This window comes from Amborella trichopoda, chromosome 6, assembly GCF_054954075.1.
Source record: "Amborella trichopoda isolate Santa Cruz 75 chromosome 6, AtrichopodaSantaCruz75HAP2 v2.0, whole genome shotgun sequence".
Classification (NCBI taxonomy): domain Eukaryota; kingdom Viridiplantae; phylum Streptophyta; class Magnoliopsida; order Amborellales; family Amborellaceae; genus Amborella; species Amborella trichopoda.
Window position 1 is genome coordinate 26,940,147 of NC_142341.1, and position 113,506 is coordinate 27,053,652.

At 39.7% G+C, this 113,506-nt stretch overlaps 1 protein-coding gene across 2 annotated transcripts; it reads right to left on the reverse strand.

The window, feature by feature from the left end:
• Positions 1-37,326: 37,326 nt before the first annotated feature.
• Positions 37,327-101,418, reverse strand: SPPL3 (SIGNAL PEPTIDE PEPTIDASE-LIKE 3). 2 transcript variants are annotated; one of them, XM_006850238.4, is made up of 14 exons: positions 101,226-101,418; positions 97,744-97,902; positions 94,869-94,980; positions 94,652-94,771; positions 89,150-89,307; positions 82,087-82,269; positions 69,054-69,088; positions 68,806-68,962; positions 62,454-62,507; positions 62,280-62,372; positions 58,682-58,821; positions 49,958-50,028; positions 37,989-38,072; positions 37,327-37,866 (listed from the first exon to the last, which is right to left on the reverse strand). In XM_006850238.4, the coding sequence occupies exons 1-14, from the start codon at positions 101,358-101,360 to the stop codon at positions 37,772-37,774; spliced, it is 1,596 nt and encodes a 531-aa protein (XP_006850301.2). In that variant the 5' UTR covers positions 101,361-101,418; the 3' UTR covers positions 37,327-37,771. The 2 variants fall into 2 exon arrangements, with proteins under 2 accessions (XP_006850301.2, XP_088726532.1); XM_088870406.1 differs by lacking the exon at positions 62,280-62,372.
• Between the last annotated feature and the right edge of the window lie 12,088 nt (positions 101,419-113,506).

Sequence of the window (113,506 nt, forward strand, 5' to 3'; positions counted from 1 at the left end):
ACGTGATGTCGAATTCCATCAATAATAATTCCCACTTTGCTAAACGTTCTGACAAGCATGGCCGGGTCATAAGGAACTTGACCGGGTAAGCTTTTAAGATTAACTAGACCTCATGACCGAGCAAATAATGGCGGAGCTTCTGTACCACGAAGGTCAGGCTAGACACATCTCTTTTATGGGAGGGTAATTCTTTTCGGCTCCCTGCATCCTACGGCTGAGATAATATAGTGCTGTCTCTTTCCCCCCATCGTTGTCCTACTCTAGGAGAACTCCGAGACTCATCAAGAGCAGTCATGTATAGGATGAGAGGCCTTCCTAACACTGGTGTAGAGAGTACTGGTGGATTCAACAAGTAATGCTTGATATCGTCGTGTGCAACTTGGAACGCCTCATCCCATATGAAGGGAGTGTCCTTCTTTAGGAGATGTTAAAAGGGCCTGCATCTTCCTAAGAGGTTTGAGATGAATCTCCGAATGTAGGCGAGCTATCCTTGAAGAGATCACAATTCATGGAGGTTTGTTGGCTATGGCATGTCCTGAATGTCCTTGATTTTGACTTGCTCGATCTCCAGCCCATGGTACTTCACGATGAACCCTAAGAATTTTCCTGAGCATACATCAAAGGTGCATTTCAAGGGGTTCATTTTGAATTGGTGATACCGCAGTCGTTCAAATGCCTTTCTAAGGTTTTGTACATGAGTGTCCTTTGTTTCAGACTTCACCACTAGGTCATCCACATAACACTCGACCTCCTTATGGATCATATCCTTGAAGATGGTTGTCATGGCTCACTGGTATGTGGCACCGGTATTCTTTAACCCCAAAAGGCATCACAGTGTAGCAAAAGACACCTTTCGAGGTTAAGAAAGCAGTGGCCTCCTCATCTTCTAGTGCCATCTTGATTTGATTATACTTAGAATATCCATCCATAAAGGAGAATGTCTGTCAATGATCTGTGGATTCAACAAGCATCTCAGTGAATGGTAGGGGGAGGTTGTCCTTGGGGCAAGCGGTGTTCAAGTCACGTAAATCAATACAGACCCTGATTTGGCCATTCTTCTTTTTGACGTGGACAATATTTGCTAGCCATCTTGGGTATTTGACTTCACATATGAACCTAGCTTGCCTAAGATTTTTCACCTTAGCATCGATCTGCATCTCGACGTCGGGTCTAAACCTCCTTGATGTTTGCTTCATGGGTTTGATGATGGGATCAATACCAAGGCAGTGGACAGCAATCTGAGGGTTTAGACCGAACATCTACTAATAATGTCAGGTGAAGATATCCTGATTTTCTCGAAGGAGGGAAATATATGTTTCTTTCTCCTCTAAGGACATTTTTGTTGAAATGAAAGTTGGCCTTAGGTCGGCTTCATTTCCTAATTTAATCTCTATAAGCTCGTCAACAGTGGCCTGACCGCCTTCTTCCAACTCTTATGGAGCTTCCCGAAGTTCCTCGTCAGGGGGCTCACAAGGATTTTCACTGACCTCGAGTGTAGAAACCCATGATCTTAACATCTCAGCTTCTAAGAGGGGCATTATGTGGGAGAGGATTCTCGGGCCCTGGCTAGTCGAGACAATGGAAAGGTCAGCCTCGAACGGGGAGTCCATGACCTTGTGTTTGAGATCACTTGGTGCTTGCCCCAAACTGGATGATGCTTCATGAACTTGGATCATGTGGCAGTCCGCGTGGGCACAAGAGCTAGAAGATGACTCAATTTTTGCTTTGGCTACCAGGACTTCAGTGACTGTCGAGAATCCAGCCGCCTGGGCGAACATCTTTTTAAGGCTCTTTCGCTGTAACTTGCTGAGACTAGTGTCTCCGAGCTCTCTGTTTAGAGAGTCAAAGTTTGGGCACTACCAAGTTGTACCTATGGAGAAAATAGAAGGGGGGGGGGGGAGAAGAGTTAAAATATTCCAGACAGCTTTTTACTTCGTCGCCGAAATTTGATGCGCGCAGGGGATATTTTAGGTCTAGCCCTGGCTCTGACCGTTGAGGGGAGCTTTTAGTATCATCACCCATTTTGGATGGCTGTAGGGAATAGTTTAGGTCTTGCCCGGCTTTAACAGTTGTGGGGTGCTTTTAGCGTCCTCACTCATATTGGAGGGATCCCGAGCTGTTGGTGACTCAGGGATGTCCTCCTGATTGGACGAAAGAATAAGGCGATCAACACCTGGGATGAAGTCCTGCAAGGTCAGTTGTGGGGGGAGAGGCCTGAGAAATTCTTCCTCGACTGGTAGCTGAGGGATATGATTCTTTCGATGGGCTGACCAAGGTGCTCATCATCTCCTTCTGGATCCATGAAGACGTGTTTGGATCGTCCTATCAGACCAATGAGTAGCCCTAGCTTGGTGGACTGCCTCACGCTTCAAGGACTTGAGCCTACTTCTCCCATGGTAGACTTCCCAGAGTTGAGAGGTCAAGGACTCTGAAGGGTCCAGGGTATGCTCATAAGGGACCTGCAGCGGGGTCTCCTCTTGGATGGGAGAAATGGCTTGGAAGTGCTTGAGGAGAACGGCGCAGATGACGGCCTTCTTGTACGTTCCGAGTGACTATAGCTTCACACCCAGAACATTCTTTTAGCTCGTGGCCCCATACTTGGTGATATGGGCACTAGAGGTTTTCTGTACCCTGAGCAAGGTGTTTAGGCTGCCTGGTGGGCTTGAGAGTGATGAGACCTTGTTGGATGATTACCTCGAAGAGGGCCCGCAGAGGGTTTAGCTCAGTGTTTTCATGGCTAGTGGGAGAGGGACTTGATGGTGACGTTTTGGGTTACCTTGAAATTCCTAGCATTGCTGCATCTTCTCTGTTAAGAGCTCTTGGAAGCCGGTGCATTCACTGATGTCATGGCCTCGTATCTGCTGGTACACGCACCAGAGACTCTCAGTTCCTGGAGGCAGGAACTTGGGCTACCTTATCGGCTTCAATGTGATGTCTCCCTCCTCGAGCATTATGGAGAATAGTGCATGGAGGATAGTCGGTGCCCCCTCATCCTCATTGATCGTCACTATGTGGGAGGCCTCAGTTGCCCTGAACGCTTTCTTTAACTCTTCGAGCTTTATCTGACCCTTGTTAATAAGGGCTTCGATGTGTCGTTGAGCTTCTAGCAGTCATGAGTGGGGTGGCCTACTTTCCTGTGATAGGCACAGTACTTCTCATTCGTCTCCTGCCCAGCTGGCTCTGGGGTGTTGACCTTCAGTAGCTGGATCATGTTTTTATCTAGCAACAATAAAAGTAGTGTAAAAGTCCACTCTTTGTCGAAGGGGTAAACTTTATTTTGGTGCTAGATCCAGAAGTCATTTCGCTTAGAATTTTTAAGAGGCGGGACTTTATTATAAGACTGCTGCTTGCCCCCGACCTGAGGCGTCTGTGCCTAGGAAAGTTCCAGGGTTTGTGGAGTCGTGCTCTTAGTGTCGTTCACTATGACGGCCGCATTGTTTACTGCTTTTTAGTTGCCCCAACTGTTGGAGTGAGTGAGCCAGAGGGTTGCTGTCGAGAGCTTCCATGGTGCTTGAACAATCCCTCAATAGAAACCGCCTTAGAGATGAGCTTTGACATGGAGGGTGGATTGGATGCCTCGACATGCAGAGTGATCTCGGGAAGCATATTCCATATGCAGGTCTGGATCGCTTCCTTCTCAGTCATGAGAGTAGCATGAAAGGTTGCCAACTCTCTCCATCGGGTGATGAACTTGTCAACCGGCTCACCAGAGTCTTGCATTAGAGTTTGGAGTCTTGTCAGCTCTCTCCATTGGTAAACTAATTGCTCCATTTCTTGCCATGTGTGGACCGAGTTTGGAAGCAGCCGAGCATACCACTGGAAGACTGGCCCTTCGAATTAACTAATGGAGGATGAGTCATCCATCAGTTATAGTCTCCCGACACGTTGCTTGGAAGTGGGCGGTATGCTGATGAGGGGATGTAATACCTTTGAATAGGGGAAGTTTCCCTTTTTGGTAGTTTGGGGGAAATGGCACCTAGTCAACATACGAAGGATATGGCTTCTAGTAGAGCAATGCCTCTTGCAAGCTTGGGACCTTGTTCTTGAGACTAAGGGCCACCATGTCATCTATCTCAGTTTGGGAGACCCCGTGGGAGGAGGAAATGTCTTGAGAGCGATGAGGGAGTTTTCCTGTGAACTGTGCCTTCACCAGAAGGGAAGCCAATCTCATGATGAGAAGAAGGGGACCTGGAGGCTTCTAAGCGTTCCATCTTTTCGAGGATGGATTGCGTCATTACCTAGAACCGGTTTATTCGCTCTTCTTGGGCATCATCCGGATCATTGATCACCATGACACTGACCATTTCTTTTGGAAAGTCAGAGCAAGGTGGCACAGTGGACTGTCGAGGTTGGCGAGTCATGCGTGGTAAGTCAATCTACAGAGGCTCAGCTTTCCCTGACTAGATTCGAGCCTTATATGCCGATCTTGTGAGGACCGGTTCTTGACGGTCTTGGGATCTTGACTTCTAGGTATTGATGACCAAGCAATACTCTTAGACCTGCTCAGATTCTAGAGTTTGGAGAGGGAAGAAGGGATTATGAGGCAAGAGGTCACCAAGGGTGGTGACCGCAACTGCCTTGGAGGCTTCTTTGGTCAGGATTTGGATGCCCTTCTTCTGCTTAATCCGGAAGCGGTTGTGGACTTCGTTCCATAAACGAGCCTGTGACCTGGACTGCCCCGCTTTCTTCGAGCATGTGAGGGCCATGTCTACGAGCTGTGTCTAAAGAGAAAAGGAAATCTGGGTTTCTACCTTGGAGGTTGGAGGCTTTTATCTGCCATCAGGTCGTTGCCCCGAATTCCATTGTGAGGCTCGGGTGCACGGCTGACCTAAGGCTGGCTCAAGATGATACTCTTAGGGAAGACCTTTGAGTACCAGGGCTCGAGGTGCTTGCTTGGTGTCAGGAGAGCGACAGAGGAAGTAGCCGGTTCATGACTCCACCTGAGTTTGGACCGGGGAGGAACCTGCAGAGTCGGTGCGTGTGCACCTTTAGGGTCAGCCATCTAGGTGACTTGGGAGTCAGCCCGAGCTTGGTCAATGGGTACGACCTGAGGAGGCCGAGACCTGCGAGCTTGTGTCTGTGAGGGACCGGGAAGGATCCCATCTCTCACAAGGTGAAGCTGTGTGTGCTAGGAGGGAGGATAAGGTAGTCGATCCTCCTGTGCTAGAGGTGGTATAGAACTAGCGCTGCCCCGAGCTGTGGGATGCATGTATATAGCACGTGCAGGGTTCGGCCCGAAAAGGCTTAGTTCTGGAAATGAGCTCGAGGTAGCATGGGAGTCGCCCCGAGGTGTGGCTCGAGTGGTTAGACCACGAGTCGGTAGGTATGTGCAAGAGGTAGAGGCCGTAGGCTCTCCGCCTTGGTGTATCGAGCCTCTAAGTGTAGGGGTTCGAAGTAGTGAATGAGTGTGGGCGGCTACCTTGCGGCGAACCTCAAGAGCGATGACAACCTGCTTGCCCTTCGAAAACGTGGTGGAGGTAGCCTTCCAGTGTGCCTCAGCAATATGACCAGCAAGAGTCTTGCCGGTAGCAGGGTGCTTGTTGTGTGCGATAGATGTGCTACTAATGCAAGGGGTCTTAGTGGAGGGTCCACCAGGGCGAGGAAGCGGGGAGTCAGGGATCTTTAAGTCCCCTCTCGCACCAACCCAGGAATGAACCTAGGAGCCGTATTGTGAGTTTCCACTCAGCAAAAGAGTAGGGAAGGAAGCTTGAGCAGTTCGCTTCCTTAGGACAGTCACGAGTGTGGGGATAAGAAAGTCCCCGACTCCGATAAATGGGTTGAACAACACAGATGCCATAAAAAGTAACGTAGAGGGTCAAAGAGGATACTGGTCAATCAAAAGTAAACCGACTAAGGGGTAGTAAGTCCCTAGTGGAGTCGTCAAGCTAGTTTGGTGCCTCGATTTTTCCCTCCGGATCTAGATGACTTGGCAGCATGTATCTCGGGTTTCTAGTGAACCCGAGATTTGAGATCGTTCTCTCTGAACCTTGCTCAAGAGCAAGGGCAGATATACCAACCGATGAGAGAGGAATTTAAGCTGGGTTCGGGACTTACTCTAGCTGGCTCGCATGGGTGCCCTCTTAAATCACGAAGAAAGCCCCCCAACTGCATTAGCTGGTTTGGAATCGCCTCCCTTGACCTGCAATCTCCTTTTTTTTCTGCACAATACTACTATGGTTAATTTGCAATACAATTGGGCTGAAGGGCCCACCCTTGTCTTAGGGTGCACATTCGTGTGGCTAAGAATGTGAGAAGTTAGGGGGATGAAGTGGAAGGTTCGAACGGAGGTCGAAAAGAGAAGAGAACCTGATGAAGGGATGAGACTGGCATGATAGCCGGACAGTGAACGACTCAAAGTGGTAGCAAGACCGGCATGGTACTCAGGACCAGCACGATAGCAATACTACTTGAAACCAAAGTCGATACGACATTGCTAGACTAAGTCAACCCTCAATCAAGTAAGAAGAGAAAAGAGTGAAGAGAAGAAAGAGAGCGAAGAGAAAGAGAGCGAGACGACGGAGGGGGAAGAACTCAGACGGCAATGGCCATCTCCAATGTCATCATGAGAAGACACCGCGTCCATTGCTGGCGGTGGCTTCTGGTGGGGCTCATGGCGATAGCTCCCCACGAGACACACGGTGCTAGATGTAGAATACGAGAGAAGCCTGCGGACAACAATAAGCATCGCGTAACATGAGAAGACAACAAGTCCCTTGCGGACGATGATAGCTTCTGGAGAGGCACACGACAATAACCTTTTACAAGTCGTACAGCGATTACTTCTCGTGTAGTGCACGGCGACAGGTGTAAAGAGGCGCAGAAGGAGCCTGAGCGCCATGAAGGGTATTGTCGTGGCCCTTCGAGGGCACAATGGACATCACCACCTGTAGTAGTCATGCGACAGGATGCAGCCCTCTCGGACAGCAATAAGCTTCGCTACCTGCATTCCTTACTGAGACATCGAGGATATGTCTATGGATGGTGATGTGCAACGTCGTCTGCCAGCCTCGCTGAGAGATGAGAATAAAATAGAGGCAGAAGGAAGCTCACACATGGTGCTGTTGTCGCCATGTGCGACCTGTGATACCACGGGAGAGGCATGCACGACACTACCACTGCCGTGCATGGCCTCTGAGGGAAGATCAAAAGAAGAAGAAGAAAGCAAAGAAGAGAGAGTAGAAAAGAAAAGAAGAGAGAGAAGATTTACCTTGAGCTTAGGGGTACCGATCCAAAAGTTTCTCTCACATTACTCTCTCTCTCCAAACATGACACAACAATGAGAAGAAAGAGAAACTTTATCAAGTAAAAACTCTCTTTATGTGTTCTATGTGTGTGTGTCTTGCCTCCTATGTACAATGATGGTACCTGGTATATAGAGAATTTGCCCCAAACATGGGTAGATGATCAAAAGTAACCCTAATTACTGGAAAGTAATATTAAATTGAATTAAAAAAAATTAGAAAATAGGGTTCAAAATGACAGATTTGCCCCTTTCAAAATATTTGTGGAATTTCAAAATAGTCCATGTGTTGCTCTAGAACGTGAATGATTTTTCATGGATGATTTGGGGTCATTTTGATGCTTAGTTGATCGAAAGATGATTGGCTTCTTGTAGAGCTCGGCATGGTAATCTTTTTCATACCAACCTCAAGCCATGGATCGTGCTTTTAACGTACGATCATGCGACTTTAAATTTGAATGGATCTTGAAACTTCGGATCGATAGTGTGCTCGTTCCTTGATGTTTTACAGTGATTTCTTAGCTAGATCACACTAACAATGCCGTTATGATGGGGAGGCAACAAATACATCTCAATTCCGTGCCCGAACGAAGATTTTGCAATCTTGGAATTTTGGCCGGAATCTGGAATTTCGGTGATGGAATTTGCACTTGCTTCATCAGCTTCGTATTCAAAATCCGACCGTTCATCATGTACGGGATTCGGGTCGGAGATAGGCCGAAACCTTACGCACGTGATGGAATTGGTCTTGTACCGATCGGGCTCGCGAGCAGCGTGATTTGGATGCACGAGTGAGGCACAATGCTGTTGAATTTCCTGTACTTTCTTCACGAATTAGCAACTTCTCTCTAGCTTTTCTTCGTGCTCGGGCGTCGTCATGGGACGTGCTACATGTCAAAACATTCGTCTTGACAAGACGAACACGCTCATCCAATTTGAGTGCCATCTAACTTGCGACGGGCAAAATATGAGTGTCGAAAATCATTGTTCGTGACTGTCCCTTTAATGATGTGGAGTTGCAGGGTGGCCGCACGGGAATAGCATGCGGCTCATCCAGTTTTTCTCTTTCGCCTATAACATTTTCTTAGTGACAGTTTAAGCTAAAATTTGGCCACTGAGGGTTTTCAACCATGCCAGATCCAATGGCGGTGGTCCCACAATAAATTGAAACATCAAAAATGTAGCTCTAGTTGTAGGGTCCATTTCAGGGTGCTAGAGGCCGATTTTGTTAGAACTGTTTCTTAGTCTGCACTGCCTTAGACATATCAGAATGTGACGAAACTTGGTAAGAAACTTTTGACAGTCCTCTTGAAGATCTCGACTAGTTTTAAGTTTATTTTGAGACCGTCAGAATTTCCACTGTTTGTTAGGCTTTTATTGAGAGGGGGCCCCATGATGATGAAAACTATCTTCCAACAAGGTATACCAACCGATGAGAGAGGAATTTTAATGTGAGGCGGGACACACCTCACCTGGGTCCATGACTCACTTGGGCTGACTTGGGTGGGCGCTCTCTTAGATCATGACAGAAAGCCCCCCAGTCCTACAACTGGTTCAAAGTCACCTCCCTTGGCCTGTACTCTCCTATTTCTGTGATCACATACACACCGTTAATTTACAAGACAAGTGGCCTAAGGGACCCCACTTTGTCTTTGAGCGAATGCTCATAGGCATGCACATTGAAAAGAAGAAGAAAATAATAAGAGGATATATGAAAGGAGAAGAAAGAGTTATAATAAAGGAATTGGGAAGATAGGAATTTGACCAATTGGCTAGACTAACACAGTAGCTAGACCAGCAAATGATTGACCTAGCATGGTAGCAAGACGGGCAGGATAACTTAGACTGGTACAACAGCAATACTACTAGACAACAGAATGATCACCGACCAGCCTAACATGATGGCTAGCCTATCGTGTCAGCAACACGGGCACAATAACTAAGACCGACACAACGACAATAGTGCTAGATGACGAGACTATCATGGAAGTGCTTGACTTAGCCTCCCTTGGTCAAACGAGAGAGGAAGAAGAACGAAGAGAGTGAAGAAAGAAAGGGGAAAGAGAAAATCAGAAAGGAATAGACGAGAGAAGAAAGGAGTGGAAAAAGAGGAGGAAGAAGAAAGAGAGGGGAGAAAATAGAGAAGGAAGAGAGAATAAAGAATAAGGAGAGAGAAGAGAGAAAGGAAAAGAGAAATATGGATGACGATGAGCTTCCGCCATCCGTGATAGCAGAGGGAGAAAGGGAATACAAGGACAGCAATTAGCTTTCGCCGTCTATGATAGAAGGGGGACAAAAGGAAAAGAACATGGACTGCGTGTAGACACCCCATTTTAAATCTAGCAATTATGTGGTTTCTGAACCCTACGACCACACTTAACCTAGTAAACCCATATCCATAGTTCACATAACCAACCTTGTCATCCATAACCAGTTTGCCTGCTAGGAACCCTGCAGAAACCCTGTTTTGATATGGATTTCTATAAATGCCTCTTTTACCAAAAAAATCATTGAAAATAGTAAAAAAATCTATTTTGACCCTAATATATTTTGGTAGCTTCACAAGAAACTGAAGAACACACCTGAAAAAAAACTTCTCGATTTGGAGCTTTTTTTGTTTGTGCAACACGGAGCGTGGCGCCCAAGAAATACGAGCCGTGCCGCCCAGCCATTGGTGGTACGTCTCATGCTGCCTAGTCCAGATCAATTTTTTTCCATTTTACTTGAGCGGCATGCCCCTTACTGCCCAAATTCGCCTCCCCAAAATGGTATCTTTGACTTAGGGGATTTGTTTGTTGCGTGAGTTGATTCTCCCTAACAAATTTGCCCACCTTTTGAGGATCTTTTTAGCGGCCATTTAGAGTGGGACAGAGAGAGAAACAGCTGGATACTTTAGAAAATAAAAATGCTAGCGATAAAAACCCTAAGGGACGGAGGGAAAAAGTGATATAAGAGATCGAGATGAAAAACCTGAGTGAACGACAGGAGAGAAAACCCTGAAAATTGCGTCAAGGAGCCTGGGCCTGAGAAAAACCCCAGATATATCCTTAGGACAGAAATCAAACCAAAGAGATTTTCCAATAGACATCTATCTGACTCAGAGAGACAAGAGAGGACTGGTTCTGATGCGGGCGAGCCCTAGAAGGCTCTGGAGCCCCAGGCCATCCGACATGATTCGGTACCATGTCTTCCTTTTATTATTCTAATTTTATTTTGATCTAGTTTTTTAATTTTATTTAAAATCACATTTTGGAGTCTCTGGATCATGCTGGCCCTGCCACAGATCTGAGAATAAATCTGCTTGTTTCCGAGCAGATCTGACCTCAGATTTGAATTTGATTTGTCTCACTATCTTTACCATGTGATTCCTTTCATTTTTTTTTAGTTTAAGGTTTTAAAATTGAGAGATATTCACCAGAATATCTCTCTGATTTTTCATGATAAACAGTTTTGTGCCCACCGTGGGGCAAATTGGGCGTGATCTAAGCATGAAAATTTCGAAAATCTCAAAATATTTTGATACCTTGCAAGAATGTTCTAGGGACCATTTTGTGACTTTTTCCAAAGGTTTAGGTCAAAAAAACATATTTAAAAATACAAAAAAAATAGTTTTTGTTAGATATGTAGTCACCTCCTATCGCTTTATTTTAATTTATTTTCATCAAAAAATATTTTATTTGTTGTTTCTCCAAGTTTACAATCAAGTCATTTTATCAACATATACAAGAAAAAAAATTAAAAACAAATATTGTTTTGGGCGACACTATGAGTGCCTCCCAAACGACACAAATCGTGCCGCCCAAGTCCAGGGCGACACGCTCTCTGGTTCCTCCTTTCGCCCAATTTAGAATTTTTTGAAATTTCACAGGCTGGGTCTTGGGTCTCTTTTGTGGATGTTCACATAATTTTAGAGTAAAATAAAATTTTTAAAAATACCAAAAAAATATTTTTCTTGATATAGGTCTATTCTATCTATTGTTCTTCTGTTTCACTTTGCTTTAATTTTATTTCATAAAAAATTCTGATTTTTCTGCTTCTGCAAGTTTCAGTAGCCTTATTTCATCAAGATCAACAAGATGAAAAGAACAAAAAAAAAAACAAAATATAAATTTTTTTTTGGGCAACACGCCCTGTGCCGCCCAACCTACAAGTGCGACGCAACTCGTGCCGCCCAACCTACAAGTGCAACACAACCCGTGCCGCCCGGGTGACACAGTCTGTGCTGCCCTATCACAGAGGTCCCAAAACACTTCTAGGACCCCATAGGCCTATTCCAAATCATTTTTTGTGCTTTTTTAAAATAAAATTTTTTAAAATATAAAAAAAATATTTTGCTTCAGATAAGACTGTCCTGCGCCTGACTTTTTATTTTTTATTTTAGTTTGTTAATGTTGACTGATCTCTTGTTTTCCTTGTTTTCATCACTCTTAGCTTAATTGTGTTTCATCAAACTTAAAAAAAATAAAAAATAAAATAAAAAATAAAAAATAAAAAACCGATTGCACCCTCCCTAAACCGTGTCCCGTTCGAGACATCCTCGACTCGGGTCACGCCCGACTTACCACGAATTGTGCCTGGTTTCACTACTTTAACCATACACTCTTAGGGGTTCCTCACCCCTCCATTTATATTGTGCCTCGAGCTAGTTTCACCTCGAAGCGCGTATCCCTAGACACGATCAGCACCAAGCGCTCACTTGTTTTCTTTCTTATTGTGTGCCTGTGTGCTTGACTTTATTTTCATTTCATGCATCTTTACACACTCCAGTACACACTGACCGGGAATCTTGGAAAACCATAAAACAAATTTTTTGAAAACCCCCAAAATCTACGTTAACGGCGTGAGGGGAACCTAGCATTGAGAGCCTAAGCGGCTGGGATTCGTGTAACTTTAACTATGAGCGTCCCTCTGTAATCCTTTGCCTCAAAGGAACTCCGCGTATAGTAAGACCTGGTGAACATCCTATAACAGGAGGCCAGGACCTATGTGGGGACCTATATCCGCCTAGCCGCACTTCAATAGTTAGGAACCCACTCTCAAACAAATCCTACCCATAATCAAACTAGGCCAAATGTTTTCGTGTGCTTGCTTGCTTAATCGTGATCGTTTAATCTTAGATTCCAGTCCAAACCTGCTTTTGGTCCGAGCTAAAGCTTCTGGGTCTAAGTTCAGGCTTATACCCGGCCTAGCCCAAGTTCAAACCAGGTTTCGCCTTGGTCCGAACCTAGGCCCCCTCTTAGTCCCAACAGAAGGCTCGTTCCTAGCTCATCTTTGATCCAATCCAAGTCCACGTCTGGTCTGATTATTAAAACTCTCTGGATCTAAGTCCAAGCTTGTACCCAACTTAGCCTAGATCCGAACCAGGTTCACACCCAAGTCCGAACGTAGGCCCCCTCTTGGTCCAAGCCGAATGCTCGTTCTTGGCTCATCTTTGATCCACTCCAGGGCCACACCTGGTCTAATCGTTAAAACTCTCTGGGTTCTAGTCCAGGCTTGTACCCAGCCTAGCCCAGTCCGAACCAGGTTCACACCCAAGTCCAAACCTAGGCCCCCTCTTGGTCCGAGCCGAAGGCTCGTTCCTAGTTCAATCTTGATCTAGTTCGGGTCCACATCCGATTTGAGTTTCAAACCCTCTAGTTCTAAGCCCAGGCTTGCACCCAGCTCACTCCAGGTCTGAACCAGGCTGAAACCCTGGTTCGAACCTAGACCCACCCTTGGTCCGAGCCAAGACTGGTGCACCATCTAGTCTAAAACTTATTCTAGGTTCTAGCATAAGTCTAAGCATAGAGTTGTCTCTAGAGCTAGACTAGGCTTACCTAGTTCAGGGTCCGATCCAGAACCCATTGAGTCTAGCAAGTCTAGGTTCCAGTCTAATCTTAGCTTAGGTTACCCCTAGAGTTAGGATAGATCTGCCTTAAATAGTCGAGTTTAGATCTTACATAAGTCTAGATTCTAGAACCCCGCCAAAAGCAATCACCATGTAAGTCACTCAAGGCGACTGAGATGATCACTCCACAGCCGACTCTAAGCCTAACTTGCCTAAACCTAGGGACCAATATGCTGCAATCCCTTGGAATTATCAACAGACCTCAGGCTGCCAATCCATTATCTAATGCCCAGGTCTTCAGTTAGATACAAGGTCCCAAGCATCCACTCCTACTCTTAAAATTGGTGTGATCCGAAATGATGGTTCAGCTAGAAAGACTCTGAATAATCAAGGGGTTCGACCTGGAGTCGTCCTGCAAGGCGTCCTATGCAACCAAAGTAGGTATCGAATGGGGGAAGAAAATCATGCAGCATCTAATGCCAATTCCCACAACTCGAACCGAGATAACTTTGGGGTGCAGCAGTCTCAAGACTAAGACCCACCTAGGTTTAGGGGATCCAACCTTACCTCGAGTCGCCGTAGTACAGCTCATAATGTCCTGAACACTGTACGAGGTAGAGGTGTCGACCCAAATCGACCCCTAGGCGAGACAAGGTCCAAGTTGCTCTGAAAAGTCTAGTTGATCTAGGATACACTGTTCAGCCCCCAGCTTACAGGTTAGTGCCAAACCAACTTAGTGGTATAGGTCAACCCTTAGCATAACCGAGTCCACCGATTCCTCAATCGGTCCCTCTAGTTCATCTGGTCCAACAAACCATGCAATTTTCTCTACCGGTGGCAACACCCATGGGTCAGTACCCCCCTCAAGCGCAAGTGTATCAAACCACCCCGGTGACTACTGCTCATCAATCTCAGGCCCAAGCAAGCCAACATCTACCTCAAGTCTCGACTCATCAGTCTATGCTCGAGAACCCACCGACCTGTGGGCCTACTCTCATGCCAAATACACAATAAGAAGGCACCTTAAAAGCGATACAAGATATGCTTGTAAGGATGGGTATGCATGAATCCTGCCCCCAAAGACCTATGTTTATGAGACCCTTGAAGGCATGGAAGACCTAGAAGACCTTTCCCCTGGGTTTGTCATCCCAGAGTTTAAAAACAAATTCAATGGGAAGAGTGACCCAGATATTCACGTCAATGCATACCTCATCTCCATCCGAACCTTGCGAGACAGACCTAACCAGTTGAAGGCCTTGCTATCACAAACTTTGACCGGTGAGGCTTTAAACTGGCATCGGAGAATAATGACCGCTCAACCAGTTCGTCTCTCATTACCGTGGGTCGACACCAAGATCTCTTTCCCTGGGCGAGCTCAGTTCAACCAAACAAAACCCAGGAGAATCCTTCAAGGATTTTATCAGTCGATTCCACGAGGCAGCGATGCGAGTCATCGAATGTCCACTCACTGACCCAGCTAAAATCTGCATGGCTGTAAAAAATGCAGCTCTTGAATACAAGACCTTCTTTAGCTAAGGACTTATCCCCCACTCTTTCGACTCCATGATCGAGCGGGTGGCGTGACATGAAAGGGCGAGAGGGACACCCCTCAGTACTAGGCCCGATAACAAACCCATCACGACTCCCCAAAATAAAAATAAGAGCAGCGACAAGGGGAAAGCTTCAGGTCAAGTTAACGAAATTTTCATTAATGGACCAGCTCAGGGTTCAACCACCCAGCACAATAATAGGAATCAAAATCGAAGGGGTCAACCTAGGGATAACACTCAAAATAACAATCGAAGGAGAGAGGACAACTTCACTCCTCTCAAAGACCTGTTAAAAAAAGTGCTGGAGTTACTCTTGAAGAAAAACATGGTTCAACTCCCGCCGCCATCTAAACCACCATTTGAGGTTAAGGATAACAACTGATGGTGCAAGTGGCATAGAAACCATGCCCATGATACCCAAAACTATTTCTACTTGAAGCAGGTGATTCAAGGGTTGATTAATAGGGGCAACATCACTGTCGGACCTAGAAATCACCCTGTTGAAGAACCTAATCAAAAGATGGGTATCTTCACAAACCCTTTCCCCAAAAATACGGCCACAATGACAGAAGAAACAGGAGCTCCGAGTAACTCAAAGGAGGATGTTATCATTCACATGATTGAAAACGGAGACGAAGAAGATGATCCAAACCAATTCATATTTGCTTGTGATCATCATCTCCAAGAACTTGAAGAAGATCTTTCGAGTCTTCTTAGAGGAAACTCCTCGTATAAAAACCTTAATGATCCTCCTAAGTGGGACCAGTATGACGAAGACGATTCCCTCAAGATTGACTTGGTCAAAGCTGATGAAAAGGGATCATTTTCTAAACAAGGGGCCAACACCCCAAGGTCTCTCATTACTCTCGCTAAGGCTGACCCTATCGAGCTCCAAGCTGGCAAAGTTGATTCCTTAACCCGAAGAGGTCAAGTGTTCAAACCCATCCAATTGATGGCAGACACTCTTGATGAAAGAATGGTAACCACTTCAACCGCCAGCAGGGGTTGCGGATAATGAACCTAATAAAAGAACTCAAGGAGCAACTACCTATGATCTACCAACTCATCTCAGGAAGATCTAGGCTAAAATCTTCATCTTGGAGCTGCTTACGAATTCGTCGGCACATAGAGTGCAAATTGAAAAGGTTCTTGCTAAGACCCACATCCCAAGCAACACACAACCGGGATGAGTTGTGCGGGATGATCAACAAACTAATGGCACCAACGCCAATCATATTCACGGACAATGACATCTCGGCTAATGTCAATCATTTTCACGTCCAGCCTCTTCATATCACTATTTTCATGAAAGGATATGAGATAAGGAGAGTGTTGGTTTATAATGGGGCATCCCTGAATATATGCCCTATGAAAACGGTGAAGCAGATAGGCAAAAGCCCATATGATTTCGAACCGTGTCAATTAACCATCGTTGCATATGATGGGACCAGCACTCTTTTATGTCTTGAACATAAAACCTTCTTTCAACATGCTACTAAGAAGACCCTGGCTCCAAGAAAACCTTGTGATCGCCTCCACACTACATTAATGCTTAAAATTTTCAATCAAAAATGGCATTGCAAAGGTTTGTGCCCCTTCATTTCTTAATCCTAGCATACATAATAGGAAGCTAAACGTAAGGGTCGAGCTTGGAGAAATCCCACTCGCTTCCTTTGAGCAAGCTGATTGTGCCACCTTACACCTAGAGGTCGGCGACCCTGGTCCTCAAAGTTTACAAACTTCTACATCGATGGAGGACATTATCCAATGTCAACATCGATACGGTTTTGAGTCCCTCGAGGCTTGGCACATTCTCCTCTCCCAAGACTTCCAACCAGACCAAGGCTTGGGGAGTCAAGGGCAAGGCGTAATGGATGCGCTAAGGGCATATTGCCTCTCACACTCACGATTGGCCCCACTATTCAGCAAGTAAATTTTTATGTCTTGGACATAAAACCTTCTTCCAACATGCTACTAAGAAGACCATGGCTCCACAAAAACCTCCTGGTCGCCTCCACACTACATCAATGCCTAAACTTTCCAACCAAAAATGGCATTGCAAAGGTTTGTGCCGACCCCCTTTCTTTTCTTAATCCTAACATACATAACGGGAAGCTAGTCGTAGGGGTTGAGCTTGAAGAAACCCCACTTGCTTCCTTTGAGCGAGCTGAATGTGCCACCTTATGCCTAGAGGTCGTCAACCCTGTTCCTCAAATTTTGCAAACTTCTGCATCGATGGAGGACATTATCCAATGTCAACATCGATACGGTTTCGAGTCCCTCGAGGCTTCACACATGCTCCTCTCCCCAGGCTTGGGGAGTCATGGGCAAGGCGTAATGATTGCGACTTCTGAATTACCCTAAGCCAAAACTAAAAATGGGGATCGAAGAGGACTAGAGTGTTCTCTCACTTTATTTCAAAGCCGAATGAAGCCTTCAAGCTATCAAAGCTTTGTATCTGGAGGCATTCAATGCCTTGATCCGCTCGATGCTCGTCCTTCAAAACAGTCAAAGGTGATCCTTGATTCCCCAATAGGGAATAACTCTTCTTCCACATCTCAGCACACACAAGAACTAGGAATTGAAGACCTTTTCGCTGACCTAGATTTGAAGGTATGCACAATCGGCTCTGACACAATCAAGCATGCTCATCCGCCTACTCAAACTCTAGAAGGGAATTGGTCGATGACTCCTCTATCTCGAGAATCGCTGGAAGCATACAAGCGACACCTTCAAGTCCCGATGCCAAAAAGGGATAGGAGCAGGGTGGCCATCTAACCACCATGTACGTCCGGGCGTCAACATTTCTCTTGCGATTCCCATAAGGGACACATCTTGCGACATTTCAAAAACTGTGAAAAACTCAAAACATGATAAAGCTGATAATAATGAAAAAGAACTTTCAAAAATGGTGCTCACTCGAGATAATCCAATAACATTGCATAATACCCAAGACGGCGAATTGAACGATCAAGATGAAGATCAAGAGAGTCAAGAGTCTGAAGAAACCTCTCAACCTAAGGAACTTACTTCCCATGTTGTGAAATTCAAGAAGAGGTTCGATGGTGACCCAATGACTATCATAGAAGAGACGATTGACGTAAACCTGAAAACTAAGAAGGACCCAAGGTTAACCAAAATTGGAACCTCCTTATCTTCTGAGGAGCGAGAAAATGTGATTTCCTTTCTGAAGGATATTGTGATGTCTTCGCTTGGTCATACGATGATATGTCAGGGCTAGATCCCACATTGGTGTAACATCACCTAATATTCAACGAAGGGGCAAAGCCTATAAGGCAGAAACTTCTACATTAAAAGACCCACCTCGAGCTCAAAATCAAGGAAGAATCGACAAACTATTCAAGGTGAAGTTCATTAACCCCGTCGATTACTCAGAATGGTTGGCTAACATAGTGGTCGTACCCAAGAAAGACAGGAGGATCCGAGTGTGTGTCGATTATAGAGACCTCAATAAGGCATGTCCCAAAGACAATTTTCCATTACCAAACATAGATGTCTTAGTCAACAACACTGTGGTCATGAGATGTTGTCATTCATGGATGGCTTATCGGGTTACAACCAAATCCTCATGGCAGAAGAAGACCAAACCAAGATGTCATTCATAACGCAATGGGGAACCTACTATTACAAATTCATGCCCTTTGATCTCAAAAATGCAAGAGCAACTTATCAACGGGCAATGACTAGCATCGTCCACAATCTAAAGCATACCATTATCGAAGACTATGTCAACGACATTTTGGTCAAGTCAAAGACTAGGTCTGATCATCTCACCAACCTGAGACCCATTTTTGAGAGACTCCAGAAACATCAACTCAAAGTAAATCCACAAAATGTGTCTTTGGAGTTGAATCCGGAAAATTACTAGGCTTTATAGTAAGACAAAGAGGCATTGAGGTGGACCCGTCCAAAATACGAGCCATCATTGAAATGCCTCCTCCCTGGAACATCAAAGAAATATGTGGGCTTCAAGGTCGCATACATGCCATAAGGTGTTTCATTTCACAACTGGCAGACAAGTGTGCACCATTGAATACACTCGTTAAGAAGGACACCCCATTCATATGAGACAATGAATGCCAAGAAGCGTTTGATCAAATCAAGGAGTACCTCATGAAACCTCCCATCCTTAGTCCTCCTAGTCCAGATAAACGTATGTTCCTATACATGTCAGTGAAAGACAAGACCATGAGGGCAATGTTAGGACAATATAACGACCATCGAAAAGAACAAACGATATACTATATCAACAAAACCATGGTCGACTATGAGACAAGATACATGGATGTGGAGAAGCATTACTTAACACTTGTGTAGGCCATGCATAAATTAAGATATTATGTCTTATCTCATTCAGTCAAGCTCATATAAAAAATTGACCCACTCAAGTACCTATTGGAGAGGCTAGTCCTCAACGGACGTTTGGCAAAGTGGAGAATGCTATTGAGCAAGTTCGAAATCGAATATGTCACTCAAAAATTAGTCAAAGGACAAGTCATTGCTGACCACTTAGTTTAACACACACTGTCAGATAACCTTCCCGTTAACACGGATCTCCCTAATGAGAACCTCTTCACAATTGAGGACTCAACTTGAGAGCTATACTTAGATGGAAAAAAGAATGAATACGGGTCGATTATAGGAGTTATAATATGCTTATTTGAATGTATTTTTCATCACCTTCGTCCCTGGTAGGAAGCAGGTCAATAAAGCCTATAAAACAGTGGAAATTCTAGACAGTCTTAGAATAGCCCCAAAGCTGGTCAAGATCTTTACAAGTATTTCAAAAGGCCACCTGCTAAGTTTCATTGTGATCAGACATGTCTAAGGCAGTGAACACAAAAAAACAATTTCAGCAAAATCGATCTCTAAAACCCTGAAACGGATCCTACAACTGGAACTACATTTTTGGTGTCTCAAATCACCATAAAAGTACTTCCATTAGATCCGGAATGGTCGAAAACCCTTATGGGCCAAGTTTTGGCTTAATCGAATAGTCTAGAACAAAGATATGAGCCAAACATTGAAACATGAGAGGCTACACACTATTCCCGTGTGGCCTCACTGTACCAAAATACCATTAAAGGTGGCTACTTTTACGGTCACGAGTAGTTACTTTTAGGGCCTGTAACGCACTCGTTCCAAGTCGGATCACTCCCAAATTTGGTGAACATATTCGTCTCATCCAGACGAACAATTCGATATATGGCACACCTTGAGACGATGTCTGAGCAAGGAGAAAATTCAGAGAGAAGTTTCCGATCCGTGAAGAAGTTGCAGAAAATTCAGCAGCGACACACCTCGCTCGATGGACCAAATCACGATGCTTGCGCAACTAATCGACGTGAAACCAACTCCATTGTGTGCCTAAGGTCCATGGCTATCATTGGTCTGAACCTCGTGCATGATGAACAGTTAGGTTTCATGTACAAAGCCAACAAAGTGACTGAAATTCTGGCCGTTGGATTCCAGATTCTGGTCAAAACACAAAAGTTGTGAAATCTTTGTTCGAGCTCCAAATCACGTTCCGTTTGTTGCCAAACGATCGTGATGTCATGCTTAGTGCACTACGATGAAGAAATCACATAAAAACTTTAAGGAACGACCACACTATCGATCTGAAGTTTTCAAGATTCAAATAAATTTCAAGTCTAGTAATCATGGCTCAAAAACATGATTCATGGCTCAAAATTGGTATCAATATGATCGACATGCCAAGCCCTACAAGAAAAGAATAATCTTTCGATTAAAAGGTCATCAAAACATCCCCGGTCAACCATAGAAGATCACGCAAGATTTTGGGCAGCCGCAGGGGCTGTTTTGGAATTCAACACATTGTAAGGAAGGGCCAAAACAGTCCTTTTGCATTCAATTTTTGAATTTCTTTTAATTTAAATTAAATCTTAATTTTCAGCAATTAGGTCTAATTTTGATCAATCAACCCATGTTTGGGAACAATTCTATATAAACAGGCACTACCTCATTGTAAGAAAAACAAGAACTCTCAGCCTTCAGTTGATTTCTTAGAAGATTAAATAAAAATTTTGATTCCTTACTTGAGCTTCTGAGTACGTCTTGGAGAGAGAGAGAGAGAGAGAGAGAGAGGAGAGAGAAGAAAAGGGTAGGTACCCTTTGGGTAGGCAACCTTCTCTCTCTTCTCTCTTCTCTCTTCTCTCTTCTCTCTTCTCTCTTCTCTCTTCTCTCTTCTCTCTTCTCTCTTCTCTCTCTCCTCTCTCCTCTCTCTCTTCTCTCTCTTTCTCGCTCTTCTCTCTCTCTTCTTTCTCTTTTTCTCTTCTCTCTCTCTCATTCTCTCTTCTCTCCCCCTCTATCTTCTCTCTTTCTCTCTCTTCTCTCTCTCTTTCTCTTTTTCTCTCTCTTTCTCTCTCTTCTCTTTATCTCTCTCATCTTTCTCTTTCTCTCTCTTTTCTCTCTCTCATCTCTCTCGCTCTCTCTCTCTTTATCTTTATCTCTTTCTCTCTCCTCTTCCCATATTTATCTCTTTCTCTCTCATCTTCTCTTCTTCTCTCGATCTCCATTTGTCCCCTTCTAATGCAACTGGGAGACCTAGCGTCGATCGGTCTTCTCTATCTTCTTCTGTCAACTTGGGAGACCTAACACCGGTTGGTCTTCACTATCTTCTTCTATCAACTAGTGAGACCTAGCGTCAGTCGGTCTTCACTATCTTCTTCTATCAGTTGGCGAGACCTAACGCCAGTTAGTCTTCTCTCTCTTCTTTTATCAGTCAACGAGGCCTAGCGTTGGTTGATCTTCTCTCTCTTCTTCTATCAGTCGGTGACGCCTAACATCGGTTGGCCTTCTCTCTTTTCTTCTATCAGTCCGTGAGAACTAGCACTGGTTGGTCTTCTCTTTTTTCTTCTATCAGTCGACGAGACTTGCCGCTGGTTGGTCTTCTCTCTCTTCTTCTGTCAGTCGGCGAGACCTAGTGCCGATTGGTTTTCCCTCTCTTATTCTGTCATTTGGCGAGACTTACCACCAGTTGGTTCTCTTCCTCTCTTCTCATCAGACACAGTCGACGAAGCCTAGCACCGACTGCCTCCTATCTCTCCCATCTCATGAAACAGTCGACAACGACTAGTGCCGATTGCATCTCCTCTTCCTTCTTCTCCCTCCTCTCTTCCTTCTTCTCTCTCCTTTCATCTATTCCCTTCTTCTCTTTAACCTTCCTCTGCTACTCTCTCATTCGACCAAGAGGGATTGAGGTGAGCATCTCATGGCAGTCCTGTCGTTTAGCCATAATATTGTTGTGCCAGGTTCGCATGGCTCACTTTACTGCCAGACAGACTGACCAGCATGCTTAGCTAGTCGATATTGGTAATAATGTCTAGTAGCGATCTCGTGAGCAGGTCTGAGTTACCAAGCTCGCTTCACTACCATGTTACGCCAATTATCCATGCACCTAATCACTGCTCTGATCTTCTCGCTTGGTCGAATTATTTTCTCCCCCCATCTTTCTTTCTTCTTTTTGAATACGCATGCTTGCATATGTTCATCAAAAAGGAAAAGGGTGAGGACAGACCCACCTGTCCCATAACTTTTGTCATATATGTGTGTGATTGCAGGAAAGCAGAAAAAAAGAAGAATACGAGCCAAGGGAGGCGATTCTGAACCAGTTTCATTATTGAGGGGCTTTCTTCATGATCTAGGAGGGTGCCCATGTGAATCAATCCAAGTCCTGAACCCACTTTTAAATTCCTCTCTCACCGGTTGGTAACACCAGCCTCCATTTTCGAACAAGATTCTGGAGAGAGTGATCTCACAAACATCCTGGGTCTCTCCCGAAACCCGAGACGCATGCCGTCCGATCCTTCAAGGATCTGGAGGTGAGATCGAGGCACCTAACCAGCTTGGCGACTCCACTGGGGACTCACTACCCCTTAGTCAGATCGTTCTTGTTTGGCTAGTTTCTTCTTTATCTTATTTCATTCTCTTTTCACATTCACTTATGGCTGCTGGGTTCTGTTACCCATTTATCCGTATCGGGGATTTTCTTATCCCCTTATTCGAGAGTGTCCCTAAGGAACAAGGTCCTTCGACTTCATTCCCAACCATCCTTTTGAACAAACACCATCTTAGACCAGTGTCGCACGCTCTTCAAAGTAGAGGCTAACAACTTGGACAATCTTAGGAGAGAGGGAGAGAGAGGAGAAGTGAAATAGGGGATGTAAAGAAGTAGAGGAGAAGAGAGAAGAAAAGAGGAGAAACCTCTCACGTCTTAGACCGGTGTTGCACGCTCCTCAAAATGGAGGCTAACAGCTCAAACAATCTTAAGAGAGAGGGAGAGAGAGGAGAAGTGAAAGAGGGGATCTAAACAAGTAGACGAGAAGAGTACAAGAGATGATGAGAGTAAGAGAGAGTTAGTGACAAGAGTTGTGGGTGAGTCAATGTATGAGTGAGAGATTGTATGAGTGAGAAGAGAGTGTGTGAGTGAGAAGAGGGTAGAAGAAGGGGTGAGAAGACAATGGAGCAGCAACTAGCCTGTTGTCCTGAATTGAAGTCTAAGAAAGATGAGAGAGTGGGGGTGAAAGAGGGGCTGAGAAGAGGGTAGAAGAAGGGGTGAGAAGACAACAGGGCAGCAACTAGCCTGTTGTCTTGACTTGAAGTCTAAGAAAGATGAGAGAGTGGGGGTGAAAGAGGGGGTGAGAAGAGGGTAAAAGAAGGGGTGAGAAGATGACGGGGCAGCAACTAGCCTGTTGTCCTGACTTGAAGTCTAAGAAAGATGAGAGAGTGGGGGTGAAAGACGGGCTGAGAAGAGGGTAGAAGACAGTGAGGCAACGGCTAGCCCACTTCCCTCTTGAGTGTGGGGAAGACGAGAGGAGAGGGTAGACGAGGAGGGTGAGAGGGCAATGGGGCAGCGGCTAGCCCACTGTCATTTGGAGTGTGATAGAGAGGAGGGTAAGAGGGGGGGTGAGAAGAGAGTGGGGCAGCAGCTAGCCTGCTGCCCTCTTGAGGTGGGAGAGATGTGAGAGAGAGAGTAGGGTGGAAGAGAGAGAAAGGAGAAGGAAAAAAAAGGGAGAAAAAGAAGAAAGAAGAAGAAGAAAAGAAAAAGAAAGAAGAAGAAGAAAGAAGAAGGATGAACAAAGAAGAAGAAGAAGAAGGAAGAATAAAAAATAAGAATAAAGATGGGTCCGGTTACCTAAATGGGCGAGGCGAGGACTCGAATCCACCGGTTGAGTGTGCTTCCCCAAGATCCTTTGAAGGAGGGCTCAGACCCTTGAGTGAAGGTGTAGGGCTAGGTTGGCTTGGGGAGGCTAGGTTGGGTTAAGTAGGCTAGGGTGTATGGCTAGGTTAGGTTGGGTTGGGTAGGCTAGAGTGTTTAGCTAAGTTAGGTTGGGTAAGCTAGGTTGTATGACTATGTCAGGTTGAGTAGGCTAGGTTGGGTTGGGTAGGCTAGGTTGTATGGTTAGGTTAGGTTGCGTAGCCTAGGTTGGGTTGGGTAGGCTGGTCGGGTAGACTAGAGTGTATGTCTAGGTTGGGTAGGCTAGGGTGTATAGGTAGTATGTAGTATGTATGGTTTAGGAAGGGTAGTCTATGGACTAGGGATAGGGAAGACTATGGTCTACGTTTGGGTTAGGGTGGTCCAAGGGGTATTCTCTTTTGGGTAAATTTGTCTCTCTCCTCTCTTTTAGATCAAGAAAGCAAGCAAAACTCAAAGGAAAAGCTTAGCACAAATCTCAATAATTCTTTACCCTCTTTCACGTTTCATTACATCCTAGCTTTACAAATAGAATGAAAAGACCTTATATAGAAAGTGCCCCAAATATGGGTGGATGATGAAAAGTAAACTTAATTGTTAGAAAATGCATAATTTTTGTAATAAAAGTGAATCCCCTTTTTAGACAAAAATGACCTTTTTGCCCCTTCAGCTTTCACCAAAATGACTAAATGGTTCCCAAAAAGGGACCTCATGGTTTGCTTGTCATTCGGGGTGCTTTCGGACATCTTTTGGTGATCTTTCGGGTGATCAAACATCAGAAAAATGATTTTCACTTCAAGAGGATCATTTTTACATGCATTATTAAGGTTGAGGAGGAGTTTTGAAAGTGTTCTCTAAATCCGGTGAAGCCCATAAACTTGCAATCTTGTACTCTTGATCTTGCTCATTTTTCATCATTTTGGGTCACTTTCTTCATCATAAATCGACAAGAAACTTTCATAGTCTTTTTTCCATAAAAATCTCTTCGTTTTGATGCCGAATAATTAGTTTTTTAATTGGGGAGGTGGCCGAAAAATGGGATTCTGGCCACAGGAAAATGCCTCTTTGTGTACACCATAATAGAACACCTTCCCAGGTCCCATTTTGAGCGACTAAGTATTCAAATCGAAGCTCTCTGAGCTACGGTTGCAATGGACCCATCCATCATACGATTCTGAAATATCAAGTTATACACCCTAGAGTGCAGAGATATGAGGCTGCAAAATTCTGTGTTTTTATGGATTTCGGTGATCTTCTCTCTAAGATTTCTTCCAATTTGGAGTCGATTTGATTTAAGATGAGGGAGATTGGGGCCTTTAAAGTTTCTCGTTTTCAAAAAAATGCAGTTATTATAAATAGTAATTGGTTGAAGAAGATAAAGTGAATAGTAAAACGTTTACTATATTTTGGAAGTATGACCTAAAAAGGTCGCAATGAGTAGAAATTTTCCATAGAGGTTGTTCTCAGCCTCCCGAATCCATTGACAGTGGTCCCACAATCACTAGAGATCTCTAGAATATAGTTCCAGTTATGGTGTACCGTATCACACTAGAAACTTGCCCTTTTTAGTAGGTATGACCTAAGAAGGTAGGATTGGGCTAAAACTTGACACAATGCATATTTTCAGCCTTCTGAATCCATTGGCAATGGTCCCATAGTCACTGGAGGTCTCTAGAGCAATGTTCTAGCTATAGTGCATTGTAGAATGATAGGAGCTCAAGCTAAAAACGGGATTTGTACATATTTCTTCCATTTACATACGAATTGACCAAAACTTTGAGGGGATCCTTAGATCATCATGGGGGACCCACATTTTCAATTAGAGACTCTATCGTGGCTTTCCAAAAATAAGGCTTATTTAGTCAGGGTTTCTATAGTCCACAAGTATCTTTGGTACCTGTGAGTCTAGGTTACCACTGGCTTCACCATTATGAACACCGGGAATACAAGTTTGTCAAAAATACCCAACAACATCTTGCTCCGTCGAATGTTGCTCTTTGAGAGAAGCAACAAGTGTATCATTCGGAACAAAATTGGTCTCTCAATTTTTATTTTCTTCTCGACCGGCATCGGCGTGACCTATGAGAGGAAATCATATGAAGCTTCCCTAGGGGATGACCGAGGCACACTAACAACTGGACGCCTTACTCAAGGGCTTGTAGACCGCGTACCGTTAGGACTTCGGGGGACGAGAGACTTGATCTGCTTGTGGGGGGCTTGCTTAAGGGCTTCCGTCCCGCTTCAGTGGCTGACTTTTTATTTCAACAACTGAGGGCTTTTCTTAGGGGCTTGTGACCCAGTATTGTCAGAATTATGATTTGTCTGACAATCAGGGGCCTTGCTTATGGGCTTCCTTCACAATCAGTCAGGTTTTGCGAAGAAGTTTAATGTTTGGGGGCTTTGCTTAAGGGCTTGTAACCCAAATCTTAGCTTCTATTTTTGGTCTTCTGGTGGGATCCTTGCTTAAGGGCTTGTAACCCACTTCAGGAGCCATTTTTCTTTTGAAAGACAGCGGAGGATCTCTTTGTGGGCTTACAAACTGCTACACCATGACAAGGGACAGTTGATAGTTGGAGGCTTCTTTGGGGTATGTCCCCTATCTGTTAGTGCCTAGTCGGGCCCAATGGGAGCTTCCTCCTTGAATGTCAAGACATATACAGTAGAGGGGAGCCTTATTAAGCAGTTACCCAATCTACCGAGGCACTGATCTAGCTTGACAACTGATAAGCCTATTTGGGGCGAGATCCATCCTATCAACTTGATTTGTTGTTTTTGATTGACTTCATGGTTAGGAATTTCTTCGGCAAGTGATTGATCCGACGTGCCATCTGTTTTTTTTTTTTTTTTACTTTTAGGAGCCCTTTGGAGGCTGACCCGGGTTATTGAAGCATGTTTCTGGTTCCCTTGTGAAGGGGCATTGACTCTCATACTACCGAACTTTTGCATGAAGGAGCTAGTTGAAGCCATCTATGGAGGCGAGCGCTGCATCAACCTGCTTATTGGTTCAAGCGCCCTTTTGGGTTTTCACCTGAACTGAGTAAAAGTGGCGCAGTAGAGTGGTTTCACCAACTTCTTTTTTTATTTATTTTTTAACGTTTTTACTCGTGGCTTCATAGCCACGCCTGTCATTTTTTCATTTTTACTCATGGCATCCTTTCTGGTTTTCACCATGCCCATTTTTTTTAGCTCTTTTACCCGTAGCGTCATGGCTACATCCATATTTTATTTTCTTTTTCTCTTTTTCTTTTTGTCATCATGATGGTGGATGCATAATGGGAAGGTCCCCTTATTATGACAATGGATGTGAAAGCTCCATGGTGGGTAATGGGACTCACTTGGGGAGAGTGAGAGTCATAGGTGAAGCTTCATGGGGGGTAAAATGGTTTGGAATGGTGAGTAGGAAGACGTGGGATCATCACGGTGGTACAATGTAGCTCAAGGGAAGTGGCTACTTTGAATGATGAAATGACCCTACTGGGGGTTTTGGAATGGGTTGATGGTTCAACTGAGGAGTGGTAGGCTCAATGGGGCATCCGCGCCAAAGGGGATGCACGAGCCATCTCAGGAGTATGGGATGGTCCAGTAGAGGTGGCCATTTGGGAAGTTGATGACGACACCAATGGGGATTGATGTGGTCAATTACCCATGGGTATATATGAGGGTTGACGATGGGGGGATGAACTCACCCATGATGAAGTATTCTATCTAGGCAACCATCCAAGGGTTTGGATGGTGCATGTGATGAGGTCGTTACTGATGATATTGGCTTAGATAGGAGCACTCATTCATGGTTTCAAATGATGCTCATAGATGTTGAGTGACCCAGGGTAGAATGGTCACATGGGGGTCATGGTTTACCTCATGGTATGGGTGAGGCATAGGTCCACCAGGGTGTAAAGGTAGCTTTTTGAGATGGGCGAAACTCACTGGGGTATGGTGAGGTTTTAAAAGGGAAATAGTGATTTACCTCAAAAAATGAATGAAACTCCCTGGGGATGATGGTTCACGCCCTGAGCCCTATGGGGGCTCTTTGAAGATGGTGGTCTGCTCAACGGGGCGCATAAAACTCTCAGGGTTATCGATTTCCTTTGATGTGAGTCTGTCTCCTTGGGGTATGGGTTTGTTCCATGAGGTGAGTGAAACTTCCTGGTGATAATAGTTTACCCCATGGAACGGGAATCGTAAAAGTTCATCGGGGTGATGAGTTTTGTGCTATGAGGTGAATGGGACTCCTAGAGGTATAGGTTTGTTCCATGGCGTATGTGAGGAAACCCACAGGGCATAATGGATGATGGTGTTGATTAATGGCAGTGGATGTGTTGGTGGGACGGATGTTTGGGTGGGCGTGATGTATAGTGGAGAGAGTTAGAGATGCGAGAGAGAAAGAGTGTGTCCACGCACGATGTAGAATGGGAGAGAGAACGAGATGAGGGGAGAAGAGAAGAGAGCGTGCACCAGCGGCTATGCCGTGTATTTCCACGTTGAGTGAAGAATGGCAATGGATCGCCAGTGGCTAAGTCGTGTATTATAGTGAGGTGAAGGAAGAAGGTTTAAATGGTGGCATGTCAAAAATGAGAATGGTGTGAAGGATGTGAATATGGAAGCATGAGTTTGGATGAGGGTGGAGTATAAAACAAAAATGAAGGTGGTGGATCCTCATGAAAGTTGAGCATAAGACAAAATGGTAAGATGGGATGAACAGATGGTATGGAATGAGCTAGTGGGTGCATGAAATGCTCATGGCGATAGTGAAAGTTGAGGTGAAATGAATGAGACATAACAAGAGAGAATATGAGGTGTCATGAGATGGTGTGAATTTTTAAGACAAACCATGAGAAGCCTAGTATGGCATGATAGTAATGAGTATCAAGGTGCTTAAAAGTAAGCTTGAGGTGGCTTTGTGGAAGGTGACACATGGTGAGATGCAAAGCTCCCATGAGGTGGGTTTACGAAAGTGAGAGAGATGAGTTTATAGTGAGGTGTTATGGTAGGTGAATGAGACAATATAATGAAGTATGAAGATGGGGAGGATGTTAAGGTGTTGCATGACCACGTGGAAAGAAGGTAAAGGAGTTAAGGGGCTTAAGAAATGGGTTGGTATGGCATGAGAAGAGGTTAAAAAAAGGGGAGGGCTAGGGGCCATGCCGAAATCATGTTAAGGGTGGTAAGAGGGAAACTAGCTGCTATGCCAGTGAGATCGGAAAGAGAAAATGGGGCGATCAACAGTTATGCCACCCTCCTTGTACGGTAACCTCTTAGGGCTAACTTATTGTGGAAGTGTGGCTTGTATGGATCGGCTAGGCACGAGTGACAAATTCCTCCAATGGAATTAGGAAAAAGGTGGAAGTGTCTGCTCCACTAGGGTATGTAGGGCAACGCCTCCTTTGACACAGTCCATCAAGGGTAGAGTGAGTAAGGGTACACTCACAATTGGTGGCTTTGGATTTAGAATTGCAGCGAGCATAGGCTCCATGGTGGGATGCTTTTTGGTGAGCCATGGTATAACCACAGCTATGAGGCATTGCACAGTCCACCATGTGCTTGGGGGTGAGTTTTGGGAGATTTTGGTGATGACTACCTGATATGGTTTGTTCAGCCACCTGGAGACGATGGATATTTCTTTGAGGAAGATTCTTCTTTAAAGCGGGGTACCAATCTTGACTGATGTTAAGACGTACAGGGGGCTCACAACAAGGGTAGTGAAGGGTGCTCGGACTAGCCATCCAAGATTCTATAGGTTCACTCCACGGGGAACAAAGAGGTGGAGGTTTGAGTTTTGCATACGTCCCTTGACATCCTCAAAATGCAACACTAAAGTCCTCACCCTTGTTGGACATGAAGGTAGGGGCACACAGGACATGAAGGTAGGGGCACACATGACATGAAGTGAGATCATGGAGGACCATAAGGTACAGGGTCCAAGGGACAACTACAGGTTGGTGAAGAATGGCTTATCGAAAATTAGGTCACGCATGCCATTTGGGGTGCCACACAGTTTGAGACTAGAGTAATGGTCCCGTGATTTGCCTCGAAACATGAATGATGGAAGCTCAAGAGAGCCATGAGTGGTGTGACTCAACTGGGAAAATGGAGATCTGAAGAGTCATGAGAAATGAAGTGGTTGGTGGCAAGCGAATTCTCATGGATGAGGTGATGTGTAAAACGGATAGGACAAAGTCACACAACCGAGATTGTGGTATGCCTCCATTCGAGATATTATTTTTTCATTGCAAAGAGTTAGCGACATGGATTTCATGCTTTGACGACACACAGTCGGCACTGTGGTACGCCTTAATTAGGGAGAGAACCTTATGGTGTTGAGTTTGGAGTGATGGTGCTCCTCTACAGGGGATATGGCTTTATGGTGAGGCGATTGCATGATTTGAAGTTACACAGATAGAACTGTGGTACGCCTCAATTAGGGAGAGCACCTTGTGGTGTTGGGTTTGGAGTGATGGTGCTCCTCCACTAGGGATATGGCTTTATGGAGAGGCGATTGCATGCTTTGAAGTCACACAGACGGAACTGTAGTATGCTTCAATTAGGGAGAGCACCTTGTGGTGTTGGGTTTGGAGTGATGGTGTTCCTCCATTGGGGATATGGCTTTATGGAGAGACGATTGCATGCTCTAAAGTCACACAGTCGGAATTGTGGTATGCCTCAATTGGGGAGAGCATCTCATGCTGTTGGAGTGATGGTGCTCTTCCACTAGGGATGTTGGAGCAATGGTGCTCTTTCACTCGGGATGTTATAAAGAGGGACATGATAGGGGCTATATGTGGCAAGGTGACATGCGGCAACCCCATTGGAATATTTAAGAACGGGAAGCAATTTATAGTCATGCAAACAGACTGTCTGTCACGCAGTTTAAAGTCATGCTACAAGGACGTACTATGGTCATCTTTTTTTCTCTTTGACATATTTTGTCCATGCTGGCTTTTGGGATGCACACCACGTCCGTCATTTGAGCGTGAGTGCCCCGAAGGCTTTTCACCATACCCTTTTTATTTTGGCACTTTTTCCCGTAGTGCCCTTGCAAGTTTTCACTATGGTCATCTTTTCTTTTCTTTCTTTTTTTCCATTTTTTTTTTACATTTTTACCTATGATGCCCTTGCGGATTTTCGCCATATCTATTTTTATTTTTTTGGGAGGCGTATTTAAGGTCATGCCATCGGGACCTGGGCTATAGTTTAGGATCGTATAGCTTGGACCATTGCCATGCAATTTAAGGTCTTACGACTTGGACCATGATGCGATGCGGTTTAATATCGTGCCGCCAGGACGAATGCTATGCAGTTTAGGGTCTTGCAGCGCAGACCAAGGTGTGATGCGGTTTAACATCATGCCACCAGGACGAATGCTATGCAGTTTAGGGTCTTGCAAAGCAGACCATGATGCGATTCGATTTAACCTCATGTTGTCAGGATGAATGCCATGCAGTTTTAGGGTCTTGCAGTGCAAACCATTGGGCTCATGACTCATCATGCATAGAATCAGTCCCCAAGTTCAATCACCCATTGTTTATGAACCTTTGGATGAAGTCTTTAGTAGCATGGAAATCTTTGGTCATATGACCAAGCATTCTATGGTATCGGCAGTAGTTAGAGTCGTCATCCTTCTGACTTCCTCTGGCCTCTTTGGTATGAGTAGCTCTATCATTCTCTCGAAGATGAGAGATTCCAACTCGGGGACCATGCATTCATCAAAGGAATAAATCTTGCGTCAGTTTTGGCATGAATAGTGCATGGTATCTAGCATGGTGAACGGGTCATATATTTTTCCATTATGATTAAGTCTTCCATTTGCACTGCTTTATTAATCATTTTGAAAAACGTGGAGGGGCATGCTGCGTAGACATGCATTGACAATTCTTGGTGCATTCTTTCTACGCAGTAATCCACTTCTTGAAGCTTGTTCACTGGAATGACCAAATTGATGGCCAGATTGCGTCACCTTCCGATCTACTCGGTCACTGACTCATGTGGCTTTTGCTTCACATCAAGAAGTTCATGAAGCTACACATTTCTTTATATGTCATAGAAGCGCTTGAAGAACTCTTCTTCCATTTGCTCTCATGATGAGATTAAACTAGGTGCTAGCCGAGAGTACCATTTGAAGGCGGCTTCCGTAAGGGTTCCTACAAATTGAGCAATAGGTGTTCATTGTTTGCGGTATTGCTACAAGTAGAAACAAAGTGGCCTATATGCTGTCGTGACAAGTTGGTGCCATCGTACTTGGAGAAGTCAGGCCATTGGTAACCCAAAGGGAATGGAGTTTGGTCAACATAAGCCGGGTAAGGTCTTTTATAGCAATTCAACACTCCCACCACTGGGATATTGTATGTGTCTTCAATGCTTCGGCTATCATGCCTTTCACTAGCTCTTCATTCACAACCTGAGTCGATGGAGAAGAAACTGGGAATAAGGGAGATGTGGGTGGGAGTAGCGACTCCTTTGGTGGCACTTCTCTGATGGCTTCACATGGTAGTTGAGAGATGGTAGGGGATTTTGGTGTGTCGAGGGTGTGTGCTCATCCTTTCCAGACATCAACATCTCTTGGCGCATAGTTTTCATCATTTCATCTTTTGACCTCATCTCGGCTTGCAATTGTCTCGATGGGGCCCTTAGTTGCGTCATCGCGTCTCTATAGGGTTATGATATTTCCTCATCAATGCTTGGAGGTTCTTCTTACTCATCACTGGGAAGCAAAGAAATAATGGAGGCTTTGGGGCTGATTGCCTCGAAAGCATCTTCTCCATTTGAGGTAGTATACTCTGACAGATTTTGCTCATTAAATGCCTCTTGTTCAATGAAATGTTCACTCATGGGTCCATCTGCTACTTCAACAACCTCGTCGATAATGGACCCTGGGCTTTCCCTTGAGCCCGTTTCACCTTTTAAGGCATGACTATCTTCATCATTGAATGAGTCTGTGAAATTCTCATAAAATGGTGAGGTCATGTCATCATTATAAAAAGGAACACATGAAGCTTTCGAGGTAAGGGGTGAGCATACAATCAACCTCATAGGGAATCATGGCACCTTCGAGGCATGGGGAAGTCACTTCAGTGAGGTTTCCAGTAGAGGCGACAACTTCTTCCACTATTAGGGAGTCGTTTTCCTCAAATGAGAGTGATGAGCTCTCATCAGAGGATGGGGTAATTGGCATAGTGAAGGTAAGGGAGCCCGCATCATCGGAATCAGGTTCCTCACAATCAAACAAGAATATGAAGCTCTCATATGATGGTGAGGCTACATGGTCATCAACAAGGGCACATATAGGGCTTTTAAAGCATGGATAAGGCATGCAATCGGCCTCACAAGGAATCATAGCACTTTCGAGGCATGGGGAAGCCATTTCAATGAGGTTGCCAATAGAGGGAGTATGGCTCAACTCATCTACTGCTAGGGAGTGGTTTTCCTCAAATGAGAGTGACGAACTCTCATCAGAGGGTTGAGTTATTGGGCGAGTGAAGGTAATGGAGGCCACACCATTAGAATTGGCCAAAGAAGACTCTGGTTCATCAAATCTCCGAGATTCTAGGACAAATCTGGGTAAAGGCTAGAGGAGTTGAACAATGTCAAAGTTCATGAGGTTTATCTTGGCAATGAGACCCTCAAAGCAGTTTAGTAGTATTGACTTGCTCTTCGGTTTCAACCTGGGGAGCAGGACTATAAGGGAAAACCTTAAATGGATGTGTCGGGTCATCCTCTTGCGATATGGCAATGAGACTGACCTCTTTATAGTTCAGAACTTGCATCATCCGAAGAACACTTTCTTCAAGTGAGCACAAGACTGCCTCTTTGGAGGGGGCAACATTGTTGTTTTCTGGATGTTCCACAACCTTCTTGGGGTCAATTTTTGCCTCTTCGGAAGCTGGAGAGCCGCCGCCACATAGGAAACTCCTCATTAATCCAGGAAGAGAAAACCTTGGCTTCTTAATCACAAGTGGCTCGGGCCTAACTAACTTAGTTGGATCTTTGTCTTGGATTTGGACCTTTGCCACATTTGTGATTTCGGCTTCCACTTTACTTGAGACTTTGTGGCTGCCCCGAGTTAATGCCTTCCGACTCAACAAGAGCCTTAGTGAGACTGCTTTGGGCTCATGAATTGCCCCAAGCTCAGATTGGATTGGCATAGGCTCCAGCATTATGACATGGTCGGATCTAATTGGTTCAGAAAGGCCATTGCTTTGGGTGCGTTGGCATGAAATGGGCTCGGGTGTAGTTTCTTTCAGGCTAACCATGTGGCAAGCTTCTTTGGTCTCATTAGCACCAAAGGGCCCAAGAGGGCAGAAGGAGTTTTTCTTTTCCAACGGGTTACATCTTTGGTTGAAGAGGGGAGACCTTTTGTGCTCTCCTTCTTTGCCTCTGATTCGGGCCTTCAATGTTTTGGTCACCCGGCCCTATATCCAGGCTTGACCATTATTTTTCTTCTTGATTGCCCCGTAGAACCACCTCTGAATGAATGCAAGCAGTTCTTTCTACCTTTTATGGGTGGGATCAATTTTTAAGATGGGATGTGTAATGAAAGGTTGTTTAGCACGTTTTAGAAAAGGGGTTTTGCCCCGAGCCCATCCTCAATGGCCGGCAAATAACAAGGGTATCGAAGAGGATGACAAAAGGGTATTATGAGGGAAGGTTTTTGAATAAGTCATAAGAGGCTTAGGTGAAGAAGATGGGTTGAAGAAAGTGGGGAACGGATGTTGCCTGCTCTTTCCCTTGAGTCTAGGGGGAATGGTGGACTTGCGGGTGTACGTACAGTCTGAGGACGGGTTGAGGGCGGATTTGGAGCCGACCCGTATTTGAGCAGATGGTCTGACCTTAGCAGTGGCGATCGTTGACCGTGTGTACGAGGAGGCAACCTTGTGGTCGCCGCTCGCATGATAGGCCTGCATGTACAATTCAAACCTACAACTAAGCCATTGACCGTGTGAACTGCTGGGTCAGTTTGAGAAAGTGAGTGTGGATTATAGTCCATAATAGAAGATAGAGTGCTTCGGCAAATTAATAATTCCTTGACTTAGTTGGATCCAAATCCCATCAAAATTATTTAGAACTGATTATTTTGATGTTAAATGATTTTTAGATTGATAGTTTGAATTCTTAAAAGTATCTTGACATTTTAGTTTCTCAAAATGGATTTATAAATAGAGAAATTGAATTTTCAGTATCTTAAATATTCAAAAAGAAAATAAAATAATTATTTTTTTCTAAAAATCATTTTACTATTTTTTATAAAACACATAATATGTGGGGGCCCACTAGAGGCCCCATATGTGGCACGCCCCACTTAAGGGGGTGTTTCCTATTTATAAGCTTGTAAAACAAGTCATTAATCAATTAAGAGAAAAGGGAAAGTTTGGAGATTAAAGGATTTAATTTTCAAGTTTAAATATGTGCAAGAGAGAATATGAAAATAAAAGGTCTATGTTATTTATTTTCCATATTTTGTTTATTTGACGGGATTAAGTTAAGGAAGCTGAAGGATAATATTTTAGCACCTTTCGTTTAATCATGATGGCTGATCTAAATATTGTATGACTAAGATGTCTCACCCTACAGGTTTCCTTTGACCAATAGTCTGGATCTTTTCTCCATAAGGTTGGCTAACCCTAAAAAACCCTAACCCTAGAGAAAATGTATAAATAGGTATCACCTCCCATCCCTCTCTCTCCCCCCTCACAAGATGGCAGGTCAACTTCTCTCATCTCTATTTAAGATCTCTCATCTCTCTCTTTCCTCCATTAAGAAATCGTAATAAGAGAAACAGGGGGCAGGCCCCAAGCTTTGTGAAATAGGAGGCACGCCCCAAGCTTGGTGGAAGGGGGGTAGGTTACTATACTAATTGAGACCTAGCTTATCATATTAGATATTGAGACTTAGGGTACTGTACTAAGTATTGAGACCTAGGGTACTATATTAGGTATTAAGACTTAAAACCTTTCATAATAGGTATTGAGACCTAGCGTACCAAGCTTAGGCATTGAGACCTAGTCTTGTGATTGCTCCACCATTGCTCTATGATTTGAAACGGTTGGTAGCTTGAGGTTTCTCATACTTTAAAAGATAAGACCTTGATCCCATGCATCAATAGAGGAGGAGATCCACAGTGGGGTGTGCAAATCTAGTTGAGGTAATTTTCTGATAATTTACTTTCTATTTATGTCGTTATATGTTTCATGATTCTAAGATCAATTTTATACAATTTTATCTATACAATAAAGAGTTGTGAAAATGGCAGGAAGTGAGAGTCCTTGAGATTCTTTGGTTTTATTTTATTGTTTCTCATTATATAATTGGATATCTGTAAGTAATCTAGGTGGTGAAAATAAAAAAAAATTAATCAGTATACATTATACACTTGCATAGTCCAACTTTCACAAACCCGCCCACAGATTCTGTAGCCGGTCCATCTTGATAACACTAGGTCCATGAGTGCTTACCATGCGTAGAATTTCTTTCGATATATATTTAAAAGGATAATTTGGAATGTGAGTGGTATAACAAGTAAATATAAGCCGGATGTATTCACTTGTTGTTATATTTACTTGTTAAATGGGAGTAGGATAGACCCATGGGGAGCCAGTTCTTCCACCAATTTATCAAGAGCATTATGAACAATTTAGACTGTTCATCTATGTATCCTGTGGGTCGTAATTTTATTCATATCTTGAGACCGCCAAAGAACCAGGAGTAATACAAAATCTTCAGATTCCTGCCTCCACAAACCTCCAGTTGGAAATTTAGAAGATTAAAGAGGTGCCCAATGAGGTTCAGTAGTGCACGCATGTCCAGTTTCCACACGTCTTGACAGAAGGAAACCCTGCAGCTAGTGTTACCATCAAATTTTATTTTCGGGATGGTTTACACTGCTAATTTGAGTTAAATGCTTTTCAATGTGAGTGAAGCTCTCATTCCTGGTTGTCAAGTGAATTGCGATGAGGGCCTTCTTCAAATAGTGTACATCCTCTCAAACAAGTCCTTGGTTTGCACTCTCATGTACCATCTCTCTCTAGAGCAAACACAAGAATACAAGAAGGCAGGGCGCGAAAGATGGCTTACCTATAGCCTAGAAAATAAAATAACAAGAAATTCCTGCATTTGAGAAGTTCAGTGTACTTTATAAGAAACCTTTTGGAAACCCTTGTGTAGTAATTCTGTCTAATCAGTGAGGAACTTTCCAAAATCCAACTCCATGCAGTAAACCACTAGAACCAGCAAAAGCATCCATGGTTTTCAATATATGCTACAATTTTAGATTTCCTTTTCTGAAGTATAACCGCTACCATTTTAGACAATAAATCGACTTCCAATCCCAAATGTGAAATGCCTTCGAACCAAACTGTGAAACTCCAACTCAAATCTGGGTTCACTGGAATTTATTGGAAACCTTCTTACTATGAAGCATCGCAAACTCAAAAAGCGAATGTTGATATTTCCAACCCACATAGCTTTATTTTGACATGCCATCGAGTTCCAACCCACATAGCTTTATTTTGATATGCCATCGAGTTCCAACCCACATAGCTTTATTTTGACATGCCATCGAGTAAAACGATAACATCACTATTTTTCTATCTGCAACTGCCAGAATAACAATCGCTAATATGCCGATCTGTATGTGAGGCATATCTTTTTTATAAATCACAAGACAAAATAACTATTTGCAAATAAATTAGGAACAAAAGCAACTTTGAGATTTGCTCCAAGAATTAGTTTCAGACATTGCCATTTGAGACCCCACTGAACTATAAGATGTATCCTTTCAATTGTACTTCACAGGGTCTCTGGCTTAATGCCTTCACTGAAAGGTGCTCTTGTCAAGTTAATTTGCATCCCATCACGAAGTTTCACACGCTTTGATGACTTCCTATGCACAAATATCTCCCATTCTTGATCATGTTGACAATAAAAAATTATGCTTCTCCAGGAGAATGCTCAGGTCGGCTTGCTCCAAAATCCCACAGATCTTCAAGTTCTTTTTTAAGCCAGCCAAGTACAATGATAAGACCTAAACCACAAGACATTTCAGAAAGGTAACCTTTATACAACACTACCAATATATCTGCAGTTTTCTAATCAATTTGTATCTAATTCTTATATGCAACAAGCAAAGTTCCTTCAGATCCATACCTAATGTGCATGGAACAAGGTACAGCAATGCAGGTTGCCCGTGCCCATCCATCAAATATAGGGCAACATAAGTGATGAAGAGACCTGCAATAAGAGTTAAAATGACATGATCACCTAAGTTTTCATCATAATATCAAGAAAATACTATTGGGGAATAGTGGTAGTGATGGTCGTAGTAGTAGCAGTGGTGGTGGTGGTAGTGGTATTGGGGAATAGTAGTAGTAATAGTCGCAGTATTTCAGTTTTGGGGCAAATAACCCACTCAGAAAAGGGGGAAAAAAATCAGGGGGAGGGGGGGGAAATGTTTTTCAAGATCTAAACGGCTCCATAACGATAAGTGTGGCATATTTCATTAAAAATCAATTCGTTCCTCACAGGTTGCAAAGCCTATTTGAATTTTGTGAAAAGCATTTTTTTTAACATACGATTGCCAACATATTGATGCTTGTGGTTTCTATATTCCATTTCAATGCGTAACAATATCTAGAACATGCTCTGATCTCAACCATTTGAAATTTTGCAAAAATCTAATATGAGTAGAACTTATAATTACAGCTGGCTGAGCTCTCTTATGAGCTAGTCAAGTTCTCCACATGGAAAAGCCACTGATAGACACTAATTTGCGTTAAAACTTGTAACACATCCTAAGTTACTTTAACCCACATCCCTGCTATTTACTTATTTCACGGGAGCTATAATGTTAACCTACAAGGTGGAAACCCTGCACCCTTCATATGTTTACCAAGGAATATTTGGGTTTCGTTCCAGTATTGTGAGCCTTGAGAATCAAGGCATAGTGTATGAGTGTATCAACAGCACTATATGCTTCACAGAAGATGTGTTTCTTAATCCTTTTCTTTTTCGATTTGTAGAGTTTGTCCAACTCCTCTGTCATAGAGGTCCAACAGTCCAAAAAGTCAGCGAAAACTTTATTTAATGGAAAATAAGAAGGCAACAAAGAATATGAAGAGCAGAAAGTCGAAGAGACATTATTCAGGTCACAAAAGCACTATGTGGAGCTAAATTATCAAAGGAAAAAAAAAGCATCATTGCGGAGCAGTCTTCTTACTTTCAACAAGGTTACTATCAATTTGCATCGAAGATACAACCATGAAAACAAAGTTTTTCAATAAAGCATGAAGACTGACATTCTTGTAGCATAATTGTGAGCTAAAGAAAGCCACAACAGCATGGATTATCAACAAAACCCTCACCGAGATGACATATTGGCAAACAAGCAACCAAAACAAATGCATGTAAGTGAGAACAAATAAGCAGCTCATGTGAAAGCAGTGTTTTAAAACCCGTATCAATAGGATGGACCATCCGCCCACAAATCTGTGTCAGATCACTAAATCGGTGATCCAGATCGGTTTGAATCAGTGAAATCATCATCATCAAAGCCTTTTCCCAACTATTTGGGTCAGTTAAATATTAAAATGTGGCGACACACTCTTAAGATGGTTATGAACATGAAAAGCAATAGACACCAAAATATAGTATATCATCATCATCATCATAGCATTTTCTCAATTAATTGGGGTCAGCTACACGAATCCTAGTCCGCAATTCTGCTCTGTTGAAGGTCATACCCTCAGTGAGGCTATAAGTCCCTATATCTTTAAGGGCTACTTCGAACTACATCCTTTTGGGTCTATCCCTTGCCCTTTTCAACCCTTCCACTCGTACTAACTCGTATCTCCTAACAAGTGTTGTACTAGGTCGGTGTCAGACATGGTCAGCCTACCTAAGTCTACTCTCTCTCATCTTATCACCTATTGGTGCCACACCTAAATTTTCCCGAATGGATTCATTTCGAATTATCCCTTCTTGTCATGCCACTCATCCATCTCAACATCTTCATCTCCGCTACACTCATTTCATGGGTATATTGTTTTTTGTCCACCCAACATTTTGTCCTATGGTGCAACACTGATATCACAGTTGTTCTATAGAACTTGCCCTTCAACTTCATAGGTATGCCGTGATCACATAAAATTTCAGTTGCATATCTCCACTTCGCCCATCCAACTCTAATTTTGTGTGCGACATCTTCCTCTATCTCTTAATTTTCAAGGATTATCGATCCAAGATATCGAAAGTGTGGTATTTTTTGTGCTTCATGGCCGTCAATATTAACTACTTCCTCGTCTCTATTCATATTATTACTAAATTTGCATTCTACATACTTAGTCTTAGTTCGGCTAATTTTAAAATATTTGGATTCTAGAGCATCTCTCCAAAGTTTTAACTTTGTGTTGACATTGTTTCGGATCACATCGATCAAAACGATGTCATCTGCGAACAACATACACTACGATACCTCATCCTGTAGGTGCCTGGTTAAGTCGTTTATAACTAAGACAAAGAGGTACGAGCTCAATGCTGAACCCTTGATGTAGACCTATTATCACTAAAAACTCACTCATCTGTCCACTAGTTGTTCGTACACTAGTTAACGCTCCATAGTACATGTCTCTCACCACGTCGATGTAGTGTCCGGAGACTCCTTTCTTTTTCAACACCTGTCAAATCAAATCTCGAGGTACTCAATCATAAGCTTTCTCTTGATGAATAAAGACCATGTGGAGGTCTTTTCCCTTCGTCTTAAACTTATCAATCAGCTGCCCAAGTAGGAAAATAGCTTCAGTTGTTGATTTTCCTGACATACAACCAAATTGGTTTTCAGATGCACTCATTTCATACCTTAGTCGTTGCTCAATCACTCTCCCAAAGCTTCATAGTATGACTCATAAGCTTGATACCTTGATAGTTCGAACAATTTTGTATGTCTACTTTGCTCTTATAAATAAGTACCACAATACTTTTCCTTCATTCATCTGGCATTTTCTTTGTTCTCAACAGCTTGTTGAACAGCTTCTTCAGCCGGTCAATGCCAATCTCCCCCATGCACCTCCAAACCTCTACCGGGATCCCATCTAGTCCTAAAGCCTTTCCTATCTTCATCATTTTCAAAGCTTCTTTCACTATCAACATCCTAATCCTACGAATGTATCTATGACCTCCACCCTCATTTATACCAATAGTTCTTTCTACCGCTATGTTCCCATTGTCTTTGTCATTTAATAAATTTTGAAAATAAACTCTCTACCTTTCGTTGACGTCATCATCCTTCACCAAGACCCTTTGATCCTCACTCTTAATGCATTTAATATGATTTAGATCCCTACATTTTTTCTCTCTTATTTTTGCTAATTTGAAGATATATTTTTCACCTTCTTTTGTTCCAAATTTATTGTATAGATTATCATATGCCTTAAGTTTAGCTTTACTTACTATTTGTTTAACATATTTCTTAGCATTTTTATATTACTTTAATTTTTTATCGTTTCTATTACATTGTCAAGTTTTATAACATGATCGTTTTCGTTAATGGCCTTCTAAACCTCATCACTCCACCACCAAGTTTCCTTTTCAAAATTTCTTTTCCCTCTCGATTCTCCTAAAACATTTTTTGCCATTTTCTTGACACAGTAAGCCATCTCATTCCATATTATATTGACATCATCTTTAGAGTTCAATTTTCCTTCTTCAAGTATTTATCCCAAACACGTCTATTATCTCATTTTTAAATTCCACCACCTAGTTCTTAGACACCCATTACTTCCACCCCTTCTCTTCGATGTCTTTATGCAGACATCCATAACCACGAGCCTATGTTGGGTAGTCAAACTCTCTCTTGGGATAACCTTGCAGTATTTACATGATGGTCGATCTACTTAACTAGGAAGAGGTCTATCTGGCTTTTATGTGATCCACTTTTACAGGTTATTAACGTCTCGCTTTTTAAAGTAAGCGTTTTCTATTGCTAGGTTGTAGGTCATAATAAAATCTAGAATAATCTCACCCATCTCATTTCTTTCATCAAACCCATATCCCCTATGTCCCCCTTCACATCCTCTACTGTCTTTCCCTACATGACCCTTTAAGTCCCCTCTCAAAAATTTCCTCTCTCCATTTGGTATGTCTTAGACTATTCTATCTATATCCTCTCAAAATTCTCTTAATTCTATCATCTAATCCTACTTGTGGTGCATAAGCATTAATTATATTAATTATCTATTCCCCTAATACAAAATATACTAGCAAATGAACAATGACAAAATCTAAGACATCCGTATTCTTTTATGTCCATGGCGTGCTACAATCAACAGCATCCAATAGCAATCGTGATACCATATACTCTTGGGATACTTGTAAACATAAAAAGATGTAATTACGGCCAATATAATATGAAACAAGCTCTAACTTATTATTACGGATCCCAGGCTATCACCATCAATCAAATGGATGGACACTGTAGGAGAGAATCAGACCAACCACATGGATCTTTCATATGATTCCAAAACCAATAGGTCAGAATTAATAAGACATGTGAATGACCAAATGTCATGTAATACCTAGTGTTTAAGACATTCTCAATGATTAGGAAGGCATTTTGATCATATTTTTCTAAATGGGCCTCAAAGCCCCTGCTCCAACATACCCTCATTCCATGAAACCTTAGACCACCAAACCACACCACAACCCACCTCTTCCCTCCCTCCCACCCATTCCCGCCTTCCCTCCCTCCCTCCCTCCCTCATTCCCTCTTCGAAAAAAGGGTTCCCCAGCCATGGATAGAGAGGATCCAGCTTGGTCTCAATAGAGCATATCTCAGCCAAAGGAAGGCATGTTAACCCTTCAAAGGCTGGGCAGAGCTAGGCACATTCCACAATAGGCCATGAATCGGAAGTAACACCTCTCTCCATGGCCATATGGCCAAGAGTGTATTGGTATCTGGGATATTCCTACAAAAGTTTGACAAAAAGAAAAACTCCAGCACATGAAGCCTCCATTGAACATAAAATAATCACAGACTACAGTTTCTTCCCTGTCCCCCTCCCCTTATCCTCCTCGATTGTGACATTCTCCCCGGGTAACCTCAGTTACTCTTACTACTCTCACTGAGTCTCAGTCAACACACACCCTCCCCTCTTTCCCTTCCTCATCCCCTTTCCGCCGCACAGGGCATTCAGGACGTCACTTTCAAGCCCGACCCATGGTGTACACAGAGGAAGGAACCTGTCCACCCCAACCCAACCCCCCCCCCCCCCCTTCCCCTTCACCCACCCTTTTTATATCTTTCTCCCAACCCTCAGCGGGCAGAACTGACCCCCTGCCCCTCAGTCTTGCCCCTGGAAAGATGGAGTCTCAGTGAACGTCCCTAAGTTTAGAGTTTTCTCAGTATGACTCTGAATCGAAGTATCTAGCAGATTCAGAGGAAATTGAAAGGAAACTAGAGTTGAGGGCGACCTCGACCACTTGCTGTGGGTTGATGGACCTGCCATAAACATCAGTGAGGCTCTGAAGAGCAATGCCATCATAAAAGATAAAGCATGCAGCGAGCTCAAGAATCTCTCACCCATAATCGATCACGAGAAACCAGAATCCTTCCCCCGACCCCTTTCCTTCATGGGGTCCTAGTGTGGAGTGTCAAGGGACATGGAGAACACAACAAGAAAAGAGCCACATCCAATTTCTTCCCCTCCAAAGTGCCCAAAATCATGTCTATCATTGAAACCAATTTAGAACCACCCAACCTTTTCCTGTCCCGGTATTTGGGGCAGAAGGCCCTGTCAATGGAAGGCCTTCTTGGCCCACAGAGCACAGAGTGGGGTACGGGTTATTTAGGACAGAACCATGTCCTTCTAAAATCTCAGGTGGAAATTTACCACTGTAAATTTACTCTGTCACGGTTGGATTCCACAGAATTTCAGATAACCTGCAGTGGAAATTTACCACCGTATATCGGCCCTCTATACCAGCCTGCTACCTGGTGCATAGGCAGTGCATTCAATGTCAACAGATGGACCTTGAAAACAACAACAGCTTATCACCTCTCATTTGGTAGGGTCCTCCAATTTTTGTACACAGAAACAACCTCATCAACCCTGACCTCAGCAGGGCATCTTTTACTTGGTCCAACCATGCATCCAGACCTATTCTGACAAAGCTTGATAGATTCGTCATTTCTACAAAATGGAGATCTTCCCTAGCACCCACACTAGGAACCTACCGAAGATCAACCTCAGACCACTTACCTGTCTTTCTAGAATCAGATGCCGTATACAGAGGTGGTCGTCCTTTTCCCTTCAGCTTATGTGACACAAAGAGACTGAATCACATTAGATAATCCCACAATGGTGGTCCTCCTTTGCAGTACATGGGTGAGCTGGCTCGAGCTTAACCAAGAAGGTGCATCTTGAGAAATGAAATACTAGAGCAATTATAAATTTGGAAATCTCGGACAGAAGAAGGAGATCCTTCTTTGGGACATGGAGGAATCGAGGAGTCTCTCCATTGAGGGCAAGAATAGGAGAGTAGAGGCAAAGGCAGAATACAAGTCTATAACAAGGTATTACTTTGGTGGCCACATACATGACCAAGTGGCTGGAGAATGAATCGAATATGGCTTATTTCCATAAGACAGCCAACAGCCACAGGTGCTACAACTCCATCATTCAAATAATCAAGGGAAGTTTATCAAAATGCATACGAGAGATGCACTATTTAACATTTTACCCATATGGATTGATTTATTTTCAAAATACCAATCAACATATATATGATCATGAGTTGGAATAGTGACAAATGTGTAAACTGTTAAATAGAGCATCGCTCATACGTTTTTTGATAAATTCCAAATAATCAATCATTATTATGAAATAATGTGTCTCTCATACATATTTTGATAAAATCCAAGCAATCAATCATTATAAGGAGTATGTGGAGCCCCTAGAAGTCAAATAGGGAATCACAAACTTTTCCCCAAAACGCTTCTCAACCCAAGCCCACGCAAGAACCAGAATTAATAACCTTAGATTCAAGATGCATCTAGAGAGCAGACAAACAGGTTTGAGAGGCCCTTGTTTGAAATCGTACAAACATCGACAGGTGAAGGCCCCAGTCCAGATGGGTTCTTTGAGGCCCCTTCCCATAAGTTCTGAGAATTCTATCATAGAGGGGCCATCTACAGGGAGATGAATTCTATTACAATTGCCCTAATCCCAAAGATGGAAGGTGCAACAGAATTTTAAGACTTTTGGCCCATTAGACGACCAAATATTTATTACAAGATACAATCAAAAAAGTAGATTCTCAACTCAGTAAAGTCCTAAATAATGTTATATCTGCAAAGTACCTTTGTTATGGATCGCCAAATACGGGATGGAACCACTATAGCAAACGAAGGTATCCATACTAAGTCTGCAGTAGCTTGTTTGGTTCTCAGACAAGACTGGGAGAAAAGTATAATAATGTAGATTGGGATATCATGGATCAAGTTCAAAACCTCATGGCTTTTCGCCATAAGTGGAGATCTTGGATCTTGGGGTGTGTCATCAGGGTACATCTCGGTAATGGCTATTCCCAAGGGTTATTCCCGGCCTCGAGAGCCTTCACCAAGGGGACATCTATCCCCCTTTCTGTTTGCCACAATGGCTGAAGTATTTGGCAGATCCGTTTTGAATATACAGGAACAATCTGATCTAGGGTTTCAAAAGCTCTAAAAGGGGATTTTCGATCTCACTGCCAAAACGCATATGACTCTAGTGTTCTGTGATGACTCCCCTAAAATATAGACAAACTTTGGTTGTACTTAGGCGTTTTGAACTCTCAAAGGCTTGAAGATAAATATGATTAAAATGAAACTTATGGGAGTGGGAGTGCGCTTAGGGTTAGTATCAGACCTTGCTAAGAGGTTGGGATGACTCATTACCAACCAAATGCGTGTTCCTTCCTCTATCCCTTGGCAGACCAGGCAAGAATGTAGACTATAGTTGTTGGAACCATCTCTGATTCTGAATCGTTTCTGGAATCGGAATTGTGGAATCTCGTGCATCAGAAGTTTCGACATCTAGGAATCGTTGTATGTACGATTCGGAATTGAGAAAAATGATTCTCACTATTTTAGAATCGCGATTCAAAAAATTAGGAATCGTGTTTTCTATTTGCAATAATCAATGTCCCTTCATGTTGGAATCGTGTTTCATACCTATATGGAATCACACATGACCCCACTTGTTTCGGTGGTTGCTGGAATCGTGATTCATAAAAATAAGGAATCGTAATTCCTAAAATTCTAGAATCGTTGTCCCCATCAACATGAAATCAACATTCTTACCATTTCGGAATCATGATTCTCCCCATATTGGAATTGAGATTCTCCCCTTACTAGAATTATTCCTCCGGTATATGAGAGAAGTATTCAGAAAATATATAAATTCACCCATTACTACAAGATCAAATTTTGGTCTGTATGTACTCAGTCCAAGACTCCAAGAACTAATGTCAACCTTTATGATATCTTTGTGGACAATCCCATACAATGGACTCAGTCTACCGATAACCTTATTATGCCTACAAGGTCTGGAGCTAGTCTACGGCATACAAGGAATGAGAACAAGGGTGAGCTCCCTCTATCTCCTTTCCTTGAATTATAAAATAAGTACATGACATAGTAATTGTTCTTTGTTAAATGTAGTTTTGAGTCTTTTGACTTTTGAAAATTTGAGTTATTCAATTTTTAGTCAATTTCTCTAATATTGAATGAATAATTTAACCTAAAACACCACACAGGGCACTTCGCTTATATCCTTATTATCTTCTTATTCTACTTCAAGAAAAGCATTTTTATCCTCTTATTCAACTTGAAGAAATGACGGTGCCGATTTTTTTAGTATTATCTATCCTCTTACCAAACATCATTAAATTTGAAGTAACATGTTTTTTTTAGTATTATTTATTCTTGGTAAGTGTTAACATGGAATGAAGGATGGAAATTAGTAAATAAGAAAATAAAAAATTTAACATATCACCCATATTTTAAATTTTGATTTTATTGCCGTGTGCAACAACTTCAAATTCTCTCACGCTCTCATACATGTCGCGCTCACTCATGATTGAGCACACATCGGAGGGTTTCTACTCTCCCTATGCTCACATTACATTCATGTTATATATTATTTAGTTGAAAACTTGAAGTTCCTATTCTCACATTACTTTCATGTTATATTATTTAGTTGAAGACTTGAAGTTCCTATTCTCGCATTACTTTCATGTTAATATTATTTAGTTCAAGAATTAAAGTTCCTATTCTTTGAACCAACGTTTATTATATGTAGCATTGTTGTGTAGAAAAGAATCACGATGTCTGCGATATAGAAACTTGATTCCAAACATGGATTTGTAATTCCAAAAACTTTGGAATCAACGTTTCTCACAAGCAGAATCGCATTCTTGTGTAGCTAAGAATCATAAAGTCCTCGATATGGAATCTTGATTCCGGCAATCCAGGAATCGAGATTCTTAAACTAGGTGGGATTGTGTTCCGCAAAAAAGGGAAATGTGATTCCTTTCTTTTAAAATCAACTTTCGCCCGGGGAAACGCCGAATCAAAATTCTGAAACGAAATCGCTACCCTCATAGGCGATTCAGGTAACTATAATGTAGACCATAGACTGTTGGCATGAAAGGAAGTTTTCTCTCCTAAAGGGAAAGGCATACTTTGATAAAAGCCACCCCGTCAAAAACATCCATGTTTAATAGTGTTTCCTCTACCATGTTCCCGTGGCCATTGTCAAAAGGGTGAAGCGCTTGATGAGAGACATTTTACTGTAAAAAGACATTTTACTGTCAAAAGCTGGAGTTTACAAATTCTATCTTGTGAATTGGGAGATAGTTTGCGAGCCCAAAAGAGGAGGGGGCTGGAGCCCCAAATTCTGAGAATATCTCAATTGGGGTAACTGGCAACTTATCTGCTGACTCTTCTTCCGCAGAACTGAAATACCTAATGAACAAACACACAACAACCTCCCAACCCCTCAATTAGGGGCTGCCTAGCCCAACATCAAGTGAATCTGTCAAAAAGTCATACTGTATATTGTAGAGTACATGAACAGTTTTACCCAACCGAACACAGCTAAGTACACTAATTCTTTTGCTACAGAATCGCTCACATACTCCTATTCTTGTGATCACAACAACCTAAATCAATCTCTTCGTTCTTGAGTCCAAATGATTCTTTTCTAAAGATATTAGTCAAATCAAGCTGGTGATTCAAGCACAGTGCATCTATGCCTCCATTAGTGAACAGCTCTCCTTTAGCAGTCTCCCCGATCATGACTTCACTCCTACTATGATAACAGACGCATCCATCAAGCCTGATCTCTTTACTTGGTCTGGCTTACTTGTCTTACCTGGCTTACTTCCCAAAAAGGAGATCTTTATAGAATAACAGACCCATCCCACAATATTTGAAAGCAAGCACTAGTGACAAGCACAAGAATGTCGATCCAATAAAAAGATGCACCACAATCCAATAAGAACAATAAAACCATAACACATGCTCTATCCGCAAAGAAAGAGCTTAATTTTATATTTGCACTTAAATCATTGCTAGAAGATTGTTTTGTTATATATGAGCCAAACTGCCTAGATTGAACCATCTAATGGTCAGCAATGAGGGGGCATTTTGTTCCATATTTTGTGTATTAATTTTTTAATTTTCTTGTTGGTGTACATAGGTTAGGTGCATGTCTTCCCAAAATTTCAGATAAACATGATTTATAAGAATGTAAATTTATCAAATACACCTAAGCAACTAACTATTTAACATTTTACCCATATGTTTTGATTTAATTTCAAAAGGCGCATCAAAAAAAATTGGAATAGTTAAAAATGACTAAAATGTTAAATAGTTGATAAGTTACGTTTACTTCGATTAATTTCCTAACTAAGAATTTAAAAAAATGGAAGTGTGCATACACATCAGCCCTCCACATTTGTGAAATTGAATCCGAGCCATCTGCGCTGCACTGTTTTGTAGGTCGGCTGACTCACAATGCACACCCACACGCACGCACGCGCACACACACACACACACAAAGGAAATGATGGTGCCCTCAGAAACCATTCTTGAAGTATGTGAGAGACCCATAAAATGCGCAAATAGTCTACCCCAATCTAAAAAAGCCTTAGACCAAATGATTTTGAAATGGAGATATCTAAAAATGCTCCAAATACTCCATTGCCCCAAAATGCGATATAAACAATCCATTAAAGTGACTGCAGACATAGGGTTTATGGGCCTCCAAATCAAATATTATTCAAGGGGAATAGTTACAAGACTATTTGCTGTTTTTTGGGTCCCTTGCACACCTCCAAAATGGTTTGAGGTGGAGGAAGCACCAATGGACATGCCCAACGGTAGCACACTCATGTATGTGTACAAGCCCACATGCTCATACACACATATATGTTGCTTAAAGAGAAGCCTAACTTCATTTTCTACAGTATGATGCCTCACCGGTAAACCTTTTTCACTTTCATTCTTGAACCTAATAATTTTTTTGGTGGCAACAAAATCTTCATTAATGTGATTAATGCCCTTTACAATATTAACAAACTTGGCCCTAAATGGCGGGCCCTAAGAGACTAATAAATAAAAATGCAGGAGAGGTCAAGATTGATAAAAATTATTGGCCTCAAGATTTTTCTCAATCATGAAACCAATAATTTAAAACTTAAAGCAATCTGAACATAGACGCATTAATAGAAACTAGTCATTATCAGATAAGCATTGGGAGATGAAACCAGCTATTCTATTCCGGCTAGCGGAGGCACTAGTCATGGTTTACTTGTCCCCAAATCCGCCGGACAAGCGGGGAGCATATCACTTGACATCACTTAACTCCAGAATAGAGAACAACAAGGAACTAGGTCTTTATTAACTGGAAATGAAGAGAAGAGAGGAAAATCTTCGAGAGGTACTTTTAGAGTATTATCATTTACTGGGTGATTTGCAATGACAAAAAGTATCCTCGTATATAGGCATGGAAAGGAAGTACATTTAACTCAAGTGAAAAGAAGATAATTGAAAATAATGAAATCAAAGGAAGAGAACCCACCAATTCCATATCCAATGACAAGCCAAAGAAAGTAGCCATTTAAGATACCCTTCTTCTTGTATCTGTCATATCTGCATCAGCACAATGTGAACATCAGACATAAATGAAAAAAGAAAACGATAACTGAATGTGCTAAATGATGGAAATGCAGATAATCAAATTTGATAGTTTTATTGCCTTGCATTCTCAACATCAATGGAAAAGAATATCACATCTATCTTGGCACTAGAAGAACAGGAAGCCATATCAACCAATCAAAGTTTGGTGTACATAATAGTATAATACAAATATTTGATAATTGTCTATGAATCTATAATATAAGATTATCCAGCCTATTTCTGAATACTTGGTGACATGATTAGCCACATACGTAGGATATCACTCAATCCTCTAGGAAACTATAGATGTTCCTATATGCTTGAGAGCCTGTAGGGATTACTTGACCTGCAATACCTTTCTTACAAGAACTTTAATTGGAGGGTAAAGGAGAAGATAAACAAAAAAGTTGCAAGACTTCATATGCTTTGAGTTGTGAGCACTTTGAGGACATTCTTGTGAGGGCACTGCAGCCTTTTGCTCTCTTCCATTCTAGTGGTAAGCACTACGTGCTTATTGAACCGATATCTTCTAATATAGTAAAGGGCAGTCCTTGTAAATGTGAGAACTTCTGGTATAACCATGTACACAAGCTCCTTTTAAGGAATAAAGGAAAGAGAGAAAATCACTGTAGCATAGGAGTTTACTTCTGCTCTCCAAATACTAGAGTTCATTTCGTTTTGTAAAATCATCTTTGTTCTCAGGTAACAAGTGAATTCAACTTATACACCTCAGCAAGAAGAACAAGCACAGGAAGTCATGGAATAATATTAGACAAGGAGTTGTGCAATGTCATAGGAACATACACCTATTACAAGTCCAACCATAGCCAAGAGAATGGACTGAGGCCCAGAAGGTGACTGGCCTATATAAAAAGTCCAATCATAGCCAAGAGAATGGATTGAGGACCCAATCATGATGGACGGCAGAGAATGGACTGAGGCCTCTAACCACAACGTATTTAGACATGGAGTCAAATACACTGTGGATAGAGGCCCAGAATGTGACTGATATTTTGATCTTCTCGAAGAGGGAAGCAATGGAGGTGTCCTGGCCTCAGAAAATCCTGTGGTTCCTCTCGTTCCATATCGTCCATAAGAGGGCAAAGATGGATGCCTTCCAAAGGAGGATACCTGGTTTGGACCCAAGGGTATGGGTGGAGAGACGAGAAGAGGTGAGGAATGGATTGGGGGGTAACCCATTGACAATTGAAGAGGCGGAGTAAGGATCCCCAGAGGTGGTGGGCCATCGAGCAGTAGATGAATAGGCGGCCGTCGGTTTCTTCAGCTACTTGGCACATAATGCAACGGTTTGGTATAGGTAGGCCTCTCCATGGGAATTGGTTGACAGTGAGTACCCTCCCCGGGGTGACAGGAAGGTGGTTTGAAGGGGAGAGATCAAGGAACTCTTGGATTTCATTTTCTTAAGGGAGACCTGTGGAAGACAGGGGACCAAACTCTGTTGGGTCCTGTGGTCCTCAAGAGGTTGGCAACTGATTCGTGCCTATTCAGGGCTAGGAGGAAGAAGGAGGGAAATAAGTCTTTGACCGGGATGTGTCCAATCCACATGTCAGACCAGAACTTTGTTTGGGTACCCTTCCTAGCGAAAATTCGAGTGTTGTGCTGCACGGGGTTGAGGATAGCAAGGAGAGTACTCCAGAGGCTCTGCTAGTAGCTCTAACCTCGGGCAACCAGGTAGACAGGTTGAGGTTGTATTGGTGCTGCAGTACCAGTTGCCAAAGGTGGTTGCTTTGGGTGGCGTAACGCCACCACCGCTTGCCCAGTAGGGAAATATTGTTCTCTTGGAGTTTTTAAATACCTAGGCCACCATGATGGCATGGTAGGCACACTCTCCCAGGCTAAGAGGTGGAATCCGTGTTTCTCACCGTTTCCTTCCCACAACAAATTCCTCATTAGGTGGTTGATACGGGATAAGACTGTCACGAGCATCTTGAATAGCAATATTGATAAACTGGAATGTTGTATACGGTAGCTTTAATAAGTGTAGCTCTGCCAGCCAGAGAGAGGAATCGTCCTTTTCATGTGGCAAGCCATCACTCGAATTTGTCAACTATGTGAGCCCAGGAGCTGGGTTTGGGTTTGCCAATGCACAGGGGGAGGCCGAGGTGGACGGAGGAGAGGTTGTCCTTGCTGCTGCCCTAAGTCTAAGAAAAGGAGAGTGTTGATTGGGGGTCAAGGGCCACCCCAATCATTTCCATTTGTTCATGTTGATCTTGATGCTCGTAGCCCACTCAAAGCATTTAAAAAAGAGGTAGTTGGCTTGGGTTTCTTGGGGGGAAGTGTTGCAAAACACCAATGTGTCATCCGCATATTGTAAACATGAGATGACTGGGCCATGAGACCTGCAATTAAAGCCCTCCAAGAGCCCTAAACGAAAGAGGCAAGAGATGGAACAGCTGAAAACTTCAGCCACAAATGATGAAGAGAAAGGGATAAATACAGCTCATGACCCACCTCCTCCATCTATGACCAAAGCCCATACAGAAAAGGGTTCCGTCGAGGACTTGCCAATCGATGTGGTCATAAGCCTTTTCCCAATCAAACTTAATGATGAGGCTAGCGACTTTGGGTAAGTGCCTTGAGTAGACACACTCGGGTGCCACCATGACCCCATCGAGGACTCGACAGTCCTTAACAAAGGCACCTTTGCTGGGGGGGTGATAACAAGGTATCTCTAAGACGGGATGCAAGGACCTTAGACAAGATCTTATAGGAACTATTGATAAGGCTTATGGGGCAGAAGTCCTTAAGCTCCTCAGGTCCTTCTACCTAGGATACTAGGGTGATGAAGGTAGTGTTAAGGCCTTTGTGGAAGACACCCCTATGGAAGAATTCCTCGAACATGGAGAGAAAATCTTGGTGGAAAGAGGTTCAAAAGGTGCTGAAAATAGAGATGGGAAAGCCATCAGGACCTGGGGCTTTGTCTTGGGCCATGTCATGGATAGCGGTGACGATTTCGTCTTCCGAGAAAGGTAGCTCCAACCAGGAGGCCTTCTCGAGTAGAAGGGTTAAGATGATAGATCACCCATAGAAGGTCTCGATTCTAGGGGGCAGAGAAACGATTTTGGAAGAAGTCTAAATTGCCCTTTCGACCTCGAGGGGGTGCTCGAAGGATAAGTCCGCTACCTTGTTATCTTGTCTTTTACAGTTGGTAATTATGTGGAAAAAGGTGTTTTGGTCTCTGCACTTCAACCATTTTACTCAGGACCTCTAGTACCAATAAATTTCCTCTTTCTTGAGAGAAAGATATTCGAGTTTGAGATTTGACCCTTGGAATCTCTCTTCAGCCGAGAGGTTTTTGGTTTCCTTGAGTTGATCCCAATGTTCGATGGAGATAAAGGTGGAGCTCTTGCAAGTGTGGAGGATACCGGGAAGTTGTTTGCTCCATTCTTTAAGAGAGGCCTAAAGAAGCTATAATTTTCTTCGTAGTTTGAAGCTGGCCCAACTAAAGAGCTCGTGCATAGTGGGTGGAAGTGTCTTGAACGGCGTTGATCATGGTATGGTTGCCAATGTCGAGGACATTCCAAGCCAGGATTAACATGAAGAGTGGGGGGAAGGAGGGCGCGTCTAGGCAAGCGCTGAGGGTCTTCACTAGGAGAGGAGGGGACACGAGAGAGTTGGACCATAGATGAAGGGGCAACAAGTCGATCATAATTGATGTCGAAGACCAAGTTGGAGAGTTCCTGTTGCCCTTTCCTTAGGTGGGGAGGGGGTTCACTCTGAGGAATTCTTGAAGGGCTTCTTCTGGGCCTTCAAATTCGATACCCATCACCTGCATGACTTGGTTGATGTTGCCCTGAGCTTGGTCAAGCTCTGAGAAGGTGGAGTCCATAGACATAGGGGAGGTGGAAGCAAAGGGAGAGGTGGTGTGGGAATCGAGCGAGTGAGGGGATGATTGGGGAGAGGGGGCAAGAAAAGCTGGGAGGTGGCTCAAGCAAGGTTTGAAGTAGGTTCCGGGGGAGAGGCCACCTAAGGAGGGTGGGTGGGGATGGAAAGAGAAGGTAAGAGCGTGGGGGAGGAGGAGGGGAAGGGGGGAGAAGGGGTGGGGCTTGAAACGCATGTGATGGGGTGGGATCGCCTATGAGTGGAATGCAGAGAGAATATAGGGGTTTATGGAGGGAAGTGGTGGCAAAGATCTAAGGAGGGACCAAAGACGAAAGGCAACAGTGGAGAGAGGGTACAAGAGGAGTGTGACAGTGGGTGATAGAAGGGGGTAGCTGGAGAGAGTAAGGTTGGGGAGAGGGAGAAGACGACAGAGGCAAAGGTGCCGGTATACTTACCGGTAGAGGAGAGGGAGATAAGATGAGGGGGGTCCTTGGATTTCCATGTTAGTCACAAAGGCAGGCTCGGGAGGGGCGACAGAGGGATCACGAGTTATCCAAGCAAAGATATCTCTCTAAATCTTCGTGGGGTGGGGGTTTGCCTGAGGTGGGGATTGAAAGGACGGTTGCTAGTGCTGCACACCGCCATGGTGGAGGGGATTTGCCGCCAAGGGGAAGAGGGGAGGGGAAGACGAGAGGGTGGAAGCGAGATGGGACACCAATAGGGGGGTTGCCGAAGTATTATCAATGGGAGGAAGAGGGGTGGAAGATTGGGGTAAGGCAGAGAAGGTAGGGGGGTAAGAAAGACGTGAGAGAAGGCTGGAGCAGGGAGTGAGGTGAGAGGGGGAAATGTTGGGGCTATAATTGGAAGAGAGAAATGAAGGAGGTTGAGCAGCTTGAACGAGGGAGGAACAAGAAAGTGAAAGGATAGTCTCGGATCACATGCCTTGGGTAGAGAGAAAGGGGGGCTGGGGCAAAGTTTGGGGGACTGTACAATGGGCTACATGTCGATTGGAGGAGGGACAAGGGTCCACGTGGCAAGAGGAGGGGAGGGGGATCACGTGAGGGGGAGAAGAGTTAGGAGAGGAGTAGGGCTGGGCTGCCAGGATGCCAACTTGGTTGCAGGGTTTGGGCGGCGAAGTGTCAAGGGGTAGTTGGGTGAGGTCGGAGGTGGCGGGACACGTAGTCAACAGCGGTGAGGAGTAAGAGGTGTTGGCGTCCGAGGCAAGAACGGGATGCGAGGGAGGAGAAGGGATCGTTGTAGAAAGGATTTGTGGATCATTTTGGGCTGCGAGATTGGCTCTCCGACGGTTGCAATGAGCTGAGGCTTTTAGGTGACGGGTTACGGTAGTCCACTCGTGGATCACAAGGGGACTCGTTCATGCTCCATAGCGGACATGGTAAGGCGAGGGAGGGGAAGTAGTTTGTCAGGCACAGAGTACCTTGTAGAAATGACCCTCGACTTCCATCCATAGGAATGGGGAAATGGAAGACGGATCCAAGTCCTTGATTAACACCTGGATGGAGCCCATTGGGAGAAGCTTGATGGACCTCCAGTAGATGGAGATGAAGAGTCTGAAGGAGCTAGCTAACCATCTGAAGGTGTCTTTCGTCCATGCATGAATGGGGATTTCAAAGAACCTCATCCAAATCTTATGTGGCTTGAAGGCACCAAGACTAGGGATCCAGGGGTTAGGGAAAGGGTGGCGCCCTTAAACTTATCGGGGGAAGTACTAGGAAACCTCAAGAGCTTTGGAGGGCAAAGGGAAGAGGAAGAGGATTTTGCCTAAGGAGAGCTTCCTACAGCAAAGTTGTGGCAATCCCCACTGCCTTTGAGCCCATTTTTCTATGTTGTGGAAATCGCCACAGCAGGGGGTGAAGGAGCCCAGGAGTGCAGTAGAGAGCTTGGAGAATAGAGATGAGTCTTGTTTGCCATCAAAGGAGAGGGGGGGGTTGGGGAACGGGAGACAAAAGAGGAGGGGGGGGGTGAGGCGTGGTGGTGGGGGGGCGAAGCTGGAGGGGCAGAGGGGAGGGAAAGAGTAGTCCTGTGAGATCGAAGAAGGTGGACATAGGTGGAGTAGAGAGGAGGAAGATGAACTTCGATATGGCTTGTCTTTTGTCATGGGAGTTCTATTTTCAAGACCTAGAAAGACGACAAGATTGGTTCTAGTACAGAAATGGAAGAGTTATGTTATCTCCAACGATACTTACTTGCTGAACAATGACATCAATAAACCCACCAATAAAAATTCCATTTTTAAAAATACCTAAGAAAACGGAAAAAGACTGCACTAAGAAGGAGATTCAAGCACCCTCATGATGCTATAATCAGGCAGATAAGTAAGCACAATCTGTATTATGCCATCACTTTCTAAGTGAAAGTATCAACATCATTTTGGGAAAATGATGCCAATTACATCTTGCACACAACAGAATGCCTTCCTATTAAAGCTTCAAGATTGTCCTCTCCAATATGTGGATCTCACCTCCTCTTATGCTGGAAATGAGATCCTAGTATTATAATAGATATAACATGTTACCTCAAATGACGAGTACTTAAGGATGATTTGGATGCAACTGACGGAAAACAGGGATGATCGATTAACTCAGCATTGACAGGTGCTAATTCGGTAACCTTGGCCACTATGATTACAGGGGTGTTCTTAAAAGTCACAAGGAGACACTCTTGTCAAATATTTCTAGGTAATTTTGGCTGTGGGGATTCATATTGGGCTGAAGGAAAAGCCATCCTTCAAGTAATGAAAAGATTCAACCCATCTTGGGGAGAACATCATTTGGAATAAAGAGATTCCTGGAATGTTATCCTATGGGCCTCAAGGAACTCCTCTGTTCCCTGGAAACTATCTTACATATTTTGCCATAATTTTCCACCAGAGCAGGACTCTTCAAGTAGACTTCCATCATACTTGATGGGAGGCGAATGCAATGGCTGGAGCTTTGGTTAAGGAAGGAGCATAGACTGCCTAATTGTTCTCTCCTCCCTCTCACCCTACTGTTCATTTTCTCCAACCTTGTATCTCTTCTCTCTCTCGTATCTCCTTACTCTGTTAAATTCTCCTAAGTCTTCTCTCTCAATCTTCCCCCTCTCCCTATCTCCTCTATGTCTCCTAACTCTTGGTAAATCTCTTTTGCTTCTCATCCCTCTCTATCATTTTCTAGCCCTAACATTTCTCTGTTTCTTCCTATCCTCTACACTTCTCTTTCTACCCTTCTTCGCCACGTACTTTGGTCTTGCTGCAGTCCTTCCTTTTCTCCCCCTACTGTTCTATCCTCCCTCCACCTCCTTTTCTCTCTCCACGACTCGTAAATTTTAAGTCTTTTATATATGTAATTCCCTACCCTCCCCCTCCCCCAGTTTTTGTTCTTAGAGGCCCACCCCTGTTTTGTTTTCTTTTGGGCTTCTCAGCATTTATATATTGTTGTAAAGCACCCAACCTATGGACTGACTCATCCCATCTCTTGTGGGAAACATTTGTAACATATTATACATAAATATATCTTCATCAGATTCAAAAAAAAAAATTGAATGGATATTTGATCTATTACAAATATTTCATGATATGGTCTGAGTACAATTATAAGTTCTTTTAAGTACTAAAGGCCGAATATGAGAGTGAATATATGCCAAACATTTCTAGGCATGTGGAATAGTGAACCAGAGTACTTATACACCATAATAAAATAATGAACAGAAAGGAAACGTTGACAATTCGAGGAAGGTAGGTTCAGGTTCTCTTCCAGATCAGTATTGGCTGCAAATCATGCTATAAATCATCGTCTCTTCTGTTTTACATAAAAGGGCCCCTTATGTGACTTTGAATCGAAAATAGCCTGAATGTGACTGTAAGAGAGCATTTGGTCACATGTGTTGCAAATTAAAACCTCACGCATGGTGCAGATGAAGTAAGCCCTCCACTATATGCTTCTTGGACATTGCCCAAATAACAATCATAGTTGCATTTTTTTATATTTTTCATTGCTTCCAGTGTTTAACATGCATTTGTCCATGATGGGAATTTCAACACATTCTAAGGATAATTTGAAGGGTATTGGTCCTTTTCACCCCATATAATGGGACTAATGGGATACTAAAATTACAGAGAAAGTTTTATTCTCTGAAAATCTAAGCCTGAAAATAAAAGCCACGGAAGAATGACATTCAACAGCACCAAGTGATAACAAGTTCTTTTTGGGGCACATTAGTAGTGAAACTCAAGCTTTGGGCGCTGTTCTGTTTTTTCCCAATGCCCAATCAGTAAGCCAAGATCACAAACCTCATGTAGATAGAAACTTTGTGAATAGAACCCAAGGAATAATCTCAAGTTCAATGCTAGGAAATCAGAAGTCAGATTGCAGACCTAGATGGTGGGTTGCTCTTGATTGGTGCACAAAGGCCTTAGAATTAATAAACTATTAATGCAATAACTAAATTGACACACATTGCAACATCTTGTTACATACTCATGCTTCAAGTGTTCTCTTCCAAATTTTGTTAGAAATGCTCTAAATTATCACTAAAAGATTTTCCTTTTCTTTTTTTTCAATCTTCAGACAAATTATGGTGAAACAAAGGGTCAGTTACAAAGTTCGCTGAATAATACCTACAAGTGATTTAAACATATATTCTACAGATTTATTAGCTTTAAGTTCAGGATCATGCCATAATATTTTTTATGCAAAGAAATGCATAAATTTAAGGTGGGTAACAATATATATAAGCGCAGAACTTTTTGGTTGATGATATTTGCTAGATATAAATATATTACCTGAATGCAAATGAAATAAGAAGTCCAGGAAAGAGGATGTCTCCAAATCCAATCATGTCATAACCACCCCAAGGGTCAAAAAATCTCGGAATCTTTAAAAGCATTGGAATGCTTTCGCCACTGCTGTCACCACGAGCAACCTAAGGAAAGCACAAGTGGAGTTTAATAAGGATGCACGTGAATTTGTTAGCTATCATCTCCTAGTCCAGTTCCATTTAAGTGATATATCAAAATTTGAAATGCAAAGAAGTGTTACAAAGACTATTAGGCTGCGAAGCCCTCTTCATTGAATGTGACTTTCAGCTAATCTTAAATTTACAAGGGAAAAGTTCGGTTCATTTAAATGATATATCAAAATTTGAAATCAAAGAAGTGTTACAAAGACTATTAGGCTGCGAAGTCCTCTTTTCATTGCATGTGACTTTGAGCTAATCTTAAATTTACTAGGGAAAGAAAAAAAAATCATTCAGTTAAATACTTAATTAAATATTAACTAATTATCCAAACAATAAAATTCAATAATATGGAGCAATGCAAGCCACTGTGACACTACTAGTGCAAATTCCAACTCGATCTTCCTCATAAGCATCAATAGCCTCAAGATACTGCTCCATATCTTATAGAAACTACAACACCACCTAAAAGTCTCTCATGCCTTTGAACCATAGTTGCCGGAAACACCTGAGGTTCTGAATGGTTTTAGGAATCAGAATCACAGAATCATGGCTTGCTATACAATACCTATTTTCGGAATCAACGTCCATACAAAGGGAATCGAGATTCGGCCCAAATAGAAACAAGATCCCTACATATATGGAGTCGAGATTCCAACCTCTTTGGAATCAAATTACCGACCTGTTTGGAATCGACCCATATGGAATCGAGATTCCTTCATATGTGGAATCAAGATTCGACATCTTTGGAATCACATTTTTGATGTATTTGGAATTGAGATTCATAACAGCTTGTAATCGAAATTCATGTCAGTTTGGAATCACGTTTCGACGTAGCAAGCAATCAAGATTGGTAACTCTATAAGGTCAAGCGTCAACTGCCTTGGAAACAAGATTCTTACATCAATGACATCTCATGCCTTAAGAACTTAGAACTTCATCAAGCAATCGAGATCACAGGTCTTCCTACATGGCTACGTCAAAGACATCTCGTTTCTTAACTTAGAACCTCATCAAACCATTGAGATAACTTAGAACCTCTTCAACCAATCGAGATCAGAGGTCTCTAAGACCTAAAGAAGGGTTCCTTAGTTTTGAAGTCAAGGTATTGACCATTGATCCTCAGCCACAATATCAGAAGTGTGGTCAATTAATAAACATTCGCAGTCCACTAGGGAAATGTCTACAAAAGATACAAATACTATCCCATATATTTTTAAAATGTTATTTTGATTTCATTATTATAGTTCAAAATAGGATTTTGTCTGTGCGAAGGTATTGTCTGTGTCGTAGTCCTTTTTTAACATACAAATTTCTACCAATTATATTTTAAAAACCGGCGGTCAATCCCAACATTATTAGGAACGTGATCTGAACCAATCCTAGCACTATTAGAAATGTGATCCGAATGAAACCGAAATCTCTATTATTCATAGCACTTATAAATTATGGGAGACAATCAACTCCGGTCTGGTATCCAAATAACACAAATCTAAACCATAAACATCTAAACCAATCCAAACGTCACAGATTTCTGCAAATAGAACATTGATTTCTGATTTGCGGTATTTCACTTCCAAAAAAATCAGATCAATTCTCTATGAGAGTGGAAGCGAGATTCGATGTTTGATTAATTCAAGGTTTCTTGCATCGACAAATTTCAAGAATCTGGATTTGAAAACAATCGAATCAAGTATTATTATATGTGGAATTCAGATTCAACAAGTGTAGAATCGAGATTAAAAAATTGAAGAATCGAGAATCAATAAATTTTAAAAACGAGATTCCATAAATGCTGGAATCGCCGAATCGAGATTCCTAAAATAAGGAATCAAGATTCCTAACTTCATAGAAACGAATCCCATGAAGATTCCTTATTCAATCGTAGAATTTGGATTCAAAAACATAATCACGACCTTGGGTGAGAGATTATGGTAACTATGCTTTGAACACTCTAAATTCTGATACCCACACAATTAGACGATCCAACCTACCCATAGTGTTGCACAAAGCCGTCTTGACAATGACCATGCCTTCTTGCAGGGTCTCAAGACTCACTTTGAAGGAGTCTGAGAAAGATTTAAGGTCATCCATGAGCCCACCCATACGAGCATCACAAGGGCCACATAACTCCTCAATCTCGGTCTCCAAGAAACTGATCCAAGCCTCCAAATCAATGAAGCTCTATGCTAACCCACAATCTTGGGCACTTGGGTCATGATCTACTCAATCTACTCCTAAATTTCGGCTAAGACACCACCAGCCATGGCCATAAAAACACACTTTGATACCAACTACCATGGGTACAAACTTTTCACTTAGCCAAATCATGCAATGCTAAGTTTAAATCTAACCAGGATGAAGGCAAGGCTAGACTTCCATAAAGGCACAAAAGAATGGAGCAAACAAGCACACAAGGTCATACAGAGACACACAAGGGTCGTATCCCGCTTTTATTGCTCTTACACTTGGTCATACACAGCCAAGATACCCCTCAAGGGTCCCAACAAAGGGGTATATACAACCTCGAATATACCAACAGACACCGTCATTTACATTGGCCATTAAGGCCTGCACCACCATCACTGCCCACCACCTAATGTGGCAGTTACACCAGCCCATACCCCATTCTTCAATGACCTACCTAATTTACATGGATCATTAAAGCTGGTTTAAGGTTATGGTCAACCTACTCCACCAGTCATTATTGCGAATGCATGCCAATTTGAACATGCATATTTTTACCTGCATCTTAGTGCCCATTGAACCCACTACATGTGCCCTATCCCACTCACATGGCCGATGGCCGTTACAAAAGCCCATGCCTAGGGCAATTAGTCATTTCAAATTCAAATTCTCACACTTGACTGTTAGGATCAACACACCTACTCAACCAGGGTACGGTCACTCGCCTCTTATACATGATCCATGCTCATGTCTCATCGGGTCAAGCTGCCTACAATCCCATCAACTAAGCCTCAACCTGTTTGACTTGAATGATCCAACAAGCCCCACCATCTAATTAATCTGGATAATCCATTTCAATGGACACTAGGTCTATAAGTTTGTCACCTTATTAGGAGCTCCAAACCCAGTCGTTTACTTTTCCTTGATAATATAGGTAGAAGGATCCAACACCCCATGAGAAGAATCCAGAAGTGCTAGATTTGAAGTCTCATGTCATAAAGATACTTTTTTCAAGATCCTTCTGCATGAAGAATTCAGCTGTGTCAGTGTACATATAGGCAGATCCATATCTATAGGTCTCTGATATGTGTAGAAAGAATAGGGTGATGAACCCATGTAACTTGGACAAATATATTCACAATGATTTTCATAGTTTGTAACAGCGAAAATAGAGCGCAACAGTCCACACTAACAACAATAAGTTAGTTAATAAAACTCCTGGTCCTGAGTAGGCTTACCACAATCATAACACTTTCATGGAATATAAGTGGTGAAATGAAGACCCAAAAGATATCATAGACAAATGCGCAGCTCAAAAACACAGAGGCAATCTGCAAGGTGCAACCATGAGTTAAAAATTTAACATAAAGATCACATACTATAATGAGTGGCAGTGATCAGCATCCTCATACCTTGATATTTGGTAAGCGAGCCATTTGCAGGACCGTTGTCATCAAAGAAATACCCTATAAATGAGCATTTTTAAGAAGTGATGTAACAATTATAAATTGTATCATATATCATGTCCCATACTTGTAGGGGTACAGCTCAAATTGTTATTTTAAGATGTACCAAAAAAGATCATACAGAATTTAAAAAAAGATACTAACCTACGGGAATAAATGGAACCAATAAGTGTAGTATAAACAAAGAGCATTAAAAAGGAAAAAGGAAAAAGGAAACAAGGAACAATCTAACAAACTATTTTTCATTAAAATGAGCAGTATGATCCAAAAGGAAGGGCCGCAGAAAAAGTGAAGATGAACGATTCTTGTTATGGAAATATTCAGCGTAGAGGAAGATGAAGAAAGAAAGAGGATTTATAGAGGGAGGTTCATCCAAAGATAATATAAAAATGCATTTCTAACTGGTTCAAAAGGTTTAGCATATAGAAGCTTTTATCATAAGGAAGAGTCCTCTAAACAATTCACACACCATTATTAGGAAATACTTACATGCAAATGGGCAGTAAGTTACTAATGAAAAGATAACTTGAGTACTGATGAGTAAATGCACTATAATAAGTTTAGATTGTTCTCTAAGGTCGATTATACGTGGCTCATTTTCATGTGGGGTGAGTGAGACATTAAGAATCCCAGTATCAGACAGTGAATACCATATATGATTGTGACCTAGAATCTTTATGGCATAATTATTGTTAGTTTCTCACACTGGTTCTGCTGAAATTAAGTTCAAGTATTTCCAGCATTTAGTTGCGGGCGTTGAGTAGTTCCAGATGATGGCATATATGATACAGAATAATATTAAGCTATACTTAAAAGTTCAAAAAATGAGTACAAAAGAACATAGCTATTTCTGCTTTATAAGGTGACTGACTGCTATATAGGGAAGCTCCGCAAAAAACAGTAGAAGTGGAGCAAAAAATTCTAAAACAGTGATAATAATAGAAAATTCAGAAATAACATGAAAAAGAGAGAGAGAGAGAAAGAGAGAGAGAGAGAGAGAAAGAGAGAGAGAGAGAGAGAGAGAGGGGGGGGGGAAGGCTTCTTCTAAAAACTCCAGGCTGGTCTTCAAGACAGAATTGGAAAAGTCATACGACAATGTGGACTGGACCATCCTAGACCAAGTGCTCCTACCTAAGGGCTTTAGAGAGAAATGGAAATCCTGGATCAGGGGTTAAGTCTCCTTGACTTGGTCCTCTGTTTCAGTTAATCACTCCCAAAGAGGCTATTTCCTGGCAAAGAGAGGTCTCCAACAAGGAGAGCCTCTATCACCCTTCCTGTTTGACACTACAGGCATGGTGATTGGTAGATCTATACAAAGTTGGCTAGAAGGCTTCAAATCTTACAGGCATGAGGTCACCTCTGACTTGCAACATGTATATGATGTTCTTGTGTTATGCAATGTGAACCCCAATAGGTGGACAATCATTGGTTGTTTCTAAGGTGCTATAAATTCTTGACTGGTGAATATGGCCAAAACCATAGTTACAGGGAGCGCCCAACAAGGGTTGTTCTCCCGCTCCGGCGCTCTGTGGCCGGGATCTCTACCGGAACCATTTCCAATTTTTTTAGGAGCTTGCTCCTATTTATAGGATTCTCGACCCCATTCATAACGGAGCTTGAGCCCACAATCGCACGGATCGCGAACTCACTTTCACACGGAACGCGTTCCTTTAAATTGTAGATCTCGCGACCTCACTCACGTGTGTGTTAGAATACATGTTAACACATCACAAAAAGTTTGTGCTACCGATGGAGTAAATTGTTGTTAGTGTCATCAAGGAGAAACCTGAGTTACTCTTGTATAATGAAATATAAAAATAGATTTATTGTTCATTAGAGATTAAGATAAAAAGAATAAAAATATTGGAAACATTTGGTTTATTTAGCTTTTACATAATATGGTTGTGCGGGTTCATATAAATATATGTTTTAAAAAAATCAATAGATCATTTTTGCATTTAATGCATGTAACGATAAATTTTTATTATTAAAATATTGGGAAAAGTTTATATAAGGTTGCAACCTTAAAATGTAGAATTACATATGCACCTCAAAAATGCATCGTAAAAAATTGTTTTAATGTTGAAAAACTCTCTAATTGATCATCTTGACATCAAGATGTAAGAATATGAAGAACAAAAATATTTTGAGTCCCAGAAATAGTGTATCTTGCAGCACATTATCTACACCGTCCATTATCAAGATTTCCATATGTTTATAGATCTAGTTGATTTTAACCATTTTTGGGCTTTAAAATTTTATAATTAGATGTGAAAATAGATTTTCAGATAATCCTAAAAATTGTTTACACCAAAATTATATGTTATGATAAAATTTGGAGGTGCGCCTTAATTGGATTGTTTAAGGTTGCAACGTTATAGAAACCACACCCTAAAATATTATCTCATTTATTTTTTATGTTTAAGATGTGCATTAATGCACATGTAATGATCAAAATTTTAATTATTAAAATATTAGATGTCCTTAATCACATGTGTGTTGTAGAATACGTGTTAACAAAACACAAAGTTTGTGCTACTAATGGAATAAATTGTTGTTTAGTGCCATCAAGGAGGAACCTTGGTTACTCTTCTATAATGAAATATAAAAAAATATTTATTGTTCATTAGAGATTAAGACGAAAAGAATAAATTATTAGAAACATTTGATTTATTTAGCTTTTACATAATATGGACGTGCGGGTTCACAGAAATATATGTTTTTAAAAAATCAATAGATCAATTTTGCATTTAATGCATGTAACGATAATTTTTTATTATTAAAATATTATCTCCTTTACTTTTTATTTTTAAGATGTGCATTAAATGCACATGTAATGATCAAATGTTTAATTATTAATATATTGGATGCCCTCGCTCATGTATATGTTTTAGAATAACACAACACAAATTTGTGCTACTGATGGAGTAAATTGTTGTTCAGTGCCATAAAGGAAAAACCTGAATTACTCTTTTATAATGAAATATAAAAATAGATTTAATGAAAACATTTGGTTTATTTAACTTTTACATAATATGGTCTTGTATGTTCACAAGGAACATGAATACTTAAAGCATTTTTAATGATATCCTTTATGCGCATAATTTCCATTTCCATTTCACGCAAGTTTTTTAATGCATATCTAGCATTTAATGCTATCATTTCAAAAAATATATTTATTTCTTGTGGAGAGTAAAAAGGAAGATTCAAAACTTTTTGAGAAAGTACCTTGAATGGAGCTCGATCCTTTCCAAATAGGAACATGGTCTTTCTTAGATGGGGGCACGACTCAACCTTAAATGAGATCTCGTTCCTATTGTCGATGGGAGCACGATCCTAATGAACATAGGAATATGGAACGCGTTCCCGTTGAATAAGGATCTCGATCCCAATGTATCGAGAACTCGCTCCCTATTCCAATGGGATCTCGATCCGTAACTTCTACTCTCACCGGAACGCGCTCCCTAGGCTCTGAAGCTTTGGCCAGCGGTCGATCTGACGCTCCCGCTCCCGAAACCGGAGCCGTTCCCGCTCCTGCTCCCGATAACTATGGCCAAAACAAATCATGTTTAGGACTGGGGTAACCCCTTAAGAGGTGACAGTCTTAGCTAAAAGATTAGGCCATAGTATGGAGTTCGTACCGAGTAAGTTGTAGAAGACCTCTCGAGGCCCTTTTGGACAAGGTGGTAAAACACTATGATAGAAGACCGGCAGCTTGAAATGCTAGTATTTTTCTTTAGGCCAGATCAGGCCCCTGAGTGAAGTACTGGACTAACTTGTGGAGCAGGCATTTCCTGCTTCAATAATCTCTTCGTCCTGGGCATGGATTGATATGCGATGGCTGCTGACCAATTCAAGCCTTTAGGGGCATCAGAAATACGGTGCCCAAGTTTCAAAAGGGCACTAGAGAAATGTCAGATCTTGAGTCCTTATCATTCTACCTCCAAACAGCCTACTTACCTACAGTAGACCAGCTAAAAACAAGGGGTACTTCCATCCCCAATAGCCATGTGCAAATCAGTAGAAGAGACCAACGAATACCTTTTCCCTCCATTGCGAAATGGCTTCGAGCATTTGGGCAGAGCTCCAACAACTTTTCAAATGGTCATGGGCGATGTTGCCATCTATTCCACACCAATTCCAAGCATTCACATTTCCCCATGGCCGGCTACTGGTCTAGTCCTTTGGTGTGCTGCAGTGGCAGCCAGAAACTCTAGAATATTTGTAGTGAGGCAACAGCCAACACTAAAGGACCGCATTAGAGCTTCGGTTATATTTTGGACAGAGCACAAAAATGTTCAAACACCATATCTCTTAAAGATGTTCAACACCATACCACAACAAATTTCCTTCAAAACTGGAGAGCCAAGTTAATTATACGACCTGCACGAATTCCTTGCTCTTCACTTTGCGCCCACTGGTGAAAGGGCACAACAAGCTCAACTTCGATGGTGGCTCTCTTAGTAACAAGGGTCAGGAGGGTTATGATAGCCTTCTCCCGGACCACAAAGAGAATGCCCTACTCTTTTATTAAGGATTTATTGGCCACACTGACTCCACAACAGATGCAGCCATCACCCTAATCAGGGCATCAAAAGATCCAACACAGAGTGGAAACCTGCCTAGGCTTGGGGGCAATTCTAAGAATGTCATCTCTTGGGCATGAAGAGCCTCAACCTGCCTGTAGTGACTACAAGAGATATTTGACCACATTTTCAATTTATGCAGGCCCATTCACTCCTTCTTTCAGCCTATGTGGCGGAAGGCCAACAAGGAAGCTAAATAGCCTTGTTAAAAGTGGAGCTAACTCAGGAAATAATAATGGGATTGGCACCTTTTTGAGCTATGGTCTCCAGTCAACTTATTGAGGTAATATGAGTCCTTGTATGCTTACACGAGTTCATTGTTAGAGTATTAAGATGTTGTCATGACATCTCTTGACCTTTGTTTCACATTTTCAGTTTCTTTTTTATTATATTTACTAATATAAGATTGCATTGATGATCAAAAGTGAAAGAGCAAATGAAGAACACATATCAAACGTCCAATTATCGAGCAGCCAATGCTGCACAAAAACCCTGTGCAGCCGGACCACTTTTTCCAATTTTTCAAAATTTTGAAGACCCGCGAGAGTCCAAAGTACCTGAAAATGTTTCTCTATCATAGAAAAAATGGATTTGGAGCAACTAGAAAGCTCCAAATCATCAATACACCATCCATTCAAATGGGCAGTTCATATTTAATTTTAGGAAGGCAGAAGCTCCATGCATTTAATTTTTTTTCTTTACAAGTGATGAGGCTAAGAGAATAATTTGGAGCATCTTGGGACCTCATCCATTCCAAAAAAATCGGTAAATGAGGTGTGGCTAAATGGTTTCAGGTGCAGCCACAGCTGCACCAAAACATTTTTCCACATCATATAGTACATTACTGTCTTTACAGCTTATTACTTCCATCCAGAGGGCAATATAGTAGATAATATGCAATCAACAAAATTAGAGCCTCAAAATCTCCAATTATATTGTCAAATTTAGCTAAATTTTTCCATCCAAAAACCACATATTCCAAAAATAACTACCTGCCAAAGGATGTTGAAAGAATTAGAGTATAGAAAGCCAAAGAAAAATGTCAAAAGAAAAGTAGTTAAATATTGATGGAATCATATAATACAACATTACATCTCAACTCGTAAATAAATTGAAACTATAGAAACTTTATACCTTCTAAAATAGAAATATCCTCTTGACATGAGCTCAATTGGTTTTCTCATTATGAAGCATAGAACCATGTGGTATGGCTTACAATACACCTATATGCATTAGAAAATAGACTGCAGGAAATTGATACTTTCTTTTGCATAATTACATAAGCATTTGTGTAACCTGTATCCGGCAAATCTAGCACTAAAATGATATAGAAGGATTCAAATGAAACAATTGAACCTAAGAATAAGTAGCACTAAATGGAAAGGAGTCAATGGAACTCCAGAAACATTTCAACAAGGCACATGAGTGACCATTATAAAAGTCCTTGAAATTTGTAGACATTTTTAGCAGCATGTATCTTTGAGGTTCGGTACCTTAATCTGAAGTGCAAGCGAAACCCAATATCACAAGCATGCGTGGATAGAAAATCACCAGTTTTATAGACAATGTCTGCTTTATTTTCACTTTCTAATTTGCAAACTTTAATCTACCATAATTATCCAAAACAACGCACATTTAACGATTAGATCATCATGCTTTTCAATATAGGGAATAAACAATAAAAAGAACAACAAAATCAAGGTGCGACTTACTAGAATATCTTGACCAATCCATGCATATGATGCATGCTGATTTGCAGCCCAAAAAATGGAAAATACCATACAGAGTGGTAAAATCACAGCTGAGAGAAGTGGGATCTCCCCAAGAAATGGAAAATTTAGGATTTTCTGCCCGCAGTCTCCAAAGAATCTTGAAGGAAAGACAACCCCAATATAAAAATTTAAAGCAGCAACCAGAGTACGAAAATGAACTAAGGGTATCCCTTTAGTTTACCGTTTACCTTGAAATTAGAGCAACCAGGCATTCGTGCATACCCTACAAAAACAAATAGAGCATTAGCCGGCTTTATTTATGATACTCATGTGAACCATCACTTTAAGTGTATCTATTACCTGCAATCACATCACTGCACCTTCTTCTGAAATGTTACGTACTAAAATACTTGATTTTTAAGAATCTTTTGAAGATCGAAAGAATTTTCAAAACTAATCGATTTCTCGCAAAATCCAAAAGCATTCAACCATATACTTTTTGTGGCTAAGTGGCAATGAAAGAGGGCTTTCAGCAACAACAGCCACCAACTTGAGCAAAGATATATTGCAGTTTGAGAGGGTAATATATTTAATTGTTGGTCAGGGCATGGTGAGTTTTATGAATATTGGGTTTTGACTCTTTTTTCTCTTATTTTTGGTTTTTGTTCTGTACCCTTTTTCAAGTTCAGTTTTGCACTTGTGGTCCCTTTTCAAGACTGGGTTTTGGTTTGTGTTCATTGAAATTTTATTAAGATTGGCTAACCCAATCCTAATAAAATGTCATTACATCTAATTAAAATGGCTCTTTGTCCTACTTTATTGGTCTTAAATTTGTTTTGTGATTGAAAACGGACAATAACGCAATTTGTTTGTATGTTTTTACCCCTTTTCAGTTTTTTATGATTCCTCTTTAATATTTGGTGTTGCATTTATGACTTTTTTATATTTTTAGGTAAGTGTGTTATCATTTTAAAAAATGCTTGTGAAACTTTTGAATCTTTTTTGAAAGGGGGTTCTATAGAACGGCTGTAAGACTAGGCATGCTTTATGGGATGGAACGTTGGACCGTCAAGAAACAACACATTCATAGAATGTATGAAGCTAGGATGAGGATGTTGAGATGAGTGAGTGGCAAGACAAGTTAAGGATAGAATCCAAAGTAAATGCATCCAAGACAACTTAGAAGCAGCTCCAATAGGCGATAAGATGAGGGAAAGTAGACTTTGATGGTCCATGCCACGTAACGCATCTAGGAGGGGTGATTTGGTCCAAGTGGAAGGTCTAAAAGGGTAAAAAGAAGGTCAAAAAGACATGAATGGGAGTAATAAGAAGAGATATGGTAACTTATGGCCTGACTTAGGGTATGGCCCTCGATAGAGCGAAGTGGCAGAACATGATTTGTGTAGCCGGCTCTAAATAGTTGGGACGAGGCTTAGAGGAGGAGGATGACATAATAATACTTTTGAACCTTATGATTTTGCAATTACTAGATATTTCTCCAAGTTGAAGTGTTTCAAACGTCAATCTTTTACTTTAGTGTTGCATCCAAGACTAATTAATTTGAATTTGGTAAATCGCTAAATACTACATATGCAATTAGTAATTTTTTTACGTTTTGCATCAATACTTTTGATTTCTAAATTAATAAGTATTTCTTATTGTCTTCTTGATATTCGGCATGGTGACTTTTTTTTAATAAAGTTTCCATTTTGTTGTTCAAGATTTAGTAATTGAAGATGGCCTCCTATCGTTCTAATAAACAACAGATCCAAGGTAGAAATACAGATCATGCCCAAATTCAAATGACAAGAATTGTGTTGTGTAAATTACCACAAAGTTGGCACTAATAGATTGAAGTAACATTTGGCTGGAAATAGAGGGCATGTAGCCCCATGTACTTAGGTCCCCACAAAAGATAAGAGAGAGAGAGAAGATAAGAGAGAGAGAGGCTGGACCATTTGCAGGGGGTCCAGAAGAAGAAAGAAGCAGAGGAAAAAAACCTTAGTGATCTCACTAGATCGGTTAAAATTTGGAGAGAAAGAGCAGCGGTATATACCCAATAAGGGGGCTCTAGTAGTAGGGCATTGGACTTTAGGCAAAGAGGGCCTCGAGTAAGGAGGTCTATGGCCCCTACCCCTTGATCCTAAGATCGTGGTTCGAGCATAGTTACCATAATCTCTTCGCCCAGATTGTGATTCCACTATGGAATCCTAATTCTGTGATACTGATAAGGAATCTTGATGGAACCCGTTTCCTTAAATTCAAGAATCTCGATTTCTTATTTTAGGAACCTTGATTCCAACTTTTTCCGAATCTCGATCCTAACATTTATGAAATTTTGATTCCAATTTTTCTAAAATCTCAATATCCTCTCTCCCTCTAAACCTACGGTACAATCCAATCATTTGCAGGCTCTATTGAGTTTCATTCTTGATCATGTTTATCTAAAAAACATTTTCTTACTCCTAAATTATTTCAAGAACCAAACGTGAAAGGGACATGGACATTTAGTTAGCCCTGATCATACCCAAACGTGGGGGTATTGTGCTTCTATATTCCGTTTCCTTGTTCTAAGAGAGAGCATTAGAATTAGTCCATTTAGAGACAGAGAGCAGAGAGGGGAGAGAGAGTTGTTGATTCCAACTACATTAGAAACTCAATTCCAAATATATCGGAATCTCGATTTCATAAATGAATGAATCATGATCATAGGGGTCGATTTCAAATATGTCTGAAACTCAATTACAAAGATGTTAGAATGTCAATTCCATGTGTAAGGATCTCGATTATATTTGGATCTGATCTCGATTCCGATAACTAGAAATTTTGTTTCCCGCAATTGCCCTTGTACGAACATCGATTACGAAGACAGGAATCTTCTAGCCAGTCGCAATTCCGCGATTCTAATTCCTAAAAAGATTTCAAATCTCAGGCATTTTCAACAACTATGGTTCGAGAGAGGGGGCAAAAAACCATAAACAGCCCCTTCAACAGAGAACCAATAGAAACATCCATCAATATGTAGTGAGAGGGATCTATTAAGGTAGCCACTTCCTTGAAGAGCTTCCAGGTCATGATGGAAGTTGAGGGGCTATATGGATATAAGGTGCCCACATAATATGAACTTAAGAAGCCCCAACTTAAAAAAGAGGTACAAGTCATCCATGTTTATCTCAAGACACAGGGATGCATGGGGTAGATATGGGGTCATCGTAATGACCAACACATGGACCAATAACAAGCAAAGGAGTATTAGTCAAAATCATGGACAGAGAGTTCTTCCCAAGCTGAATTGTACGATAGTGATAATGTTCTTGAGGTCCATTGAAGTGCTAGACAAGATTCATGATGTAATGCTTATTTCTGATTTGGTGGAAAAATGCAATGAGGAGGAGGGAGAGAGTGATGTAGTTCAGATCGTTATAGACATGGTTGTAGCCAAAATGGTGGCTATTAGAATGTTGGAGATAAGGAAGTTACATTATTGGACACAATATGATGCATACTCATGCTTGATATGATTAGCAAGAAGATCACGAAATTCATATACAACCACACTTGTGATGATCATGACGACAAGCTTCAAAAATAATAAGGACTTCATGAGACCTGGAGTTACTAGAAGTCTCCCGATTTTGGCAAGTCCTGTCATTCCAATCTATTAAGACCCTAAAAGACAAGCTCATGCCCATGTTTGTATCTCAAGAGTATGTTCAAAGCAAGTCGGCCAAGACATCATAATTACCACACAATGAAGGTTGCCAAGGAGGACATTAGAAAGAATTTTGGATAAATTATTATTCTCCTATTTTGAGTGTTGATGAAAAATGGAACTCACATTTAAAGAGGCCCCTTCTTCTAACAAGGTAGTATCAACAGAATGACACAATGGGGTGTTTTTTGCCAAGTGTCAAGGAAGCTAGACAAGTACAGATTATCAATGGGACAAGCGGCATAGAATTGGCTGTAAGGCAAAGGAAAACACTCTCTCTTGAGAACTTCAAAATTTGTTTCGTCATTTTGAATTTCTTATTTGAGTACTTATTGTAAGGGTCTTTTCATATATATGAATTATATATTATACCGATATATATTTCTCTGTGCATGTTTAATTGCATTTTATAAAAAAAAATGGGGTGCAAGCAATATGAATCACATGACTCCTATCTTTCCTTCTCTACTTTCGCTCTTATCACACGGTCGAGGTGGTTCATACTGCATTCTCTATCTACTTTCATCTTCATACTTCTTTCTCTCTCTACTCTCGCCTTATACTAGTTTTAGAGAAAGAACAATAAGTGCTTAATGGCTTATGGAAAGCGTAATTTTGGTTCATAAAAACCAATGGAAAACCTAACAATCAAAACAGCGTGAGGTGCTGGCTCTCTAACCTTGGGTTAAAGCTTATACTTATCCGGAGCTTTGAACCTCATGAGATCCATCAAAGCTAGAGAGAGAGGAACCAAAGTGAAGATCAGGAAGAGGAAGAGAATGATATGAAAATAAAAAAGGCAATCAGGCATTTTGCGGAGTACTTAAACAGGAAAATCTTAGCATGACAACAGGGATGCCCCCATTGTCATTTCTAAGCTCTAAAAGGGCAGCATCTTGTGACTAGGGACCCTCTCTCTCTCTCTCTCTCTCTCTCTCTCTCTCTCTCTCTCTCTCTCACCCACATTGCAATTCCTCTCTCTCTAGACCCAAAGTGCAGTTTCTCTCTCTAACACGCACATTGCAATTACTCTCTCTCTAGACCCAAAATGCAGTTTCTCTCTCTAATACCCACATTGCAATTCTTCATCTCTAGACCCAAAACGAAGTTTCTCTGTAGATCGGAAGGGTACCCCAAATGCCTATCTGGTTTTTCTTGGCCCTACAAACAAGGGCACAAGGTTTGTTTTCTAAGCTCATGCATTTGCAGAGAAGAAATTACACGAATTTCTTGAAATCGGACTTAGGAATAGCGTAAATTGAAGAAATTTGTGAAAAAAAACTCGTTTTTTTTTGTGACTCTTCAAGGGTCAAGAAAGAACGTTTTATTGGTTCGACCTTCAAGAGTCGAACAAGAGGAAAGTCGACCAACGAACAAATTCAACTCTTAAAGAGTCGAACTAGTGTTTTGTTCTGATGGCTCGACAAAACACAAGTTCGAACCTTAAAAATTCGAACCAGCGTTCTATTTCAAATGGTGGTCATTCCATAACAAGTTCGACACTTCCAAGGCTGAAATAGACCCTAGCTTTTTGGTTTCAACCGCTAGATGATGGGTGGTTCAGGATGACGCCATGAGGAATCATGGTTTTTCCTTGAGAAGAGAGGGAATCTAAAGAGAGAAGTTGGGTTTGTTCAAAATTGGAACTTCATGCATTTTTTGGGACGATAGAATGACATGGTTTCTCTTGGAGGATTTCAATGAGAGAGCAAAGAGAGATGGTCTGTCGAAACATGAGCCCTTTTGGGGCCCTGGATGCAATGGTGGGGAATCATGGTTTTCTCTTGAGAAGTCCTCGAAGAATGTAAGGAGAGAAATTGGGTTGTTGAAAATGTAGCATTTAAGGATAATTGGCAATGAAACGGAAAGGAGCCATGGCTAATCTGTAAGAAGTTTTGCGCGAGAATAGAAAGTGGAAGTAGGAGGAACCTGATTGGTTGATGGAGACATTTGCGTAGGTGAAGATGCATACCTGGCACTAGGGACTACATAGAGAAAAAGGGTACAAGCATTAGAGACAGTCATGTTTCTGCATTGAAGCAGTTAGGTTAACTTTGAGAGAGAGAGAGAGAGAGAGAGGATTGGGTCTCAGTTGACAAAGAGGGGGCCTCTACTAGAGATGAGAGAGGGAAAGAGAACGAAAGCGGGAGATAAGTGAGGAGACACGCAAAATTTTTGACAGAGAAATAGAATCCCGCAAAATTCAACTAGGAGTTGAATTCTTGGGGATTCGGATATTTATGGGTTACTTGGATATAAAAAGATACGATTTGATCGTATCAAACAGGACATACAAACTTATATAATTCAATTATAGAAATTCTATATTATTTAAAAATATTAAGATATTAGGGTGTTATCAAACATACCCTAAGTCAGACTTCTAAGATCTATTTGGAAGTTTAAATATAATTGTGTACAATATACTCTATTTATTTTATTTAATATTGTAGTGTAGGTCAATGTTTTCAAATGCGGGAAGCGGCCTCGATGCGGTAGGGCAACAATGCACTTGTGGATACAATGTTGGCATATCACCTCCAATGCAATCAGTAAGTTTAAAAAATTTAAAAATTCACAAAAATATTAGAATGCAGAGGAAAGCATAAATTTGTGACTTTTGTGATGGTAGGCATATACATTTAGTACATATCTTTAACATATTAACTGTTTGAGTCCTCTGATAACCTGATGAAGAGTAACATAATTTGTTCTCTATACTCCATTAATCTAAATGTCTAAAACAGTAAACATATAAACAAAGTAATGCATTACATCTCATTCACTAAATTAAATAAATGAAATTAAAAATCAAAATGCCAAATAGTTATGACAAAACACCCAACGACCAAAAGTGCTTCACAGTCACAATCATTAGGTACCGTGGTATATATTACATAACATCCAAACTCCAAAGTCTTAAACTCCAAACAACAAAAGTAAAACAAAACAGAAGACCATAAATATATTCAATGGATCAGTCTCAAATCTCGACTCTCTATCAGACAAGTCATATGATTCGCCCATCATGTGTATGGTGAATTTCTGCCTAGTTATCTTCAACACAATGGCCAAAACAATCACAAGTGATAGCCCAGATATTCCCCTGATTTATTTCAAAAACTCTGGATTCAAGAAAAACAAAACAAATCAACTTCTAGTTTCTTGTTATTAATCTCCATAGAACCATGTAAATATGGTTCGAAGGGTGTTTTTGGTGGGGGGCGTATATTCCATTCATACCCTCTTCCCCCTTTCCTGGGGATAACATTACCTAAAATGCCCCTGCTTGTGGGCATTTTCAGCCCAAGAGTAGTGAGCTGGATAAGCTGGTGCAATGTGCCCCATGCGATGAGCATACATATGCAGGTGATTTCTCGCATATTGGGGCACATAACCATATCCCATCTATGCAGGATGGAGCAACGTGCTCCAAGCTGAATAGCACGATATGCGCATTATGAAGCTGCATAATCACAATGTTCAAAAGACGGAGGCCATGTCTAGGCAGTCAGGGAACTGGCCGCCCAGGCTTTTATTTGTTGTGAGAGGGGGAGGGGGTTGTGCATCTTCTTATATATAAATAAATAAATATATATATATATATATATATATATATATATATATATATGAGACAGAGAGTATATGGACCTGTGTGAGAGAGAGAGGTCTCACATCAAACATTTGGAGGGTATGTTCTTCTTTTTCTTCTTTCTATATGTAGAAAGAGATAGGATATGAGACTGTGGGGGGGCATCACATCGAACACTTGGAGGTCATCTACTTCTTTTTCTTCTTCTTATATATTAAGCAAGAGCATGTGTGTGTTTGTGCATGTGTTTGCGCATATGTGAGAGAGAGGCCTTGCATCAAACAATTGGAGGGCATCTTCTTTTTCTTTTTCTTCTTATACATAGAGAGAGAGAGAGAGAGAGAGAGACAACAAGACTGTGAGCGAAAGAAAAGGACCTTGAGGCCTTAACCATTTGTATAGGCCTTAACTGTTTTTTTTTAACTTTTAGGGGGGCATATGCTTTTCTTCTTTTCTATTTTTTTTCTTTTTTGGGGAAGGACTAGGAGGATAGGGGTTTGGGGGGCTAGATTGTCTCTCCAAAACCTTTTCCCTCATTTTTAGGGGGGAAAAGTACATTTTTATCCTTGGTCAAGGGCCTTTTTCTGCCATTGGCCAAGTTGCACCAAGGTGTAAGGGTGGCAATTGGGTCAGGTCAAACCAACAGCGCGGCAGGTCGAACGAATCAGGGTCCAGGTCCAAGTTTTGGACCCGGTTGATCAGGTCTGGATCCAAAACCCTGACCCAAGGTTCAAGTTCAGGTCCTAGTCGGCCATACGTGAACACAGCTATACACACACAATCACATAGACATTTATATATATATATATATATATATATATATATATATATATATATATATATATATATATATATAGACACACACATACATATGATGTATATATAAAATAATTTTTAAAATATATAATATTTTGATAATTTTGCCTATGTATTTATAGTGTGTGTGTATATATATAGATTTGAAACATACTTTTTAAAAATATATATATGAAAATATATTTTTTTGAATATTTCTTCAAAAACATTTTGTTAGGTTCTAGAGCCAAACCCAACTCGAACCTGAACCGAGTCGGGTCAGGGTCCAAATTTTAGATCCAATGGGTCACGTCAGGGTCCAAGTTTTGGACCCAATCATGTTGAGGTCCAAAACCCTAGACCTGAGTTAGATCTGGGTGTGATCCAAGTCCAAGTCAACCCGAACCCCACCCGACCCATTGCCAACCCTACCATGGCATGCCCGGCCTTGAGGTGACCGCCTAGCCGGTCTAGGAAAAGCATGTTGACAGCCTGGCGGCCAACTTTTTTAACATTGATAATGCATTATGTGCATTTGAAACTAATGGTGTAGGTTTATTATGAACCAACCACAGGCAAAATGCCACTCATTTGTAGAGGATGGCTATGAACATATTGAGTTTGGCATGCAGCTCAATGGGTTGAGAGAGCAACTTTAGTTATTGAGATGGTAGTTTCTGAACTTATGAAATGAATTGTCCATTTAACTCGTACTTGTTTTATATAATTTTTTTTTTTTTAAGTTCTAATAATGCATCATGCTCGATCCAAACAAATACATACAAAAAAGAGTAATAGGCTTGAGCAGACAATACTAAACAACCTCATTTTTTTTCAGTAAAATCAAATGTTTAAGGAATACTCTCTAGAACCCTAGATCGTAATGTAATCGACCCTATTACAGTTAATATGGACGACACATGCGAGTGGTTGGTGGATGCTAGAGATGATCCAAAATTTCAGGGGAGAACATGACTTGGAGCCAAGTTTGTGAGGCAACCAGAAGCGAATTAAGCCCCTTGAGAGCCAAAAGATCTAAATCTTGGGGGAAGAGACTGAAGAGAGTGCGAGAGAAGGGTGGGCAGGAGGCGGGAAATTCACATGAGACTGGGGGAGAAGAAGAATATGTGGAGGAAACGGCTGTAATGATGATAGCATGGCAACAACATCAGGTGCATTAGGTTGTGTTAGTAGAAATGTAGACATTGTCCATACTTCGTGGTGATGAAGAAACCCAATTACCAGTTTGAGGACATCATATTTGATGCATCGTTTTTCTTTAGACAATTATGAGTTTTGTTAGTAATTTAAGATGAGATTTGTGCGATGCGACCTTTTTTTTTGTTGGCAGAGATGAATTGATGATGTAGAATGTTGATTTTGAGGATGGGCAGCTTTGAATCTTGTTTAGTTTTATAGTGTTTCAATTTGAATTTTGAACTCATATATGCATGAGAGTCTGAGGGATTTAGAAATTGTTTTCCATTTTTTTGTATTTTCAAAAATATGATTTTATAAGATCAATTTGCGGGGTTTGGTATCTGAACCACCCCCCCAAATATCATTCTTACGGCCTACTAGAAAACCTGTTTCCCTAGACCAGTCGCCTAAGGGACTAGGTGCCCAGCTAGATAGTCGATTGCGACTTCTTTAGTATTGACTATAACTAGGTAGTCGATTCCGACTTCTTTAATATTGACTATATTATTAAAAGTGCATTTGGAGGGGCATGTGTACCCCTGCTTACATATGTTAGAACCAAATCTAACCTTGAAGCTTTGAAAAGATAAAAATATGAAGCTATAGAATTATAGAACACTAGACCGATAGCATATCTTTTAAGAACATATATTTAGATTTATTTTTTTGAAAGTCATATATAGTATTAAGACGTAATTAACAGGTTTCCCATAGACCTTTTTATGGGTAGTTAATGGTAGGATTCAAACATAGGACAAAAACTCCCCAAAGACCCTCGCTTCCAGCATCTTATAAATTTTCTAACCAACTCCATTTAGTAGATTTCATGTCTGCCTAAAGATAGAATATTACTTCCAAGTTAGATTAAGAATCTTGTGTTATGATACTTATTTAAACAAAATTATATTTATCTTCATTTGATAAACATCCCAAATGGTTTTCTACCCAAGACTAAGAAAAAAAAAAATCAGGAGTTTTCTTTTTGCAATAAAAATGACCCTCAAAATCTTATTGGAACTCTCTCTACATGCCTGTGCATCGCACAGCCTACTTACTAGAATGAAAGATAATAGTTTTAGGGCATTGTCATTTGTACACACTTTTGCCAAATCTCCATCCATCGTTTTTCCATTCACACCCAAAACAAGGGTAAGAATATAAAAAATAAATGGCCAGATTATACACTGATATATATAGAGAGGGAAAGGATCACGTATGCAGGCTTGCGTACAGAAAATGGGTGCACAGAATGGCAGTGATTTTCTGGGCCAAATTGAACCCTTGATGAAATGGAGATTCAAATTGAAGCTTGATACCAACTGACACCCCACACCCAGAGCAGTCCATATTCCTTCCCACCCATGACCTCTCTCTCCCTTTCCTTCTCTCTCCCCAAGTGAAGGCCTATGGCACACACCCAGTCTCTCTATTTCCAGAAATCCTCTCTCTTTTCATCCCCAATTTCCCCTCTCTCTCTCTCTCCTGGTAAAAACCCACAGCCCACCCTCATTCTCTCTCTAACCACATCCCAGTGACCTGTGCAAGCCCGAGGTCCCTGCTCCATCCCAACACCCCTAAAAGTACTCTCTCTTTACATCTCCCTCACCCTCTCTCTAAATTTCCTGCTGCATACGGCTCTCCTCTCTCTCTAACCAGAAAAAAACCCTCCCTTTCTCTCTCTAAAAAAGCCCACACTCTCTACCTCTCTTCTTCATCGTCTCTCTAGATTTCCTGCTGCATATTGCTTTCCCCTCCTCTCTCTAACCAGCAAGATACCCCTCCTTTTCTCTCTCCACAAAGCCCACTCTCTCTCTACCTCTCTCCCTCAACTTTTCTCTAGATTTCCTACTGCATATGCCTCACTCCCACCTTCTCTCTTTAACCAGCAAGAAACCCTTCCCTTTCTCCCTATAAAACCCACTCTCTACCTCTCTCCCTCACCCTCTCTCTAGATTTTCTAGAGCATATAGCTCTCCCACTATCCTTCTCTCTCTAACCAGCAAGAAATCATTCCCTTTCTCTCTCTATAAAACCCACTCTTTCTACCTCTCCTTCACCCTCTCTCTAGATTTTCTACTGCATTCAACTCTCCCACTCTCCTCTCCTACACCAGCAAGAAACCCTTCCCTTTCTCTCTCTATAAAACCCACACACTCTCTACCTCTCTCCCAATGTTATGAGATTTAAAACTCAATTTCTGTTTATTGCAATGTCTTTGTTTTGTTTATTTTCAATACTTGCAATGGCCTCATTCATGAAAATGTCATTGAGAAAATGTCAGAGCCACAAACATAACCTTGGCGGTACCTGATCCTTTCCCATATATATATATATATCTATATATATATATATATATATATATATATAGAGAGAGAGAGAGAGACAGACAGACAGACAGACAGACAGAGACAGAGAGAGAGAATCTTAGAAATACAGCAACAAATTGCAATTCCGTTTCTGAAGGAGATTTGCATAGGAAGAGGGATGAAAAACTCATTAATCACAGTCAATAAAACAGTAATTTTATGAGTGTGCAATAACCTCTCTGGAATTAGAAGGTGGGTCAGAGACAAAATCCCCATTCCATACCGCAATCAATGTCATCAAAACCATCTCCAAACATCCATCCCCTATCTCACTTCTAGGTGTGATAATAAAGCATGTTTGGAAACACTGCTCAACCACTATGAGCATTTTTGGATTCTCATTTCTTTGATCATTTTGCCCTTTCCTCAAGAAAAATTGACAATGCCTAACATGTCAATGCCAAAAACTTGCCATCACCCTCCTCTTTCAATCTTGTTTTCTTTTTTTTTTTTTGATGGGTAACTTTACTTCATTACTAAAAGTCAAAACATAAACAAGTATACATCAGGTTCAAAACTGTGTCCAAGAATGTACAGTTCATCATGATTTTTTCAAAAAGGATTACAGAGGCCACTATCACTCTCCTCTTGCTGTTTATGGATAAGACATAAGGGGTAGGCTGGTTTGTGAGAGAGTTCTTTCCAGGAAAGAACTTTCCAGTACGACCATCACTTTCCTTATTCGGCTCATGGGAAATCGGTCCACCCATGTGAACGTAAAGTGCTCCATCAATGCCATTGTGGGAAAGAACATACATACCTAAAGATGTATGAACCAACTTTCCGATGGGCAGACCATCCAATATGTGAAAGCTCTCTCTAGGTAAATACTTCCACACAAATCAAACAACCCCTAAAATGCACTTTCTCCAATAAAATAGCAAAAAGCAAGTTCTCTGATCCATACTTTGGAAAGAAAATAGCAAGCTAGTTGAAAAAACGTCCAAACCACTTAGGCAATAAACATGCAACTGGTCTAGCCAAAAAGGCCGGAGAAGGCACCAGTCCATACCCAGTTTGACGAGCACTATGTATAGAATCTTGTTGTGAAGCAAAACTCCAGATATATGCTGAGATGAATTAGCTGGTCAAATGAAGAACATTCTGGTCCCATGTTAACTTTTAAAGGGGCACGACTGGCCACCACTAGAAAATGTGAACACTTTCTAGTACCACATGTAACTGCAAGGCTTGCACAATAGAATACCGATCATACTGATTTCCTACCATGGAAGAAAGCGAGACACATAGACATAGAGAGTGTCCCACTTCTATAGCCATTTTGCAAACAGAAAAATTTAAGAATTGATTTTGCAAGCGAGAATGTGGTTGCTACTCAACAAGAAGCCTGATCAATCTTGAAGAAGTATTTTAGTTGAGAGGCATACGCAAGACAAATGGCTTTAAAACATTTAATAAAGAAAGGATTGCAGGAAGCCACAATTAACTAACAGAATAAATAATCAACAAGTATCATTAACTTTCACTGTTGAAAGCTCCTCAAAACAAATACAACATAGAGGGACGTGTAAAGTTTCCAGTATATGTGACCACCATAACTATAAGAATTAAAGAAATCATAGACAATTCAGAAAACAAGAAAATGATCTACATACCTCACTACCACCAATGCAGAATAACACAATCAGCAGCCAAATAAACCACGACGACATAAAAAAGTACAGCAACAATAGAAAGGCAGATGCTGCGAAAATAAATATAACAGCCCCCTTCAAATTGATATCCAGAACTTCCTTCAAAGAATCGTCTTTATTGATAGGTCCAGCATTAGGGGCATCCTAGACAGCAAAAAATATGGTAGGTTTTTAAAGCGTAGAGAAGAAAAGTAACCCATACATTAGTTTGTGCACCAGAATAATGATTATCAAAGAAATAAACAAAATCAAACGAATTAAAAGACAAGATAAAAGTCATAAATATCTGAGCCATGCAGATTTTGATACAATGAGCCCGTTACATGTTACTCCAAAAAGAAATAACCAGTCAGCTTCAAGGGGCAACACCATCGACTGATGAGACTTGATGTTACAAGAATAGTGGTGGGGCATTTATGGCCTTTAAAGGCCGCAGCTCTCATGCTACCACAAGAAATAGAGACACCCCAGTTTGAGTGGGGGTTGTGGATTGGTCCATGAGGGAGCAAATGGCTTTATGGAGAAGAGTGGCATGACTTTACCAAGGTTTGCAATCTAGAGCTATGCTGATTAAGTCAGAGATCCAGGAACCCTAAGCTAAAGAGAGGAATAAGGCCTGATACACTTGGGCCGAAGAGTTTATGGATGATCCCTTGGGTCAAGGTCGGAAATGAACCCCGTGGTTGGTGGCTAGGAGGAATACATACTCCAATGTGAGGTTTGGGGGGCTTATGAGGACAAGGCCAAAACCTCGACACACCAAACTTACTTAATGCACGGACGCCAGCTGCATTTTTTGGGGAAGGGCCAGATGGTCTGCGCAAGCATGTACTAAAATAGGACTCATGCACCTAGACTTGAGCAGCACATGTCTGGATTAACATGACTCCTTAGGGAGCATTTAACATCCATAGCAACCCTGTAGTCCATCTGCATCTTGGCTAGCTTTGATAAGCTAATCATGAGCCCCTGCAAGAGAGATTCGAGTCATGGGCCTTGATGCGTTTGTTTGAGAGGTAGAAAGTGAATGCTTGGCTCACACACAAGCTAACTAGTTCCAGCTCCCGAGGGCCCCAAACCCATGCTAGCCTATTGTCTAGAACACAAGTCTTTTAGACTGACCCTCCTCGCTCAAATTGGGCCACAAAATCTTCCAGCTCCTCATAAGGTGAATAGTACACTTTCCACATCTCCTCAATGACCCTATGCCTTTGCACCTTCTTTCCTTTTGTTGCCAAGATGGATTGCATCATCTATTTCTTGACTTCCACGGGCGGACTTGGATAAGGCAACCCATTACTCTGAATTTTGGTGAGATGATGCTTTAGGCAATTAATAGTATCAAGCATATCCTTTCCATAATACGAGCATTTAAACTACCTCTTAAGCTGAGACAACTTCAACCCATAGTGCCATCGCTAAATCCCCTTCCCCGGGAGGGACTCTTTCTCATATGCCTACTCTCTCAAAGCCTACAAAAGTAAGAAGTGTTGCTTTGCTTGTTAAAGATAAATATTAGTTTTAAAACAAATTAACCCAACCATAAACATATGCTTGGGATATATATATATGTATATGCATGTACAAATCATCATCCACATCATCAAAGCCTTTTCCCAACTATTTGGGGTCGGCTACACAAATCCTGGTCAGCCATTCTGTTGTATCACGGACCATACATTCAATGAGGCCATAAGCCCTCATATCTCTTCTCGAGACTTCCAACCATGTCCTTTTGGGCCTATCCCTTGCCCTTCTTGAGTCTTCCACTTGAACCAACTCGTACCTCCTAACAGGTATTGTACTGGGTCTGCGCTGCACATGGCCAGCCCATCTATGTCTACTTTCTTTCATCTTACCACCTATTGGAATCACACCTAAGTTTTCCCAAATGTATTCATTTCAAATTCTATCCTTTTTTGTCTTGCCACTCATCCATCTCAACATCTTCATCTTAGCTACATATACACATATAAGTATGTATATAAATATCTCAAATGCATAAATGTATCATAGATTTTTGTATGCATCAAAATATGAAAGAAGTTAACTTATTATTTTTCCATAAGGAAATGTGATTATTGTATGCATCAAAATATGAACGAAGTTAATTTATTATCTTTCCATAAGGAAATGTTAATTTGCAAACAATCTAAGCCTACTAGACGCATAAACAACCATCAAAAAAATATCCCATTAGCAACATTAAATTATAGAATAAAAATTACAGACATTTTTATTTGAGAGAAAGTTAACTTATGTATTGTTGTGGAGTGTTAGAATAATAAAAATTAGAAACATTAAGTTAGTACATCTATGGAGCTACTTTTTTATGCATCAAATATGGATAAAATCTGATTTACACTGAATCTTTTAAGGGAAGATACTGCTTCTAAAAGATTCCAAGCATGTTGGGGGCATAAAAAACCATAAAAAAGAAAATAATAGGCATAATCAAATTCATCATCATCATGAGAGCCTTATCCCAACTAATTGGGGCTGGCTACACGAATCTTGTTCCACCATTCCACTCTATCAAGGGTCGTACCCTCAATCAGACCATAAGTCACCATATCACTTCTCACTACCTCCATCTATATTTTTTTGGGTCTGCCCCTTGCCTTTTAAGAGTCTTCCACTTGAACCAAATCACCCCTAATAACCAATGATGTTCTAGGTCAATGCTACACATGGCTAGGCCACCTAAGTCTACTTTCCTTCATCATATCGCCTATTGGAACTACCCCGAAGTTCCCTAAGATGTATTCATTCCGGATGCTATCATTTCTTGTCTTGCCACTCATCCATCTCGACATTCTCATCTTAGCTACACTAATTCTATGGATATGTTGTTTCTTGAGTGCTCAACATTCCGTTCCATTAAGTATGGCTGGGACCGTCCTATGGAATTTCCCCTTCAATTTCATTGGTATGCGACGATCACATAAGACTCTAGAGGCACATATCTAGTTTGTCGACCCAGCTCTAATTTTACGCGCGACATCTTCCTTAATCTCTCCGAAATTATCAACCTAAGGTATCAAAAATAATATCTTTTAGGTACTTATTGGCCATCAATCTTAACTAATTCATCGTTTCTACTCCTATTATTACTAACCTTCATTATCACCATCATCAAAGCTTTTTCCCAACTATTTGGGGTTGGCTATACGATACGGGGTCCGTCACTCTCAACGGCCATACCCTCAGTGAGGCCACAAGTCCCTATATTTTTTCTCACAACTTCCAACCATATCTTTTTGGGCCTACCCCTTGCTCTTTTTGAGCCTTCCACTTGAACTAACTAGCACTTCCTAACAGGTGTTGTACTAGGTTTGCATTGCACATAGCCAGCCCACCTAAGTCGACTTTCTCTTATCTTATCGTATATTGGAGCCATACCTAAGTTCCCCCAAAGGTATTCATTTTGAATCCTATCCCTTCTTGTCGCGCTACACATCCATTTCAACATCCTCATCTTAACTACACTCATCCTATAGGTATGTTGTTTCTTGACCACCCAACATTCCATCCCATAAAGCAAAGCTAGTCTCAGTGTTGTCCTATAGAACTTCCCCTTCAGCGTCATTAGTATGCGGCGATCACATAAAACTCCGGTTGCACATCTTCACTTCACCTACCCAGCTCTAATTCTACGTGTGTTATCTTCCTCAATCTCTCCATTTTCCTGGATTATCAATCCAAGATATGGAAAGTGTATACTTTTTCGTATTTCTTGTCCTATTATTACTAAACTCACATTTCAAATATTATATCTTAATCCAACTAATTTTAAAACCTTTAGATTCTATAGCATCCTGGCTTGTGTGCCCCTTTTGCTATTCTACTAATGACAACATACGTCATCTATTGCTTGATTGTATTTTCTCGCAGACGATATGGAGATCGATTGCATGGAGATGTGGCAAACGATTCATTCTGGACTCATCCATTGCATCCACATTGAGGAAATGGATAGCTTTTAGATTGAAGTGAAATTGAACTTTTAATATTTGGCATTCCTTATTCTTCACGGTAGTTTGGATGCTTTAGGAAGAGCAAAAATCATCGCATATTTCAAGGGAAGGTGTCCAAGCATGAATAGTTAATTAAGACGATCACTTGTCAGGTTCAAGAGTTGGCAGATGCTAAAGTGTGGTCCTACCACATATCAAAGACGGTAATAACAGCAAATTTACAAGTAACATGGTGACAACAAAGGATCAAGCCCGCCATACCGATTGCATGGTCATTTCCTCATCTTCAACATTTCAAGCTGCATATTGATGGGTCTTCTTTTCAGAATTCAGGAATAGCAAGTTGTGGGGGTATTATAAGGGATAATGGTTCTTCCTTTGTTGCATTTGCCATTCCTCTTAGTGTCACGTCGAATAACCATGCAAAATTCCGTGCTTTGGAAGCAGGTGTTGATTTGGATATCAAAATGGATTGTTTCCCCTTACAGATTGAAAGTGATTCCTCACTTCTTGTAAAAGTTATACGTGGCTGCTGCAAATCTCCATGGGGGCTTCATACCAGAACTACCAATTGCCAATTTCGACTTGCACATTTTTCAAGGTCAATTTCTCATATTTATCACGAAACTAATATAGTGGCTGATGTACTTGCCAAAACGGCTACAATTTTTTCATATGCCACCGTTTGGCATTTTAGGCGTCTAGACTTTACTTCTCTTCCTTGACTTCATGATGTTGCATAATTGCCCTATTTTAGGGTTGTAAAATAATGAGTTGTAATTTGTTTTCTCCATTTATGAAAAACGGGTAGGTAGCCTTCTCCCCCACTGCTTTACACAAAAAAAAAAAGGACTATCCCTAGTCTCATCAATCAAAGCTACATCATTTGCAAACAACAATCACCACGATACCTCTGCTAAGTTAACTCGTGTATAACCAAAGCAAAGAGATATGGGCTCAATGTTAATCCCTGATGTAGGCTTACCATCACTGAAAACTCACTTCTCTCCACTAGTTGTCTTCATATTAGTTAGAATTCCCTCATAAATATCCCTCACTGTGTTAATATATCGACTAGACGCCCTTTTCTTTTCCAACAACCACTAAATTAACTCTCTAAGTACTCTATCATATGCTTTCTCTAAATCAATGAAGACCATGTGGACGACTTTTCCCTTATCTGTAAACTTCTCAATTAATTGTCTAAGTAAGAAAATAGCCTCGATGGTTGACCCCCCAGCATAAAATTGAAATGATTTTTTGATACACTTGTTTCATGCCCTTGCTCGATCACTCTCCCCTATAGCTTCATAGTGTGGCTTAGAAGTTTGATCCCTCAATAGTTCGTACAACTTTATATATCTTATTTGTTCTTGTAAGAAGGTACCACAGTACTTTTTTTCCATCCGCCTAGCATTTTCTTTCTCCTCAAAATCTTGTTGAACTACTTAGTTAACCAGTATTTCTCTAAAAAAAAAAAGAAAAAACCCGCTTGGTTAACTAGGATATGGCAATGTCTCCCATGCACTTCCAAACCTCTCTTGGTATACCATCTGATCCGAAAGCCTTTCCTACCTTCATCTTCCTTAAAGCTTTTTTCATTTTCAGATCTCCTAACCCAACGCACATATCTATGAACTCCAACCTCATTTGTGTCAAAGGTTCATCCTAATTTTGTGTAAAAACACATTGCAAAAGAATGCAAAAATTACCTATAAAAAATACCTCTATATAGAAAATGGGAAAGACAATGAATCGTATTGCTTTCACTTAAAGAGAATGCAACAAAAATACAAAATTAACCAAAATATAACTAGATCGATTGACATTTGTCAAAAATATTTACCTATAAGAATTCAATTTGAAAAATAAAACTTAATTTTGCTTGCCCAGAGTTTTAAATAGATGCCCCAATGTTCGCACCTGAATGCCTCCAATATTTGTGGAAACGTTAAGTACCCAAAATAGAAACCCCAAAAGTAGATTTGGAACTCATGCCCAGATCAAGTTGATCCAAGCTCTCAAAAGACTCTGCCAAATGGCATCTCAGTATTCAAAATCTCACAAATCCAAGATTGTGAGTGCTTTATCATAGATACTAAGCCTTTGCTTCAATATATACAACATAATTCGCCTTCAGGAAGAAATTTCAAGGTGGGTCTAGCTAGGGTTGCAAAATTTCAGAATAAATCAACTTTGGCTGGACCCTAGTTCAAAAAACAGAATCTCATAATCTTGGATTTTAGGTGTTTTTCTCTTGAATTGGATGTTTTCAATCAATAACAGTGTTATAAAAGAGAAACTCTGGTTAGAGCTCATAAGGGTCCCGAATCCAATTTGTGTCTGACAAACTCGGCGGAGCTGTCCAAAAAGATAATAAAACCAACCAAACTTGGCATGTTCCCAACTGTATGGTTCCAGGCTCAGAACCCAGCCGAGCCCAGGTGACTCAAGCGAGTCCAATTGGATTCACCCCAGTTTTCAACAATTGATTAGTAGAGGATGCAAAAAGAGGCTTAGGAGTGAACTTTGGGAACAAACCAACCTTTAAATGGTGAAAGAATGAAAGAATCGTAGGTCAGATTTCTGCACTCCTTTAAACTGAATAATAATGGACTTAGCAAGTTTCTGTGGATGCGCCAAGTCTGTCAAAAACTAGTCGAGTCCCTCTGCACTCGACCAAGTTACTTTAGTAACTTGGAAGAGTGAAGCCACAGTACCCCCTGATGAGTTTCTAAACACTGAAATGAAGCATTCACCTCAAACTTTTGTTCTTTTTTCAGTCCATACTTGCGTGTCCAATAAAAGCAATGTAATTCACCTAAACATAGAATAGTTAACAAGAGGGTGTTGTACACCAGCATAAAGGTTTCTTCTTATAAGGAAACATCGAGACAAAAATTACGAAGTAGCAAATGAATTTGCACTAAAATTCAAATGCACAGTAACCAAAGGTTGGCTGCATTAATGCTCAAGAATCATTTACTGCAGTGGTAAGAGATATAACAGAAATCAAATGCCGTTAAGAGATTATCTACATGTCAGACCTTTCTTGTAAGTTCATTGTAGCGCTCATCAGTTTGTTCACATGTAACAAATTCAGACCACAAGGAAGCACACACTATAGTGCCAACAGCCATCATCCACAGGAAGATCTCTGAGAAGTCCACTATAGGGCGATTTGGAGAATACAATAAAATATCCACTGCAATACAAAATGCAAGTTCAGATGGGTGAAATAGAAAGCAGGCCAAGGCAGATGCATATGGGTACATGTGCTTGGGGCATTTGTCCATATATGCATTCATGGACTATAGAAGGTTCTGAAAAAATAATTACAAAGAAAAAAGTTATACTTTTCAAGTCTCCTAAATGTTAAAACATAGTAAACATCATAATTACAAAACTGTTGATGTATAACTGGAAGCTGAGAAAGAAATTTTCTGCTGGTATAATTTTTCACAAGTTGGAGATCTAGCCCAGTGATTAAAATAATTGCATATTTGGAAGATGGATCGAAATTTCATCTTCTAGACCATATTAAATGGAGAGATAGAGGAAGATGTGCACAAGTGAATGCTAAAGTGCGTCACTTTGGGAGATTGAACTTGAGCCCTCTAGCCAATTATAAGATTCTTGCTGCTTAACCATCACATTTTCCATGTCTTCACCCCCAACCTGTAAACTGAATTGACATGTGAAGTTTCGTTAATCACATTGAACTCTCTTAAAACAAAGTGGACTTTTTACTATCTATTTACAGAACACATAGCAGGCAAGAGATGGGGCACTGTTTGTGATGAATGTGCTCCACTCAAAAGGAATTTGTGTTATCGGCATTTTCATTTTTCTTGTTCTCATATAACATATACTAGATTGGGGGCTAACTGATACATATGCCTCCCTCCCAGAAGCCATCTTGGTTTCATACCTCTCTGCTGGATCGCATTGACGTTTATGAAAAACACCTGTTGGGCAATACATTACTCTTGATAGTTCGGATATAAAGACAATACACAATGGCAGATGTAAATATGGTGACATTGTAATTCAAGACTATTATTTTTCCACCCTTGACAAACTCTCCTCCACTGTTTACATCACCTTTTTGTTATCATGGTTGAGTTTCCTGCCCATGATGCACTCTTAGTAGTTGAGAATGAATTTAAAGCAATGACCTAGTTGAGCGATGCACTTTAGCATTCATAATGAAAAATTGTATCTTTGCCCTCTCGTACTTTTACATCCATAGATATCCCTTAGCAATTTTGAATTAAAATGATTTATGGAGAATACTTATTTCTGAATTTCCAAAGCTAAGGAATGGTAAGATTAGGCCAGTAGCAAGATTGATACTGGTAGGGGGCATCACTTGGAAAGGTGGGGTACGTCTAAGACTGATGGCGCAAATGACTTCTTGTGGAGGGGAGTATCCAAAACAATCAGCCTTTGAAGCAGGCCTGTAGAAAACTTCTAATAAACGGGAGGATCATCCGAATACCTTGGCATCACAGGGATTTAGAATTACAGGAAGTGGTTTGTCACTTCATCTAAGTGTTTTTGGAGCTTTGCTAAAAGGGTGTCATTTCAGGGATTAACTAACTTAGCTTGGAAACCTTCAAGTACGTTTCCAATTAGGTTGACGTTGGTCAGAGGGTGGAATCTCTATCCTAGTGACCCACACAAAGGACTTACCTTCTCAAGTCATTGCCTTTTCTAATTGGCATTCACAAATAAAATCCTCACAAACAATATCTTTGAAACAAAGGTTTACAATTCAATTATTCTTACTTGCCCAAAGGAGGCAAATGATGTTCATGCAGCAACCTGGCTGCAAGTTCAAGCAGTATTCTAAGAGGTCAAAGGGTAGGAGACAAACGCCCTATTCAGGGCCCCCAAGTATTTGTAATTATCAGAGTGGAAAATGCAATGGTTATAGTGTGACGCTATGCTCATTGGAGCTGGAATTCTTTTCATTGTCGAGGGTAATTGCCTCAATGCTATCAAATGGACTAGGAAGGAGGCACCTACCCCTGTTTGAGGAAGTATTTGATATTTCTGAGACTCAAGAGGTGTCCGTTCAACATGTCCTGTTGCGGGTAAGGGGAGCTGAGGAGGCATATGCTTTAGAGATGTGAAGTGGTAGGAAGTAGGAGTCCTCATTTGTAGAGGGTTGAGTAGTTTGTCATTGGGTCACTTTGTAATCTCTCTTACTGTTCTCATTGCTAGCTTTGTGATCTGTTTTTGATGAATGTTAGTCCAATACTAATGATAATAATAATAATTAAAAAATAAAGAGAGAGGCAAAAGTTATTATCTTTATTTACCCCAGCTACACACACAGGTTTTACATCGTGCACAGAACCTTTTCATAAGTTGTGGGACTTTTAGGCTCCAATAGGGATCCCAAGAAGTTAAGGATACGAATGAGGTTATAAAAGGGAACTCTTCATTTTCCACTTCATGGTACTGCAAACTATAGCAGAATCTAGAAGGGAAAGTAACACAAGCTATAGGCTTGAGAGCTTAAATACTAAGTGGAAGAATCAAAATTGACACCAGGCCACAAGTGCCGATAATAATCTGAAGAAGGTTGACACATAGTTGCTGGGAGCGAGAGCGGGAATGACTCCAATTCCGGGAGCGGAAGCATCGGATCGACAGCTGCCCAAAGCTCCAGAGCTCAAAGAGCAAGTTCCGGTGCGAATAGAACTTACGGATCGAGATCGCGTTTGAATAGGGAGCGAGTTCCCGATAAATTGGGATCGAGATCCTTATTTAACGGAAACGTGTTCCATGTAAAATGGGATCATGTTCCCATGTTCATTAGGATCGCGCTCCCATTGACAATAGGAACAAGATCCCATTTAAGGTAAGTCGTGCCCCTATCTAAGAAAGACCGCATTTCTATTTGGAAAGGTTCGAGCTCCATTCAGTACTTTCTAAAAAGGTTCGAATCACCCTTTTTACTCTCCCCAAGAAACAAATATAATATTTGAAATGATAGCATTAAATGGTAGATATGCATTAAAAATTTGCATGAAATGGAAATGGAAATAGAAATGATGCACATAAAAGATATCATTAAATATGCTTTAAGTATTCATGTTCCTTGTGAACCCACAAGACCATATTATGTAAAAGTTAAATAAACCAAATGTTTTCTATAATTTTATCAGTTTCATCTGAATCTCTAATGAACAATAGATTTATTTTTATATTTTATTATAAAAGAGCAATTCAGGTTTGTCCTTTATGGCACTAAACAACAATTTACTCCATCAGTAGCACAAACTTTTTGTGTTGTGTTCACACGTATTTTAAAGCACACACGTAGGTGAGGGCATCCAATATTTTAATAATTAAAATTTTGATCATTACATGCGCATTTAATGCACATCTTAAAAATAAAAAATAAAGGTGATAATATTTTAATAATGAAAATTTATCATTACATGCATTAAATGCTAAATTGATCCATCGATTTTTTAAAAACATATATTTCTGTGAACCCGTCCAACCATATTATGTAAATGCTAAATAAACCAAAAGTTTCTAATAATTTTATTCTTTTCGTCTTAATCTCTAATGAGCAAGAAATCTATTTTTATATTTCATTATAGAAGAGTAACTCAGGTTTCTCCTTGATCGCAATAAACAGCACTTGACTCCATCAGTAGCACAAACTTTTTGTGTTGTGTTAACACATATTCTAAAACACACACGTGAGTGAGGGCATCCAATATTTTAATAATTAAAAATTTGATCACTACATGTGCATTTAATGCACATCTTAAAAATAAAAAATAAAGGAGATAATATTTCAATAATAAAAATTTATCATTACATGCATTAAATGTTAAATTGATCTATTGATTTTTTAAAAACATATATTTATGTGAACCCGCACGACCATATTATGTAAAAGCTAAATAAATCAAATGTTTCCAATAATTTTATTCTTTTCGTCTTAATATCTAATGAACAGTAAATATATTTTTATATTTCATTATAGAAAAGTAACTCAGGTTTGTCCTTGATGCCATTAAACAACAATTTACTCCATCAGTAGCACAAACTTTTTGAGTTGTGTTAACACATGTTCTAGCACACACGTGAGTGAGGGCATGAGATCTACAATTTAAAAGAATGCATTCTGTTCGAAAGTGGGATCACAATCTATGCGATTGTGGGATCAAGCTCCGTTATGAATGGGATCGAGAATCCTATAAATAGGAGCGAGCTCCCAAAAAAATTGGAACGGGTTCCGATCGAGATCCTGGCCACGGAGGGTCGAAGCTGGTTCCGGAGAAGGAGCACCACCCTAGTTAGGCGCTCCCGGTAACTATGGGTTGACATATAATTGAGGGTGGGTAACAAGGGTTAACAAAATCTCAAAGAGATAAATCATGATTATCAGCCCACTTACACTTATTACTCCTTTTTGTTGTCCCAATATGAATGCATCAGTATTACAGCTTTGGGGATCAAGGGATGTGCTTTAGATAACTAGATATCAATGAAATGTTGAGGAAACAAGAGGTAGGGGAATTCCAATTTTTTATAGGAATGGCATCAATAGAAAACATAGTAGTATTAGAGAATTGTCATGCCATAGAGAGGTCAAAGTTCCCGGAAACTCCCATATTCACTGTAGATTGGTTTTAAAATACCACCACCAAAATTCACTATTCCATTTTTTATTTTTTTTGGCTAAGCAAAAACCACCAAAATTTATAGTACTAAGAGAGAGTAAATAATAATGTAACTTTTCAAAATTTCTCCTCAAGACTCGTTTCCCTAAAACCCCACCCTCCTCCCTCTATACACAAAATCCAAGCTAAGAATTCCTACCAAAATCGGACTTCCAATCAAATCAAATTTATTAGTATACCTCCAATTCACCTAATATCTCTAAACTCTATTAATAACCAAGTTAAATAGGATTTCCTGCAAAATTGGGAACTCCCATCAAACCACTAAAACTCAACAAACTATGCATTCCTACCAAAATAGGACTTCCAATCAAATCAAATTTTATTAGTATCCGTCCAATTTACCAAAGACCTCTAAACTCTATTAACAACTAAATTAAAATAGGATTTCCTGTAAATTTGGAATTCCCATCAAACCACTAATACTCAACAAAAAAAGTCTATGTTAGAAAACAAATTAGAAAATCTATAACATTTAAGAAATATAAGACGAACATTTAAGAAAAATAAGATAAAACAATTAAATAAAAAATTAAGTTGGAACGCAAACACTTATAGAAGATTATTGGAAAACTTATCCAAAAAAGAAGTGATTAAGAAACTTAAATATAAAAATAAATATATTAATTTTTCATTAACATGGGATACCATTAAAAATCTTTTCATCAAAACAGGTCCTTTATCCAATGCACGTGACATTAGCTACTTACTACTAACAAGTAACATGGAGACAACAAAACATAGTTTTAGGGCTGCCTGTGGATTCATATATAGATGCATTTAAATGACCAAAACCAAAGTTAACACCATAGGATTCAAGAACAAGAAACTCACCCTTATGTCCAGCAGCCAAATGCCCTTGAAGATTATCTCCTGCTGATTTGGGAATCATTATAATAGGGATTGTAATATTAAGAGAAGTGTCGTTTTCAGTGCAAACCATTTTGTAGAGATCTGCAAATACCAAACCACAAAGATAAACTTGGAAGGATCCATATATTGGTCAAAGGGTATACATACAATAATGACCATTACTACAGAAAATTGGTACCTTCCTCATCATTCATAATAAGCAAGCCTGCTGCACCCTCGTACTGAGCAACTTGTGCTTTCGTGGTGAAGGCACAATCCCCACGCTTGGACAAAGCCATGGAATTCACTAACTGCATTAGACAAAAAGATGATCAAAAGAAGATAGTGAAAAGCAGTATCCAGTACCCCACTACTAAATAGTGAAGAGACCTGTAAGCTCTAGAAAATAAATGACATTATGAATACTTGTGACCACCACGAAAAACTTGATGTTTGGTTTGTATATTTAAGCGTAGGTGTTTAGAAAGGTCGATGAGAAAGTATACTGAACCAGTATCGCTTCTGAGTCACAGAGTCTACTCGTTGAACCCAAGAAGATGTAAGGTGGTAGTGAGAAAAGTGTACGAGGGAAGAGTGTAGTACCCCTGAAGTAACCTCAATAACAAGGCTGCTCAGGGGAATCAGAGCTCCACAATTTCTTGATTTCATATGTCCAGACAGACAATAGTTGCAAGAATCGGGAGTAACAGCATTAGTTTTGAAGGTCTAGGCTTGAGAGGATCCAAACTATCCATCCGAGGCATGTGGGACCCTGCACACACATACATATATAGGGTAGATACTTCTCTTAGCCCAAGTGCTAACAGAACAGTATTTGACCAAGCGCTCTGATTCAATATTTTGACACATTCGATGACCATTATGTATGGAAACTTTATTTTTATTTTTTTAAGTTTTTTCTAAAAATCCATTTGATCAAAAATTTTACAGTTAATACACATCTAGCCAAGAAAAAAAAAGGAAATATTATAAAAATACTTCCTAAATTTTAAACGAGCGAAAATACCCCTGCCCTTGTCACCAATAAAGGCAGAGTTGTCTTAGTCATTTAAAATTGTGTATTAGTTTTTTGATATTTTATTTTGCTTTGCCTTGGTGAGTCGCACTTACCCCTAAATTTAGGTCCATTATATTTATAAAAAATTATTAAAAAATAAATTGCGCCACCACTAGCCCTCAGATCAGTCTAGATTTATATGGGACGTGCAAATATTGTTTTATTATCCATTAGCCCTTTGGCTAACAAAAGCCACACACACCCACACCCACACCCACACATGCGCATGCACACACACGCACACACACATACACACACACACACATGCACACACAGGCATCTGCATAAGAAGACACAGCATACAATATCAAGGAGTGCAACATGATATGTCATTTAGTCAAATGAATTTTTATTTTCTATGACTAAAACCCAAAAACAGGCATATTCCCACATTAGAACTTTTTAAGGCAACTACAAAAGTAAAAAGAAGAAATAAAAGAACTGTAGGGAGTGATCGAGGAATAAAATTAAGTTTTCCAGTTTTAAAGCAAAGAAAGAAGAAATTAATTTTAGGGACCAGCAATAAAAAGAGAAGGTTGTTCATCAATTAACTTTGCCTATATTTGCAAATAATGATATTCCAACAGGTCATTCACATTGAAAGGGATCAATCAGTGTTTAAGACAGCCTTGTTACTCAGCTTCCGCATATAGCCAAGGCAAGCACAATGTACCCCTTGGCACATGTGTAAGGTGAACAATACTCAGGTGAGTAGTGTTAAAACTACTTGCCCGGGTAGTGTAGAACTCAGGCTTACTATAATAAAAAAGGGGATACTGCCCCCCTTATGTCATTCGCCCTAAAAAGGGGGGCACCACCCACTTTCATCTCTCTCTCTACCTCGAGCTCATGTACCAGATTCTCTCTCTACCGCAAGCTTTGCTATTACCAGGGTCTCTCTCTCTCTATCTCTATCTCTATCTCTCACACACACACGGGTCTCTCTCTCTCTCTCACACACACACACACAGGTCTCTCTCTCTCACACACACACACACGGGTCTCTCTCTCTCTCACACACACACACGGGTCTCTCTCTCTCTCACACACACACACACGGGTCTCTCTCCCTCTCACACACACACACACACGGGTCTCTCTCTCACACACACACACACAACAAAAAGGGGCTTGGATCCCCCCCCTTTCATTTCGCTCTCCCGCCCCCACTCTCTCTCTCTCTAAGAAGCATGGATTTCCACCCCCTTTTTATTTCTCTCCCTCTATCTCTCTCTAAAAGGGGGCAGAAATCTGCCCCTTTTTCATCGCTCTTTTAATAGGGGGAGGAGATCCACCCCCTGTTTCCATCTCTTGCTCTCCTCCAAGAGAGAGAGATAAATGAGAGAGAGGGAGGCTGAGAGAGATGAGAGAGATAAAGAGAGATGCCTGAGAGAGGAGATATAGAACCTAAGAGTGAGAGGGAGCTACCTATGAGAGAAAGAGAGTGAGATGCCTGTGAGAGAGAGATGTCTGTGTGAGAGAGAAGACTAGGCAAAAGGGGAGAGAGAGAGAGAGAGAGAGATGTGGCCAAAGCCTTCTCCCTCTCTTGGGCACATGGCAAAGTACTCCCCCCCCCCCCCCCCCCCCCCCCCCGCCTTTCCTTTTGCTTCCTCTCTATTTTTCTCTTTCCTTTTGCTATTTCATGAGGGACTCGACCGAGTCTGACGTGGCCGAGTAACTCAGCTCGGGCAAGGGCCGAGGGATGTCCGAGCAGAATTTTCAGCACTAGGATAAATATTTTCAACAAGGTACACACAAACATAAAAACTAATAGGAAGGACCGTATTTAAATTTTCATGAAAATCATACATTAAAGATACGACATCATGCACATAGGAAGGTTTAAAGTTTAAACAAGCAGACTTTCCACTTGTAGGAGTGAGAGTGCCTCATTCCAAATTGCAATCACATAGAGTTCCCAGCATAAAAGTTTACTGGCCATTGATAAGGGGTTCTTTGTTCGTGTTTTGTAGAGCAGAAACAGAAATAAACTAACCTTTGAAGAGGAATTAGTACAACAATTCACTGGATTTGCCAAAACGGCTGGTCTTTTTCGTGCTTCACTGGCATGACTTGGTAGTGAAGAACCAAATCTTGCACTTAATCCAACAATGCTTGTATCTTCAACACCATTCACCCAATTTTTAACCTTAACCTGAAAGGAAAATACAATATCAAAAAAATTCGGATAATCTATGCCAATTTTGTGTAGAAAAAAAAGGTTAAGAAGATAACATTCCTAAATCCCTCATTTCCATCCAGCCATGCCTTCACTAGGATGATTTGCCCAATAACTCTTAATGTCATAATACCCCTATTGGGAATGGGTGAAAAAAACAAACTGGTTATAGGAAACAATTGCGTATAACAAACATATATAGGAGATAATACAATAACTAGAAAACCATACTAGACTTTCACACAAGTTCATACTTTCAAACAGTGGAACTACACACATTTTTTCTTTTTCATAATGTATAGACTACGTATAAATTGTCAATGTGGAACAAATAAATGTTATAGCGAGTTCAGATATTTGAAGGAAGCAAAACAAAATAGTATTACAGTATAGTTCACCGCAACATATTCACCACAACATGTATAGTATTAATCTGTTCAGCATAACAAAAACAGTACTGCAAAAAAAATAGAACTACAAAAATAACGGTTCATCATAATAAAAGTGCAAGTTATTTTTTTAGCTACCAGCTAAGACCTCAATATGTCTCAAAATGATCCATTTCATACTGGATAGAGCACTCCACGGTCTGGTCTGTTACCTTCCGCACTAGATGAATAGTAAATGTGCTTTAAACTAACAAATCAGTAAAAGTCCTACATACCCAAACATAGGTTTTTATTCAACAATGAAAATGGTAAACTTGTTCTCTAAACAATAGGTAATCCATATAACGAGTCATCATCATCGTTACCATCATTAGAGCCTTTTCCCAACTAGTTGGGGTTGGCTACATAATCCTTGTCTGCCATTCTGCTCTATCGAGGGTCATACCCTCAATGAGATCATAAGTCCCCATATATTTTCTCGCGACTTCCAACCATGTCCTTTTGGGCCCACCCTTGTCTTTTTTTAGCCTTCCACTTGAACCAACTCGCACCTCCTAACAAGTGTTGTACTGGGACTGCACTGCATATAGCCAGTTCACCTAAGTATACTTTCTCTCATCTTTTCACATATTGGAGCCACACCAAAGTTTTCCCAAATGTATGCATTTTGAATTCTATCCCTTCTTGTCTGCACACTCATCTATCTCAATATCCTCATCTCAGCTACACTAATCCTACTTGACAGCCCAGCATTCCACCCTATAAAGCAAAGCCGATCCCACAGCTATCCTATAGAACTTCCCCTTCAGCTTCAATGGTATATACAGCAATCACATAAAACTCCGGTTGTACAACTTCCTTGGCCTACCCATCTCTAATTCTATGTGTGGCATATTCCTCAATCCCCCCATTTTCCTTTATTATTGACTCAAGATATCGAAAGTCCGCGCTATGTGGTATATATTAGCTGTCAATCTTAACTACTTCATCATCTCTACTTCCTCATCTCTACTCCTATTATTACTTAACTTGCATTCTATATACTATCATAGTCCAGCTAATTTTAAAACCTTTAGATTCTAGAGCATCCCTCCAAAGGTCTAACTTTGTGTTGACGCCACTTCGAGTCTCATCAATCAAAACTATGTCGTCTGCAAACACATACACCACAGTACCTCACCTTGTAGGTGCCTAGTTAAGTCGTCCATAACTAAGACAAAGACATATGAGCTCAACGCTGACCTCTGATGTAGACTTATTGTCAAAACTCACTCATCGTTCCACTAGTTGTTTGCAGACTCGTTTGCGCTCCTTCATACATAGACTCAATTATTGACCTCGCTAGCATAAATTCATATATCGAGTAGACCACGTAAAATGTGAATAATGCACATATCACACGTAAGGGGTTTGCAATAGCTGTTTGTTAATATCAGCAACGCAATAGGTGGGTTCCCATTGCGAGTCCTTACTATAGAAATAGAAAGGGGACACGGGTTCTTTCTAAAATCGATGTAGAGGGGGGAAAAAAAGGTGGCATTTTGAGCATCATGGTTTAAAACTCAGCTGAGTCAACTTGATTGGCTGAGTTACATGGACACGGCACCTTGCTGAGCCAAGTTTATAGGTACAAACTTGGGTTATGTAAAAAAATATGAAAAAAATATAAAAGTACAAATTTTACTAGATCAATGTATAAATTTTTGTATAATTTTGATTTCTTTTTATGATGATTAGCTATTTTCTTATAAGAAGCCGCCACTTGGTGTGACGATAAAAGGCTCGGGTAGCCAGCACAAGAGCACGGGTTTGAGTCCTAAGAGTGGCCACTTTGTGCATAAAATGCCAAAGGTTAGGACCGTTTCCATCTCACCCCTCCCAAGACGCTGCGTAGGCAGGACCAGCACCGGGTTATGGCCCTTTTAGTTTTTCTTATCGTATGTCATATTTTTTTTCATTCCACCTTCTTTTGGATTTTTCTGAACTGTTTCTAGCTCTAAATAATTTTTTTCCAATTTTCAGCTTTTATATATTGTTTCCAACTTTCTAGAACTTTTAATCTTGTTTATAGTTTAGTTTTCTTTTCAATTTTTTTAACAATTTTTCCTTTTTTTAAAAAAAAAATTTAGCCCTTTTTCTCGGCTTGTACACTACTCAAGCAAGTCCACTCATACTTGCCCGAGTTACACGACTAGGGTCCGGCTCGAGTCCCTTGCCCGAGCAGGGTATTGAACCTTGGTATTAGGCCATGGCAAACTATACCCCATAGTCTGCCTAAGACCTTAACAGCAGATTGCACTTTATCGTATAAAATACCACTTCGTCAACTCAGCCTGAATTTATGGATTTAAATGTGTATATATGATTCCAAAAGAAAAAAAATGGTTCATACTAGTATAAAGTACAAAAAATAATGAAAATTAACTCCAAATAAGAGGTTTATAACAATGACAGCTCAGGAATACACCCGCCATATTAAAAAAAAAAAATATGACAACGAATATGAATCAGGTTCTCACATGTCAACCCTCAAAAAGAAAAAGATTATGATAAATATGTATCAGGAGAAGAAAAACTAAGAATGTGTCTCTCGAAGAATACAAATGAAACCAAATTAAACATTATTTAAAATATACAAGGAACAAACCTAGAATTGAACCGTTAATAAGAGACAAAACAAGAGATACCAAAGAATATTTCTATCATTTTCCTGTTGGTAATCAGAAAAAGGATTTCCATGAACGGTTGGCTATTACCAATCAGAAAAACCAGAGGAATTGATCATCACTCAGAAACTCGTTCCAATCTCCGCAATTTTGGCATATATCTCATGTGTTTGTTGAGAACAAGAAATGGAAGGAATAAAATAGTAATAGAGAAGATGAGATGGTTGCATTTGAATTGCATTACCAATTGGAATTTGTTGTCGCACCCCGGAGATTTAGGGGTGAAATCGTCGTCACGGCTGACATCGTCCGCAAAAGAGAGAGAGATTAGCAGCAACCATGTCGAGAAGAAGACGAGGCGAACCCTAATTCTTGCCATGCTGCACTTTCAAATCACCTCACTCTCTCTTTCTGCACTTTTCAAATCACCCCTCCCCGTGTGAAAAGGGAGCGATTGATCGGAGAAGGGCATTTCACTCTCAGAAAAAAAAGGAGAAATGGACTCCCAGGAAAAAGCAAAACAATAATTTCTTTGCTTGCTCCCGCGGGATTAAAAGACGAGGTTTTCTGCCATCAAGTTTTACGATAAGACTTTAGGTTACCAAAAAGGCAATTTTGTAAAGAAAAATTAGATTCGAGCCCCTTCGATCGTCACAAAATTGGTTGATATGCATTCAACCTTATGAAATTATTCGCTCAAAAATGATATGCATTCAACCTTATGAAATTATTCGCTCAAAAATGACCTTATCAAACTGTTTTTGTGAGTGCATGAGAAGTTTTTAGTTCTTTTAAATGTTTGCTAGGCGGAGGAGGTTATATTTGCCAAATTTGAGTTCATAAGTAGTGTTATAAGAATCGGATCATCGTATGTATAGATCAAAACTGGCCAGACATTGGTTTTTACTATTTTTAACAACATTTGATTTTTGCTTTGGACCAAATGAACTATAATACTGGTACCCAATCTAAAAGGACCTGCACGTCCGATCCAATCCCAATAAGAAGTAAATAACCAATCGAAGGGAGCATAAAATATTTTAGTTTGTTTTCTAATAAATTTTTATGTCGCGTGTGATTTAGTGTCCTTTTGTCCCTATCTTTGATTGATCTTTAGTACCTTTTCTTTGGAGATGTAATGTTTTACTTGAGCAATGAAAATTAGTGGCGTTCAAGAATGAGGTTTAGGACATGAACAAAGGCCACCACTCATTTTAAAGGACACGGTTTCTATGAGCCCTAAACTCATAAGTAGAAATGCAAACCCCCCTTAATAATCTAATTTTGAAGCAGATTTTGACCCTAATTTTCAAAGAATATGCAAATCCTGAAATTGGAAATTATTAATGTACTTACCCAAAAATAAAAAATATTAATGTGAAGAAAATGTAAACAGTTGATTTTAATTTTTTGAGAGACCATCATGGATAAAGTTTGGATGATGATGATGATGATGACGATGACGATAAACTCAAATAAATAAAATATAAAATAAAAATATAGAAGAAGAAGAATGGCTCTTAGTAAATGTGGTAAATATAGATGAGGGAATTTACTTGGGCCTTACTATGGGTAGGCAGGGATGCAAATGCATTTGTCTCTTCATGCACTAAAAGTGCCCCCTTATATTTAAGATACCTTGTCGTTACTCATTTACTTTCGTATTATCTTTGTATACCTTCACATTTGTCCTTTTTAAATTGATATTTTGCCAACCCTTTCTTTCTTGCCTTGTTTGAAGTCACCAAGGCATGGCACCATTGCAGCAACTTTCGTATGTGGTAAGCCATTTTATCTTTGATCATTCAAATTACAGACAAAATGCATTTCCCCACGACTTTTTTTTTTTGTAAATCTTTGTGTACTGACTCGTGATCGAATCATTTGGGATTAAAAAGTGAAAAAAATTATTTTTTCCACTAATAGTGGCCAAATTGGTGTTTACCAAATCATGTGCCTATCGCAACAATGGTAGATATAGGTATTCTAAAAATACACCTCCAAGAGCAATGTTTGACAGTGGCTTTGATGGGTGGTTTAGCTAGACGGGGGAACTCTACTATATCCTTTTGGGTAGAATATAGGTGATAGGTTTTCTATCCATGATAAGAATGGAACTCAATAGGTCATATTGTAGCACCCACCACCTTGACCTCGTATGTCTTGGGTCCATTCTTGGAACTCTACCATAAGGTCTAGGCAGTGTACTTATATGGGTCAACTTATATTTAATATTCAATGGATGGTAGAGATAAGGAGTATGTAGCTCAAGTTTACCATCACAAGTTCTACTGGAAGGACATTTCATCTCTGCCACCTTATTTCAACTTGGACGGCAGAGATGACACAATGCTACCATTTTCGTGTTTTTCCTTTTATTAAACCCGTTACTTGGTTCTTAATTATCGTTCATAAAATAGTAAAATTTCATGAACAAAAATGGGATTTTTTGGGGAGGGTGTATTCTCTAGTCGTACTAATATGCACATGATATTTAATATAAATAATTGAAACATGTTTATTATTGACAAATATTTTTAATAAAATATGGTTCTAGAAATCATTGAATTTATCCTCATTATTGAATAACTTTATGAAATAATTATGATTTTTTAAAAACCATGCAATAAATATATATAATTCAGGTATACTATTTGTGATAAAATACAATTATAGGGTGACAAAAAAAATTTAAATGCTATTTTAAATAGAGGAATAAAAATTGATATTGTGCAAATGAATAATAGTGAGAGAAAGCTAGAGGAGATGTGATAAAAATTCATAATTAGAAAATAAAAATTATTCAAGTATCTCCCAAAAATAGAATTAAATTTTATATATACCTCACCACATATTTTTTTGCTAGAAATATAATATTGTAGTTACAAAAGCAATTTAATATTCAAATAGTCATAAAAAATTTAAAATACATAGAAAGGAAAAATTTGAGATGAAAATAAATCGATACTTCATTTAACATAAGAATCGAAACGAACAAATAACTAATTTTCTACTTTCCAATAGATAGATGAAAAGAGACATAATCCATTTGAAAAATAGCAATAGAAACCTAGAAGAAAGTGCAATATAAAAAATATAAAGGTTTTGTTAGGCTACACCACTTGGTGATGTAGACCCTTAAAGTGCTCAATATTTTTTAACAATACAATACTCTTGAATTGTAATAAAAAAAATTTCAAGTAGGGGCATTTTTGGTAATTTAGAAAGGTAGAGTGGATATTTTTATAAGAAAATAGTGGCATTCTATTAGTACTTAAAAACAATTAATGGATCTTGTGGGTGATGTAACGCACCATATCAATGATGTCATTGTCCACTATTGTTAATAAATGTTATTGTTTCTATTAGAAATTTATAGTTTACCCTTTACTAATTACTTAAAATACTCCTAAGCAAAAAGTTACTATACTATAGGATAAGGCTATCTAAATGTCTAAAAATGTTGAGCACTTTAAGGGTCTACTCCACAAGTGGTGCAGCCTAACAAAACCCTAACAACAATAATAACGGTAATAACAACAACATCAACAACAACTTATTATTGTTATTATTAATATTATTATTATATTAGAGAGATATATAGAGGGTAAGTGGGCTCAAACCACTTATTTGCTATAATTAAAAAACTACATTAGAACTTGAAATATGTAAAATAGAGATGAATAACATACCTTCTATCTTTCATTTTTAAAAATATTTTTAACAAAAAAAACTATTAGAGAGAGAGCTAGGATAGTGTAGAGAGAGAGAGAGAGAGAAAAGAGAGCTTCCTCGTTAGTTTGGGTGTGACAGGCTTTTGGGTTGGGGCGTGAGGACTTTAGCCTTTTAAGTGATATATGATATAAGAGGTTGTTCTTAAAGAGAGCTTTAGGAAGGGAGAGATTGAGAGAAAGATTTTTAAGGAGGGAGAGATGAATGAGAGAAGAAAAATTTTGGGAGAGAAAAAGTTTTGTTAAAAGAGAGATAAGGAATTGAGGGAGAGATTTAAGGAGGGAGATATGAGTAACAAATGAGAGATGTTTAGGAGATATCTAATGAAGGAGTTATGATGCGGAGAGAGAAAGGTGGGAAGGGGAAAAAAAGTGAGAGGTATAGAGACATAAATAGCTTGTTACATAGTATGAGAGCGAAAAGTGGGAGGGAGTGAGAAAAGTGGGAGGGAGAGAGTAAATTAAATAGATATGGGAGATAAAAGTGGGAGGTAGGGAGAGTAAATTAAATAGAAAGAAAAAAATAGAGAGACATCATATTAAAAAATAAGTTACATAAAAACAAAAGGAATAATTACTTATACTTATGTCCATTTATGCATGTAGGAAGAAGAGAGTTACATAAAAACATTAAATCAAAAAAGAGTTACCTATATTTATGTCTACATTAAAAAAGAACCTATATTTATGGCTTTTATGCATGTAGGGAGAAGAGAGAGAGTAAATGTGGGAGGGAGATGGGAAGGGTAAATTAAAAGAAATTAAAAGAAATTAAAAGTGATATAGTTAATATGAAGAGGAGAAAGGAATTGTTTAAAACTATTTTTAAACTATGAAAATTTGTGATAAAAATTACGGAATGAAGTCAAGTATCCCTTTTTGTGTCATAAAAAGAGCCCAAGATATTATGCTTATCAAGGAATATATTGTCCGATTATTCTTCTAAATAAAACCTCATCTAGGATTAATTTTAGGAAATCTAAATATTAAGGATGTAACCTCTTCAACCCATAGATTAACCTCAATAAATATAAATAAAACTTCTTAATTGTATCGTATACGTACTTGAAAAATATTAATGTCTCAATATTGAATAGAGGCGGTCCGATTTTTAAAGAGTGATATTCAAGCTTTAAAAAACTAACTTATTTTTTTAAGATAATCATCTAGTGATTCTTAGGTGGTTACCTAAATTCTACAGTAAAAAAAAATCTCCCCGTGTAGGTCTTATCACTAAAGAAGTAGATATACACTATGCTCCAGCAGAAGCATGATAGACGCTCAAAACAAATTACACGGCATATTCTTATTTTTATGTACACATCCGTTTTTTCAGGCCGTCTTTATTTTTAACAAAATGTACTCCGTTTGGACGTTTAAGTTCTGAATAGGGTTATTTCTTGTTTTGGCTTAATTTTTTGATTCGGAACTTCAAGCTCCAAACCAAAATTATTGCTAAAAAAAATGGTTGAGAACTTGGAGTTCCAAATCCTCTTCTTATATTTTTGTTTTTTTTATAGGTCTAAGATTATATATAATTCCACTGAAAATGACCTTTCACGTTCAAATTCTAATTCAAATTCTAATTCTTTTCTAATTCCAAAATAAAGAAAAACTAAATTGCCCGAGGTACCAATTTTACAGTGGGCTCCTTGAGGAGCACAATATAAGGAAAAAGTTAAATGGGTATGCTTGGTGAGTTGGTGCAACCCGTTGCCCTTTTTCTATTGGACGTGGTTAGCATGCGGCCAAGCCCGCACAGGTATAAATACGGGCTTGGCAATAAATATATTTTTTAAATATAATTTGATCTTAGAGAATATATAATCTTTGATATTGAGATTATGAATATAAAAAATAAATAAAATTTGAAAACTAGAAATAATAAATATATTAAAAAAATATTTAGACCGTTAGTTACAATTATTTTTAGCTGGACCGCCTATTTGCATCCATTTTTAAGATGGATGCTTTATACCTCTAAATCACATATTGTACAAATGCGGTCCAGCACGCATGAAACAATCGCTCATTTCTATTTTCTTTAACTTTTTCATTAATGTGTGCTCCTTGATGTGCAAACTAGATACTTGTCTCCTTGGAAAATACTTTTTTATTGTTCTAATTTTTGCAATCTACTATGCAATTCCAAATTATTATTTAAAAAAATAAACTATTCTATGGAAACTACTCATTAGTTAAGGGACTAAATTTAGAGTGCTCCCATGGCAGTACACTAAGACTACCTCGTTTTAGATGGACACCAGTTTTGAATCACTGGTTGCCGGTTCTCAATTTCAAGTTAAAAACCAATAATTTATCGAAAAATAAAGTAAATAATTCAAAATTAAGTTCCAAGCTGGGTTTTAACCAAGAAAATTGGCTCGAACTTATTAGAGTTTCGAATCAAGGGAATTTTGTTAAAATTAAAAATCTAAAGAAAAGGAACATGAGAGTAAAATTCTAAATATGTAGGACTTTTTCTTAAACCACAAGGAAGAGATACTTATGTTCCCAATAAATAATTTAATTTTCATATTTTAAGAGAAATGATCTTATAGGACTTTTTTCCCACCCATGTGTGTAGATTACCATTAAATTTGGCACGGATATATAGACAAGTCAAGTCTTATATCTATGTGATACCTTTTTTAGAGATCCGTGACAACTTTGATGGTGATCTTTTGGGGTTCTACACACAGGTGGAGGAGGGTCCTGTTGGATCATTACTCATGTTTATATGATATTATATATCATATATAATATAGATATATATATATATATATAATATTATATCATATTAATAATACTAATAATTATGTATTTATATTATACATAGTGAATAGTGATCAACCAAAAAGTTCTGCAAGATTAAATTCCTACCCCCCTTAGAAACTTATTCTTTCACTTTTTAACAAAGGAATGGGAACTTTTGTTGAAAGATTAATTTTTGAACTTTAGATGGAAAGTTTAAAACAAACGCATAACTTTTTAAAAATTTGAAAGAAAATATTTTAAAAAAAAACAAACACGCCTGAAAGTCGTTTGCTCTCCCCAAATTCCTTGATGTGTGATTCCTTCCACACTTCCATTAAAAAAAAGTCCTTGGCATTTCTACGTAGGGTTAAGTTCCATCAAATTTTGAACCGGGTCCTTACCACACAGGGTTAACCCACATCAAAGGATTTTTTTAACCCACATTTTCATTAAAAAAAAAAAGGGGCCTAACAATCTTTGATTTGACGTTTTTCAAATGAACTCAACCCACTTCTTTTTAGATCGGATCTAACAACCTCTCTCTTCCCCCTCTAATAACCTCTCTCTCTCTCTCCTTAGCATCTATCTTATATTAGAATTAATATTTATACAAATTATCTTGATAATCAAATTTTATATTTTATTTATACATTTATTTACATTATAAATTATATAATATATTATTTTTTGTTATATTTCTAAATTATATTTTTTAAATTAAATGATATTATAAGGTAAATTTCAAATTTCTTCTTATTTGTATAGTAAAATGGTTATAAAATATAAACCAATAATTCTAATTTCAATGTATAATATTATAGTTAGCTATGTTGTGATAATTTTAGAGGAGTAAAGAAAATTAATTCTTGGTGTGATTCTAATTTCACTTTATAAAGGGAATTATTATTTTAAATATTATAATATGGAAGTATTTTCTTAAATTATTTTGATACAATATTATAATAATATATTATAACTAATAATCATTCAGACATCCAAAAAAGAAAACAACATCTCAATATTCACCTAGTTTTACAAAGTAATAGAGAAACATAATGCACCACTCTTAATTTCTTTCAGAAACTAAAAAGAATACTATTTTAGAGATTTATAGTGATTTTTTGAAAAAAATTTGGGACAAAACTTGTTGATTTGGTCGATTCTTTGATCCGACACGGGTATAGGTTCACTTTATTAAACACTAATTTATAGTAATAGGAAACCATATTTTCTTCCTTTTTTCTATTGACTTTTTATGCTTTAAATCTAACAAAAAATAATTTCTAGATTCATTAAATATTTCAAATATTTAATTTGAGTTTTAAATATTTAAAATAATGCTAGAATTGTTTACAATTGACTTTAAAAAAATTCAACACTAGAAATTTAATTCAAAATTAAATATTTGAAATATGCTATCTTTGCCATAGAAATTTCTTTTCTAAAAAATTACATCATTTTTTCTTTGTAATTACAAAGTTCAAATTATCTTAAAAAAAATCATTTGGGTGTTTTTTGCTTCTTAAAATTATTCATTATATTTCATTTATTTTTAATAAGAAAAGTAATGTTTGAAACAAGCTTAATGTTATTTTTATTATCTTTGTTTAGTTTTTAAAATTTTAAAATTTCAAACATATATATGAATTATTTTAAAATTTCAAAAGGAATTTTAAATATTTGAAGATAATCATCACATTCATAGCATTTTCCCAATTTTGGGGTTAGTTAGTCAAATCTTGGTCCGCCATACTGATCAATTAAATGCTTTACCCCAGTGAGGTCATAAGTCCACATATCTTTTCGAACTACTTCCAACCATGTCTTTTTACCCCCTATCTTTTTCAGTCCTTCTACATGAACTAACTTGCACCTTCTAACATGTGTTGTACTTGGTCGGGCCACACCTGGCCAGCCCACCTAAGTCTACTATGTCTCATCTTATCACCTATTAATGTCACACCTAAATTATCCTGATTGGTTCATTTCAAATTCTTTCTCGAACGGATTCATTTTGAAACATGATTATTTGAAGATAATCATATTTCAAAAAATGAAACTTGCTATATTGTTTTTAAAATCCTTTCGAATAATTTTATACTTTTAAGTACAAAATTTTATACTTTTAAAAATGTTGTTGACCATGTACCTTTTTTAATACCAGTTGCCAAAAACTTCTTAAAGCTATGTCCATTCTATGTTCCTTTGGCAATGTTTTCGTGCTATTGTTTCGAAATATAACAATTGAATATAAAAGCGTTATATTATTTAAATTTATGTTTACAATTTTTAAAATTTATTTTATATTTATTTTTCTATTCTTTAGGGAGATTTTAAAAATGAGAAATGATCATATAGGACCCTCCCTCACCCATGTGTGTAGGAATCCAAATGATCACTATTAAATTTGGCACGGATATATAGAAAAGTCAAGTCCCACACCCATGTGATAACTTTTCTAAAGATCCGTGCCAACTTTAATAGTGATCATTTGGGGTCCTACACACATGGGTGGGGGAAGGTCCTATAAGATTATTACTCTATAAATATATATTAGTAGTATACATTATAATATTATATATTACATATAATATATAATAAATATATAATATAAATTACATTAATAAAATAAATATAAATATATAATATTATAAATAATATATAACTGTAATATATATTTATTATATTAAAATAGTATATTAAATATTAGTATAGAGTTAATATAATAAATATATATTGTGTTTGTATATTATAATATACTCAATATAAATTATATATAATATTTATATTATGATATTATAATATATATATATATATATATGAAAAGTCTTTCCAATGCCTATAGGCAAAAATGAATAGTGATTTCTTCTACCCTCATCACCGTCCAAATTTCATCGTGCGGTCACGATTGTCAGGTAGTGTTTTATTTTTTATTTTTTTTACAAATCGGAATGACCTGAAATTTGAAAGATATGTACATCTTACTGAGGCACATCTAATAAAAATATAAAAAAAATTATCCGTGAAAAATAAATTGACCAAAATACCCCCAAAAAGTTTTGGGGGTATTTTGGTCAACTTTTTCATGTAAAATATTTTTTTTTATAATTTTCAAAGATTCCCTATATCCAAATTTTAGGTCATTCTGATTCGTTAAAGAAAAAAAAAAATGAAACATTATCGGACAATCGTGACCGCACGATGAACTTTTGACGGTGATGGGGGTAGGCAAAATCATTGTTCATTTTCGCCTATAGGCGTTGCGTAATGGTTTCTTATATATATATATATATATATATATATATATATATATATATATATATATATATATATATATATATATATATATATATATATATATATATATATAATATAATATCCTATATTATATATTAGAGAAAATTACATAAAAATCCATTATACTTTGCGTTATTACTGATATACCAAATAGTTTCCGTTATTACATGTACGTCCATTTTTACCTTTTATAACGTAATTTTTTTAAAAAGACCATTTTACCTTTTTTCGGATGTTCATCATCTAAAAATAAGCCTAAAGTTAAACGTTAAATTTCCTATTTTCGGATGCTGAACATCCGAGATTAAGGAATTTTGGGATGTTCAACATTTAAAAATACCTCGATAAAATAACGTTAAGTATAACATTTTCGGATGTTGAACATTCAAATTTAAGAGATTTTCAGATGTTCAACATCCGAAAACAGAGAAGACGAAGGTATATTTTAACTATAACGGTATTTTCGGATGTTGAGCATTTGAAAATCTCTTTCAACATTCGAAAATCTCTTGCAACATCCGAAAATGTTATCAACAATCAGGGTGTTTTCAGATGTTGAATTTCGGATGTTCAATATCCAAAAATAGGAAATTTAATGTTTAACTTTCGGCCTATTTTCGAATGTTGAAATATCCGAAAAATGGTAAAGTGATCTTTTTTAAAAAATTGTGTTATAAAAGGTACAACGCGGACATACAGGTAATAACATAAACTATTTGGTATATCTGTAATAACGCAAAGTATATCGAATTTTTATGTAATTTTCCCTATAATATTATAAATAATATTTATACTATTATATTATAAATACATAACATATAAATATCTTATATAAATATTATTTATTATAAATACATAATATATAGATATCTTATATTATAATGAATATTATATTATATTTTTTATATTATATTTTATATATAATACAAATATACATTAATAAAATATATAAAATACGTTATATTATATATTTATATGGTTGATATATATATATAGGGAAAAGATGAGATTAGCCCACTAGCTCATATGAACATATGAACCCAACGTCATTGATTGATTATGGGCCAATCTGATGATCATAGATGTCCGATAGTGTTCAAATTTTAGTGTTTTTTCTACAAATCTAAATCATTTGAAATTGTAGAAATGTGTTCATAAAAAATATATGAATCTTCGAAAAATATCAAAAAAAATATTTTACATGAAATAAAGTGACCAAAATGCCATAAAAAAGTTTCGAGGGTATTTTGATCATTTTATTCTTTGTGAATAATTTTTTTTTATATTTTTATTAGGCGCGCCTTGATGAGAAGAACACACACCTAAAATTTCAAGTGATTTAGATCTGTAGAAAAAAAAAAATTCAAGCACTACCGGACATCCGTGATCGTCAGATCGGTTCAGATGCAATATGGGCCGTTGGGCTTATATGTTCATATGAGCTAGTGGACTAATCCCATCTTTTCCCATATATATATATATATATATATATATATATATATATATATTGTACCCATAACATTCTTAACATTCCAGCAAGTTATCAAACACAATACCTAGAACTTATTTAAACATTGTATAACAAAACAATCAACTTTCTAAAATATTTAAAAACATTCAACTTTCCATAAGATATCTTTCAGAAAAACAAATGCGTCCTAAAAGAGTTTACTCCAATGTCATAAAGCATACACCTCAAGACTAATGTTGGGATGAAGCTTGTGCTAATGGACGTTGGACATGTACCAGATATCCATCTGAACCTCATCTCAGTAGGGTGTTTAGATGATGAAGGGTACCACTCAGTATTCGGTAAGGGACATTAAAAACTAATAAAGGGATATCTTGTCATAGCAAAGGGCAAGAAGTGTTGTTCACTCTACAAACCACAAGTGCAAGTCTTCGATGGATAAGTTAATGCCGATGGAGAAGTTAATGCCGACATAGAAGAATCCTCACAAGATCTGTGGCGTAGGTGTATTGTCTACATGAGTGAGAAAGGAATGCAAATCTTAGTAACAAAGCATATTCTTCCCAATGTCAAGAATACATCTTTAACCCCATGTGACCGTTGTTTGCTAGGCAAACAACATAGAGTCTCTTTCTCCAGTAGAATGGATGCCTATTTACCGCAATATTTATGCATCCAAAAAAAATAGAGTATTAAAAAGATGTATTAATATTTTCAACATTTGAAATTACTCTCTTCTATGTGTAAGAGTGAGGAGTACGTTTTGCTTGTACTTCCTTAATAACACTAGAAATAGCAAGGATTCTTAACAAAGCATCAACGTCACAATTAAAAGGTGAAATGAGGTCTTGAAGAGGAGGGCCTAGCTTGCCTTGAACCCGAGAAGCAGAAGAGACAGCAGGCCACCACTACACACAAACACACCAATTCATATATGATACAACCGTTGCATTAGATCATTGCTCTATAAGTATGATAACTTCACGAATAATCTTATGTCGCAATCAAAATTCAAGTTAAATGACTGGTAAATTTCAAAATTGCAGTTTCTAAACAATATACAACATGCGATGAGTCTTCACTCAACTGGGTCATTGCTTTAAATTCATTCTCAACTACTAAGAGTGGATCATGGGCAGGAAACTCAACCATGATAACAAAAAGATGATGTAAACAGTGGAGGAGAGTTTATCAAGGGTAGAAAAATAATAATTTTGAATTAGAATGTAACCATATTTACATCTGCCATTGTGTATTGTCTTTATATCG

Coding starts and splice junctions, on each gene's coding strand:
- SPPL3 (XM_006850238.4), bottom strand. CDS start 101,360: ATGGCAAGAATTAGGGTTCGCCTCGTCTTCTTCTCGACATGGTTGCTG. Junction 89,308..94,651: donor TTTGGCTGCTGGACATAAGG/GTGAGTTTCTTG, acceptor TTTGTATTGCAG/TGGATATTTTATTGTATTCT. Junction 68,963..69,053: donor CTGGTTGCTCTAATTTCAAG/GTAAACGGTAAA, acceptor CTTTCCTTCAAG/ATTCTTTGGAGACTGCGGGC.